Source organism: Cibotium barometz, chromosome 58 (assembly GCF_041138505.1).
Source record: "Cibotium barometz isolate CiBa-2024 chromosome 58, ASM4113850v1, whole genome shotgun sequence".
Lineage (NCBI taxonomy): Eukaryota > Viridiplantae > Streptophyta > Polypodiopsida > Cyatheales > Cibotiaceae > Cibotium > Cibotium barometz.
The window spans coordinates 18,122,906-18,267,084 of NC_141103.1; the positions used below are offsets into that span (position 1 = coordinate 18,122,906).

The window sequence follows — 144,179 nt, forward strand, 5'->3', positions numbered from 1 at the left end:
GGCACTATTGTCTTGGACACCCAGTGCCTTTGCAGGATTTGGAGTGATATTATCCATACCCTTATGGCAACCTCGGCCAAAATCCAAGGATCTTCGAGGGCCGCAGAGAGCAAGCACGACCAGTTTATGAGAGAGTGGGATCATGGTCTATTCTTTATTTCCACTCATATGGGACCTTGCTGGCAACAAAAGACACCCAATTGGTTGAGATCTTCGACTAGTTTGGTTTGAAATCTCCCTTTTGTATATATTTTCATACTTAATAGAAGCCTCTTTTTCATTTAAAAAAAACCATAAAGCCTGCTTTTTTATACTTATTACAAAGTCAACAACCCTAAGCCTAGCTCTCATGCCAATGTTGGTAATTGAGTGCTTCACTGTCTACACCCTACTCCTCTACACATTAAAACCATAAAAGCTACTTCATTATGCTAACTACAAAGTCCAAAAAAACCCTAAGGCTACTTTTTTATGCTAATTATATAATCAAAACAACCCTAAGTCTAGCTCTGATACCAGTCATGGGTAATTGAGAGCTTTATTGTCTATGTCCTACTCCTCTACACATTAAAACCATAAAAGCCTAATTGAGAGCTTTATTGTCTACGCGCAACTCCTACTCTATAGATTAAAACCATTGAGAAGAGAACTTCACTAGTTTAATGCCAATGTTGGTAATTGAGAGATATATTGCCTACACCCTACTCCTACACATTTAAACCATAAAAGTTACACAAGCTTGATAAAAAGACACCTATATTAACTGAAGCACTACAAGTGCAATACGTAGATCCTTTTACAAAAGAAGTCAAATGTTGGCAAATTGATGCTCATTTTATATATAGCCTTTGTCCCCACACCTCTTCGCTTTGCACTACACTTCAACATATGAATCTACACTTCATAAACATCTATCAATATGAGCAGGATCACCTCGATAAAAAGAAAAATCGCTTCGCTGTAATTCGATGTCAAATATTAGATATCATGATCTTGGTTTCATTCACATTCAATGCAATCTGTCTCTCCTCAACAAAAAGATTGAAGTGGATTGATTCATTTTGAGAGAGAGAGAGAGAGAGAGAGAGAGAGAGAGAGAGAGAGAGAGAGAGGGGGGGGGGGGCGAGGGAGGGAGGAAGCATCAAAATTTGATGTGTATTGCCCTAATAGGCAAAGGGACATTGTTAACACAAATGTTCCTTCACAATAATCTTGGGCATATTGCATGCAGTTGTGATTTTTACTTTCTTGACTTCACAAGTAGGCTCAACATTCTCTTATGGCATAATGCTATAAAAATGACAACATGAGCATCGAGTTGACTTCAAAAGAAATAATTGTATGTGATTTTTCCATGGCCATCAAGTAGTCAAAAGCCTTACTAGATGGGGTGCCTAAATATTTGCAATGGCATCAAAGTAATGGCTTTCCATTCAAAAAGTTCACATTAGTCTTTTCAAAAGTTAAACCAATGTGAACTTTGCACCCAACCTTGGTACTACGAAAATTTGTTTTTGTGTGATAATAGGTGCATTTGGTATAGAAGAATGGTTAGGGGTACCCAAAATGCTTAAACAAACATTATCATCAAAAGAGATCTTATGGAAACAATTTCTTATACCATCAAAATGAGTTCATAATGAAAGGGTATTCCTCTATTTCTCACAATCGACAATGCATCATGTCATTCACAATTCATTCATTTTAACTTTCTAGTGAAACATCATATAAATCATGATAAGAGTTATGTAAAAGACTAGAATGCCGAATGTGAAACAAAAGCTATACTCAAGCCCCCGTCATAGTTACAACAACTTTGCGAGCACTGCCATGGTCTCTATGTTCACACAACCATATGCCCTGCAAATCAGACTAAACATTTTAAAAATCTCTCTCTCTCTCTCTCTCTCTCTCTCTCTCTCTCTCTCTCTACGCATGCATGCATGTGTGGATATACCACAAAGTCACTCATCTAGAGCACGGCTTGAGCAACCACACCTTAGGCTTGCAACATCCACATGGCTTGTGGTATCTACGCACCCACGTGACTAGCATTGTCACAGACCGAAGACCCAACTAGGAGACCTATCACACATCATGATCGAAGTCATACATCTCCACTGGCACATTGGATCATGTTTGATTCCAAAGGAGATTGTCTGACATAGTGACCCTGTAAGTTGCAGATGTATGATAGATTTCCAGTGATTTTAGGGTTTCCTTTCTTTTTTATGCTTTTTAATAGAACTTTACATGCCTTGTGCATATTTTATCGCACTAATACAATCACTATGTTATTGCTCATGTGATGGGACGATCCCCCCCCCCAAATATATATATATATATATATATATATATATATATATATATATATATATATATATAATTTAATAATAATCCCGACTTGGTTGGCCATTGTGGGTAAGCCAGCATCCTGCCCGAGGTGTGGCCATCTCCAAGAGCCCCATCGTCATTGTCATTGGGATTGCCCGAAGGCTCAGCAAGTTTGGCAACCAATCCTACGCATTTTCACTATGGATCAGGCACCTCCCGCGTTGTTTCATGGGGCATAGTTCAAGGGGCCAGTCCTAATGTCATATGAGGGTGGTGGGGGACTAGCCCTTCAGGTCTCTCACCTTCGTATTTCTGCAATCCCAGTTCCGGCTCCACCAAGTCACTAGACTCCAGGTTCTAGCTAGAGATGGGAGATTTGCAACAATATTGCTACATAGCATACCTGGAGAGATCAATGCAACGGAGCCATCGAAGGCACGCCCTCACTCCGCTAGAGCAGAGTCCATCCGAAGTATCTGGCTCGATATCATTCATACCCTCCATGGTCAGTGGGGGAAGCTTCAGGGTGGCTCAGACCGCATGTGGAAGCATCAGGATGCCTTCCTGAAGATTTGGCATCACGGTCCCTATCTTACTGACAGTGGTGGCGACACCACTTGGCACTATAGACCACTTGTGTGGTTGTTTCCCCCTCCCCCCACTGTATGAGATAGCCTTCTCCTCCTAGAGGAGCTAGCCAAAGGAGAAGAGCATCCTCCCCTTTTATACTTCTCGACTGTCGCTTCCCATTTTGGGAACGAGTATCAAAACAAACATTGAGTCATGCAATACTCTCGCTCTCTCTAGAGTTTCATCATGTTTTCTCTATAGTCACCATAGCTCAAGTTCTCTCTCTCTCTCTCATATATGTTCCGCCTCACTGTTTGCACAACAGCACTTCTTGTGACCACCATGTTAAAAAACAGTCCAAACGTGTCTGATAGTCCTTGTTGTGGAAGTGCGCCCAAATGATCACCTAATACACAAGCATAAACAAGATTAGTACAAACAAAGAAGGGTGCAAGCAAGCTCACCACCCAACCATAGGTCGCATCCGCAAACCTCCCCGAGCCAGGGGCTAAGGTTCCACTCTCCCACAGGTCCATGCTAATCAACCCTGGCATCCCATACCATCAATGCCTATCCATAGGGACCCTCGGCAAGACTACCCGTGATCCGCCATGTCCAAGGCAGGAGTAAGCCTCTTGGTCCAGGTCCAGGTCCAAACCACAATGAGTCGATAATAACCCAAGGCTCACTTATATAGTGCTTAGTGCTGCTATAAATAACAGTCCAGTCATAAATAGCCAATAACCTTGAACTTATTAAATTTGAACCTTAGCTATCTCAATCTGCCAACTTTTCCTAATCCTAGGGCTCCCCCTAACCTTGCTGGATTAGTCCCTAATCCCAAGGGTTAGTGCTAGGTACATAACATTTCTTCCCACTTAGAACATTTCCACTCTTGGAAATAAATGAAGGAAATAAAATTGTTAGTAGAGCCGTTATCAAACAGAATCCGCACCCAATGGCCGCCTATACATTCCTTAGCTCGAAGGAGATCATGCGAACCAAAGGCAGACTCACTAATCTGACACCCCTCACAACTAATACAGATGATGAATTTCAATAGAAGAGATCAAAGAGTTACCCTGTAGTTCCGTAATGTGTACCGAGGTTTTACCCCCCGAAGACTTCTTCTTAGGACAATCCCTGTGGCCTGAGTTGGTTGCACTCAAAGCACTGGTCATCCTTCTGTGCCTTCGCCACCTATTCCTTGGTAAGGAGTGCAGACCTTCCCTTGCCTCTAGAGCGCTTCTTGGGATTGCGTTGCGGCAACTAACCCTCTTGGGATGCTGCAACATGCCCTCACTTCATGTATCTAGAGGATAATTGGCTCTTGCATGAGGTATCACCTGCAAGCTCACCATCCCTTTCGACTACGAGGGTATTGTCAAATTTTTTGGCATAATGGTAGATGTTGTCCAGTGAGTGAATATGGTTCCAAGGAACCTCATTCTAATAATGTGGCGAAAGACCGAGCAAATATAGCATATGCACCAGCACATGCGGCTCCTCAAGGACCCTACAACGGTTCACCATGTCTTTAAACTCCTAGTAATAGTTTTCCAGGTCTTCCTTCCCATCTCCAATCAGCCCACGCTGTCGGCTTCACTCGGAGGTCCTTCAACGCTTTATGTTGAAGCATAATTTGAATCTGACTAATATGTTGAGCATCCATGCGCTTGTATAGATCAAAAGAAGCGGTTCACTTCTCCTTCTCACCGGAAAAAGGTTCCGAGTGGAAGGAAGCCTACAGAGGAGGAGGATTACTAGCTGCAGCTTGGGGAGCCTGGGAGCGTATCTCTGCCAACTGTCTACACACATCAAGTATAGTGGAATACAAAGGATCCACAAAAAAAAATACAGGAGGTTGAAGAGCACGTGATGGCTGTCAAGATGGAGGCTGCACATAGCCCATATATTGATGATAAGCTACAAGGATTGAGAAAAAGAAGAGTAAAAATTATGATCAATACCAGAACTTGCAATAGGAACCAGCAGTCCCAAATACTGAGATGGTGCTTGAAGCATCAAAATCATGTGTATTGAGGGCCGAGAGGTACCTCTATCGACTGCATGGTAGTATTGCTCACGAAGTCATAAATAGATGATACGATAGTGGGCTGGCCACTAGAAGCATTCACATGCACCCTCGAAGTTGCTTCTTGTTCTGCCATGAAGTTGAATCACAGAGGTTGATTTACAGCCCACGCTTCAAGCATGCAGACTTTTATGAGCTTGTACCCCCCATACACATGCTTTTTTCAGATGGCGAATCAATCCTGTAGTGGGCCCATGCCTGCATCCCATCCCTACTTTCTGCCCTGTAGACTGACATGTATGTCCCGGACTGTGTACCCATGTGTCACAGTTAGCCCCATACCACGTGTCTCAGCAGTCAGTGCTGTACTACAGTTTTTGGTACGCTACGGTTCTCAACCGTCCCTATAAACCAGTCCCATGTTAGGATTTTCTCCCCTCTTCTCTATCGGCAGCCCACATACAGTAGCGCTGTTCGCAGCTGTACACAGGGAAAGCATGCAGAATTGTCCAAGAAAGCATAAACCCTAGTGCACAACCCAAAGCGCATAGATTAAAGCCTTCGGCAGAACTCGACCAGCTCTCTGTTTTATACGGCCAGCAGCCATAAAATCTCTTGAGAACCAAGAGGACTAAGAGCTAGGGTTTCACCCATAAACATGTTGACATGGTGACTGTCACAGAACAAGCTGCACACTTAGGCATGTAGCTCACCGCCCGACCATAGAGCCATTCAGGCTTATCCCCGAGCACAGGGGGATAGTAGCATCAGAGACATGGCTCAGTCCCTAACATCCCATACCACCAGTACACGGCCATCAGATGTTAGCACAGAGTAGTCTCAAGGCCTCGAATGCATGTTTGAGGAGCTCTACCCCAAACCGACTCATAGAGTCATTTATATAGGCCTCCTAAAAACTAGGAGCTAAATATGGCACGTCTCATTAAAGCTACTAACCCCCACTTAAGATGCCTTACCCCTAGGCTAAGGTTAACCTAACTTGAAGGTCTTAACCCTCATTAGCATTGGAACGTCGCAGAAATAATTCACATGTCCACACATGCGAAAACTCTTATCCACATGGAGCTCCCACAATGAAATATACCTTGCGATCTGTTTCAATCCTGAGATATTCCGACTATTGTCAGATAATCTCGTCCTCCCCCATCTGACTCATCCTGTAAGATGCAATACTCACAGGCTGAGTCTCTAAGATCCAATCAATCCTATGATCAACCAACCGTCTAGCTCGAAGACCACAAACTAACTCGTTACTCAGCAGAGAAAATATATGTGAAACCCCGCACTTACGCTTTCTAATCTAGTGTCCCCCAAACATCTAACTTAATTGTTATTAACCACGATTAAAATCAAATGAAAGGATACAAAACACATTGAAACACTTCATAACAAAATATTACATTATATTACGAAGTCTTGTTGGATTTACAAAATAGAGGGTGGGACCGCAAAATCACCCTTCAAACATACTGGAGCATCTTCCATTACAAAGGATGAAATATAACCCTTCCAATCTACATGGACATCATAGCTATAAAACCGTTCTTTATTTAGTATAACCATAGTCACATAAAAACCGGTTTTGTCCGTACAAAACACGAAATAGACGAAACGTTTTGAAATGCCATTTCACCCGAAATTGATTTAAAAAAGAAACCTTTTTCTTCTTCTGTTCTTTCTCTTCCCCTTCACTTTCTTCTCCTCTCCATCTCAATTTTCTTTAAAAACTTGTAAAGACGAAACAATGAGATAGACGAAAATTTTCTTGTCACTATGTGTAACAGTCTCCAAATTCGACTTCTTGGTCAATTTAACATTTGATTGTTAAAATTGCTTACAAGTATTCCACTAGCTCTTTTATTTCTCACTTTCCCCCAATTGTATACTTTCAACCGCAATGGTCGAAACATTGTTTTGCCCAAATTCGACTTCTTGATCAATTTCACATCCATTTGATGAAATTTCCTATAAGTGTTCCACTAGCTCTTTAATTTCTCACTTTCTTCCAATTTATAAATTCCAATTTTATACTCTTGCCTCAATTGCATCTAATTTCACACCTAATTGTTGAAATTTCCCACAATTTCTTCAATCCAATTTCGTAATTTCAACCTCAATCGCATCTAATTTCACACCTAATTGTTGAAATTTCCTACGGTTTCCTTATATTCTCACTTTTGATTCTACAAGTGTCACTTCAAAACCTCTCCATTTTGTCCATAGAGACCAAAACGAAATCAAATGTCTCGAAACGACAAAACGTTTGTAAAATGAGCTACGTTGCTCTCTGCCTTTGGATGGCTCGCCTTCATATGGCCCTTCTAACTACAAGTTAAACACCTACTCTCCCTAATATTCTAAAGGGTCTATTGGTGCTTTTGATCCTTCTTCAGATTAGGTTCACCCGAAGCCTAGGTTTGGTTCTGTGAAGCCTTCTCAAACTTAAACTTTGGTTTAAGCCTGGAAGCCTGCTCAAAGGTTTTTGTGGTTTGAGGTTTCTGAGAGACGATCTTTTGAGTCCGGGCGGCCATCGTCTCCTCATAAATCTTCGCATACCAATTGGCATCCTCCAGTTCCTTGCTATGATTATTCTTTACTTGGAGCTTGTGTTCCTCTGCTACTCCATTGATAAAAAAACCCACACAATACCTTAGAGAGCAGCCAGCCAAAGAAGAAGTGCATCATTCCCCCTCATTCTTTTCCTTGATTCTCCCTCAATATATGAAGTCAAAGTTGTACTTAGCCTTTGAGGCTGTTTTTAATTGGTAACTAATAGAAGGATATTTTTCCGGAAAAAAAAAACCAAACAGTGTTGTGCCATCTATAGCTCCAGACTACAACTCTCTAAGTCTCTGTACATACGTGTCGAAATGTATGTATGTGTCGAAAGACATGTTCTTCATATCCAAGTCCATAAACTCAAATTCATCCTCTGCCTGGAAGAACTCATCTCGAAACACCGTCTGAAACTCCGCAAGTATTCGGTTTATTCTTGAGTTCTCTCCTCCATGTCAACATTTTCCAATTCATGAGATCCCTAACCATCTGAATGTTCCGGGCTCTAGGAATGGGTGGACCTCAAAGTGTACATTCCAACGGTTGAGCCAAGAATCAACCACTACCTAGGTCCACTCCTCTTTTTCACCTACAAAAGCCTCGGGTGTAAAAGAAGGAGCCACTATTGCCATCACACCAATCGTTGCCTGTTGAAGTAAAACCAGCTGATCCCGCAAAAGTTGGATCTCTTCTTGCAACTCAGCCCGGAGTTTTGTCATCAGCTCCTTGAAGTAAGTTTACTCGACCCCTTCTACCTCCTCTTTCTGCACCTCCATGTGTTCTCCTAACCCCTGAGGACTATCTTCCTCCTGGTCGAAAACCTCATCATTAGAGTCGTGCTGCCATAGTAAAGAAAGAAAGAAAGGTGCGTTGCCACAAGATACCTAGTGTCTGATTCCGAAATTCAGAAAAGTGGGATGAAAAAAAAAAAAGTTGACACGAAAAACCAGAGAAAAGCATCCAAAACAAGGTGGCCCGCTGAGAATCCTCGCACGACAATTGTCTTCAGTCAATTTCATCATGCACCAAGGACATGTGGTCTAAGGTCTCCCTTTTTATGGACTTTAAAAAAAACGCCTAAGTGCTTTTTTGTGTCTTTAAAAAAAAAGAAGCTAGGCCCCCTTTTTAGATGTGCGTTTAAAATCCCCCCCCCCCCCCCCCCCCACGGATGCGCACGCACGCGTTCTATATTTAAAAAATTGACCATGCTTTTTTAAAAATAAAAATAGCACCAGCTTTTTTCTATATATAAAAACACCCCATAGATGGCTAAAGCGCCTTTTCTGCCAATTGCAGGTCAGACAAGCCATTATCCCCCCATTATCCCCTTCTCTGTCCACCTGTCCACTGCCCAGCCTAGCCTCCTGGATGCTTTTTTGCAACACTTGTCACGTGACCCTGTACGGCCTGCTTCACAGCCACCGGCCACCAGTCTGCACATGCTGAGCCCCTCTGTGCATCTGCTACTTGGCTGCTTCCCTACGCATAGCGGCTGTTCGGCTACTTGATCTGCACAAAAGCTGCAGTTTCCGCATAATAGCAGCACATCTGCTGCCTAGTCTGCTGCATGCTATCTGCTGCAACGGTTGCCTTCTCCTACACTCTAAGGTGCACGCTTCATCACCTAAACATTCTTTGAGATGCTTCTACAGTACCCAAGTTCCCTACTGCCTGATCTTCCATCTCCTCTCCCGGCGGCAACTCCGTAGTTCCTTTGTTGAGCCACTCCTCTTTGCAGTGTTTTTCCTTGAGTCTCACTCACGAGAGATGAAGTTTGAAGGTGCAGCTACAGCACCTGCAGTGAAAGCGTGGACTGAAAAGAATTGGCACAGCCCATCTTGAATAACGGTGGGCACCTCCATAAGGTCTCCACATATTTGAATGGCCACATGGTGGGTTTAAATGACCAAGTGGGGTGCCTAAGTCTTGGGCTCTCCAGACATGCCTCTTGGGCCCCAGGCATAAACTAATGGGCAGTCCAAACTTTAATGAAATCTGAATGCCCAAAGGTTATAAACCTTTTCCCACCATTTCAATGGTTAAAATGAGTACTTCCCACCTCTTCACATGCCACAAACCATGTCAGAATACAAGGCATTCGCACTGTTCACGAGTGGGCGTGCCCTGCCCGTGAACTCGACATGTCATAGCAGGCAGTCATGGGAAAACAAGTCATGTGAAACCAGCTTCAAGCAAGCAAAGATGCATGCATGTGCATTATGCAGTGGATATTTCTCCCATTCCTGGAACCTGTAGAACGGTCTTCCCGAGCACGGAACTGGCTCAGTGGGAAGTGAAATTGTGATCTCTGATAGTGGGTTCCACGTCTTGGCCACACTTTCTACGGGTGACACAAGGCTTGGCCTCCCATAGGTGACACGAGTCCTGGCCTCAATACGGGCAACACGAAGCTACCTGGCCTCCCATACCTCGACACGAAATAGGGGAAGACCACTTGGGTGGCCAAATGGTGACATCCCCCCAGTTTCTAAACAGTTGACCTCAACTAAAAAGCCTCCAAACATGCCTGAAGAAGCGTGGGTAGTCTTTCAAGTAGTCTTCATCAACCCATTTTGCGTCGATAGGCAAATAGTTCTTGAACTTCACGAGGTATCTCTTGGAAAGCTTACTGGCACATACCTTTCTCTCCTTGTGAAACACAATCTGCTCCAAAGAAATGGGGAACGGAGAAACGGGAACACGAACACGAATGGGAATGGCCTTTCTTTTAGGGGGAGGACGGGAACGGGAACGCCACTTAAGCATATTAGAATGAGCGGGAGGGGAGGAGCAAGAGAGGGGAGGGGGACTAGAGAAATTCCAATTTCCAAGTTGAAAAATCTTAAGAGTCGAGACTAATGCACTAATACTCAAGAGTTCAACTTCTACAAAAAGTTAAAATGAAGTACAATACCAAAAACTTGGTAAGGAAAAAGCTAAACAATAGACTCTAGAGTCTAGACAATTTATTGCGGAAGGATGTCGATTTCCTCCTCATCATTTGCATCATCATCTTGAGCCTCGATAGGCTCACCCTCTTCATTCTCATCCCCAGCCATTGCTTGTTGAATAGAACCGGATTCTGCCTCAGACTTATGAAAGCTGATATACATATCACGTGTATACTCTGACTTCATCTTGGTAAGCAAACGTAAGTTCGCATTAACAAAGACAAGGTCATCAGCTTTCTAAGCTCCCAACCGGTTCCTCTTCTTGGAGTGGATGTGCATTGTGACTAAAGGTACTCCATAGTCGCTCCAATGCTGAAGAAGACCACGCTTAGCTTAATATCATTATGGTCAAATTCTGAAGCTCTGGAGTATCAACACCATAATCCTCCCACCATGTAACACCACCAACACGGAATCTGAAATTCATAAAATTAAAGATCTTTCTTAAATGCCTATGGAGTTTGAGATAGAAATTGATTAATATACAACCATTTTTTACCTAACATGTTGAGCATCCTCCCATCCAAACATGCCCTCTTTGCCACAATAGCTTGCAAGTAGGTTCTTTACAAGTCGCTGTTGTTCAACAGAGCCCATCAACTTTTGGAGTGAGGAGTTCCACCCCCGAGCTACCTCGCCATCAGTTTGTAATTGCCTGCCCTTGTGTTGAAATTTCGTTTCCAACACATATGCTATACTTTGAATCGCAGAATAATATTGATTCCATCTACTCACTACAAGTTCTTCAAGCTCTTGAAGTCTCTCTTGGTCTGTCTCTATGGTTCGGATGTTCTCAATCATCCGATCCATTGCCTCATAGATTTTTCCTATGATGGGTATATCGCCATCGACCACGCGTAAGAGGTTTACAATAGGCAAGCAAATGAGAATAAGTTGCTTCAGTTCAGGCCAATACTCCTCTTGAGTGACAGTACTATAGCACAATTGTGCCATGGCTGAATCAGAGGTAGGCCAAGATGCCCATTCCCGGCTTGCTACCATTTGTGTAACTTGATTAAACACAACGCTAATCAATACACTTCAATACACTAAGATTTGATGGACACATGCTCAATACAAGAAGTAATTTGCTTAATTGACAAGAGACACACAATGAGCCAGAACGGCTGGCCCCTCCCTCAAATAAAGTATATTGATCTTGGGAGAATCAAGTACATAGTGTCATGGGCATTTCATGGTACCAACAATCTGTAAGAGAGCACGTAGGACAAGAAAGAAAGATATATTAAGCGTCTATTAAAGACCCAATGGGCCTATGAGACCAAAGTGATACAATAATGTCCATGGCATATCTCATCATGGAATGGAAAATAAAACAGAATGAAAACATAAATATAGCTATCTCACTGGGGTGATACAAAATTGTCCATGGAAACTCGTCATGGAATATTGAGAATATAAAAACATGGGAGCAACCTCAGCTCCGACTAGATGGTATACCACTCTCCAAAATGTCAAGCATGGGGCTGACAAGTATGGCCGAGAGGTCTCCCTCAACTGTGTCACGTGGAAAGGTAGCTCGATGGCGGTGGAGCATGTCCTAGATCTGGAGCTGATGAGGTGATCATGGCCGATGGGGGGGTCGAGGGCGTAGGGCACGCTGGACTGCAAAGGCTCGGTCTAAGGTAACTCCTCTCGGGCGAGGTAGGTCCAGAAGAGCTCGTGGAGGGTCCACAAGATCCACTGTGACGGTGTTCTCCACCTCCTAGGTCCGGAAGAAACTGGTGATTGTTGGCTGTCGAGGGAGGGGGCGGGGTAGCACTATGTAGATTTGATATACAAAGCTTTACCTCTGCAAGATGCAAGGATGCCCTCCAAAGAATTGCTCCGTACATCGGTCCAGCCATCGCCCAACAAAGACACACCATAGATGCGCCTCTTTGATGCTTGAGACCTCCTCTTCTAAGAGCTTTTCGCATAGTGCATCATAATTTGGTGGTTGATAACTGGGACCAAAGGCTGCAATCTCTGCCACCATCTCTTTAAAGAAAGGAGATTGTGCCACATTGAATGAAATTCCACAAGAATAGAAGAAACGAGCCACGTTTGCATCAATTTAAGCCTTCCTTTGTGGATGCCAAGAAGTAAATAAAGTGCTTTGTTTACCTTTGTCTTGAGAAGATGCCGCATGATCCCTTGCAACATTTTGAGCACATTGGACTGATTGGTCAAGGTGAGGAGGAGCTCCACGTGCAACATTCACGACCTTGAAGCTGGAAGTACATGTTGATCTTTGCGAGGTCTTGTTTCTGGAAATGTTTGATATTCCTCCCTCATCCTTTCCTTATCTGTTGTTGCGATTCTCATGCATGGACCAATGCCGTGTCCATCGATGCCGAGTGTGCACAACCTCCTCTTTGAAGCCCGCTGTATATCAGCATTGGAATTTTCTTGTACCACCTCTCTTGTTCTCGTACTTGCGAACTATTTCGACTTGTTGCCACCAATAGTCAGCTTGGGTCATCTCCTTCTCGGCTCGGGCCTCAGAGATTTGAGCTTTGATTGTTTGAGGATTCATTGTCAAAGAGTTAGAAGGTTAGAGTGGTAGAGAAGGCTAAGATGGTGATTGAGAGAGCAGCTTAAGATTAAGAGGGCTCAAAAAAGTAAGTGCAAAGGATGCCTAACAGGATGTATGAGATTGAGATGTGAGGAAGAGTATATGCGAGTGTTCTTTATATAGGTGGATAGAAGACTCAAGGGAAGTCATGAAAGAAGAACATCTTGATGGGTGGGATAGTGGAGAGATGGTGAAATTAATGCATGAGCAAGTGGTTATGAATCATGAGAGAAGGTAGTGGTACAAGTAGTGGTCACTAGTGGTTATGTAAGTTTTCTTTTTTCTTGACAATGATACTAATTGAAAAGAGAGAGAGAGAGAGTCAAAATTTTGGCCTGGAATAATAGTTGAAAAGAGAGAGAGAGAAAGAAAGAAAGAAAAGAAAGATATATTAAGCGTCTACTAAAGACCCAATGGGCCTATGAGACCAAAGTGGTACAATAATGTCCATGGCATATCTCATCATGGAATGGAAAATAAAACAGAATGAAAACATAAATATAGCTATCTCACTGGGGTGATACAAAACTGTCCATGGAAACTCGTCATGGAATACTAAGAACATAAAAACATGGGAGTAACATCAGCTCCGAGTAGATGGTATACCACTCTCCAAAATGTCAAGCATGGGGTTAACGAGTATGGCCGAGAGAGAGAAAATGAAATGAAATGAAATATTATATTAACGTCTTCAAAAGGCCATAATGACCTATGAGACCAAAAAGTTACATCATGGTGGATCTGATACAATGTCTGGATAAAAAAACCAGAAAATGAAAAATAAAGATGATACTACTGGCATCTAGAAAATGAAACTGGAACTGGAAGGTAAACAGAAACCCTTATAGGGTGTGAATATAGTGAGGGGGGGGGGGGGGGGGGGTACGCTATGGAGGTGAGTGGAGTACAGTGAGGGGATACAATATCATGTGGGACGGGGGGTACACTATGGAGGTGCCTCCATCTCATAATATGTGCCGCATCGGACGCTAGCGGATCTCCTCAATATCCTCTGTGGTCAGCACCCTGACTGGGTGTCCCGCATGCCTCGCAAGAATAATCCGAATCCGCCGCTGCAACCTCCGTCTATGCTGGGATGCCCTCCTCCGTAGTCGTGGGCGTCTGGACCACCCAAGCTCAATCGCACGATCAATTACTGTACCGCTGGTGTGGGCGGTATCCATGTCCTGCTGCTGATGTGGTCCATCTGGCGCAGTGATGGCTGGACTAAAGAAGTCTGTAATGTGCCTCTGAGTATGGCTCTCTGTGCGCCTAAGCAGGGTATCTCTATATCTCCGCAGCTCAAGCAAGAACAATCCCAAACACCTCTGGTCCTGGTACCCCATGACTCTGGAAAGTGGTCCAAAACCCTCTCTGAATAAACAGAGGAAACGACCACGTATCTCATAGTATGCAGTACAATGGCATATATAATGCAGCTCTGTCTCTGGCTCCCCATGGCATACTCGGCATATCTTGGCCTCAGCTGGTATACCTCTATATCGGCCAATCTCAATCTCAAGCTGGTGTGAGGATGTGCGAATCTGACCAATAGCGCATCGTACTGCATGAGACAAGTGTACATCCATGTAACTGGGTCTGATCACAAAACCATCTACTGTGAGCTGAAGAAAATGCTCTCTGTAGAAAGCCATCTTCGTGCCCAGCTCCTCAGTCGGCTGTATCCATGTCCTCCTAATGTCCAGCTGAACTAAATCTTGACGGATGAGTCTGGTAATCTCTGTCCGTGTGAGAGTGAGAGAGGGTGCCTCCAGAGAATACTGGAAGGAAGGCAATCTGTCCATGCTAAAACCATGTGCCTGGAACCAAGATGTCATCTGTCCATACCAACAAGCCATGTCTCCCTGTAAAGCTAACTGTCGACAGGACTCCAGGGCGAGGCGTGCATATCTGTCTCGGGGGAGATCCCACAAGCCATGTATGTAGGAGACTGATCTCGTAAGAGCCTCAATCACCAGAGGGGCAGCCGCCAGCTCTGCTCGAATAATCTCATGAGGTACCACGGCCTTCGCTAAAATAATCCTAGCAATCATAGATACCTAAGGCCTCTCCACCCGCCTGCGCTGTGATGGCCCACTGCAGGTCCCCATATCTGCACTCCATAAAGCATAGCTGATGTCACTAGAGTGTCAAAAAACCAAAGTTTCGTTCAAGGTTCCTGAAACTGAACCTGCGAACACATCCTCTCCAAACCACCCAGGGCTGCATGTGCTCTAGTCAATCTAGTCTCTGCTGCTCTCCTCATCGAAAACACTGGCCCACTGAATACTACCCCAAGATATGTATATGCATCTATATACTCCACAATCTCCTGCCCATATGTAAATGTGGGAGCTGATTGCCTAACCCACTGTGGCGTGGTGTTAAACACCATAACCTTGGTTTTGCCAAGGTTGACAGACAATCCACTATCATGTACAAACTCATGTAAAGCATCCAGATGACGCTGCATACCCTCAGGGGAGTCAGAGATCAACACAATATCATCAGCATATAACAATAGTGGGATCCATGTACCTGCTAGCTGGGCTCCTCTGTCCCCCAATCTCTCATGTGCAAACTCATGTAAAGCATCCAGATGACGCTCCATACCCTCAGGGGAGTCAGAGATCAACACAATATCATCAGCATATAACAATAGTGGGATCCATGTACCTGCTAGCTGGGCTCCTCTGTCCCCCAATCTCTCAATGTAGTCAAAAGCCTCATCCACATACATACCAAACAATGAAGGAGATAACGGGCAAGCTTGCTTCACTCCTATAGTGGAGTGAACCAAAGTAGAGACCCCCTCTGGGGTGCGTACCTGTCCTGCAACTGATCTATATAAAGCCATAATCCCCCATATGAGCTCTGTGGGTACCCCCATCTCCTGTAATCGCCACATCAATCTGGCTCTGGGCATTGTATCAAATGCTTGGCGGAAGTCCACAAAGCTACAATAAATCCGTCGCCCATGTGACCTGCCCTCCTCAATAATGGCCCGCAGAGTCAAGATGTGGTCAAGAGTAGAGAAACCGCAAAGAGAGAGAGAGAGAGAGAGAGAGAGAGAGAGAGAGAGAAATGAAATGAAATGAAATGATATATTAACGTCTTCAAAAGGTCAAAATGACCTATGAGACCAAAAAGGTTACAACAATTGGTGGATCTGATACAATGTCTGTGTAAGAAAAGTTAAAAACAACTAACTGAAACTGAAATAACTATGAGGAAAAGTACGGTACTAGGAGCTCCTAATGGATAACATCTGGGAGGAAAACTCCAGCAACAAAGGTAAGCATCATACACATCACTATCCAAAGAAGTCTCTCATCGGTCGATGGCGGATATCCTCAATGTCCTCCATGGTGAGTACTCTGACTGGACGTCTCCCATGCCGTGCTAGTATGGTCCTGATCCTCTGTTGTAGTCTCCGCCGGTGTCGAGATGGGCCTCTCATCTTGGGGCGCCTGGACCGCCCCAGCTGTATAGCCCGATCAATCAGTGTACCTCTAGTGCGGCTATACTCTGGGGCTAGCTGCAATGCCTGCTGGCCTGACTGCTCAATCTCTGGTCGAAAGAAGTCTGTAATCTGCCTCTGTAGGTGTCTCTCCCTCTCTGATCCCCTCCCTCTCAAGAGACCCTCTCTATGTCTACGAAGCTCCAGCAAGTATAATCCGAGGCATCTCTGATCCAAGTATCTCATGACTCTAGAAAGTGGTCCGAAACCCTCTCTAAACAGGCAGTGAAAACGGCCTCGTATCTCATAATATACTGGACAGTGACATATGTAATGTAACTCTCTCTGGCTCCATCTGGCATAGCTGACAAATCCTGGCCTCAGCTGGTACTCCTCTGAATCTGCCAGTCTCAATCTCTAGCTGGTGTGAGGATGTGCGCATCTGACCAATAACACACCGTACCCCATGAGAAAGATGAGTATCCATGTAGCTGGGTCTAATCACAAACCCATCCTGCGTGAGCTGGAGAAGATGATCTCTATAGAAAGCCATCTTCGTACCAAGCTCCTGTGTCGGCTGTATCCATGTCCTAGTGTCTAGCTGAATCAAGTCCTGCCTGATAATAAGTCTGGTAATCTCTGCCCGTGTGAGAGAGAGGGAGGGTGCATCCAGGGAGTACTGAAATGGAGGTAGCTTTTCCATACTAAAGCCATGCAACTGGAACCAAGCTGACATTTGTGCATACCAACATGATCCGTCTCCCTGTGATGCCAACTGTCGTGAAGACTCCAGGGCTAAGCGAGCATATCTGTCTCTAGGGAGAGCCCAAGTGCTATGTATAAAGGAGACTGATCGAGTGAGTGCCTCTACTACCAATGCGGGGGCAGCCATCTCTGCACGGATAATATCATGTGGTACGGAGGCCTTGGCCCTAATCATCCGAAAAATCATAGAAACCAAGGGCCTCTCCATATGTCTCCATCCATCAGTGCTACCAGCTCGGCTGTGGTGATCTACTGAGGGTCCCCATATCTCCACTCCATACAGCATGGCTGAAGTGACCAAAGTGTCAAAGAGCCAGAGCTTTGTTCGAGGTTCCTGAAACTGAACCTGCGAACACATCCTCTCTAGTCTCCCCAATGCTGCATAAGCTCTGGTCAATCTGGTCTCCGCTGCTCTCCTCAAGGAAAATAGTGGGCCACTGAAAACCACACCAAGGTAAGTATATGCATCTGTATACTCTCCTGTCGCCTGACCATATGTAAAGGTGGGTACTGACCTCCTAACCCACTGTGCTGTGGTGTTAAACACCATCACCTTGGTTTTACCAAGGTTAACAGACAATCCACTGTCCTGTGCAAAGGTGTGCAATGCATCCAAATGACGCTGCATCCCCTCTGGAGAATCTGAGATCAGCACAATATCATCAGCATACAATAACAGCGGAACCCATGTCCCTGCTAGCTGTGCTCCTCTATCACCCTCCCGCTCTACATAGTCTGAAACCTCATCCACGTACATCCCAAATAAGGTGGGAGAAAGGGGGCAGCCCTGTTTCACCCCAATAGTGGAGTGAACCATCTCAGATATACCCTGAGTAGTACGTACCTGCCCCACAACTGTCTTGTATAAAGCCATGATTCCCCAAATCAGCTCTGTGGACACTCCCATCTCCTGTAGTCTGCGCATCAGTCTGGCTCTCGGTACTGTGTCAAAAGCTTTGTGGAAATCCACAAAGCAATAATAAATCCTCCTGCCATATAATCTGCCCTCCTCAATAATAGCTCTGAGTGTCAAGATATGGTCAAGAGTGGAACTCCTGCTCAAGATGCATATAATCTAGCCAATGTGTGACCAATCATGATGGTACGATAATTCCCAAGAAGCATGGGATCCCCTGACTTGAAGATAGGCACAATCGTGGACATATTCCAAGTCTCAGGAAAACCCTCACACATGGCTCGGTTAAACATCATAGCAATAAGCTCTGCAAGCATATCTCTGGCATGAATAAAGTGCTCTGCTACCAAACCATCATGATCATATGCTCTCCCAGTCCTCATCCTGTCAATAGCTTTCCTTACCATCTCAGCAGTAAAGAAAGCACATGTCTCTGGGCATGGCTCCGATGGGTCTGGCAGGGGTGGCTGTCCTGCTGTTGTGTACAAGGATGCTACATACTCACCCCAAATCTCTGTGGAGGTAATGGCTGGTGATGGTGAATGCTCATGGAATAGTCTCCATGCCTCGCCTGAGTCCTGACTCATAAATAACTGATACAAATCCCTCTCTAACTGAGCAAGATAAGCCCTCTTCTTCCGTCGCACTAGGTGCCGGAAGGTAATCCGTGACTGTCTGTGAGTGGTAACACCCATGAGGACCTCTCTCTGTAATCTGATCCTCATCTCTCTGCACTCGTCATCATACCAACTGTTCTGGGGCATGTTCCCAGATCGTCTCCGTGTAGGCTGACTATGGGGATATGACTCTGATGCTGCAGCATGAAGCGTATCTATCAATATCTGAGTGAGCTCATCTAATGGCCGTCCTGGCTCCTCGGCACATAAGCGTCTGTATATCTCATCCGTGTACACGGTGTCAGTCTCCCTCGTAAAGGTATAACGAGTGTGTGTGGAGACCTGTCCCAATGGAGCGGTGCTGAACTAAAATGTAAGAGTGAAGGACAAGATAGCATGATCCACTGCTATTCCAACCGGCCTAGTGCCTACCATAAAATCCTGAAAAGAGGGAATGAGACTGGGCTGAGCCATAACATAGTCCACTGTACTAGCACCATGCCTATGTGGAAAGCAAGTGAAACCGCCCGATGTCGGGAATCTCTGTAGGCCATTCAGGATGGCCAATCCATGTGCAGTCCCCATGTCTATCAAATACCGCCCATACACTGTATGCTCCTCATCCTGTGAGAGTCTAGATAGGCCCATATCCCTAACATCAAGCTCCCTCAACATCTCCTCTGAGGTATCATAAAATACTGTCTGGTTATGGGTGGTCTTGGCTTTGAAGTCCCCCAGGAGAATGATGTCACCATCCCTGGAGAACTCCCAAATGTCATCATCCAAAATAGAAAAGGGAGACTGCCCGCTAGGTGATGCATACACTGATGTACTAGGAGCAAAATAGCATATAGCAATGTAGAGATATCTGCCCGTCTCTGCCCTCAGTCTAACCCACATGTACCTAGCCTGCTCATCTCTGCGGACTATATGTATCAGTGGTTGTAGCTCCTCTCTAAACAATACTGCCACTCCTCCTGAGCCCCGTCCTCTATGCTCTGAACGAGTCTTCCGGCCTAGAATAAAAGTCAAAAAGAGAGAGAAAGAAAGAAAGAAAGAAAGTTATATTAACGTCCACGGGAGGCCGAATCTGACCTATGGGACAGATCAGGTACATCCATTTACATTCCACTCTGGGTATCGATGCCAAAGAGGCATAAAACTGAAAAAAAATAACTCAAAATGAACTCTTAAGACTCTTTAGAGTTTAAGTTACAATGGGTTCTATTGCATCTAGTTTGAAATTGAGGTTCAAAATAAAAATTGAGAGTCGAAATTCTAGCTTGTAAAAAAAGTTGAAAAGAGAGAGAAATGAAATGTTATATTAACGTCTTCAAAAGGCCAAAGTGACCTGTGAGACCAAAGTTACAACCATATATGACATCTGATACACTATATGGAAAAGAAAGGACTGAAAGTAAGTATCTAGCCCTACAATACATCAGTAGGGAGCATCCGGAAGCAGCAACTAGGGAGAGTGGGAAGCTAATGCTACTAGACAAAATGGGGTATTAACGTCGGTAGAATGCAACACGAGGGCATATACGACCAACGGTGGGACTTGAACGAGAGAGAGAGAGAGAGAGAGAGAGAGAGAGAGAGAGAGTCAAAATTCTCACCTGGAATAAAAGTCAAAGAAAGAAAGAAAGAAAGTTGTATTAACGTTTTCAAAAGGCCAAAATGACCTATGAGACCAAAAGGTTACATCATATCCATAAGGTAGATCATCTTGGGTACAAAATAGTAATAAAGAAAGATAACAAAAATCTAGAACTATAAAATCTGATCTAGGTACATGAGCAGAGAGCTCTCATATCACCCTAATACATCCCTCATGGGCCACTGTGACATGGTGCTCAAGGTGGTAAAACTGAGCTGGCGCAAGAAGGTCCTGCGATGATGGGAGATGATGGCCCAGATCCTCCTGTGGTGGTGTGGCCGAGCGAAGGCCATGGGACCTAGGGCGTCCAGCTCTGCATAACTCAGTGGCTTTGTCGAGTGTCACACCTCTCGGCCGAGCTCCTACACTAGCCTAAGGTCCGGGTATGATGAGTGGATCCGCCCTCGGAGTGCTGGTGTGGAAGAAGTCGGTGAGAGCTCTCTGTACTGGTCCTTGAGCAAGTATAGCTGATTTGGATCTCACTAAGGACTCCCTGTGTTTACGGAGCTCTAGAAGAAAAAGTCCCAGGCATCTGTGATCCGGGAAGTCCATGATCCTGGAAAGTGGTCCAAACCCAACTTCCCCAAATCTCATAGTATACAGGGCATCGGCATATGTAATGATCCTCTGTCTCGGGCTCTGTGTGATAGAGCTGGCATATCCTATCCTCTGGTGCGGCCGCCCTGGGCCCATATCTGGCAATCTCCACTCTCAGCTGGTGGGACGAGGTGCGGATCTAGCTGATCGCACATCTCACCCCAAAAGATAGAAATTCTAGCAAGTCGAAGAGAGAGAGTTGAAATTCTGGCCTACTCATGAGAAACGTTGGGCACTAAGGTAACAATTAGGCCAGGTGACTGTTTTTAGAGCCCACAACTAACTAATTCGGTGCCCAGCGATGACTACCAACGATGTGTCAACTGCTTTTTTTTTCCAAACCGTTTCGAAAATTAAATGCATGAAGCTTTAAAAAACCCCGTTTTGAAAATAAAATGCATGCCCGTTTTTTAATCTTTCAAAAAGTTTTTTAAAAAAGGTGGTAGCCAAGGAACACACGTTCCGTAAAAGGGAAACGCGTAGGAAACGTTTCGTGACCCCTCCCACAAAAGAGGAAACGTTCCTGTGGAGAGAAACGCGTTTTGGCCTGACCCCCTCATGTTACCCCGTTTCCACCCCTACGGTTCGCCGTTTCCCAACATTTCCCTTAACCATGATCTGCTCAGGTTGAAGAACTTCCTCTAGCTCATCAACCTCTGGCAGCTCACTCTCTTGACTCTGGCCCCACATACTTGCACAATAGACTCACATGAAAGGCACTTCTCAAAAGTAGTAGTGAAGCGCTAGAGCATAGTAGCGACACGTTTCAAAAAACGCGTTTGAAACGTTTTGGAAACATTTCAAACCTTTCCCAGAAGTTTGAAACGCGTTTCAAACTTTCCCATCTTGGCATGTGAAAAATCAATACCATATATGATATTTATATGCCAGAATATATGGGATCATTGATAGCATTGATAAAATGATAATATGTTGAATATATGCATGCTTGTATGATGTATCAGGATTTAGTAATAAGTATGTACTATCATCTATGCATAATGGGCCCATGGCCCATGGGATAGCAAATGCCAAATATGCCAAGGCAGTCATCCATGTTCAAACTTCAAACTCAAAGTTTCAAACTTCAATCCTAGATAAAAACAATGCAAGAAAGAAATGAGCCATGGTGTCCAAGGGATTTTAGCAACATCCTCTATGAGGTCAAGACTATGTGCTGCACAAGGAGTCCACACTATCTCTGGGAACTCATCCTCTAACATTCTGCCCATGGACACACAATTAGAGCCATTGTCAGTAATCACCTGCACCACATGCTGAGCACCAATCTCTAACATTGTCTGGCGTATGTGTTGCCATATAAAGGCTCCTCTCACCACCGTCCCTGGAACTGAAGCATCAATGGCACGCATAAACATTACGCCCTTGCAGGAGGACACCAAAATGTTATAAACATTCCTTTTCTGCATATCTGTCCAACCATCACATAATATGGTGCATCCATATTTATGCAATGTTGCCTTCAAAGGCTCCATCTCAAGCTGTACAAGATCTTTCTCATCTCTCAAGTGCTTCTTGCGTAAGGAGTCATATTTGGGACCCTCCCACTCATACCCAATGCGGCTAATGGCTCTCATGGTCTTCTTCCATCTTGGAGTGCGCACAATGTGAAATGACAAAGCACACTGAATAAACAACCTTGTCAATTCACGGGTGGCCTCAGCAACTGCTGCTTTCTGAAAACGAGCTTTAATGCTTGCACTCTTCAAAGAAGGCCTAATGGGCAAGGAAGACCTGTGGGCACAAGGAGCAGAGGTAGAACCTACAGCCGTTTGACTCTGCATCTCTTGTTCATCACCCACTCTAGCTCTTTTGGTGACATCCTCCTCCTCTTCCTGCATGTCATCATGGCTGCTTCCAAATCCTTTCATGGCTGCTTCTTGCTCCCTCCTCCATTGTAGAAGAGAGGCTTTGATATCCTGGGGCACTTTATCACAAGCACCAATGCTTTTGCCTTTTAGACCTGAAAAATGAGCCTTTATCCTGTTTGCAGATCCACCTGAGACCTTATCATAATACTTGCACTTCCATTTTTCAGTGCCTGAACCCCCCCATACTTGCCCATGGGAATGACATGAGTCCACATTGAATCTCTAGCACGAGGCATTTTGGAAGCCTGGAAGGATGTTGCCCAAATTTCAAGTTTTGAAATTGGTGCAAAAATAAAGCAAAAATATGAAAACAGACAAGTACCAACCTTGCTAGCACGGTGCACAGGTCCCGAGGGGGCGGGTGGCGGAGAAATCACACGAACGAAGGCAAGCGTGGGGAAGGACAGTCAACTTTCTCCTCTGTACTATGCACAGCGTGTTTTTTTTGCTCTCTGGAAAGCGACTGAATCGACTGATATGACCCGTCTTAAATAACATTAAAAAATAAAAAGCCAAGTTTGAAACGCGTTTCAAACTCCCAGACGTTTGAAATGTTTCAAACGGGTCAGCTAAAGTTTGAAACGCGTTTCATAGCAACACTGCGCTAGAGGTTTCCCTCTGCAGCATAAGGATAGGCTACTCTGTCGTCGGCAAACTCTGTATCTAGAAGCTCCTCTAGGGGGTGAATGGGGAGGCTCATGCCCTGTGTAATCCTATATCCCATGTCTTGAGGAAACACAACTCATCTCCTCCCGCAGCTAAGAGGAACAAAAACACTGGCAAGACTGGCCGCAAGAGCAGAAGAGGGGGAGCCACACTCTTGCGAGGGGGGCCGTGGTGGCGGTTGGAGGAGGGGGTTGAGAGGGAGAGGCAAGGCCGAGAGGAGAGAGAGGGAAGTAGAGGAGGAGAGGGAGGCCAAGTCTACGGAGAGGCCAGAGGATGAGGCAGAGGAAGGGAATGAGGCTGTGCGGGGCACCTGCCTGATTTCTATATCAGCCTCATGGTTGTTCCCTTCATGAGGCCCTTAGTCTCCCTCTACTCTGGACATGGCTCTGTCACCCCAAGAAAGTTTCTTCAAGAGATACCTCCTCGGATACCATTGTAAACCCAGCGGGGCGTGCACTGACAGACTCAACCACGTGTCCAAGAGATAAAGATATAGAGAGAGAGGGGAGAGATAGAAGGGAATAGGGATCTTGCATAGTACAGCACATTGAGTACATTGAGTAGGAAACAACCCTCGTCCACTTTTAGGAATTTATTTAGGAACAATCCACAGGCATGCTGGCTAGGATCAATACAATCAATGAATACAAAACAAACAGATATGCCGATGTAGGATATCCAAGTTGATGTCAATGTCGAGGCACAAGATCTCTGGTGCCGAGCACACCATGGGGATGACCCACAAGTATCTCTCACCGGGCTAGTAGCAGATCCAATATCCAATATCCAAATCCAATGAATCCAAGTCCAAGTTCCAAGTCCAAATCAAATCCAAAACCAAGTCCAAATCCAAGTCGAGGTTCCATAACCAAGTTCCATGTTCATGTCCAAGCTTCATGCCTAAGCTATATGTCCAAGTTCTCCATGTTTATGTCCAAGCTTCATGCCCAAGCTATATGTCCAAGTTCCATGTTTATGTCCAAGATTCATGCCCAAGCTATTTGTCGAGTTTCCATGTTTATGTCCAAGCTTCATGCCCAAGCTATATGTAGAGGGTCCGTGTTTATGTCCAAGCTTCATGCCCAAGCTATATGTCCAAGTCCAGGAACACTCGCTCATCCCATGAGTAATCTCCACAGCCTTGTCCATAAAGAAAACCATGGAAAAGCTCTTTCTTGCAAGAAAACTGATATAAAACTTGTTTTAATGGTTTTCGGGCAATAAAAACCTCCCAAAAGCAATTTTTAGGGTTTCTGAAATTTTCAGTCCGTACATGTCCGTACGGCTGTATGGATCTGTACAGTTGTACGAAAAGATGATGACGTGGCACTGCAATTGATGGAGGCGCTCTGAAATCAGCGCAGCGATGAAAAGCTCCATGATTTGGTTCATAGATGATGATGAAGAAGATGATCCCCGCGCTTCAACGAAGATGGCAACGCGATGAAGAGGTTCTTCTTCAACTTGATGCTCAAGAGAGGCTCATGCTTCTTTTATACTTGGGAAGCCTTGCTTTTTGCCAAAGCGTTTTGCCTTTTACTTTGGTTTTGGTCTTTTTTTTATAATCAAATATTACTTAAACTTTAGTCATAAGTTCTTGTGTTACTTTTGTAGCTTCAAGGCCTTGCTTTTTGGCCTTGGAGCCACTTTTTGAAAAAGTGGCTTTTAGCTTTTTGATCCAGTTTGATGTCCTCTTTCCAATGATACCCTTAGCTATTAATCAACACAGTTGACTTTTTGCTTTTTCTTGCTTTTTGACCAAGATTGGTGCTTTGTCATGTGCCAGTTTTAAGAACCATGTTCCCATGTGTCCACCAACCTGTCCATTTTTTCGGGAAAGAGTTCCATCATGTGAAAAAGAGCTTGGAGGGCCAAATAGTTTCATTGTGCACAGGTGTGGGAAACCGATATAAGCATTTACCTGCAGTTCCAGAGCATGGTGATCTGGCAGTTTTATGGACCCCTCTCTCGACGAGCCCTCGGTGGACCCTGTATTAATCGTCACCCTAGGGCCCCCCACACATCACACTGTCCTTCAGCCCGTGCAGCCTTGGGAACCAAGGTCATCAGAAGAGTACCACAACTTTCAAATGCTGAGGCCGAAAGAGTGGAATCCACCAAAGCTTATCTACGAGCCGAAGGAGTTACCATTGCAGAACGATCTAGAGCTACCCGGTCTATTTCTCATGGAGAAAACAGGGAGGCTATTCCTAGGCTAACTTTTTTTTCAGATACAGCTTCTTCGGGACAGGTGAGGGAAAGGAAGGCAAATGAAATTACATCAACCGGTAAGATGGACTTCAAGACGAGAGAAGAGCGCCAAGTTTGATGTTTTTTATGGAAAGCAAGATACCTAGAAAGCTTTATCCTTTGTCAAAGCAATTTGATGCTGCTTTTGGAGGTGACGACTACTCCAAAAAGTTAAAGCTTCACATGGTTCGTATGCATTTGAAAGATGCCGCCGGCTTGAATTGGTGGCTAAAAGTAATACGAGAAGGGACCGAGCCGAAGACGTGGAGCGACTTCAAGACTTTGTTTAACAAGATGTTTTTATCCGCAAACTTTGAAGCTAATGTGCAAAAGCAATGGGATGAGTTAAAGAAGAAAGCTGGTTAGAACGTGGCATCATACCTTAACAACTTTTTAGTAGTCTTTTTTGAAGTTTACTTCTTATACCCCCATTCCATCACTAATGAAAATGCGTAAGTCTGTCATGGATTGCAACCTAAGCTTATGCAAGCAGTTTACATGGTGGGACCAAAGACATTGGAAGAAGCTCAAGACAAGGCTTTGCAAAGCCGAGGCCTTGTACATGACTTGGATGGACGGCAAGACAAAGAACGACAATCGGAATCCATCTCAAAAGAAAAAGTTTAAAGACCGATCCTCATCAAGAAGCTGATTCTCTTGAGAAGAAGGATGGGAGTGGAGACAAACCCCCACTCTTTCGAAGAAGATTGTCCCTCTAGCAACATGAAGAATATACCAAAGAAGGGAAGTGTTTTCAATGTGGAAACAAGGGACATATGGTTGCAAATTGTCCTGTCAAGCCAAAGCAAGAAGCCAGAGAGATCAGAAGATCACTAGATTGACATCATGCCAGGAAGTTCAACAAGTCGTTTGCAGTGGTGCTTAGCCCATTGCATGTTTCGACATATAAAGCCGTGGAATCTTTGTGGACCAAAGCTGAAACAGAACTCCTTTGAAGCATTGAGACTTTATGCTAGCAAAGGATCGGTGTTGGTTATTTTAGATCTTTTTGTGGTTGAACATGATGGGATTGCAGTGGAGCAGTCTTGAACCAAGAAGGCCATGCTATGGCCTATGAATGTCAAAGACAGCAAGGAAACATATGCATTATCTCAGAGATCCTTGAGCCATGCGGTTTCTTTGGGTTACCATATGGACTAAGGATCTTTATGCTACCAAAGAGGATTTCAAACATGTGTTGGAATAGATTGCAGAATAGAGATTTGCTGGCTTCTTATGTCATCAAGAAGGGTTTTCTTATGATGCGAACCCAGGATATGTACGACACAAGGAATTGAGGCCAAAGTAATGAAAGGGTGCCATGCTCCTCCCTACATGGGGCATAGAGACACCTTGACTACACTTCAAGCTTTGGAGAGCTACCTTTTATTGGCCTAGTATGAGAAAGACATTGAGCTTTATGATTCGAGAATGTTTACTTTGTCAAAAGGTCACGTTTGATTGACAAACACCAACACGACTATTGCACCCGTTGAATGTTCTATGGGAGAGTATTGTTATGGATTGGATTGCCAAGGTCACGGAATGATAGTATATGGATCTTTTTCACGATACCAAGAAGATCAACCATGTATGTCATTGGTTGGACCTTTCAGATCATTGGAGGATGTATAATGCCTTCCATGACAGTTTATGGAAACCATGTCCAGGGTTACCCCCAGAGGAGCTTGTATTGAAGGATCCATCAGGGATGGAAAAGCCAGAACAGATTGTGTTTCATTCTAGGAGAAAAAGAGGAAAGAAAGAGGTCAGAAAGTTCTTGGACTTCGAGAATTATTCGCTATTGGATGCCAAATGAATGCCAAGGAAGTACTTCAAGGACTATCCAAATATACTTCAAGCTTATGAGAAAGTGGTTGGTTCAAATATATTTGAAGTACAGGTATATCAACGTCTTGCAATCAAGATAGATTCAAGAGGGAGGAATTGTACCCCTAGCCCTCTTCATTGTATATATATTGGACTAGAATCGATCATTATTCTGCTTATAATGGTTACTTGGACATGCTCTAGTTGGGTGGCAATGATGCCAGATAGCCCAAGGAGCAAGATTTGTATATGGGTGGCAACGATACCAGATGCCCCATTGGACGGCAACGATGCCAGAATGAGATTTATATATGGAAGGCAAAGATACCAAATGACCCATTGGACGGCAACGATGCCAGATATCTTAAATTTCGCAGTTGGCAGTCATTGTGACCAGATGGCCCAAATGATTGGATTGGATTTCGCACTCGGGCAGTCATGGCGACCAGATGGCCCAGATGACTATATTGGATTTCACAGTCGGATGGTCATTGCAACCAGATGGCCCACATGACTGTATTGGATTTCGCAATCAGGCGGTCATTGCGATCAGATGGCCCACATGACTGTCTTGGATTTCGCAGTCAGACGGTCATTGTGACCAAATGATCCATATAACTATATTGGATCTCCTAGTCGGGCGGTCAATGCGACCAAATGGCCCAGATGACTATGGAAGAACTCTCGGGCGGTCCTAGTGACCAGATGGCCTTGAGGATAGTCTGAGTGGTTTCCTCGAGAACCAAATGGCTCAGCACGGTTTCCATGAAACGAGACAAGACAATCCATGAACAGGAGGATCATTACTTCTGCACTGCATATGGATGTATGTTTGAATTTCTTTGACTTTGTGTGTTGTTTTTCATGTGTGGACAATGCTTGGATTTATGGCATGTGATAGTATGCTGGGCTCCAGACTACCTGGCGAATACCTGGAGTACCCAGTAGACAAATACTTGTTTGTTGACTAGCTTGTGTCTAGTTTTTGCAGAAGGTGAGTATGCATTTATTTTATCTAACACATGTGACAAGCCATGACGAAGTACCATAAAAAACAAAGCTATTGGTAAAAGAAAAGGCATTGAGATGCTGCCAAATGAGCAAATGACTCCACATATATGGGAAAGACTAGATGCACAAGCTCACCAGATGCAGCAAGTATCTTGAAACATATGGATGTACTTGATGTACCAAAAATATATGAACATACCAAGGACATGAATGTACTTGGAAGATATGGACATACTTGGAACACTTGCGGTCCACAGTTGAGAACAACGGCAATGTAAGAGGAAGGGAATGTAGCTATTTGGCCCTCTGAGCTCTTTTTCAGATGATGGAACTCTTTCCTGGACACATGGACAGGTTGGTGGACACATGGGAACACAGTTCTTAAAATTGGCAAGGGAAAAGTACCAGTCTTGGTCAAAAAACAAGAAAAAGCAAAAAGTCAACTGTGTTGACCAAGAGGTGAGGGCATCATTTGAAAGAGGACATCGAATTGGATCAAAAAGCTAAAAGCCACTTTTTCAAAAAGCAACTCCAAGGCCAAAAAGCAAGGCCCTGAAGTTAGAAAAGCAACACAAGAACTTTTGACTAAAGTTTAGTAATATTTTATTATTAAAAAGACCAAAAGCAAAGTAAAAGCCAAAGGCAAAGCAAAAGCATTGCTTTTTGGTAAAAAACAAGGCTTCCCCAAGTATAAAAGAAGCATGAGCCTCTTTTGAGAATCAAGTTGAGGAAGAACCTCTTCATCGCGTTACCATCTTCGTTAAAGCATGGAGATCATCTTCTTTATCATCATCTAAACCTAATCATGGAGTTTTTAATCGATGCTCGCTGATTTCAAAATGCCGCCATCAACTGTAGTGCCACATCATCATCTTTTCTTACAACTGCACGGATCCGTAGAACCGTACAGGCGTGTACGGACTTTCAAAAACCCTAAAATTGCTCTAAAAATCCTAAAAATTGCTTTCTGGAGGTTTTTATCGCCCGAAAACCATTAAAACAGGTTTTATATCAATTTTCTTGCGTGAAAGAGCTTTTCCGTGGTTTTCTTCATGGACAAGGCTATGGAGATTACTCATGGGATGAGCGAGTGTTTCCTAGACTTGGACATATAGCTTGGGCATGAAGCTTGGACATAAACATGGAACTTGGACATATAACCTGAGCATGAAGCTTGGACATAAACATGGAGAACTTGGACATATAGCTTGGGCATGAAGCTTGGACATGAACATGGAACTTGGTTATGGAACCTCGACTTGGATTTGGATCCAGACTTGGATCTAGACTTGGTTTTGGATTTGATTTGGACTTGGAACTAGGACTTGGATTCATTGGATTTGGATTTGGATATTGGATATGGTACTAGCCCGGTGAGAGATACTTGTGGGTCATACTCGTGGTGTGCTTGGCATCAGAGATCTTGGGCCTCGACATCGACATCAACTTGGATATCCTACATCGGTTTTGTATTCATTGATTGTATTGATCCTGGCCAGCGTGCCCGTGGATTATTCCTGAATAAATTCCTAAAAGGGAGTGGGGCCTATTCCCCACTCAATGTGGTGTACTATGCAAAATCCCTATTCCCTTCTCTCTCCCCCCTCTCTCTATATCTTAATCTCTTGGACACGTAGTTGAGTCTGTCACTACGCGCCCCGTTGGGCTTACACACAAACTGTAACTTCTGAATTGGGGCAGCTCATACCTGCAAACAAGCTGAGAATTCTGGTTTTGGGGCCTTTAAAGTTAGTCAAAGTGTTGCAAGGCTGCCACCGATCTGGTTAATCATGACGGACAGATTTGTACCTGCTCTTGTGCTGCCCAGGGTACTCTATCGGTCCCTTGTAGGGGTAATTTGAGGTTCAAAGGTAAATGTAAGTTGTCCATCGGCATATGGAAGCTAGGTCACAGGTTTCGACCTTTTGGACAACCATCAAAGGGAAAAAGAAAGCTGCAAAGAATCTCTTGAAGGGAAATTTAAAAAGTTCATTGGCAATGACTACTGGTTTGGAATCTATTTTCAACCATTTTCGTTTGCACATTGCACTTACTCGGTGATGGAAGCTCACCCATATGCTTGTACTAGAAATACTCCTTTTGCAATGAAATACCCTAGCGCAGGTGGGAGGAGGAGGAGGATGAGGAAGAGGAAAGGGAAGGGGGGGGGGGGGGGGGAAGAGAGAGAGAGGTTTGGGGTTGAGTTTGGTGGTTGGCCGGCACATCTTCAGTCCCTCAATGCAGTGTTGATGGTGTTCGAATGTCTCTTGGCACATTCTAATGCCCTCTGAAATGGTTGAACACTTTTATGTGTGGTTGAACCTTGTGGTTCATTTAAAGTGTTTTAAGTTTGCTCCAAGATCCACACTATTGTTACAAAAATAGTGTTTATTCAAGTAATTTTGTAGAGTATCATGGGCTAGTGTAGGTTTCTCCACTAGACGGGGATGAGCCCATGCTCATAAATGGTCTTCAAAAAGTTTTTATTGTGGTATAGGTGATTCTTCATCAGTTCAAGCAAGGAAGGGAGCTCTAGTATCTCCTAAAGTTCAAGTGGGGTTTCTTGTACAGTACGCAATGTGATTCGATGAGAGCAAGTTCATGGTCTATTCTTGTCCTTTACTGTGAGCTTATCACGAGGCTTTGCAGCTAAGGATGAGTACAAGAGAATGTGAGACACTTCTTGCTTAACATGGTTTTCAGGTGTCTCAACATAAACACAGGTGGGCCGCCACCAGGGATGGTGTCATGTGCACAGTGTGTATCTACCGTGTGCTACACGCACGCAAGACTAGTTTCGAGGCTTGGGGAAGCATGGAACTAGGCAGGCTGATTGACGAGCTGAGTTAGGGATATACTAACGGGCGGGCACCCAAGTATGGACGGGCGGGCACCCAAGTGTGGACGCCCGATGACCGGCCAAGAGCCTATAAAAGGGTGGCCAAGGTTAGTTATTGTAATATAGAGAGTCTCGCGAGTTTGTGAGAGCTCTATGGTCTTGGAGCCTAGATCTAGTGCAGACGTGCACCTACTTTATGCAGCCGAGGCCAGCAGCGATCTCGAGACCCGCGAGGGTAGCTTCATGGCGGTATGGGACGTTGCGAGGAGGAGATTGGTCGGTACGTCATCCTAGTTAGCTCAGCTCGTGGCTCGGTGGGGATAGCCAAGACTGTGGGCTTGCCCACGGCTGTCATGGTTGGGAGGTGAGTCAGGCCTGCACCCCCTTTGTTGTTTGTTTGTTCGTTTGTTTGCAGGATTCGAGTCCGAACCAAGATCGATCACGAGGGGATCCGTGGGGATTTGACAGTGGTATCAGAGCATACCTCATGAACGAGCAAGTCGGTAGGTAGAGAAGAAGAGGTCGAAGAACGGTATGTGTTAAAAAGCTTGCTGTTTTTTCTGTGCATACTGCAGATTTCAGAATAGTATGTGTTTTTTCTTCATCAAAGACACCCATGTTGATGGGAGATGGTAGTCTTAGAAGGGTTGATTGTTTTGCAAGAAGTAGGGTCTTTTTGCTTGGCAAAGAAGAGGTCTGAATCGTTGTATTGTAGAGAGAGAAAAAAGAAAAAAGAGCATATTGCTTTTCGTTGAATGAACGAGTGAGAGAGAGAGCGAAGTATGCGAGGCGTTGTATAAGCTATTGGTTGACGTGTTGCAGGCGGCCAGGCTTGCAGCCGGCCAAGCATGCGAAGGCGCCCTAGGCCGGATAGGCAGGCGGCTTAGGCCGTGTAGGTAGCGAGGCGGCTTGCGCAGCCAGCCCAGGCAGCGCTGGAGCGCCTACGCCAGGCGGCCAGGCCTGCGTAGCCAGCCAGGCAGCGCCCAGACCAGGCCTGCATAGCCAGCCCAGGCCACGTGGCCAATCTTGTGCGAGGGAGGCGCAGCCTGCACACAGGCCCTGGCAGCAATGCTGGCGACAGCAGGAGTCGACGACAGCAAGCGCCGGCACTTAATCGAGGAGCCAACAGTTAATCCTAGAGGGGGAAAAAAAAGGATGAAAGCACACGTTTTTTTTTTAATGGGCTTTCTCTTTTTTGAGTTTAATTTTTTTTTTTAAAGTTTTAAAAGAACCCTCCAAGGTTTTCAAGGTTTAAAAGTGTTTATTTTTTTTTAAGAACTTAGAATATATATATCCATATATATATATATATATATATATATATATATATATTTATTTATTTATTTATTTATTCAAGAAAAAAAAAACACAAAAGCTCAAGCAAAAGCTAAGCCTAGCTTTTGGAGATTTTTGGCTTTTGGGAAACTTTTATAAACCCCCTGAAGTGGGCTTCTTGCCACACATCTCTCAAGTTCTCAAGTTTTCAAGCTCTCAAGCTCTCAAGTTCCCGTGCACTTTTGTTGTGCAAAGATCAAATTTTCTCTCCACGCACCCTCTTCACGATGTCGACCCAAGAATCAGAGTTGGAGCCCCTCGTGGAACACGAAGGCTTGCCGGCTACGGAAGGTACCGATGCCGATCTTTTTGACGATTTTGTGTCAAAATCAGATTTCCAAGAGTTCAAAGTAGCTCTCGAAGCTTCTTCGACGGAACGTCAGGCACAAATCATAGCCCAGATGCAAGCTTTGCAGAACTCCATCACTCTATTGACCACTACCCTCTCTACTTTCTCGGGAATGGATACCTTGACTTCAGCTTGAGGCCCCAACATTACTCCGGAACCGTTTGGGGGCGAGCAAAAGCAGCGAACCAAGGAGATCGTGGACACGTGGCTACATAAGTGGCACGTTCACTTTCAGTTTTATCCATATGATGATGGAAAGAAGATCCAGTTAGCAGCAGGTTTCCTGTCCGGCAAAGCTTTGCTTTGGTGGAAGGAACTCAACCCTAAGCCAACGACTTGGGCACAATTTGAAGACGTTTTCAAGAAAGAATTCCTCAAGAAAGAGGATGATTACGATGTTGTTGCCCGGTTTTCAGCTTTGACCCAAGTTCGACACCAGCGAAGAAGAAACGACTCCTTAGGGCTTTAAAGCTCAAGAAGGAAGGACGTTGTTTTATCTGCGAAGAAAAAGGACACATGCGTAACGAGTGCCCAAAGCAAAAGGCTACCAAGACAAACGCAGGACCCAAGCCAAAGGCAGCTAACCAGTTGTCTTTGACAGGTACGTCAATTACTGTACTTTCTCGCCCTAGTACTTGTTCTGATTGTCTGTTCAATTCTAAGGTATTTGGCGTGCATGATCTTCTCCGAGTTTATGGAGAAGTGAATGGCCATAAGATTCACATTCTTTTAGACCCTAGTAGTTCGCATAACTTTGTTAACTACAAACTTGTACAGAAATTGAGTCTTGATACGACACTCAGCGAACATACCTATGAGGTACGCCTACCTGCGGGAAGGCAAGTTTGGGTCGCAAGGTGGAGATGCTTCCAATCCAGATTCAGGACTACAAAGATACTCTGGAATGCTATGTCATGCATCTGGAAAATGTAGACTTGTTATTAGGGATTCAGTGGTTTAAGACTCTTGAAGTCCAGATAGATTGGTCTAGTCATATTTTCTCTTTTCAGCATAGGGACACCACGTATAGTATTTTAGGTGATTGTATTCATCCCTCTCAGGGACCTCTTGTAAATACAATTGATTTTGGAAATGTAATGAATTCTTCTTTGTATACCGCTTTCCATTGTATATTGATTCCACTTTCTTCTTTTCTCATCCCTTCCATGGATGTAAATGACTTAAGTGTGTTTCAAAGCAAAGAATTACAGAAGATACTTGATTCGTTTCAAGATGTATTTCCTAAGGAATTACTATCAGGTTTACCACCTGAACGGGCAGTAGATCATCGTATTGACTTGATCCCTGGTGCTCATCCTGTCAGTATTCCACCTTATAGGATGAGCCAAGCTGAGGAAGATGAGTTGGCTAAACAACTCGAAGATTATTTGAGGATGGGTCAGATCCGTCCAAGTAAATCACCTTGGGGTGCACCTATGTTGCTTAGGAGAAAGAAGGACAATACCTGGAGAATGTGTATAGATTACAAGAGATTGAACAAGCTCACCATTAAGAACTGTTATCCTCTCCCTAGATCAGATGACCTGATTGACCGGTTAGCAGGAGCAAAATATTTCACGAAGATAGATTTACGTACTGGCTACCACCAGATACGTATTCATGAAAGGCATGTCGAAAGAACCGCCTTTCGGACTAGGTATGGCCATTACGAGTTTATCGTATTACCTTTTGGGTTAACCAATGCTCCAGCCACTTTTCAGCAAATGATGAACGATCTTTTTCGTGAACATTTGGGGAAATTTGTGGTGGTGTTCCTGGATGATATTTTGATATATAGTCGTACTCTTGAGGATCATGTCAGACACCTCACGATTGTCTTATCTATTTTAAGACAGAATCGACTATATGCTAAGTTAATCAAATGTGAGTTCTTTATGACTGACATCATTTACTTGGGACAGAAGATCACTAGAGATGGATTGAGCATTGACTATGACCGAGTTCAGAAGGTTTTGGACTGGCCTATACCGCGAACTACCGATGACCGACTTATTGAAAGGTCGTGGACGTAAGTCAAATCAGCCTATCACTTGGAATAATGATTTGGATATGGCCTTCAGACTTTTGAAAGATAAAGTCAAGGAAGCATCTATCTTAGCATTGCCTGATCCTAGTCGGCCTTATGTTCTTGAAACTGATGCCAGTGACTATGCTATCGGGGCTGCTCTATTTCAAAATGGTAGACCGGTTGCTTTTGAAAGTAAAAAGCTAGACAACACTCAATCTCGTTGGCCAACCCTTGAGAAGGAGCTTTATGCTGTGATTCATGCTCTCAAGGTTTGGAGACATTATTTATATGGCTCCAAGTTTGTGGTATTGATGACTGATCATCAGTCAATCAAGTATGTGTGTGATGCGGATGATTTGAGAGGAAGGAAAGCTCGTTGGGCAGAGTTAATGCAAGATTTTGATTTTGAGATCCGTTATCGGGAAGGGTCCATGAATAATATTGCCGATGCGCTTAGTCGAATTAGAGAGGTGAATTCTTTGTCGTTCACCGAGATTTCTACTGACTTATTTCAGTCATTGAGAGGGCTTTGCAGGACTCATAGTTATTTTGGTCCATTTTGGCAGAAGATCCAGGACGGGAGCTCATTGATTGACCAAGACTCGATGACCGAGCAGTCTACCATTCAGGCTGCAGGAGGCCAGAGGATGATTCGGAATGGTTTATTGTTCCGTAATGGCAAAATTTGTGTACCACAGATCTCGGACATTAGGTCCAAGATTCTGAAGGAGTGTCACGACGCCCCTTCTGCTGGACACCCTGGGATACAAAGGACACTATCATTAGTGAAACACACTTTTTATTGACCAAAGATGAAAGGGTATGGAGAAGATTATGTTCTCAAGTGTCAGATTTGTCAAGCAAATAAAGCTGAACGCTTTAGACAGGCTGGGTTGTTGCATCCTTTGCAAATCCCAGATAATAAATGAAAAAGTATTTCCATGGATTTTATTACCGGATTGCCAAGAACACATCAAGGCCACAATTCTATTTGGGTTGTGGTAGATCGCTTGACAAAAATAGCTAGATTTTTACCGACCCGGAAGACTATTACAGCTACGCTATTAGCTCGGCAGTTTATCGAGCAAGTGTTTAGACTCTACGGGTTACCGCAGGACATAGTCAGTGATAGAGACTCTAAGTTTACGAGTGATTTTTGAAAACTTGTTTTTGAGAAGTTGGAAACAACTTTGAATTTGAGTTCCTCTGATCATCCTCAATCTAATGGCCAGACTGAAAGAGTGAATCAGATTTTGGAGGATATGCTTCGAGCATATGTATCCAAAAGACAGAGTTCATGGGAGGATTATCTTCCTATGTTAGAATTTGCATATAACAGTACTAAGCATACGAGTACAGGGTTTGGTCCTTTCATGCTTATGTATGGTTTTCAACCTAGATCACCTGTTACAGTAGGATTCTCAGGACTTCAGCATGATGCAGCACGTAATTTTTTGCAAGATATGCAGGAAATGTTACAAGTTGCAAAGGAATCTATTAGAAGTGCTCAAGACCGAGACAGGTTTTATTCTAATAGACATCGTTCACCCAAAGAGTTCTCTGAAGGAACGATAGTGTATTTGCGAGTTCCGAAAGATTCTGAGACTTTACGGACAGGTAGATCTCCGAAATTATCCCCTAGATACTGTGGACCATTTCGTGTTACACGACGGATTGGTTCAGTTGCATATGAATTGGATTTGCCTTCTCATGTGAAAGTTCATCCTGTATTTCATGTCAGTAGACTTAAGGAAGTACTGGGTGGAGCAGATCAATTAGTTACTCCTCAAGAAATTATAGATGTCGAGGACATGACATTTGTTCCGCACGAACCTGAAAAGATTCTTGGATTTCGTGAAAGAAGATTGCGTAATACGCTTATCACGGAATACAAGATCAAGTGGAAGGATCGTGTTGAGGAGGACGCTACATGGGAGACATTGACTACTCTTCAGAGAGATTACCCTCACTTTTTAGTGAGCTCTTAGAGGAAGGGGAGTATGTCATGTGCACAGTGTGTATCTACCGTGTGCTACACGCACGCAAGACTAGTTTCGAGGCTTGGGGAAGCATGGAACTAGGCAGGCTGATTGACGAGCTGAGTTAGGGATATACTAACGAGCGGGCACCCAAGTATGGACGGGCGGGCGCCCAAGGTGGACGCCCGATGACCGGCCAAGAGCCTATAAAAGGGTGGCCAAGGTTAGTTATTGTAATATAGAGAGTCTCGCGAGTTTGTGAGAGCTCTATGGTCTTGGAGCCTGGATCTAGTGCAGACGTGCACCTGCTTTATGCAGCCGAGGCCGGCAGCGATCTCGAGACCCGCGAGGGTAGCTTCGTGGCGGTATGGGACGCCGCGAGGAGGAGATTGGTCGGTACGTCATCCTAGTTAGCTCAGCTCGTGGCTCGGTGGGGACAGCCAAGACTGTGGGCTTGCCCACGGCTGTCATGGTTGGGAGGTGAGTCAGGCCTGCACCCCCTTTGTTGTTTGTTTGTTCGTTTGTTTGCAGGATTCTAGTCCGAACCAAGATCGATCACGAGGGGATCCGTGGGGATTTGACACACGGGCTGCCCAAGGTCAAAGTGTACACATTTGTATACAAGCTAGTCCAGGTCCCAGGCACCTTCCAAGCAAGTTGACACTTCCCATGCAGCATGGGCAGGCCAATCAGGCACAGGACAGGTCAGGATGACCTGCTATTATGCATTTTAGGGCATATAAAAGGAACTTTCCTCTCCCCTTTTTAAGGTCAACTATGCGCACTTCTGGCTCTTGCTGTCCAGCTCTCTCCTTCAGCCTGTGAGCGGGCTATAGCAGCAGAAAAACAGCTGATAATTCATCCTAGTGCGGTGGGCACCTCTTGTTTTCCTACAAACAAAGGTTCTCAATTGATTTGGACTGTGTGATTGGTAGTATTTTCAGTACAGCCTTTAGCAAGATTTTGAGCAAGCTTGTAGTGCTCTCAAAAGTAACGCAGTTTTGCACTAGTTCAGGCATTTGAGCATGCCCATGAATTTCTACAGGCTTCTCTCCAACCCTCCTCTTCATGCTTGATCTTAAGCCAAACTAGGCTATGAAATGGTATATATTACTTTATTAAGCCATGCTTATTTGTTAAAGAGTATGCCGTTCTCTAATTACTCATATAAATGAAAACAATGATACACTTTCATTTTACACAGGTGTGCACAAAATATAAAGACAATCACCAGTTAGTAGATTGCCTCGGGAATAACTATAAGTTTTACAAAACTTTAATCATAAGAAAATATAGAAGTGCTGTGGTACATACCTGCCATGTCCCGAGGTTGAGTTGTCCGTTGGTGATTGGAATCCTTCATCATAAATACCTTAGTGTTACCTTTGCACAATAATTTGCGTACTCGGTAAATTTTGAATCAACTTCCCATTGTTGAATACACAAAACCATTGAAGCTTTTCTTCCTTCTAATACCTTTGGACAGAACATTTTGCATGCTATAGTGCAATGAACCATCTCCTTGGTTGTTGTAACTCAAACCACTTCAGAATTCAAGGAAAATTTATGAGTGCAATTGTTATATGTCATGTATTGAGGGGATTCTTGTAAGCATACCCTGGAAGTTTAGAGGGCTCAGCCGGTTTTGCTACTAGAAGGTGGGATTATCACCATCAAAATTTTAGACAAGAATGATAAAATGCAAATTACTTCAACTTCGGACACTCTATTACAATTGCCCAATTTGTTTTAAAAATATGGAGTCAAAATTGCTTCATCCCGATGCTCTCGCCAATTGCCAATTTAGAAGATGGTTTAGATTAGGGTAGATAGAATATATAATGTTATGTATATTAAGTTTTTTCTCAATACCATCTATAAAAAAAGTTGGAATAAATCTTATCTCTTTATGATGAATTTTTTATGTTTTTCTTCCTAAGAAATGGTTATGCTGCTAATGCAACCCTTCAAGATTGAGAATGACAAAAAAAAAACTGCTATCAATATGTCCAAGAATCCCATTTTTCTATTCTTTAATCAATCGTCCATTTTTATGGATATGTAATGATGAATGATCCTCTATGAATCCTTATTAATGGAATGGAGCCAAAGGATGATGAACCTCCTTTTTGCAAAATTGATATACCATTTTGACGTAAAATTTATCTTTTCATGATGTTTTTTTTTTTTCTGCTTGAGAAATGTTCATGCTCTCTGAGAGCAGCCATCCACGAGAGGACTACCCTCACAAGTGTTTTTCCTCTTTTGGAGTTTCTGAGCATGTACTTCGGCCTGTTGGTTGGTTTTTCATATAACTAATAGAAGGAACTATTTGGGAAAAGGGGGGGAAAGGGGGGGGGGGAGAGAGAAAGAGAGAGAGAGAGAGAGAGAGAGAGAGAAATATTCATTTTACTAATGCAACCCTTCGGATTGAAAATGATGGTGGAAATTGCTACGAATATGTCTAAGATCCCATCTCTATTTAATCAAATGTCCATTTTATGGGGATGATGAATGATCTCCTTTTTTTTTTTTTCCGAGAAAAGATCCGTTCATTAGTTATATAAAAAACGCCCATAGGGCTACAAAAGATCCTCTCTGCTCATAAGAAAACAGAGCAGAGAACAAAGCAAGGCAGCCAAGGAGACTCTCCCTAGGTGCTGAAAAATACAAGAATCAGTACAAAGAACTGAGAGGCTATATCATACAATAGGAGGGGGGAAAAGCCAAACAGGTGGCCTGTAGTGCCAACGGGGGGACTCCACGTGTAGGGTATAGAAGGGGCCGCTGCGCCAAGTGGTGTGAAAGGCCTGGCGCCGCAAGATCGCCTCATCCGAGTCGCCCCGGATGCGGTCGTACTGTCCTCACAGGGTGTGGATGAGCTCCTGCCAGATCCCCCGAACAGTCTCGGCTGGTGGCTCCAGTCTCCCCTCAAAGGCCCTGAAACACCGGGCCCTCCAGGTGAACCATGTCGTGAGACTGCTGAGGAGCTCCCATCGTAGATCCCTCTCCTGTGTCCAGCCGGCGGACGAGAAGTCCGGTGAAGGAACAAGGCGAGGCTGGCCCCTAATGAATCTGATGGCCTGGCTGTCCTGCTCCGTCTCATAGCCCATAGCAGGCCCTGACGAAGTCGACCACGCAGTGGCACCCCACGTATACATCCCCTCTGGAGAGAGGGGGGGGCCAGAATGCGCAGCATCTGCAGCCAAATCTGCTGCGCCTGAGAGCAGTCCCATAGGGAATGTCTCTGTGTCTCCATAGGGTGGCCGCATCGGACGAAGGCCGCCGGAAGACCGCTGTAGACAAGCCAGATGCCAACTGCAGAACCCCTGTGGGCGACCAGCCACTGGAAAGTCGAGATCCTGCGTGCTTGTCGACTAGCCCAGAGCCTGGTCCAAAAGTCCTCCAGGAACTCTGGTAAGAGTCCCAGAAGCCGCCAGTGCCCCGATGCAGCTGGAGAGACCATCCTCCTCGCCGTCAAAATATGTCGCCCCAACCGAACAGTATACTGGGAAAAGGTGATCTCTGTGGCCTCAAGGGATGCATAAGGATCATGCCACTCGTACTCGCCAGGGTCCCACTCGAGCCGGGCCAAGGGGCGCGCTGCATATGCCCATATACGCCAATCAGAGTCCACATCTGCAAGATCTAGGTCAATATGCCACTTCCGAGAAGCGACGGCCACCACCCGTATCCTCTGAAAGATGCACTCTGCAACCAAAGGCGACTCCACCTCCACTCTCTGAAGTCTGCCCTCATCCTGGATCTCATAGTAGAGACATCTGCCATCCTCAGTGCAAGCTCTGACAGCAATCAGGATCTCCAACTGAGTAAAGGCTCGCATCCACCGTGGGGCCACGGGCTCGAGAGGCGTGAACCACTCCTCTGTGAGTGCCTCCTGAATGTCATCCCTCATAATCAACCCCCCTCTGAAGTGACCCAGCCTCTCCACCTGGACCTCCTCTGGGAGACTACAGAAGGCCTGCCAGTCTCCAAAACTGCGTGCTAGGCCTGCCGCCAATGGTCCCCAGGCTAGACGAGGCCGAGAACCCAGCATATGACCCTGCTCTGTGCGAACCGCTGGGCTCCAGATGAGCGGCTGTCTGGCCCGCTCCTCATCACAAGAAGGAGGTCTCTGAGAGAGCCCCGGTCTCAGCAACTCCCAAGCTCTCAGGATGCTCAAGGCAAATCTGTCCTCCCATCCTCTACTAAGGCCTGTTCTCCTCATCTCTATGAAGATCCATCGTATCTCTGGTGCCCAAGTGCCCCCTGCTGGGGGAGCTCGAGCCTACAGCCGCTACAAAAGAAGCTCTTTCCAAGGCTCAGCGCTCGCCTGGAAGCAGCCCCCGAACAATAAGCTTCCCCAATAGAGCTAAGCTCGATGAGTCCCTGGGCACACTGGCCTGCTGCATCCTGGTCAGAGCTCTGACTATCATGCCATATCCTCTCAATGTCCTCAGCGAGACTAGGATCTGTAAGTACCCTCTCTGGGATCCTCAACTGCAAGCTGGTCTCCCGTGTCCTCTCCTCAAGAGTCAAAATAACTGGCGCATGGTCTGAAAAAGAGGTGCCAGCGAGAATGCCAACGAAGCCTCCTCGCTCCCCTAACCTGTCGCCCACATAAAAGCGATCAATCCGTGATAGATTAGTCCCTCCCTGCCGGGCGATCCGACCGAGAGAAACTAAGACTGTCCTGAGAGCGGGAGAAGGCCTCATGCTGCCATGCATCAGTGATCCTCAGTGTCATGCAAAATCGCTCCCAAGCTGCAAGTTCCGTACCGTGCACTGTAACATGACTGCCTCCCACCCTATCGGCCGGGTCCTCAAGCATGTTGAAGTCTCCCCCGACACACCAATGTGCAGCCTCTGGCAATGCATCCGTAACCTGGGTCCAGAACTCTGCTCTAGCACTAGCATGGTTGGGCGCATAGACATTGAGCACGCCAAAGAGCTCATCATGCGTCCTCAGAATGACATACTGTGCTCTACCAAGCACAATGATCCCGCGATCCACAATGGCCTCCCGCCATACATCCGCAATGACCATACATACTCCTCCCTGTCCACCCAAAGGGCCAAATCCTGCAGACCAAAAGGTGTCCCATCTACCAAGCATCACCGAACCATATCTCCGGATCCTGCTCTCACCCAAATGGTGCTCCTGCATCAACAGAATATCAATACTGCACCCAACCAGGCACTTCTGAAGCTCCTGCCTCAAGCAACCATGATAACGTAGATAATGTGCGCCACCAAGGCCCTGTACATTCCATGAGATGATCCTCATGGATGACCTGCTGAGGTGGATGCTGTCTCAGCCGTACGACGGGCCTTCGCAAGCGGCTTGGATGGAGAATAGTCCCCATCCGAGCGGCTACGAATCTGTCCACCCAATGTACTGCAAGAATCTCGGATCAGGCGCTAGTGGCTGTGTCCCATGGCGACTGCCTCCCGCTTAGACACAGCACCCTCGTGTATACATACATATCCAGGGTCGCGTTCTAAGTCTGCCACAATGCGAACGACCAAATGTCGAATCCCTGAGGCATCCACACTCCCGGGATCAATGAAAAAGTGAGCCAACTCCCCTAGTCGGCCTATCACATCTGTCACCTCCAGATCGCTCACATGGTGAGAAAACTCAACTGCCTGAGTCTTCAAAGTGCTAAGAGCGAGCTCCAGGGTCCACTCCCGATCGCAAGGGCCACAGAGAGGGAATGAGAAGGCCACCGCTGAATCAAGTGCCTCCTCCCTGTGGGCCGGAGGTATCACTACATGAACTCGGATGGGTGCTGGCTCATGGGGGCCCTCTGCTCCAAAAAGCCGTGTGAAGGAGTAATCAAAAGCCTCCGAGCGCTGTCTAGTGTCGAGACGACTCAGTCGACTGCGGATAGAGGATATCCGTGAAGCCCGAATCGGCATGGTAAGTCTCCTCTGCGGTGCTCGAGCAAGGTCGGTGCTCAGAGCCCTCCGGACTGCAGGTGAACGCCAGGGGACTGCCAGGGCCTCTGGAGGAGCTGAGGCGAGCGGGGGGGGGGAGAGAGGGGGGGAGAGAGGGGGGTGGGGAAGGAGCCGCTGCCGAAACCGGAACGGGGACGGGAGGAGGCGAAGGAGAAAGCGAGGCGGGAGGGGGGGAGGGGGGAGGGGGGGTGGGGGTGGGGGTGGGGGTGCTCCTAGCCTCGAAAGGAGCGGAAGGTAGCGAAGTCCAGGGAAGCAAACAGTAACATGGAAAAGGCACTCCCCCTGCTCGGGCGCTAGCCATGCTGCCAAGGTCTGAAGAATGCCCGAGCGCCCCTGATGTCAAGGGGACTCATGGCGAGGACCTGGGCCACGCTCTGGGCAGTCTCGAACTCGATCTGGTAGTGTCCACGGCCCAGAAGCTGAACGTCCAGGATCTTGCCCACGTCTGCAAGAAGGCGGGCCTGAAGAAGATCCCGGATCTCCCCTCTGCTGGGGCGAGTGCCGACTATACGGCAGATGGTGGAATGTGCATAGAGGTGTTCCACCTCTGCGGCGAGGCTCGCTTCCTCTTCTGGCGAAAGAGAAAGCCTGATGGGGGTATCCTCAGGGGCGGTCGAGGGGGCTACACAAGAGTCCCTCTAAGGTGGGACGGGAGGAGCCTCCATCAGAGTCTGAAGCTGTGGCGAAGGCGGAGCGAATGCGAAACCTGCAAGAACCGAGCTGCACACGAAGGGCGGAGAGGAAAGGCAGAAGGATAAAAAAAAGAAGAACCCCCAGGGGGCGGAGAAACAAGAAGGGAAGGGGGTTAAGGCGGCGAAGAAACAAGAAGGGAAGGGGGGGGGCGGGAGCAGCACGAAAGGAGAGGCGGGGGGAGAGAGGGGGCTGGCGGAGGGGGGGGGGGGGGGGGACGGGGCGCTGACGAGGGGAGGGGGGGCGCGATGGCGAGCTGAAGGGGGGCGGACGCTTCAGCGCGAGAGAAGGCGAGAAGGCGAGATGGGGGGGGGGGGGGGGGCGCGATGAAGGGGGGGGGGGCGCATAAGCGATGGCAAGCAGGGGGGAAAGGGGCGCGAGGGAGGGAAGGCGAGGGGCGAGCAGGCAGCGCGAGCAGGGGTGAAGGCGGGAGCTTCAGCGAGCACGACGTGCTAGACTCTGATGAATGATCTCCTATGAATCATTAATCATGGAATGGAGCCAAAAGATAATAAAACCCCGTTTTGGCAAGAACTCATTTCCATAGAAGTACCTAGGGGTGATGGATGAAACTCTAAGAAAGCATGAAAAATCCCACATGAAGATCCTTTCATGATTATGTTAATTTGGAAATTTTAATTTACTTTGCAGTTAATTGAATTAAATTTTAGGTCAAGGACGACTTCCTAAGGCAGGAAAAATGTTACAACTCAATCAACTTTCATAGTTTTAGAAATTCCGCATTTATTGAGAAAGAGCTTTGTAATATTCAAATGAGTACGAGAGAGAGAGAGAGAAAGAAAGAAAGAAAGAAAGAAAGATATATTAACGTCTACGAGCAAAGTCGGCCTATGAGACAAAAACATAATACAACTGTGTTCTTCAGGTCATCGGAAGAAAAGGAAAAGAAAGAAAAGAAAAAGTGTGCATGTGTCTCGATACAACTGTGAATCATCATGGATCGGTGGAGCCCATATACAAACAATATAAAGGGGGGTGGGGGATGTGGATGGAGTGCTAAGGCAAGATGCATCTCTATATGCTGAAGGGGTAGTACAAGCATGCTATGCAAATCTATGTCTAACTCCATCCAGTGCCATAAGAGGGATATAAGATATCATACATCGTTGATGCTGAGGCTGTGAGTGGCGTGAACATGTACCCTGAGTCTGAATGAAAGCGAGCTAGCCTCTCCTGTGTCTCCATCTGGTGTCTCATCCGGATAGCTGCTATCTCTCGGTGACGAAGTCGGGGTGCTCTGTGTCCAGTCCATCTAGGTCTCCTCCTGGCTCTCAATTCCTCTGCTCTCTGTGCGGTCATCCCACGTGGTACATCAGCTGGCACTGGCCTAGCTCTCTGGAAGAAATCTGTGAGCTGGGACTGTCTCCCACCCTTAGTGGGAGCGGGTGTCTGGAGGAGTCTCTCTCGAGAATTATGAAGCTCTAGTAGTAGTCTGCCAAGCTGTCGCTGATCCGAGGCCTCCATCAACTGATGTAGTGAAGACTGCTCCTCAAACAATCCTGCATAACTATCTCTGACCCCCTAGTGGGCTCTACATCTACATACAAAGTGATCCTCAGTCTCCACCTCCTCGCGGCACAATCTGCATATCCGCTCGGCTCTGGGAACCCGTGCCACTCTCCCAGCCTCTATCTCTAGCTGATGTGATGAGACTCGTCGCTGTCCAATAGCAACGCGAGAGCAATGTGGCATGTATACATCCATGTACCGCGGTCGCTGTATAAACCCATCCCCTGAGATGCTCATAAAGTGGTCTCTGTAATACAGCATCTTCGGTGGTAGTGGACTCTCTGGTGCTGTCCATGTCTCCTGTATGTAGCGCTGCCATATGTGCTGTCTCATCACTCTGTTCCTCTCATTGAGAGAGAGGTAACCCCGTGGAGCAGACTGATCATACTGAAAAGGTGGCAACCGCTCAATGTCTATCCCATGATGTGAGAACCACTGTAGCATCTGTGCATACCAAGATCCAGTGTGTCCAGCCCCGGCCAGCTGTCTGGATGCCTCAAAAGCTCGGCGGGATAATCTCTCTGTGGACATCTCCCTCATCCTGTATATAAAGGAGATCGTCTGGAACAATGCCTCCACTGCCATAGGTGGTGCAGCAAACTCAGCTCGAACAATGTCGTGCGGGACGGATGGTTTGCTGCGTATCATCCTCGAGAGCATCAAGACCTGTGGTCTCTCCAGCTGTACCCATGTGGAGGCTGCAAGCCTTGGTGCCCAAACCGCTGCTGCATACATCAAGGCTGGTGTCACTAATGTATCAAAGAGGTGTGGAAGATCATAACCTTGGTTTTCCCAAGGTTCACTGTGAGACCCTGCTGTGCACAGAAGTCATCAAGAGCCACAAGGTGTCTTTGAAGCCCAGCCTGCGTGTCGGATACCAAGACGATGTCATCAACATAAAGCATAACATGGACAGTAATACCTGATAGCTCAACCCCAGAGCCTCCTCCCTGTGTGATGTAATCGACCACCTCATCAATATAGAGCCCAAAGAGCGTGGGGGAGAGCGGGCACCCCTGCTTCACACCAATGGTGCTAGCAACTGTGTCGGACAAGCCTCCTGGGCATCGGACTCTCCCAAAGACCTACTCATATAGCCTGTATATGCCCCACATCATGTCTGAGGGTATGCCTAGTGTCTGTAGTCGTCGAAAGAGGCGCTCTCTGCGCACAGTATCAAATGCCTTGCGGAAATCCACAAAGCAACAATAGAGCCGTTGCCTCCGTGCCTTGGCCTGATCAATCAGGCACCTCAATGTAAAAATGTGGTCGATGGTCGAGAAGGCTCGTCGGAAGCCTGCCTGGCCTGCTACTCTCAATCCCCCATCCTCTGTATGAGTGCTCAGCTCTGCCTCCAAAACTGCCCCGTATAGTTTGGCCAATATATGGCCAATCATGATGGTCCTGTAGTTCCCGGGGTCTAATACATCTCCCGCTTTATGGATCGGCACAATAGTGTGCATCGTCCACTCAGCCGAAAACCCCTCTGACAGAGCTCTGTTGAAGAGATGAGCAAGAAATGGTGCCAATGTATCAATAGCATAGATGAGATGCTCTCCCTGTAATCCTGTATGATCTGTCGCCCGTCCATGTTGGAGTCAGCATATGGCCCTCCTAACCATAGGTGGGGTGAAGAAGGTTGAGACTGTGGACTCCTCCACCCGGCTCCTCAGTGGTGGCAAACCGCGACCCCTTCGGAGGAAAGTAGCAAAGGGCGATATAAATCCATCTAGTCTCCGAGAGGCGTAAGCTAATCCACATGTATCTCGCCTCTGAGTCTCGTGCTACGACTCGAACATGCTCATGTAACCCATGTCTGAAAAGCACTGCAATACCTCCTGAACCTCGGGAGGTGGCCTGTCTCATCCCCTGTCGGTGAGCTGACTCCCACTGATAACCCTCAACCCATGGTAAGCCCCTCTCCGGGCTCTCATGTGTCTCTGTCATAAAGATGATATCCCGGCCCTCCATCACCTCCTCAAGTCTCCCTGGATGTGTCCATAGGACTCCATTACAGTTCCAGACTGCTATGTGTATCTCTTTGTCTTCATGTTGTTACCTCCGTATCTCATAGGCCAGATGGCGCTATTCGACCCTCTTCCCATCAATGTAGATGTGACCATCCCTGTAATGTGCCTTCTTCCTTCTTTGCGTGCCGCCTTGATCTTCGGCATGCTGCATCCATGTGAGGTCATCATCGAAGTAGATGGGGTCCCCTGGTAAGCTCCTCAAGATAGCCCGTCTTCTCATAAAGCTCATCCTACTCTCCTGTCACCATTTGGCCACCCAAATGGTTCACTCTTGCTTTCACACTATGTACATATTGGATTGGTGTCCATGGCTTATGGAATATGCCTATGCAGGTGATTGACACGTGTCATGCTGTATAGTTGGATATGATATTCCGCTGGGACTTGATGTTATCATGCCCGGAATATCTGGAGGACTTGGCTTTCCGCTGGGACTTGTGCCTTTGTGTACATGCCCGGAAACGCCTGGAGGATTGGCTTTCCACTGGGTCTGGTATCCCATATACTTGCCTGGAAACGCCTGGTCTTATATGGTTTCATGAACGGAAATTGCTCATGCCAATGCTGCATTGCATAGCATCTTTATGTGCTTGCCTGCAAATGAAATTGCATGCTGTTTTCATGCCTGCATGACCTATGTGTAGTTCCGGGCTAGGGGACGCCCGCCCGTGAACCGTGCGTGTGAAACTGTCTGCTGACATGGTTGTGTGGCATGTGAACAGGTGGTAAGTATTACCCAATCTAGGCTCAAACAGCCCTTAGGACTTGGCCAATATTTATAAGTGAGTGCGTTCCCACTTCATTAAAGTTTGGGCGCCCAAAAGTCACTTATAAATTATGACCGCTTCCAAGTTCACACTCACTGAAGTCCCGAGGCCGACAAGACTCAATGTCCAGGACCTGATCCTCCCTTTTTACTCATAAATGGGCATCTCTCCATGTCCCTTCACCTGATTGGACCCCAATTCACTTACTTATTAAGAGAAATTCGTGTTTTCTCTTCATGAGGATTTTTGGAGGCTGAAAACTCTGTTTTTCCACCATTTCTTTCCATTTCCAAGCTCTCCATAGCCATACCCAACTTGCTAGGGTGTTTTCCAAGCTTCCAAGAGTGTTTCCAAGTGCTAATCACTCTCCTACTCACTCCCAATGACTGAAATTCAGCAAAACAGCTCTCATTTTTGCTGTAATTTCTGGTCTTTTTGCTGAAAACCCTAATTTCAGCCTTTCTTTCTCAAGTTGAACCATAGGGGAAGCTTTCCCAAGGTTCCCTTCATCCTCTTGAAGACTTTTGTCGCGAAGGATTGCGGCAAATCGAAGATATCAACACTTCTAAAGCTTCCAACGCGAAGGCTTCCGCTTGCAACAACTTCTATGAAGACTGGTAAGCTAATTGGACAATGTGTTGTCATTACTTACTCAGTAGAAGGGCAGGACTCCTTGTTTAGCCGCCCTGTGTAGTATTTCTCTTGTCCTATGTGCTCTTGAAGATGTTGCTACCTTGCTTGGTAGAACATAGAGCCAATGGTAGAGAATATGGGCACTGAAGTCGGGCCGGGCATCAAGGCAGCTCCTTGGTGATCTACATCGACATACCAATGTTTTCTAAATGCTGAATTTCATATGCATTGGCATGGAGGATTTGGCAATGGATGCCCGTGAAACTATGTATTGAATTTCTCCAATAGTAATACAATTTACTCAAGGGAGGGGTCGGCCGTTCCGGCTCATTGTGTGCCTCTTGTCAAATTCAGCAATTTACTTCTTGTATTTGAGCAAGTGTCCTTCAAATCTTAGTGTATTTAAGTGTATTGATTAGCATTGTGTTCAACCAAGTTACATTGGTATCAGAGCATACGGTTCTCTTTCACTTCTATCGTGAGAGACGATCACCGTGAACACTAGCTATCTCTACACTTAGAACATTATGGACAGCCATACAATGAATGTTGGAGATGCTAATACAAGAGGCAGGGACAATGAAATGCATGCCTCCAATGCTTTACAGGATGAGCAAACTCATGTGGTGCACAATAGGGAACATGAATATGTGGGACAGCCGTCTCGTGGCAAAGAGAAGATGCAAGAAGAAGAGTCGATAGTCTTGAGGGCTGAACTTACTCGTATGCAGGCTCTTCTCCAAGCACAACAAGAAGAATTGAATCTCTATCGCCGCGAGGATCCATTGGTACATGACAGTTTGAAGACCAAGAAAGCTGAATCTTATATGGATCATGCAATGGCAATGATTGCTTAAGAGTTGCACATGCAACCAAGGGATGCAGCACGTGCATACTTGGCTCGTACTGAGGATGCCTATGCAGAAAAGGCAACCATCCCACATGTCTTGGAATCCCCACAAGTGCCCGAACAAGAAGTTATGTCTAAGAGGATGAATCTCCATGCTATGGGAGAGGAACAATCAGTGACTTCACGCCATGCAGGAATATCTCATGTAGCCCGTGAAGGATACAATGTTTATGGCAGTGGTCAAAATGTATGTCAAATGCCATTGCCGGCTGAAAAGGTACATGCACAACACATGCAACATGGGCTGCAATTTTCTGTTGGTGCAGGTATTCCGCGTATCTCTCATTCCACTCATGCCTTCGAGTGTGCTCGTGAGAGAGAAGCTATGGCTGAAAATGTATCAATGCATGTTGAGGGGCCAGCCATGCCTCATGCTTACAGGGCACATGTATCTATGCCTTATGCATCACCTTTTGGTCCAAAAATGATGCCAATTACAGGGACTGTCCCAATGGACAAACATGGGGGAAAACATGTTGAGATGCACACACATGCATCAAAGTCTCGTGACTTCAAAGCCGGAGACAAATCTGTGAAGTTTGACACATATCATGGGGAATATGATGCATCAAAGGCACTTGCTTTTATTGCCCAGTTTGATATTGCTTTCAGTGATGAGGATTTCACTCAGAAATCCATGATCCGGCATGTAAGCATGTTCATGAAAGGCACTGCTGCCCATTGGTGGCTCACGGAGAAGCTCTCATCGAATCCTGTTAGATCATGGGAAGAGTTCAAGGAGAGGTTCTATGCTCAATTCTTGCCTCCCAATGCATTGAATGAGATAACAATGAAGTGGGATTGGGTAAAGCAAAATGAGGGGGAATCGGTAAATGCATATGTACAAAAGTTTTGGAAAGTGCTCTTGGAGGTGTCTCCATTTATGCATGTCACCGAGGCGGAAAGGAAGAGAAGGTTTCAATCGGGATTGCAATCCGTGTACAAAGCGGGATTACAAATGTATCCTGGTCATACCTTACACCAATTAATCGCAGCCGCCACCGCCACCGAGCAATTGGAACTCAAATTGAGTCGATCCAATAAGGCTAAACCCTCATTTCAAGGCAAAGAGAGGGCTGTCCAAAACCTGCAAAATGATGGACAGCCACCTAAAAGGGACCAAAACCAACCCAAATCAGGTCCAAAAGCTGAAAATAAGTTTGCTAACAAGCGCCCTTATAAGCCGGCAAACTTTGATCTTAGTGCTGAGAAGAAGGAGCAATATATGCGTGAAGGCAAATGCTTTACTTGTGGCAGCACTGAGCACATGGCAAGAGCATGCCAAATAAGAAGAACAAAGCTGAAAATGCTAATGTACCGAAGCCTAATGTGCATATGGTTCCGGATGTGCAGGGCAACACTTCACATGATAGCAAAGATAGGGTTGTATGTAAAGCTTGGGGACAGCTCAAAGATCAACCTGCTTTGTTCATGTTTGATGATTGTGCATCGGAGAATTTCATATCCACTCAGATGGCAGCTGCTTTGGGTATTGAAGTGGAGGACATGGGTCCTCAAATTGAAGCAGGGGCTGCCTTTGTTGGTAGAGAAGTGCAGGTCATGCCTATTTTTGGCAAGTTGCGTATACACATTCAAGGCTATGTGGATCATGAGGATTTTCTTGTGGCGCCTTTGAATGGCTGTGATGTATTGCTTGGAAAGCCTTAGCATACACGTATTGATCCGTGCAAGGCTTACAAGACTAACAGGATCACCTTCATACATAAAGGCCGAGAACATGTAATTGATGCTGGTGAAGAGGGTGATACCATTCCCCTTGTATCTCATGTACAAATTAAGAAAGTAATGAAAAAGAGTGTTTTTGCGTACTTGATTTTTGTACGAGATCATGTTGAGAAAAATAATGTACATGTAAACACTCTTAGTAATGATAGCCTGAAATTTTTGCAAGAGCACAATGATTGTTTTGCTGATGAGTTACCACCTGTACGACCGGAAGATCATCGCATTGATCTTGTGCCGGGTAGCTCACCACCTAATAGGCCAGCGTATCGTGTAAGTGCATCCCAAAAAGAGGAGATCATGAAGCAAGTGAATGAGCTTCTTGAGAAGGGTTTGGTTCAGCCAAGCTCTTCTCCATATTGTTCACCCGTCCTCTTGGTTCAAAAGAAGGATGGATCCTTTCGTATGTGTGTGGATTATAGAGCTTTGATTCCACGCATAGACGACATCCTTGACAAGTTGGATGGATCGGCATGCTTTAGCCGAATTGATCTCAAGAGTGGATATCATCAAGTGCGTGTAGTCCCTCAGGATGTACACAAAACTGCTTTCAAGACAGCATTTGGGCTTTATGAATATCTTGTTATGCCTTTTGGTCTTACAAATGCCCCGGCTACATTCAATAGAATGATGGATCGCATATTCCGTGGGTACAGGAAATTTACAGGTGTCTTCTTTGATGACATCCTAGTCTTCTCGAAGACCAAAGAAGAGCATAAAGCTCATTTGGCTATTGTTTTTGAAGAGCTCCATAAGCATAAACTCTTCATAAATGCAAAGAAGAGTGAGTTCTTCTTGTCAGAGATACATTATCTTGGGCATATTGTGTCCAAAGATGGAGTGCGGATGGATCCTGCAAAGATTGATGCAATTCGGAATTGGCCCGAATTGAGTTCAGTGCATGAGATCCGTAGTTTTCTTGGATTATGCTCTTACTACCGCAGGTTCATTCGGCACTTTGCATGGATTGCTTCTCCTTTGCATGATTTGACAAAGAAGAAGGCTGTGTTCAAATGGACTAATGTAGAGAGAGATGCATTCCTCAAATTGAAAGATGCAACTACTCATGGTCCAGTGTTGATCGTTCCGGATTTGCAAAAGCCTTTTTGTGTGGAATGTGATGCATCTGGAAATTGCATAGGGGCTGTCCTTAATCAAGAGGGACATGCCGTGGCTTATGAGAGTCGTAGATTGCATGATGCAGAGCTATCTCTTGGCATTTATGAGAAAGAGCTCTTAGCTGTAATTCATGCACTTACTATATGGAAACATTACCTTCTTGGGGCTGATTTCACTGTGAAGACACATCACCAGAGTTTGAGATATTTTCTTACTCAAACTAAATTGTCAGAGAAGCATATGAGGATGGCCAATTTCCTCTCTATGTTTCATTTTCAGATCTTGCACACCCCGGGAAAGAAGAATGTAGTGGCCGATGCATTGTCACGAAAGCCGTATGTAGCAGCTATCTCGGTTGCCTCTCATGGGGACTTGTCTACCATGCGTGATTTGTATCATACGGATGCTGATTTTGCCACTATTTGGGCTGATTTGATGGCTGGTCATGCACATGCCTCATATGTGATCAAAGAGGGTTATCTCATGAAAGATAATTGCCTATGTGTGGTGTCTGACATGAGGCAAAAGGTTTTGGATGAGTGCCATGCTCCTCCATATGCTGGTCATAGAGGCATAATGCCTACTACGCACATGATTGAGCGGTATTTCTTTTGGCCAGGTATGCGGAAGGACATAGAGGCACATGTACGTGCATGTATCACCTGTCAAAAGGTCAAATTTGATAGGCAAAAGGCACCAGGTTTGCTTCAGCCATTGCCTATTCCCACGCAGCCATGGGAAAGTATTACAATGGATTTCATTATGGACTTGCCACGTACCCAACAGGGTAATGATGCAATTTGGACAATTGTGGACAGGTTTAGCAAGCAAGCTCATTTCTTGCCGGTCAAAAAGACCATCAAAGCTGAGCATATGGTTAAAATATATCTTGCACAAGTGTTCAAACATCATGGAATGCCGAAGTCCATTGTGGGGGATAGAGATCCCAGGACTACAAGTCTCTTTTGGCGGGCCTTATTTGATAATATGGGTACCAAATTGGACTTCTCATCAGCTTATCACCCTCAAACGGATGGGCAAAGTGAGGCTGCAAATTCAGCCGTGTTGGATCTCTTGAAATGTTATGTGGCGGATCAGAAGTCTTCTTGGGAGAAGTACTTACCGCTTGTGGAATTTGCATACAACAACACGGTGCATGCATCTACGGGAAAGGCCCCGTTTGAGATTGTTTATGGTAAGGTGGTTTTGCCACCCATCCTTCGCACAAAGGATGAGATATTTGCAGCTGATGAGTATGTAAGAGACTTGGATATTGCTTTTGCTCAGGTGCGGACAGCCATTGCAAGGTCACAAGACAAGCAGAAAAAGGCTGCCGACAAGCATAGAAGGCAATTGGATGTTAAAGAGAATGATTGGGTATTGCTGAAATTTGAGAAAGCAAGACTTGCAAAGAGGCCTGGCAAAGAGGGTGCATATCCTAAGCTTGCAACCAGGTACTATGGACCTTTTCGAGTGATCGAGAAGATCAATGAAGTGGCTTTCAGATTGGCATTACCTAGTCATTGGCACATACACAATGCTTTTCATGTGAGTCTCCTTCGCAAGTATGTAGGGCCGGAGCCCAGTGAAATGGTCATTGAGGATCCACCAGAAGTGGATGAGCTTGAGGAGATCTTGCAGCCAGAGCAGATTGTGTATCACAAGGAACGCAAGCTTGCTGCAGGCAAAGTTGTGAGGCGTTACCTTGTGAAGTTTAAGAACTATCTTCCCATTGATGCTAAATGGATAGATGAAGAGTTCTTCAAAGATTGCCCGCATGTGCTTCAGACATATTTGGATGCATTTCAGTTGCAGACAACTGTTTAGAAGCGGGGGGGAATGTCACCATTTGGCCACCCAAATGGTTCGCTCTTGCTTTCACACTATGTACATATTGGATTGGTGTCCATGGCTTATGGAATATGCCTATGCAGGTGATTGACACGTGTCATGCTGTATAGTTGGATATGATATTCCGCTGGGACTTGATGTTATCATGCCCGGAATATCTGGAGGACTTGGCTTTCCGCTGGGACTTGTGCCTTTGTGTACATGCCCGGAAACGCCTAGAGGACTTGGCTTTCCGCTGGGACTTGTGACTTTGTGTACATGCCCGGAAACGCCTGGAGGATTGGCTTTCCACTGGGTCTGGTATCGCATATACTTGCTGGAAACGCCTGGTCTTATATGGTTTCATGAATGGAAATTGCTCATGCCAATGCTGCATTGCATAGCATCTTTATGTGCTTGCCTGCAAATGAAATTGCATGCTGTTTTCATGACTGCATGACCTATGTGTAGTTCCGGGCTAGGGGACGCCTGCCGTGAACCGTGCGTGTGAAACTGTCTGCTGACATGGTTGTGTGGCATGTGAACAGGTGGTAAGTATTACCCAATCTAGGCTCAAACAGCCCTTAGGACTTAGCCAATATTTATAAGTGAGTGCGTTCCCACTTCATTAAAGTTTGGGCGCCCAAAAGTCACTTATAAATTATGACCGCTTCCAAGTTCACACTCACTGAAGTCCCGAGGCAGACAAGACTCAATGTCCAGGACCTGATCCTCCCTTTTTACTCATAAATGGGCATCTCCCCATGTCCCTTCACCTGATTGGACCCCAATTCACTTACTTATTAAGAGAAATTCGTGTTTTCTCTTCATGAGGATTTTTGGAGGCTGAAAACTCTGTTTTTCCACCATTTCTTTCCATTTCCAAGCTCTCCATAGCCATACCCAACTTGCTAGGGTGTTTTCCAAGCTTCCAAGAGTGTTTCCAAGTGCTAATCACTCTCCTACTCACTCCCAATGACTGAAATTCAGCAAAACAGCTCTCATTTTTGCTGTAATTTCTGGTCTTTTTGCTGAAAACCCTAATTTCAGCCTTCCTTTCTCAAGTTGAACCATAGGGGAAGCTTTCCCAAGGTTCCCTTCATCCTCTTGAAGACTTTTGTCGCGAAGGATTGCGGCAAATCGAAGATATCAACACTTCTAAAGCTTCCAACGCGAAGGCTTCCGCTTGCAACAACTTCTATGAAGACTGGTAAGCTAATTGGACAATGTGTTGTCATTACTTACTCAGTAGAAGGGCAGGACTCCTTGTTTAGCCGCCCTGTGTAGTATTTCTCTTGTCCTATGTGCTCTTAAAGATGTTGCTACCTTGCTTGGTAGAACATAGAGCCAATGGTAGAGAATATGGGCACTGAAGTCGGGCCGGGCATCAAGGCAGCTCCTTGGTGATCTACATCGACATACCAATGTTTTCTAAATGCTGAATTTCATATGCATTGGCATGGAGGATTTGGCAATGGATGCCCGTGAAACTATGTATTGAATTTCTCCAATAGTAATACAATTTACTCAAGGGAGGGGTCGGCCATTCCGGCTCATTGTGTGCCTCTTGTCAAATTCAGCAATTTACTTCTTGTATTTGAGCAAGTGTCCTTCAAATCTTAGTGTATTTAAGTGTATTGATTAGCATTGTGTTCAACCAAGTTACATCCTCGTCCGGGAACTGTAGCACTAAGGCCTTAGAGATGACCATTGCCGCCTCCCCGGTGAGGGCTCTCCCACCGGAGTCCCCACGTGAGGCCCCCAGGATCCTGGGAAAGTCTGTGGACTACAGTTTTTCCAGTATTTGCCGACGGAAGGAACCGACATGTTTGAGGAGACAGTAGTCCCTATTCAAGTTTGTGTGCTTTTTCACCACTCCAGGCCCTCTACACCAGAAAATGGCACGATGATCTTCTCTTTCCCCTTCAGTGCAACCCCGGGGACAGAGTGGGACCCTGAATTGGTGGCAGCTGCCATCCAGGGTTAGGAAGTTGAGTTCTGCCACCATCTCCACGATCTCCGCATCACCGACATTCTCACCCATTTTTGGCCTCTGGCTAGGATGGAGCTTGGAGGTTCAGCCCATCGAGGCCAAGACGGGGAGATGGTAGTCTCCAGTCTGGAGGTGCTGCTCTTTGTGTTCATGCATACTTTTGTTGCAGTACCTCTTCCCCCCTCTTACAGATACCTCTACTGTGATCGATGGAGTCTGGAGCATGCATATGCCCGTGCTCATACAGAGTGGCATCACATGGAGGACAGGATTAGTGCCCACCTGGCGCGCCTTTGACCCCACATGGATTGTGATTATTCCCCGTCCAAACCCTCACCCAAGACTCTTCGAGTGGAGGGCAGTTCCGCTGGTGCCGCATCACACAGAGATTGATATGCGGATTGTTTCATGGAACATTCAGGGTTTAGGGGGGCCTCAGTGCTTTCATAGACAAGGCGTCCTACGAGGCAAGCTTTAGAGGGCCATAGTGGGCGGACCCATAGACATTCTTTTCCTCCAAGAGCATCATCTCTCAGAGGGGTGCACCCGCATATGCGGGAAGATTCTTCCAGGCAAGAGTCACACTTTCTCGTCCCCATCCTTTGGCCCCTCGGGATGCTGGGAGGGGTGTGTATATCTGTCAATGAGGAGCTGCTGCCGACAATGACTGGCTCAGGAGTCAGTCTTGGGGCGTGCACAATGGATTACCATTACTATTGGAGAGGATAGTGTTGGCTTTCTCAACATGTACGCTACGAACACTGCTACAGGTAGAGCCCTCTTTTGGAGCTCAGTACGGTAGGCCCTCCCTCAGACTAACTTTTGGTGCTTGGGCGGTGACTTTAACATGATAGAGGCAGCAGAGGACAGACTTGGAGGTGGCATGGCCACAATTTCAAGAGCAGAGTACTCAGCTTGGGAGGAGATGATTCTTGCAGTCAAGGGACAGGACCCTTGGCATCTTCTAGAGTTTGGGCGTAGCCTTGGGAGCCTTTGCTTCTCGAGATCGGATAGGAGGAGCACTGGCCCCAATCTCTCTAGACTTGACAGATTTCATGTTGATGAATGGGCTTGCAACCAAGAAGGTATGATTGGTATTTTGCCAGGTACTTCATTTTCTGACCACACCCCAATGATTTTGTCCTTAGAGGACCCCTGGAGGCATGACATGCATGTGAGCTCGAGGATTCCGAACAGCCTCATTCAAGACCCCGAGATTTGCAGCAAGATAGAGCAAATATGGGTGGGATTGGATTTTCTTTCACGCTCTACTACGCGCACATTGGATGAGGGCTTGGGCGAGATCAGCCGTTTCTTGCAAGAGGCAGCCCAGAGCCGATTAGAGGGTTCCCAGGAGCAGGAGAGGAGTTTGAGGAGTCTTGCCTCTTTACATCGGCTTCAAGAGAGGTCCCCGGATAGCCAGTGGATTGAGAGTCAGCTTGCCGCCGCACGCATGGAGATTGGATCCATAGAGGAGAGGAGGGTGGAGTACAGGTATCATGCCAGGACCACTTTCTGGACTCAGGCTAGCACTAGAGACGCATGTGATTTCTTTGAGATAGCCGGCCCCCATAGGACGAGAGACGGTATTCGCAAGTTGCATGGCCAGGATGGAGCTATCGTTTCAGATCCCCCCACGTGAGAGCTATCGCCACGGACTTTTTTCGATCCCTCCTCTCTGGTGCCCCAGCATCTACGCAGGTGGTGGACGCACGCGAGAGGGTTTGCCGGCATACGAGGGAGGTCGTTCCCCCTTCTCTTTGGGCATTCTTATTGACACCATTTACTGCTAAGGAGTTGGCAGAAGCATTGATGGCACTTCCCAGGGGCAAGGACGGACAGGCTTCAAGTCTCCTTTCTTTGCCATTGGGACCTCATGGAAGGTGGCCTTCAAGCTGCCTTCAATGAAATTATAATCACAGGTGCCATGCTAGGGAGGCTCTCAGAGAGCTTGATTCACTTGATTCCCAAGGAGGGTGGTGACAAATTGGAGATCCAGCAGTGGAGACCCATCACTCTTCTAGGGACAGCCTATAAGATCTTGGCCAAGGCCATCAGCAGGAGACTTCAGCCTTTTCTCCCAGACTTGATCCATGACACTCAGACCGGCTTTGTTCAGAATTGGAGCATTCTCGACAACATCTTTACCTTCTGGGAGGCGACAGCTTCAGCCAAGATGCGGCACCAGGACCTCATTATGCTACTCCTAGACTTTTAGAAAGCTTATGATAGGGTGGACTGGAGCTTTCTAGAGGGCACTATGGGCCAGATGGGATTCCCCACGAAGTGGATTCGTGGAGTCTCAAGACTTCACTTAGCCTCACATAGCCAGGTTCTCATTCAGGGAGCCCGTGGCAACAGATTCCCCTCTCCCGCTCGGTTAGACAACGTTGTCCTTTGGCGCCTTACCTCTTCCTATTCGACGTCGAGGCCATGAGTAGTTTTCTCTCCGCCTAGGAGACTGGGCTTCACGGATTGCGTCTTCCCCTCCGCCCCACAGGAGGAGCTGTTGGACTTAAGAGTTTGCAGACAACACAACAGCTTTCCTTGCAGGAGATGTGGGGAAGCTACATAGATTTGTGGAGGCGATCGAGGTTTTCTGCCGCTCATAAGAACACAGATCAACTGGCACAAGTCGTGTGATTTTTAGGTAGGCTTAGCACCTGCCCCGACTTGGCGACCAGTTGAGGATTTCCAGTGGATCCCGAGGGGCACTCTAGTTCGATATCTCGGTTGCCAGGTTGGCTTTTATATCTCTCCCGAGCAACAGCTCGCCCTGCTTCTTCTGAGTATTCGGAAGAAGCTTCTATATTGGAGCTCGACGAGGCTCTCCCTAGGCAGGGTGGTGGTGGCGAATCAGGTACTTCTTGCCACCATGTGGTACATCACTTCGTGCTGGGCCTTTTCTCGAGCATGTATTGGCCAGGTACAGTGATTGATCCGGAATTTCTTATGGGCCAGAAGTGATGGGAGGCTAGCCATGACCACGGTGACATGGAGTGATTATTTAGCCTCGTTGCAGAGGGGGGCTAGGCCTCATTGACCCAGCTATTCAGAGCCGCACCCTGCTGGGCAAGTTGATTGTTAGAGGCCTCCTACCCGGTGGTGAGCCTTGGAAGGATTTCCTATTGGCCCGGATTTCAGCCCGCACTCCAAGTCTTGGGGGCCCTTGGCCGCGGAGTACCAGATGGATCTTCAGAGAAATGCAAGCCCGTGGTTTAAGCCTGGCTTTTGAGGACAGATTGTAGCCAATTTACTTTGTGCGCGGGAGCACCTTAGGCCTGCCCTCAGACAGATAGCTTCAGTTGCCTCAGAGGAGCGGCTTCGGCAGCCTTTGGTCTAGAACCCCCTGATCCGTTTACCAGTGGCCACATGCTAGAGGCCCGACCGCATGTTTCTTGGGGCACCTTGAGCATGGGGGATCGCCCACAGGCAATTACCCTTGGAGGTGCAAGAGAGAGGCTTGACAGGGATCCGAGGTAGAGATAGACTCAGCATCGACATGGACTCAGCTATCCCTCAAGAGTGGCTCACTCCCATAGACCCGACTCCCCTAGTGGCGGTCCACGGAGCAGATGAGGACAGTGGTCTACTCACTTTCTCTATTGGATCCCATGGTAGACTAGAGAGATCTGAGCTTCCCTTGGAGGATTTTAGTGGATGCACCTTGTAGAGGGTGAGGGTGATTGGTTTTCGGACACAGGAATGGCATATTGATCCAACACCGGCCAAGGTGGCCAGGGAGAGATTATGGCGGCTATGGATATGGGAGTGCCGACCTCTCACGCGCCTTCAATGGGATCCGGAAGAGTGGACTTGGCATGATCCACAGCAGCAGATCGAGAGGTGACTCTAGATGCCCCCTTCTTTGCATATATTGCGCGGCTAGGCTGCAGGATCTAGATGCCCAAGATAGATGGCACACCGGCTGCAACAGCACATTGGCAGTCTCAAGGCCTCTCATAGCGTTTCCTTTCAGATTTTTGGAAGAGACTATGGGACAGCTTTCGGCCAAGAAAGATCACCCTCTTTCTTTGGTTGATGGCACATAGGAGTTTAGCGGTCGGTACTTGGTTGGCAGTCGGTGGTTGACCAGTGGCTTGCCTGCGTTGCAGCCACCCAGGAGACTCAAAGACATTGCCTTTGGGATTGCCCGAAGGCTCAACAGATTTGGCAGAGAATTCTCCGCATCTTTGCTATGGACAGGGCATTGACCCGGATCATCACATGGGGCACTGTCACTTGGGCCATAGAGATTGGAGTGGTCAAGGCTTATGAGGAGGATGGGGGAGGGCTAGGCCTTTAGATCTCTCACCATCGTATTCCAGCAGTACCACTCACAACCCCACCTACAGGCGACTGGCGGCCAGGCTCATGCTAGAGATGGGAGATTTGAAGTAGCATAGCAGCCTGGCACATTTGGCGTGCTAGACGCAGCAAGGCCATCGAGGGTACCCACACTTTGCCAGCGGAGACCATCAGGAGCATATGACTTGATAATATTCACACCCTCCACGATCAATGGGGGGAGTTACAACAGGGACATTCAAAACGCATGCAGAAGCGCCAGGAAGTTTTCTTGCGACTTTGGAGGCCTGGCCCTTTCCTCACAAATAGAGGCAATGACCCCATTTGGCATTACAGACCACCCATGTGGTTGTTCCCTCCCCTTATAAGATAGCCTTCTCCTCAGATAGCAGCCAGCCGAAAGTAAAGTTTGACCGTCAAAAGACACCAGGGTTACTACAGCCTTTACCTATTCCAAATAGACCATGGGAGAGCATTGCCATGGATTTTATATTTGATCTTCCACGGACACAAACGGGGAATGATGGCATTTGGACTATCATATGCAGATTTAGTAAGCAGGCTCATTTCATTCCTGTGCGTAAGACAATCAAAGTTGATCATATGGTGAAGTTGTTCATGGCGAACATCTTCAAGTATCATGGCTTACCTACGTCTATCATTAGTGACCGCGTGATCCACGGATGACGAGTTTATTCTGGAGAGGGTTGTTTAACAACATGGGTGCAACTCTCAAGTTTTCATCTTCATTTCATCCACAAACAGATGGTCAATCGGAAGAGGCTAATTCTACAGTGTTAGATCTTCTTAAGTGTTATGTGTCAGAGCACAAGCAACAATGGGAAAATTATCTTCCTTTGGTGGAGTTTGCATATAATAACACCGTCCATACCTCGACGGGCAAGGCGCTTTTTGAGATTGTGGAAGGAGGGAAGAAGGTACCACCCATTTTGCACACAAAGAATAAGATCTTTGAGGCTGATCAGTATGTGGAGAATATGGATGAAGCTTATCGGAGAGTTAAGTTGGCCCTCCAAAAAACTCAACAAAAGCAAAAGAAAGCAGCAGACTGTCACAACGTGCATTAGAGTTTGCATTGGGTGATTGGGTTCTTTTGCGATTTAAAAAAGCTAGGCTCAAGAAGATGAAGGGTAAAGAGCGCTTATTCTCTGAGTTGAGAATGCGCTATTATGGACCTTTTCAGGTAGTGGAAAAGATATAATCCACCGGCTGCCCGAAGATCTGGGGGGGGCACCTGGGGACTCTAGCGGGAGAGCCCTCACCGGGGAGGCGGCGATGGTCATCTCAACCAACTTAGAGAAACGGCGAATCAATTAACGAACAGAACTCGCCGGCTGCCTCTGCTCCAGTCGGGGGCTCGAGCTCATCAATCTCAAGGGCTACAGGTATACGTTCATATTCTTCACCTTGTGCTTCCCAGGGAACCGCTGGTGGTGGTCTCCTTGACTAACGTCGAGGGCAAGCTTTGGCTAGATGGCCCATCTTCCTACAAATGAAACATTGGTCTGGAAGGCCTGAATACTCCACTCGCTGAAGGACAAGGTCTCCCCAGAGGCATGGGATGGATATAACGTGTGGCACTAAATCCGGCGAGGCAACACAGATGCAGAGGGATGGAATCCCGACTGCCCGTGCAACGGCTAAGGCAGCTGTGGGGGGAGATTCCATCACTCTCCCGATGGCACCACAAATCACCGGAAGAAGTAGAAGGTTAGCCTTCCTAAGGCCCGGAAAGAAAACTGTCACCGGGAAGCCCAACGCACCAGCCAGAGAGTCGACGCAGGATTGAAATTGTGCTACCACCGCGCAAAGAAGGCCTGTCCCGTACGCAATGCAAGGGGGCTCAGTTGCATGAGTGGGTGTGACACCGAGTCGAACTCTACCTGGTAGAATCCACACCCCAAAGGGTGAATGTCTGTGCTCTTTGTAGGCTCACCAATGAGGCTCGCCTGTAAAAGATCCCTGACTTGTCCGCGCGCAGGGCGTCTACCAACAATCTTGCAAACCAGGGTGGAGGCCACGGTCGTGGCGAGAATCTAAAGGTCCACTTCGGAAATGGATATGCAAGCAACGGCGGCCTCGGTCACGGATGACAGAGCGGCTACCATGGAGTCCTCATGAGGGTGAAGACCAGCAAAAACCGAGACCTGCCGAATAGAGGAACGCCCCGAAGAACCTGAGAATCAACTTGCAAGGAAGAGGAAAATAGAAGAAAAAAGGGGGGGTGGGGGGCTGAAGGCGGGAGAGAGGAGAGAGGAGAGAAGGAACGGGAGTGGGGGGGGGGGCGCTCAGGTAGCTCATACGAACTTCTGGCGTGGCTCGCTATGATAGGGCTTTAACTTTCTTTCTTTCTTTTCTCTCCCTCCTATTCTTCCAATCCATGATGCGATATGCCATGGACATTATTGTATCACTTGGTCTCATAGGCCCATTGGGTCTTTAGTAGACATTTAATATTTCTTTCTTTCCTTCTCTCTCTCTCTCCTGCTTTCTGCCCCCGTTTCCTACACATTAGGGTTAAGCCTAACCCATCAAATTTGTGATATGCATGAGGTTGTGACTGAAAAGTGCACCATCCTTCAATGACCCCCATACTATGAAAGCAGATGTTGCTTTCATTCCCTTTTGAGAGAGGGTTTTGACCCTCTCACTGGTCCTATTCTCATATAACATGAGGGTCAAAGTTGTGTGGTGTTATGCCTGTATGAGATAGAGACACATTGAAAAAGATTCACGATAGACCAGGGAAGAGGAAACTAGAGCCAAACACCCTTTACATCGTTCTTCTACAGCGTTGAAGAGGGCCAAGTTAGAATCAGGTGCCGAGAGGAGAAAAGGGGCACAATTTGAGAGACCCCCACCTTAAAGAGCCATCATCGCAAGGTGAACCTAGATGATAAAGAGCCATCATGACAACCTCTCAAGAACTTGAGAGACCCCACCATAAAGAGTCATAATAACAACCTTCACACAACTAGCTTCCCTTTAAGCACCCCCGTCAAGAGCATCAATAGTCATCACAAGAACCTCAAAAGAACGACTCAAGAGACCCCCAACACAGGGAATCATTGTCACAACCTTCCCACAACTAGCTGCCCTTTCAGCTCCCCTGATCAAGACCCACAAACCAAGGATCTTCAGAACCATGTCCATGCAGAGGAGATTGCAAAGGACCCAAAGGAAAATTAGAGACAAGTTCTCATTTTTGAGATGCAAAAGAAATCAGGCACATACATGAGAGAGCATCCAAACATCGAGGACTTGATGTGTGCTGGCATATCATCAGGGCCTGCAAAGATAATTAACACCTATGTATTAGAGCAAGCACACACAGAGCTATGCATAAAGTGTAGAATATACTGACGAATAAAAAGAACTGATAAGATTAATTCGTATCATCTGGGAATTTCAATTCATATCCTAGTCAAATTTCATTCAATTTATACCCAGTCAAATTTCATAACTCAAATCTTGTAGACAAACCATAAAAAATGTAAATTTCATAATTCATAAATCCTAGTCAAATTTCATAACTCAAATCTTGTATACAAACTATAGAAAATGCACCTTCAAGTGTATGCTTCCAAGGGGCACTCCTTCCCTGCAAGCACAGAAGCAAGAGAAAAACTTAATTTTAACATAGCAATTAACCATCCAACACAAGAAAAAAGAAAACTAGTAGACTGACCTCAGGTACAATTCTGTTCAAAAATGTCTCCGTACCATCCTGAACATCAGCATCATAGTTCTCATTGACAGTCAAAGAAGCACTTGTGTGTTGTACTAAACATCCAAAGGCCACAAAGACACATTAGACGAGGTGCTTTGCCATTGAAAGAGCCACAAAACACAGTCCACAAATAAAATCCTCTTTCAACAATCATGGGCATGGGTTTACACACAAAATAAACAAATATATATGCACATGGGAGCACACACACACCCACACACATATATATATAATGAATGAATGTGTGACACTCTCTCTCTCTCTTTCTTCAGGGAGCTGTGGACGCCCCCTTCATTGATGTATACCATTTTATACCCCCAGTATGGTACAGGATGGAGCTAGCTAGGTTGCATATCATGATTGTATACTCCATGCATATAGCTTTGCATTCTCCTAGTAGTAGAGCTCCATCCCCTCCCCCACTCATTGTACTTATTGCACACCCAGATTCAGCTTTTTAGTTCAGTACCTTTTCATTTTGTTGGGATGACAGAGGATACCCCACACAGGTACACTGATTTGTCTCATAGGCCGAGTTCGGTCTTTTGGAAGACGTTAATAAAATCTCTTTCTTTCTTTCTCTCTCTCTCTCTCTCTCTCTCTCTCTCTCTCTCTCTCTCTCTCACACACACACACACACACGTATGTGCGTGCATCTGCATGTATGTATGTTTATCTGTCAAAAATGAACTGTTTGGCAGATAAAATATTGGAAGTTGATCGGGTCTGAGGCTCACAAAAGAAATGGGCAAGTCCGCATTTGAACGATGACAAATCATGTTCGATACCCTCTAGAATCTGCAAAAGAAATCAAATCAAGAAAACTTGGTCAATCAAGAACACATGAAACTATGTGACCATCGTAACAAGAAACAGCCATTTCCGTTCCCATTTGATTTCTTTCGCTTGATTTTGGGCAATCCTCCTCATTCAAACTAAAATTAAAAAGAAAGATGGAACCTGTCATTCCTTCGTACCCACATTATATGGAATATCATGAATACTGAGCCTTTTTTACTTTCCTTCAGACTATCAAATGTGGCCTTAATAGGAGCTACCTAGAGAGTATGGACCACCACCAAGTTTAGAAAGGTAGACAAAGGCTCAATGTAGATGAGATGAGGAATTCAACTAGACACGTACCAATTATAGCATGGCCAACTATACTATGTTAGTGAAATCAAGACAAAAATAGAAAATGATTTGTGTATTGCTATATGGGATGTAAATCTGTTTTGACTGGCAGCCTCAGCTGAGGTGTTTCTTGTAATGTGTCCTTTCATTTTCTCTTAACGTGTACATATATATATATATATATATATATATATGTATATATATATATATATATATATATATATATATATATATATGTGTATATAGATATATATATATACATACATATTCCCTCAAAAATGAAGATAACCTGATCTACTTAGAGACAGAGGAAGATATAACCAACACTACTGGAATATGGCCTATATAATTGGGTTGCGGCTCATTATTGAGAAGTTTCTTCCATGGGACTTGGACCTTGGTAGAGTAGCTTCCCAGGGTCTCATTATTGAGAAGTGTCTTCCATGGGACTTGGACCTTGGTAGAGTAGCCACCCAAGGGCCCAGCTATAGGTTGGCGCACAAACTAGTCACATCATTGATAATCATGAGAACTGAAGATGCATGGTATGGGATATGCCTTCCTTGAGGATGCGAACTGGGCCAGGGTTGTGTGGTCTCTAGCTCATGGGTAGCTTCTATGTACAATTTGGAGCCTATGGTTGAGTAGTGAGTGCTAGCAGAACCCACCTTATGCTCTCTTGGTAATGTTTATGCATTGGTGACCATGGACTACAGGTACTTGGATTGCTTCACAGTTATGCTTATGTCGCCAATCTGGAAAATTCCATGTTTTTCATATGCGGGCAAGATTTGGAGTCCAAGATGCCCCAATGATTTAAGAAGTACAAATGTCACATTCCGGAAAAAAAAAAAGTGATCTTGGGGTCACTTATTAGACACGAGAGGTGGAGTAGTCACCCGGTGGCCGTGGGCTACCAAAGAAGCGTGCAAGATCTCGTGGCCATGGAGATGCAAGGTGGGTGGTTCGGCCTAGTGGAATAGGACACTAGGTTGGGGCCATCGGTACCAAGCAAGCTCACAGCATTCAGACCTCAGGCTCAAGGGTGGTTCGTGGCACTAAACCTACGATTAACCTATGATTGGGTGGTGAGTTGCTAGCCACAATCCATCGTGGTCATGCGATGCGTATGACGATGTCGGGTCTATGAAACCTCGTTAGGGTTCAGTTCTAGGTCAGATAATCCTTGGGCATGGTCTGAGGAGACCTTACATTGGTACCAAGCAGACTCACAGTAATTAGACCTTAGGCTCGGGGGTGATTCGAGGCACTGAACCTAGTGAGTCGCTAACCACAATATATCACGGTCATGCGATGCGTACGATGATGTCAGGTCTATGCAACCTCGTTAGGGTTTTGGTTCTAGGTAAGATAATCCTAGGGCATGGTCTGTGGAGGCCTTACAACAAGCTTTGAGAAGGGGAGATAATCCAATACAAGAACCACGCACCCGAAACCTAGTCATGGCACCTAGAACAACACATTGGAAACAGAAATCGCCAGTTCTCACATGGGAAACATGCCCTCTAAACCCCGAGGACAAAGGGGAGGATTTGGCACGGAAAGGCTTTAAAATGGATGTCCACACTCACTTATATTGTGGCTGGACAAGTTATTAAATGGGCACCCCGTCAGTAATGAGCTCATTTCACACTTATTTGGGCTGGCTTTTCGAAAATGGGCACCCAAGACATATAGCAAGGTTTAGTTTTGGGTATTGTCTACAGATGTCGACTTGTATAAATCATGTGGCAAAACATGTTATTTTTGTTTAAAACTTTAGCATAAGGTTAAGACATTAAACAGGCTTCAGTTTATGAAGATCACTGCATGGCTCCCAACCATGAATGTGCTCTATCTTCTCACCCCAGTAGTCCATACAGAACTGTCCGTACAGATGTAACTGGTTTTGTACCATCTGAACCTGCTGATGTCATTTTATAGCTTCTAGAGTATTTATTCCTTGCTTGTGTATCCAGATGTAGGTTCCCTTTGATAGAAACACCCTTATACTGTACCTGCAAGAACCAACCATACTTGTACCTGCCGGTGCTGATTCAGCAGGTGTACAGCCTGCTTAATACCTGGTACTTGTTATACCCTCCCCTGTATTTACTGGCCAGCCATCGTACTTGCTGTACCCACTCAGTACCAGCCTGCTCAACCTGTTAGTACCGGCTGTACCATACCTGCAGAAGCTTATCTTCAGTACCCTCTGTACCGATTGTACCAGCCACGTGTACCTGTTGAACCAGTAAATGGACTATCAACATCAAAGTTCCTACACGTGTATCTTCTCTACCATGAGCTGAAGAAGCTACTGTACCGGTTGCAACTGAAAGAGTAACGGAACTTCGGATGCTACCTTGAAGATCTATGGTGAAGATAAGTACCTGCCCCTGCTGATGTCATTTTATAGCTTCTAGAGTATTTATTCCTTGCTTGGGTATCCAGATGTAGTGGTTCCCTTGATAAAAACACCCTTACACTGTACCTGCAAGAACCAACCATACTTGTACCTGCTGGTGCTGATTCAGAAGGTGTACAGCCTGCTGAATACCTTGTACTTGTTGTGCGGCTGTGCCCTCTCCTGTACTTACTGGCCAGCCTTTGAACTTGCTGTACCCACTCTGAACCAGCCTGCTGTGCCCTCTCCTTTCCTTACTGGCCAGCCTTTGTACCTGCTGTACCCAATCTGTACCAGCCTGCTGTACCTCTTAGTACCATCTGTACCATACCTGCAGAAGACTACCCTCTGTACCAATTGTACCGGCTTCATGTACCTGTTGAGCCAGTAAACAGTGATGCAACTATCCACATCGAAGTTCCCTACACTTGTATCTGCTGTACCATGAGCTGAAGTTGTTGTATCCACTATACTGAGTGCCTCACTTGCTAAAGAAGCTACCGTACCAATTGCAACTGAAAGAGGACCGGAAATTCGGATGTCCCCCCCACCCCCCTGGTCTTACGCCCAAGATCCTCCCACGGTTACCAATTTTTAAATGCCCGTAGGCGATGCCGCCGAGGAAGCACCAAGGGGGGTTTTGAACCCAAGACCTCTTGGTCAAGACTAGGCAAACACCTTCACCACTTGAACTATCACCTCATTGGCTAGAACTTCGGATGTTACCTTGAACATCTTGTTATTTATCACTGCTGACATAGGCAAGCTAGCTAGCTATGGTGGTGTCATAAGCCAAAAAAAATCCACGTATATATATATGACAAGAGCATGTGTATGGAGCATGTGACCAACCTCTAGCTAAGGGGTTGCTTATATTGGTGCATATTATTAGATTAGCCTTAACAACATCTTTGACTATTAAAGAGGGATTTGAAAAGAATCTCATTTGAATATTGGGGAGTGTCTTCTTGTAATAAAGAGGTGGGGAGTGGCTATTGACTTGGAAGGTGGCCCATTCACTCTCTACCCCACCTCTATCCGCCACATGTATGGATTAGCTTCATCCACTTCACCTTGTCTCGAGTGTGCATAGGATGCCATGGCATGTACCCATGGACTCATGATGCCTCCACTTGCTTTATAAGAAGGGCCATTCCTTTGTATTTGATATCAAATCCTTCATGAAGCTCTTATGCTAGTAGTTCTCATCTCTAGCCATGTTTTTAGTTCTCTTCTCTAGATGTGAGAGTGGGGGAGAGACCTTGTATAGTTCTCTTTACCCTAAATAATCAAGTGTATTGGTGTGTAGACTTCTCCCTTGAAAGTTATGTTTTAGCTTGTACATAGTTTAGCTTAATATCATCATGGTGTGATAGTATGATGAAACAAAGGTTACCTTTGTTCCATCTCAGATTTCGAGATGAGAGAGGCCACCTTGTTCCATCACTTTTTGCATGTGAGATGGGATTCTTGTAGAAAACTTGATTATCCAAGGATTTTATCTTTTGGATGGAGCTTGAGTTTCTTTTTAGTGCGTAGATACAAAGGTGGAAATGGGTATTATGATTGGTCCCTTAGGAGAGTGTAGGAAATATGAAAGCAAGAGCAAAACTAGAAATAAAACAAGACCAAATGAAATACAAAGAGTTACCTTGAGATGAGTGTAGACAAGACACAAGATTGATACTTTCATTGATGTGACACCTACAATATATAGGTGAGAAGTACAAGATTGAGTAGACTGACTTATGGGATAAATGTAGAGATGCCACATGGCACTAGACTCAAGACACAAAGACTTAAGTGAAACTAGACTAGAAATAGTACACCTAGTGTGCACTTATTTCCAACACCCTCCTTAAGTGGACACTAGGAGGAAGACAAAAAAAGACAAGACTAGAAGATAGACATAAAGACTGATAGACTGAGAGACTAGACATGAGAGAGAAAAAAATCCTGAGACACCCCTCCTCAAGTGATATCCTCATATGGGTCCACAAGGGTAGGGACAAGATGGATCTAAAACAAGACACAGTCAGATTGATAGACAGATAGACAGACAACAGATAGATAGACAGACAAGACTAGATAGACAGAAGACTGACTGTAGAACTGATTGTAGACAAACAGATGGACCTTGAAGACATCCCTCCTCAAGGGCAAGCTCTGCCTCTCAAGTAGGGACAAGAGAGAGGTCCTAAAGCAGAATGAGTAAGACACTAGAACCCCTTGACCTACATCATCGGTGGTCAAAGTGGTAGACAAGAAAGGTGAAGTAATCAGAAAGCCCATTCCTCATCATGTGAGGAATGAACAGCAAGATCTCCTGATGTAGATGCTGTAGCAACATGGGCTGAGGTAGATACAGGGGCTGATGTAGAGGTTTTAGAGTAGCAGTCCTTCTCCCGGTGATTATCACGGCCACAAATGGTGCATGGATGAGCCTTGAAGCAGTCCTTCTCCAAATGATTAGTTTTTCCACAATGGGTGCAAGGCTTTCTTACCTTAGATCCTCCTTTCTTTGCTAAAAATGCAGTGTCAGTTACCTTTTGTTGTTTTGTTCTTTCCTCTTCTTGGAGAGCATTGATGATACCTTCAAGAGTAGGATTATTGTGATACTTGAAGGTAGTGACAAGAGTAGCATAGGTGTCAGGTAAGCTTTTGAGAAGCACAGCAATAGCAATATCTTCGGAGATGGGGGACTTCACTGATGCAAGCTGAACCATAAGACTGCGAAAATAATTGACATGAGAGGCTATAGTAGCTCCCTCCTGCATATATAGATCAAAGAATGAGATCATAAGTGCAATCTTAGAATTTTTAGAGCGGGGTCCAAAAAGGGTATCCAAAGTGATCCATGCTCGAGAAGCAGACTGTATGTCAGAGATGTGATGAATGTAATCATCTCCAAGACCGAGCAAGATGATAGCATAGGCTTTGTCATTCTTGACAGTGGGAGCATAAGTGATAACTTGCTCAATGTCGGAATCTTCGGGAGCAGCAGGATGAACAACGTCCCAAAGACTTTCTTTCATAAGATGGCACTTGATTTTGATTTGCCAAGTATGAAAGTTGGACCCATTGAATTTGTCGATAGACATGAGAGAATGAGTAGAAGAGGCCATGTGGGAAGGTCTTACCTCTTGCTAAAATGCAAGGGCAGTGTCTATTCCCTTACAAGATTGCAGAAATGAATGAAAGAAGAGATCCAAACTGTTTTTAGAAGCCGGCTCTCTCACCACTTGTCAAGGCCATAGCATTTGACAGCCCATCGAAGCATGAGGAACTAGCAGTTTGCAGATAAAAAAGGACTAACCAGCAAACTGATGGAGACAATGCACAGTTACCTTGTAGACTCTTCAAGAGGAAGCAATGGCAGAACTGAATGCAGCAAAAATAGCTCGTTTAGGAGGACAGTCGAGATCTGCAGCTTCCTTGAGATGATACGCACCCTTGAGTTGATGAAGAAGGCAGCCAAAGAAGGGCTGCAACAGTATGGCGGGCAGCAGCAGCTCCAAGTGAGAGAGCAGTAGCAGCTTCACGAAAACAAGAGAAGTATGCAGCAGCTACTGAAATCAGGCCGGCGTAGGGTGGACAGCAGATTCAGGTCGGCACAGCCTTGAGATGAGTGGAGCCGGCGCAGGGTGGACAGCAGATTCAGGTCAGCGCAGCCTGTGCAGAGTGTGAGTAGGCTGGTCCTACAGGCTGAGCGCAGCTAGGGAGAAGCTATGGCAGGCAATACAGCTCTGATACCATGTAGGAAATATGAAAGCAAGAGCAAAACTAGAAATAAAACAAGACCAAATGAAATACAAAGAGTTACCTTGAGATGAGTGTAGACAAGACACAAGATTGATACTTTCATTGATGTGACACCTACAATATATAGGTGAGAAGTACAAGATTGAGTAGACTGACTTATGGGATAAATGTAGAGATGCCACATGGCACTAGACTCAAGACACAAAGACTTAAGTGAAACTAGACTAGAAATAGTACACCTAGTGTGCACTTATTTCCAACAGAGAGTTCATCAACTTCATATGTTATTGATGGTTTCTTTTGAGAAACGATACTATTCTGGGTAAAGATACCATTCCTTGAGACTATCCTCCCGAGTTTTCAACTCATGTTGGTAGCATTAATAGGATCTGGCCAACCTTATGTAGGTATGATTTGGACCAATGAGTTGCTAAAGAAATAGGAGGTAGGTTTGTTGTGGATGAGTGTTCTACATTTATGACAGCCTCATGATCTCTATTTGGGGCAAGATTGCCATAGAAGAGTGCACTATATTTATGGTCGTCCCAAAATTATGAGAGGAAGTAAGAGTGTGTATCATCTAGGGCAGATTGATGTGGTGGGCTAACCTCAAAGTGAGCGTCGTTCAAGTGTGTGTCAAGGCTGGATTGGGAAGGAATTGATCACTCTTGAGTGAACCTTATGTCTTAAGGGAGTCTTGTATGGAGTGTATCCTAGTGGTATGGGAAGCTAGGATCCACTACATGCAGGCCTCTAGACACATTTATATGTCACATGCATCCCGCACTTGGATGGCACAGACATACCTAAACAAGAAGGTGCAAGTCTTGGAGTGGAAATTGGAGCCCAGTCCAAGACAAGTCAGCCAGGGTTCCACTCTACATGTCCGAGGTCAGGTGTGCATTGTCATGCACATGAAGCAGTGCCAGTCCGTACTGTGAGTCTCCCTTTGGAATGATGTCAGATGATCTGCGTGTTGGGTTTGCGACCGGACACCAGGCGTCTGTAGAAGCATGTAGGATTGCATGTAGGATGGGGTCCAACCCATAGGGCTACCCAAGAAGAGAGCCTTAGGCTCTTGCAATGGGCATGGGAAAGACTTTGAGCCACCCAAAGGGGCCAGGAGGGTCCTAGGCCTTGCCCACCAGCCCTAGAATGGGCTGGGCAGGCTGTTGGCCAGCCCAAGGGGCCTGGCCAGCATAGTCACAAGGGACAGGGGACGAGGATGGGACGGGGGATGGCCATAAGTAGGGAACGGGAACGGGGGAGGGAACGGCACTCAAAAAATAATTTTTTTAAGTTTTTCTACTCTACACTTATTCTACTTTGGAAGTACATCAAAATGAGCACAAATTTACACTAAAATGGTAAGCTTTTGTGTCATATTAACAAAATACGCCGATCAAAGAGTGAAGGCGTTGACGATTGATTGTATTAATAATTAAGTAGATATAAAATGAGTCATGACTCGAGAGTCAAGACTAAGCCTTAAGGAGGCACAATACATGGAAGGACTCAAATGAGTCAATGACAAAAAGTGCTAAAGTCTAGAGGCTAGAGCTAAGTAGGAAGGCCCATGAATCATGATCCATGAATGATCATCCACATGAAGTGCTTGCCTCATGGTCATGGGTAGCTTGTGCCAAAGGAGCATCAAGCTCATCCTCACTCTCATCCTCACTGGCATGCTGTTGTTGCAACTTGCACCTCATCCTCTTGTTGCTCTTTTTGTTGACTCATCTCCCACACGGTGAAGGGATCTGTCTTCTTGGTCATGCTCTTGCAAAGCATTCGAAAGTTCGCACTGATGAAGACAAGATCATTGGCACGCTCTACCCCGAGTCGATTCCTCTTCCTAGACTTGTTCCTAGGTTCAACTTCTCTATCATGTGATCCATGGCCTCGTAGACCTTGCCTATGCATGGTTGCATAGCGTCTACAATCCTCAATAGGTGGACTAAGGGCCTCACCAAAGCATCCGTGGTCTTCACACGCTCCCACCAAGAGGCATCATCCGCCCGTAACCTACACTCTTGACCAGTGTTTGTACGGGACTCTTGCATGTCGACAAACTCGTCGCTAAGGAAAAGCCCCCTCAAAGCACCGCTACAATCCTTCAACCGGCCCAACATGAGGAAGTTGTAGGCAAACCGAGTGTCGGAATATTTGAGGAGAGAGAGAGAGGACCTCTTGTTAAACTCATGCCAAAGTCTTTGGTGGTTGAGGACAAAGGAGACCATGGTGTTGGCCTCCTCAATGAGTGGGCTGATCCATAGCAATGCCCCTATGTCCTTGAGGAGGTTGTTTAGGCAACGAGCCACACAAAAGGACACCATGACATGTCCATACATACCTTGGAGGATAGCTCCTGCCGCCCTATTGGAAGGCTCCCCATCCGCAACAAAGCCCACTACATGCTCAGGGCCAATGATCTCCATGGTGGTAGCCCACTCCGCCCCCGCAAGCACATCCACGTTCTCCCCGGTGCCAGATGCATCATGAGATGAGATGTACATCTCTCCGCGAGAATATGCAACCACGCCATGAATACTCCTCTTGCGGGTGTCGCTCCATCCATCCACAATGAGGGAGACTCCGTTCCTCTCCCATTGCCGCTTTGTGTTGTCGGTTGCTTGCTCTACAATGCGCTTCTCCTTTTCGAGTAATGTAGTGCGCAAGCTCTCAGATGAGGGGGACATATAGGTTGAGCCATACTCCCCAATCTTCTTAACCATGACCTTGAAGTATTCCGACCTATTCAAGAAAGCAATTTACTAATGAGAAGGGGACTAGGATGATGAAAACATGAATGATGACTTGGCAATGATCGATTGCACTTACCTAGCCGCTTGAAAGGCAGTGTGGTTGTGGAAGAAGAAGCGGGCCACCGCCATATCCACCTCCTCCTTCAACATGGGGTTCCAATTCTCCCCAAGTGTAGATTGTCGTCGTGGGCCACGCAAGGGTTGACAGGCCGTGGAGATGGAGGGTGCCGGCGTCATGGATGGAGCAACATTCCGACTCAATGGTGAAGGTGATGGCATGTATGATCCCGATCCACCACATGACTCTATCGTAGAGGCTTGAGTTCCTCTCCCCATCGTCACGGGATCCATGGCCACTCGTGGTGTCCTTGCTGCTTCGATCGCCTCATAGACGGGCAAGCTTGTCAAGAAGTTCCCGTCTCTTTTCGGGCGTGACATTCGTGCAAAACCGCACCTCATGCCCACTCTCATGCGGTGGGCTCGCACTTTGTCGACGCCACCCGTTCGCCGCTACGAGCAAAGCTTGCATGCCCATGGCCGAGAACCACCTCCATGAGCAGACGGGGTGTAGTTAACCTCCTCCCACCATGTCCATCCCATCATCCTTCTACGGGAAGCCCTGGCACGTGAGGAGGATGCCATGGTTGAAGATGGCTTGAGCCTTGAGAGAGGGAGAGGGAGAGAGGCTTGAGGGAGAGCGACTAGAGACTAGAGTGCTTGTGTGAGAGCCTAGAGGCTTGGAAGCTGGAAGAGGCTTGAGGGAGAGAGTCTAGAGAGTAGAGACTAGATAGTAGGGCTAAGAGAGTAGAGACTAGAGTGGTTGAGGCTTGAGCCTTGTGTGAGAGGCTTGGAACTTGGAAGTTGGAAGAAGCTTGAGGGAGACACTAGTCACTAGAGAGAGTAGATACACTCATAGAGTGTGGTTTGCCGCTTGAAGCTTGAGTAATGAGGCTTGAGCAATGTGCAAAGTGCCAAAGACTCAAGACTCAAGAGACTTGAAACTTGAAAGTTGCTTGAAGGGGTGTGTGTGTGCTTGTTCTTATATAGATAGGCAAGAGAGAGAGGCAAGGGCCAAGGCCCAAGCCTCAAAGGCCAAGGCCCAAGTGGCAAGAGGAGAAGGCATTCCCAAACGGCCAGAAAACGGCCAAAAAAAGGACCGTTGCAAGGCGCAACGGCTCTCTGCCGTCCCCCCACACCGTCCCCGGCCAGTAGCCGTCCCCGTCCCTTGTGAGGGACGCCTCCAAGGGAACGTCCGACCGTCCCTTCCGTCCCCATTTTTGCCGCATCCCGGGATGGCCTCCCCACGTCCCAAGTTGCCGTCCCTTCCGTCCCCTGTGACTATGCTGGCCAGGCAGCCAACAGGGCCTTTGGGCCAGCCCAGCTAGTCGGCCAGGTATGGGGGCTGCCCAGCAGCCAGGTTCATGCACACACTGGCCAGACCGGACAGCAATGTGAAAACGCTGGATTAAAGCAGTGGCCAGACCAGATCGTGGAGGACAACATGAGCAGGCCGACAAGCATAGATAAGGCGTATAAACACCCAAGATAGAAATTAGTGAGATCATCTAGGTTGTTGCGTTCCAAGGGCCAAGACAACCAAAGGGAAGGTGCTCAGCCACGGTGAAGAAGTGCAAGTCAAGAACCAGTCTTTATATTTAGATTTACATCATTCTAATAAAGCAAATACACCATTCGTGGTGGGAGGCCTACAGAGGATATTCGGGACCCAATACTGTGTCCTCTTCTCCCTCCCTCCCTCCGACCTATGCGAGACACTATGGGATGACTCTATCTCAACTGCTTTCCATAGCCTACCATTTTTTCAATTCCACACTTTTATTAGGTATGCCTTTTTCTGGCAGTTGTATCAGGCCACTAGTTCCTCTTTGGCCACATGTTATAGCTAGTTGTTTTTCAGTTTATGCTTTTCATTTTCTACTCGGGACATTTAGTTTCCTTGAGTTTTGGATGTATTGGTACTTTAATCTCATAGGCCACTATGGCCCAGGGTTCGGGAAAAGACGGGTTTGCTTTAGCCTAGAACTTGTTCAACTTCGGGAAAATCCTTCTCAAATTCTTATGAGAAGGAAATAAAACCCTTTCAAATTTTACAAGCTTTAGTTATATTTTCTAAGTTCACATAGAAAATACCATCTCAAAAATAGCAATTTCCTTCTCATTTAGTGGTGAAAAGAATTTAGTTCCTTTTCCCTAAAGTTGTTTTCCCGAACCCTGCTATGGCCTCTTGTAGACGTTAATCTCTCTCTCTCTCTAGTTGCTGCTTCCGGATGCTCCCTACTGATGTATTGTAGGGCTAGATACTTACCTTCAGTCCTTTCTTTTCTTTTCCAAATAGTGTATCAGATGTCATATATGGTTGTAACTTTGGTCTCATAGGTCACTTGTAGACGTTAATCTCTCTCTCTCTCTAGTTGCTGCTTCCGGATGCTCCCTACTGATGTATTGTAGGGCTAGATACTTACCTTCAGTCCTTTCTTTTCTTTTCCAAATAGTGTATCAGATGTCATATATGGTTGTAACTTTTGAAGACGTTAATATAACATTTCATTTCTCTCTCTCTCTCTCTCTCTCTCTCTCTCTCTCTCTCTCTCTCTCTCTATATATATATATATATATATATATATATATATATATATACCTAGATGAATCCAAGAACATGCTCAAATTCACCTTTTAGGAACGTGCATGTTATATACTCATGGTAGTCAATCCACAAGAAGATAACACACAACATAGAAGAAGACGTGCAGAATATATATATATATATATACAATGCCTCATTCGGCATCCTCGTACTCATCACCTATACTCAACCAGTCAACATGTTAGGTGAGACAATCAAATGCCAATATCAACAACACTAGCATGCGTACACATGGCATCACCCAATCACAGCATACATAGCATAGACCCGCAAAGCATATGCCAATCACACTTACAATGTAGTATTTAATATGACATCACTCACGATACTAATTGCAAGCATGGCACAATGGTCGGATGGGCGTCCCCAACAATAGACCATAGAGGGCCAATAATGTAACATCCCTCTTACTCGGGTTAGCAAAACTGACCTCAGTTGCGTATTTGATAGGACAAAATAAACATCACCATCAATCAAGAAGGATTGGGTTAAATCTCCCCCTCATGCGTGCTGGGTCCTTGCACGACATGAGTATTTTATCATGTATTCCTCAAAATAGCCCTTGAGCCAATCGTGAAGCTTTTGCCAAAAATAGGGCTCTTTTTACAAAAATAATCAATCCTTCTAGAGGATGTTCACACACATCTAGTGTGTACCAAAAACAATAAGGCACACGGCCAACCAACAATAATGAAATATAACTCATAAATGTCGAGGCGATGTAAACGCCCATGCACATATATATATATATATATGTCTCGCGAACGATTGCTGAATTCTAAGCATTGAAGTTACCGATTCTTCCACCAAGCTTCCGCATGTTACATTGGTATCAAAGCCTTCTTCAAGTGTAAAGATTCAGCCAAAAAACTAGAAAAAAAAGAAAGAAATTTTTTTTCCCTCTTGTGTGGTTGGTTTCTAGACTCCGGCAAACCACCTCTTTCGGTGTGACTCCTGTCCCTAGAAGGAGGGTTGGTTTTCAGCCTCCGGAAGTCTCCCACACACATAGTGGATGGTTAGATGGCGCTCAAGAAAGAAAGTGCATTTTTCTGCTATGAGGAGCTTCGATGAAGAGAGAGAACGACGAACTTGGGAACAAAGGGCACCAGGCAATCCTTCGAGGGCGACAGACATGAGTGTGCAGGATATGTTCCAACAAATGATGCGAGCAATCCTAGAATAGAGCACCAAATTGGAAGAGCAGAAGACGCAAATCTTAGCCCTGGAAGAGCACACCCATTTTCTAAATGCAGGGTATTACTAGTGACCAAGTATGCATAAAGATGTGCTAGAGCATTGGAAGTCTTGAGAGGCCTGTCAATTTGTCACCAGCCTAGACATTTCCCAGTCTGAAAGGGGTCTGGTGGACTCCAGGATGTTTAAATATTTGGAAAGTACAAGCTTTGGGAATGGGGGATTATCCTAGAATACAAAGGACCACACTCCTAAAATTTAGGAGAGTTGCTATTTTTGGCCCGACTCCGATGGAAATTCTGTTCGCGTCATTACATCTGGAATTGAGCAGATACCAAGAGTTGGCAAAGTGCCTATGACAGAATGTCTACCAGTTGGGATATTTTTAGAGGTAAAGATTATGGAAGGACCCATCTCTTAGATTGGGACATGTGGCAAGTTAGTGGACCAAAGTGAGACAAGTGGCCTGACACTTGTTAGAAAAAGGATCAAAGTGAGACAAGTGGCCTCACACTTGTCACTTCAGCTATTGTGTGCCTCTCCACTTGTCATTGTAGCCTTCTCTTGCCATTCTAGCTCATGGGAGGCCCAAATCTATAAATTGGAGCCCCCCCTCTTCATTAATGGAGGCTCTCTTGGTACACACTAGCCTCTACCACCGTTGAAGGCTTCCCTAATGATGGCTACTCTCTTTCTCTCTCACTTGAAGGCTGCCCATGAAGAATACCGGCTGTTGGGGACTGTTTTGGAGGCTTCCATCGCGAAGAAATACTGAAGGCAAGGGTATTTAATCATTTATTATGATTTCTAGCCATTTGTACTTGTTGTACCAACATTTGTACTTGTTGTACAAGCTGTACCAGCCGTTGTACTGGCTGTACCAGCTTCTGTACTTGCTATACCACCCATTGTACTGGCTGTACCAGCTTCTGTACCTGCTGTACCAGCCACCGTACCGGCTGTACCAGCCACTATACTTGCTGTACCAGCCATTGTCCTTGTTGTACCAACTTCTGTACTTGCTGTACCTGCTGTACCTGCTGTACCAACCACTGTATCTACTGTACCAGCCATTGTACCTGCTGTACCGGCTGAATGAGAGTTGTACTTGCTGTACCAGCTCTATTGCTTGAAGACCCGTGGTTTTTGGGGAAGAATCAGTACCCACACGGAGGTATATGGATTATATTGTTGGCTCGGCATTTCTACAGCCTATGTTCCGGCTTGGTTGCCTTGTGTTGGGCTGTGTTATGGCATTTGTATATGGATAATCCGGCATCTCCCGTGGAGAGAGTAAGGCCCTCAAAGCTTGCACATGATATTATTCTCCTTGGGTAATAAAATACTCCAAGGGGGGGGTCGGCCCATTCCGGCCTCTATGCGGTGTCACACGTGCAAGCTCCATTTTCAGCTTTTGTGGATGTTTTGTCCAGCTCTATGTTTTATGCAAAGTGATGATGGATATGTGTTAAGGCTGTGGCCATGTTTAAATGTTTTAATATGCATTGATGGTATCTACAAGTGTGCCAAAGGCCCTAGTCCGCCGGGCACCCGCCGCCGCGAGTTACATTGGTATCAGAGCATAGGCTTTCTTGGAAGCGGAGGCTTCCTTCTATCAATAAGGAAGAGAAAAGATCTGGAGTGGGGACCACACTTACCATCATTGCTATTAAGCAAGGCCAGCCACTTCAGAGCCTATGAAGCAAGAGCATGAACAATAGACAGCTTGATCTAAGGATTTACAAAATTTATCTTGCAAGTATGGAGTTGGCTTTATGTGCACACGTTTAGCACTCTTTCCATATGGATATTGTGGATTATATTATCAAGCTTACAGGCAAGCTATATGGAGATATATCCCAAGATATCTTAAGGATATGGTGACGAGATATTTCTGTTGGCTTCATGACCAACCTGGCAAAGAATAGCTAAGTATACTTTGAGTTTGCAAAGTTGGTGCTTTTGCTATTTACTATGAAGTGTTTTTGATGTTCACTAACCCTTGTATAGCTATGCAAGGAGAAAGGTGTTGTTGTTTGCCTTGAGATGGTTTCAGGGAAACATTGTTTATGGCTCCCTTTAATGGGATGAATTCTTTTCATGGCTCCCTTTATTGGGATGGAATATATCTATGGAGATTTCTTTCTTGTCGAGATTTATATAGATATTGGGCTTAACAGGCAATTTCTATGGACGAATCTGTTCGAGTTTATAGAGAAGAAATCTTTGGTTATCTCATGGATATGATGCTTTTATGGATTAAGTTCACCTCTACTCCAAGGTGTGTGGTTAGCACGGAGTATGTGGTAAGAGTTATGGTATACAAGGATTATGGTATACAGGTGTATGGATTCCTGGACTTCTTTTCTAGGAATTTGGATCCATCCTCAGGTTTATGGATTATGTTTATGGCTCCCTTTTACTGGGATGGATTATTCTTTTTGGCTCCCTTTATTTGGGATGCATTGGACTTATGGAACTCATGGTTCACTTACCTTGTGTAGTGTTCTCTTGTCCTACGTGCTCTCTTGAAGATTGTTTCTACCATGTGTGGGTGGAACAATAGAGAGCAGATGGAAGGGAACATGGGCACTTGAGAGGGTAGTGTGAGTTGGTGGCCGAAATGCCTATAAACTATGTGTAGCAGAAAGGCGTATGGAACACCAAGTTATCTATGCCTGCGAGTGATTGTTTTCAGGACTCCTTGTTTAGCCGCCCTGTGTAGTATTTCTCTTGTCCTAAGTGCTCTTCAAGATGTTGCTACCTTGCTTGGTGGAACATAGAGCCAATGGTAGAGAATATGGGCACTGAAGTCGGGCCGGGCGTCAAGGCAGCTCCTTGGTGATCTACATCGACATACCATTGTTTTCTAAATGCTGAATTTCATATGCATTGGCATGGATTATGCTATCTGGACTTATGGGACTGTTTTGTCTCACCCATTTATCTTGGGACATGATGTATTATGGAGACTTATTTAGTCTCGCCCATTTCTTTGGGACATGGATTCTTCAGTTATATTGGATTTTTTGAGACTGTCACGTCTCGCCCAATCGATGGGACATGATTATATCTTGAATATATGGCTTGAAGCTTAAAGTTGCGGACAACTTTTAAGAAGTTGGGGAGGATGTCACCAGCCTGGACATTTCCCAGTCTGAAAGGGGTCTGGTGGACTCCAGGATGTTTAAATATTTGGAAAGTACAAGCTTTGGGAATGGGGGATTATCCTAGAATACAAAGGACCACACTCCTAAAATTTAGGAGAGTTGCTATTTTTGGCCCGACTCCGATGGAAATTCTGTTCGCGTCATTACATCTGGAATTGAGCAGATACCAAGAGTTGGCAAAGTGCCTATGACAGAATGTCTACCAGTTGGGATATTTTTAGAGGTAAAGATTATGGAAGGACCCATCTCTTAGATTGGGACATGTGAGACAAGTGGCCTGACACTTGTTAGAAAAAGGATCAAAGTGAGACAAGTGGCCTCACACTTGTCACTTCAGCTATTGTGTGCCTCTCCACTTGTCATTGTAGCCTTCTCTTGCCATTCTAGCTCATGGGAGGCCCAAATCTATAAATTGGAGCCCCCTCTCTTCATTAATGGAGGCTCTCTTGGTACACACTAGCCTCTACCACCGTTGAAGGCTTCCCTAATGATGGCTACTCTCTTTCTCTCTCACTTGAAGGCTGCCCATGAAGAATACCGGCTGTTGGGGACTGTTTTGGAGGCTTCCATCGCGAAGAAATACTGAAGGCAAGGGTATTTAATCATTTATTATGATTTCTAGCCATTTGTACTTGTTGTACCAGCATTTGTACTTGTTGTACAAGTTGTACCAGCCGTTGTACTGGCTGTACCAGCTTCTGTACTTGCTATACCACCCATTGTACTGGCTGTACCAGCTTCTGTACCTGCTGTACCAGCCACCGTACCGGCTGTACCAGCCACTATACTTGCTGTACCAGCCATTGTCCTTGTTGTACCAACTTCTGTACTTGCTGTACCTACTGTACCTGCTGTACCAACCACTGTATCTACTGTACCAGCCATTGTACTTGCTGTACCAGCCATTGTACCTGCTGTACCGGCTGAATGAGAGTTGTACTTGCTGTACCAGCTCTATTGCTTGAAGACCCGTGGTTTTTGGGGAAGAATCAGTACCCACACGGAGGTATATGGATTATATTGTTGGCTCGGCATTTCTACAGCCTATGTTCCGGCTTGGTTGCCTTGTGTTGGGCTGTGTTATGGCATTTGTATATGGATAATCCGGCATCTCCCGTGGAGAGAGTAAGGCCCTCAAAGCTTGCACATGATATTATTCTCCTTGGGTAATAAAATACTCCAAGGGGGGGGTCGGCCCATTCCGGCCTCTATGCGGTGTCACACGTGCAAGCTCCATTTTCAGCTTTTGTGGATGTTTTGTCCAGCTCTATGTTTTATGCAAAGTGATGATGGATATGTGTTAAGGCTGTGGCCATGTTTAAATGTTTTAATATGCATTGATGGTATCTACAAGTGTGCCAAAGGCCCTAGTCCGCCGGGCACCCGCCGCCGCGAGTTACACAATTCTTTGGTAAGAAGGATCTCAAGGAAAATCTTTTGCATCCTGCTTTCTCAAAGATGGGGAATAGACTTTGTAGCAAGACTGCTAGAAGGAAAAGTTACATTTTGGTGGCCACAGACTACTTCACCAAATGGGCTGAAGCCTTGGCCACTTAAAAAGTAGCAGAGTTTATTATTAGCAACATATGCACCAGATTTGGTTGCCCCTTCGAAATAGTGTCACATCAGCTTACACATTTCACAGGAAAGGTGGTGACGTAACTCTTGGAGAAACTCTCGATGAATCTTAGGAGAAGCAGTCCTTATTACCCCCAAGCTAATGGGCAAACCGGGAATATAAATAGCATTCTCTGTGACATTTTGGGGAAATTGGGATAAGCTCTTAGTACCAACACTTTGGGCTTACAACACCACTCATAAGATAACCACAAAATATACACTCTTTGAGCTAGTGTATGGAACTGAAGCGATCGTGCCCTTAGAATATGAACTCTCTACCCTGAAGGTGTTGATGCAGCACAAAGTTGAGAAGATGGAACTCACAATTCTCTAGCTAGGAAAGCTGGTAGAAACTCGCCGAATGGCAACACAAAACATGGAAGAAATGCAAGTCAGAGAAAGTTTGCATTTGATAAAGCCTTGATGAAGTCAAAGAAGAAACCCAAGACATACAAAAAAGGGGGATTTGGTGTTGATGTTTGATGCTCGGCAAGATAAAACTTCTGACAAGAAGTTCTTGCCCCGCTGTAAAGGACCGTATGAGGTGATTGAAATGCTGGACCGAGAAGTTGTGGTGCTCAAGAGGCTACAAGGAAGACAACTAACGACTCATGATGCCTCCACTTGCTATATAAGGAGGGCCATTCCTTTGTTTTTGATATCAAATCCTTCCTTAGTGAAGTTCTTATGCTAGTAGTTCTCATCTCTACCCATGTTTTTAGTTCTCTTCTCTAGATGTGAGAGTGGAGGAGATCCCTTGTGTAGTTCTCTTTACCCTAAATAATCAAGTGTATTGGTGTGTAGACTTCTCCCTTGAAAGTTCCGTTTTAGCTTGTATATAGTTTAGCTTAATATCATCATGGTGTGATAGTATGATTGGGTTTGTGTGTGGGTTGAAAGAGCACTACTTGCAACATAGAGTGGGTGTGAGGTGTTGAGAGATTGAGAGTGTCGTCTTATTCCATCCCTAGAGAGATTTTGGATCCACTCCCTCAGTGACTTGAATAGAAACATTATGGCACGTTTAGCGCGCGCGCGCACGGACACACAGAAGAAAGAAAGAAAGGTGTATTAACGTCTTCAAAAGGCCAAAATGACCTATGAGATCAAAAGGTTACATCATATCCATGAGGTACATCATCCTGGGTACAAAATAGTAATAAAGAAAGATAATAAACATCTAGAACTTTAAAATCTGATCTAGGTACATGAGCAGAGAGAGAGAGTAATAGATAAAACAACACGACTGAGAAACAGTGATACAAAATGATAGAAATGCTTGCTTGATTATCATTGAGAAGTGTGCCATTAAATAGGCAAGTACAAGATGCTAATCCAACTCGTGTGATGCTAATTAGGTGTGAGATTAGGTGTGTGTAGATTCCTCCATGAATCTCTCCATCTTTTCTCCTAAATCAAAATGCTAATCCAACTCATGTGATGTTGATTAGGTAGGTATGTGTAGATTCCTCCATGAATCTCTCCACCTTTTCCCCTAAATCAACTCCTTGATTTATGCCGAGGTAGATACTCTTTTGACTTTTCCTTGTGGTTACTTTATTGTGCTATCTACTTCTCTTTTTACAAGAGTGTGTGGACATGCCTTCATGCTTTTGTACTTTGATAAGGCTTATTCTCCAACGCTCCACCTCAAGCGTTGTCCTTTAGTCTGCCTTGTGCATAAGTTACCTCCATCAAATTTTTCAATGAATAGCTGAGAGGCCATGATATCAAAAGGGGGTCTTAGCTCTTATAATGTTTGAGCCGGTGTCTACTACCCTTTTACGGATAAATCTAGATTTTCCAAAAATTAGGATTTCTAAATTTGGAGGTTTTTGAAAATGATGCTATAGGAGTCTATAGCAACATGCACCTACCCTCAATTTTAAGAAATGATGAAAGATTTGGGATTAATGCTTTGATTAAGATAGATTTTCAAAAAATGATGAAAGTCCCAAATTTGTACCTTCCTGATGCTTTTGATGCAAGCTCTCTCCTTCTTCGTGTTGCTTTGATGCTGGGTCTCCCTCTTTTCGAGATGTGTGCACCACGAGTCGGGTTTTCTTTGGAGTCAATGCCTTTAATTAAGGCTTAATAAGCCTTATAATGTTGGCTATCAAGCCTTAATAGCCACGCAGCTGTACAACCCATCACATGAAGAAGCACCACCAGCACAAGGTCGTTGTCGGGCAGCCACCAAAAAAAAAGCGCACAACAGTAGACAACATTAATCAACAATGGGGCGGTTAGAACCATGTTGTGGACGCAGCAAGTGGACAATGTGCACGACAATGAGCAGGTATGGGCAATGAACAGTAGAGGAGTCAGGGCAAAGCTGTGGTCAGATGACTTGGCTCTAATAACATGCTATTTATCAGTGCTGACATAGGGAAGCTAGCTAGCTATGGTGGGTTGAATAGATTCATTATGGCATGTTTAGCACACAAAGAGAGAGAGAGAGAGAGAGAGAGAGAGGGAGAGAGAGAGAAAGAAAGAAAGATATATTAAGCGTCTACTAAAGACCCAATGGGCCTATGAGACCAAAGTGGTACAATAATGACAAATGTCCATGGCATATCTCATCATGGAATGGAAAATAAAACAAAATGAAAACATAAATATAGCTATCTCACTAAGGTGATACAAAACTATCCATGGAAACTCGTCAAGGAAAACTAAGAACATAAAAACATGGGAGCAACATCAGCTCCGAGTAGATGGTATACCACTGTCCAAAATGTCAAGCATGGGGTTGACGAGTATGGCCGAGAGGTCTCCCTCAGCTATGTCACGTGGAAAGGTAGCTCGATGGCGGTGGAGCATGTCCTGGATCTGGAGCTGATGAGGTAATCGTGGCCGACCGGGGGGTCGAGGGCATTGGGCACGCTGGAGTGCAGAAGCTCGGTCCAAGGTAACTCCTCTCGGGCGAGGTAGGTCCAGAGCAGCTCGTGGAGGGTCCACAAGATCCACTATGTCGGTTTCCTCCACCTCCTGGGTCCGGAAGGAACTGGTGATGGTTGGCTGCCGAGGGAGGGGGCGGGGTGGCTGGGGCCTGTCTCAAGAAGGTGTCCCTGTGTCTGCGGAGCTCAAGTAAGAAGAGGCCCAGGCAACGCTGGTCCTGGAAGTCAATGATCCTGGAGAGTGGACCGAATCCCTCACGAAATAGACAGTGAAACCTCCCGTGGATCTCATAGTATACTGGGCAGCGGCATATGTAATGCTCCTTCGTCTCAACCTCTGTGTGGCATAGTCGGCGGATCCTCTCCTCTCTGGGTGTCCGTACGAGCTTCCTGGCTCTAAAGATGCGCTTAGCTCTACCTGTCTCCACTCTGAGGCGATGGAAAGAAACCCGTATCTGGCCAATCGCAATCTGCATGGCATGGGACATGTGAACACTCAAGTAGCCCAGCTGCTGGATGAATCCATCCTTGGTGAGTGTGAGGAAGTGGTCTCTGTAAAAGTGCATCTTTGTTGGGAGCTCCGGGGGTGTGATTCATGTGCAATGTGTGTAGAGGCTAAGAAGATCTGACCGGATAACCCGGTTTGTATCCTCGTGAGACAACCGGAAAAAAGGGGAGTCCAAACTGTACTAAAGGGGGGGTAGGCGGTCCATGCAAAGCCCGTATACTGAGAACCAAGTGGAAACCAGTGCATACCATACTCCAGAGTGCCCCTCAAATGCTAGCTGTCTGGAGGACTCCAGGTGCAATCCAACTCGTGTGATGCTGATTAGGTGTGACATGTGGAAGCTCTGGGTAATCTTCTCTAAGCACTGCACAGGAACACTTGATGCAAGACCAATCAACATAGACAAAGAATAGAGAGAAAGAATAGAGAGAGAGAGAGAGAGAAAGAAGAAAGAAAGAAAGTTGTATTAACGTCTACTAGAGGCCGAACTCGACCTATGAGACAAAATCAATGTACAACTGTCAATGTCTTCTGGATGTCCCAAAAAAAAAAAGGACAAAATGAACATGAAATAAACTATGAAAGTACTGAGCTAGTGGGGGGGTGTGATGGATGGAGCAGTACTGCTAGAGGCTCAGTATGCAACCTAAATGCGCAGGGTATACAGAGAGAGATGGCTGTATATTCAGTATATTCATAGAGTATAAAAAGGGTACAATATTTGTGGCCTTTGGCCTTCCCAAAAAGGGTAACAAAACCTAATCTATTACCCTATTCCATAGGGGAGTGAGATGCCTAGAATGAATCATGGCCTAGCCTTTTATAGGCCCAAAGTATGCCCAAGCAGCTGGCCGACCAGCAGTCGGCCAGAGGACAAATCCCATATATGTATATATGATGCCGACCTGCGCCATAAGCCTTCATAAATCTGGCCGACCTGCACCATAATCCCTTAACACAATCCTTCTTCTTGAAAACTAATCCTAGTACCCTTGGCTCCACCCCTGGAGTGCTCCATAAAAGCTTATGGGGCAGCCCCAACTGGCTAGCAACTCTCATGAAACCCTCCCCTTGGGTTTGCCTAACACCAATCAGCTTCTTGGAGTCTTGACACATGCTGTGTTTCTCTCCTTGGACCTGTGCACTTCTCTTGGGACACCAACAGCACTTAGCATAGCTGAGCTTGATGCTCTGATACCATTGTAACGTGCGGAAGCCCCAGGTAGTCTTTTCTAGCCCTAAGCATTGCATAGGAACACTTGATGCAAGAACAATCAACATAGACAAAGAAGAGAGAGAGAAATGAAATGAAATGAAATGTTATATTAACGTCTTCAAAAGGCCAAAGTGACCTATGAGACCAAAGTTACAACCATGTGACATCTCATACACTGTCTGGAAAAGAAAAGAAAGAACTGAAGGTAAGTATCTAGCCCTACAATACATCAGTAGGGAGCATCCGGAAGCAGCAACTAGGGAGATTGGGAAGCTAATGCTACTAGTTAAAATGGGGTACATGAGTACATGGATACATGAATACATGAATATGGGGGAGTACAAAAGTGAGTACAACAGTATATGGCTGGAGTGGTAATCATCCTAGGAGCTCTAGCATGGGTCTCTGCCGGATGGCCTGGATATCTGCAGATGTGAGGATCCGCGAACCCTCGGGCGTCTGGATCTGCCCAACTAGATAGCTCTCTCAACTAGAGACCCACGGGGTGCCCACTGCTGGGCTGTCGGCTGTGTCCTCCCGGGTAGTCCCTCTAAAGAAGTCAGTAATCTGTCTCTGTGTGGACTCCCTACCAGTCGGGCGTCTGCTCCTGATAATGGACTCTCTGAGCCTGTGGATCTCAAGGAGATAAAAACCCAAGCATCGCTGATCACAATAGTCCATGACTCTAGCCAGTGGTCCAAATCCCTCTCTGAAAAGGCAATGGTAGCGCCCTCGAATCTTATAATATGTTGTGCAGCGACAAATGTCCTCCGTCTCTGGCTCTATAAAATCTTACAAATCCTGTCCCTTGGAGGTATGCCTCTAAATCTGCCTCTCTATCTCTAACTGATGTGAAGAGGTGCGGATCTGCCCAATGGATGGCTATATGGCTATATATTCAGTATCTTCATAGAGTTAAAAATTGTACAATATATGTGGCCTTTGGCCTTCCCAAAAAGGGTAACAAAACCTTATCTATGTCCCTACTCTATAGGGGAGTGAGATGCCTAGAATGAATCTTGGCCTAGTCTTTTATAGGCCCAAAATATGCCCAAGAAGCTAGTCGACAAGAAGTCGGCCAAAGGACAAATCCCATACATGTATATATGATGCCAAGCTGCTCCATAAGCCTTCATAAATTTGGGCGACTGGATCTAAGCCCTCCTGGCTGTCTTCTGTGCACGCCTAGACCAATGCTAGAGCCCTAATCTAGATGTTTATCTGCTGCCTATCAGGATTACGCATGTCCATGTGCACGCACATGACATTAGGCATGAGTACATTCCTCCATGAATCTCTCCACCTAATGCATGCAGAGAAGCCTTGCTATATTGATCCACAGCCCTAAGCTTGATTAAGAACAAGATGCTAAATAAACATGGTTAAGTCAGAAGAGAGAGATTGGGTGTCAGGGTTTTCTGTATTAATATGGTACAAAAAGGTTACATGACTATCTGGACATGGTTGGGCCCTTGGTCAGCCCCGGCGGAGGGGTTGACCTCTGGCCCCTTACATAACTTCTAAATGCTGAATACTGAAAATGACTAGATGAAATGACTTATGATGCTTGTGCTTATATATTTACTGGGGATGCAGGTCGGCCAGCAACAGGTTCTGTAGGCCTGCAGTGGACTTGAATAAATGAAATAAAAAAACCTATTAAATGTTAAATCTCATTCCCCATGCATGCGATTGCTGGACTGTACTGTGTTGGGGTTGCTGTCGACCCTGAGGAACAGTTTGCATGCTGCCGAGTCCCGACTAGGACTGTATGCTCCTGGATCCCCTCTGTAGGCTGCCGACAGCCCTTCTAGGGCTTCTGCAGTTACTGACTAGCCAGCAATGCCTGGGACAAGTGCCCATCTTGCCTATGGGACCTTCTCATGCTTCTTTTCCTTCTCCTTCATGCTGTCCATGCTAAGGTAAGACTTCTACATGTCATCCAGTGAAGATGCTTCTGATGCTACTTAGCTGCTAACTAATCAAGGATTAAGAATGTTCATGCCGAAGATTAGCCATGGCACGGGCATGCACGTGACACCACCTTTTCCCCTAAATCCACTCCTTGATTTATGCTGAGGTAGATACTCTTTTGACTTTTCCTTGTGGTGACTTTATGGTTTTATCTGCTTCTCTTTTTACAAGAGTGTGTGCCTTTATGCTTTTGTACTTGGATAAGGCTTGTTCTCCAGCAAATCTATGGTGAAGATAAGTACCCATGGCAGGTATCTATGTTCCACATTATGTATTGAAGTCATCAACGTTCGAATCAAGATTCAAGGGTATACTCTCTTATGTTTGCAAACCTATGACTGGTTTTTTTTTTTTTTTTTTGGGGGGGGGGGGGGGAGGGGGGGTTCGGCACATTTCGGGCCTAGTGTGGTGTCCCTGCACATATCTCTCAATTTCCAGCATTGTCGTTATTGAAGCATTTCTTCTGTTTCAGTTTTGTGGATTTTGAATGGTCATGGCTGTGTTTAATATCATTACGCATTGATGGTCTCAAAAAGTGTGTCGAAGACCCTAGTCCCCCAGGAAAGCTCCCTAGTTCAATTACATTGGTATCAAAGCTCAAGCTTCCTTTTCATCTATAAGGAAGACAAAGATCAAAAGTGGGGACCACACTGCCATCAACGTTATTATACATGGCCAGCCAGTGCTACAAAAGCGTGAGTTATGACAAGGAAATCTTATTTGTCGCATAGTTATCAGACGATGGGACACAAGTGTTTGACTCATGTGTCTTTTCAAGCTTATGGCAAAAAGCTAAGTATTTTCTCGATGATATTTACTTTTCTTGATGAATCTAGCAATAATATTGAATTCTTGTCTCTATCCTCGCCATCCTCATTGCCGTCCACCCCTCCTCTTGTACTTCTTGTCCTACTCCTCCCCTACCCAGCCCGCCGTCCCCCAGTCCATCCTTATGTGCGCCATTCCACCTTCCTCCTTTGTTCCCCCCCCCCACACACAACCACTCACTCCCCCGCCCCCCGCCCCCCCACCCCCCAAGCGACCCCAGCCTACGTGGGGTAAGGTGACGCCCGCCCGTGAACCGTGCGTGTGAAACTGTGTGCTGACATGGTTGTGTGGCATGTGAACAGGTGGTAAGTATTACCCAATCTAGGCTCAAATAGCCCTTAGGACTTAGCCAATATTTATAAGTGAGTGCGTTCCCACTTCACTAAACTTTGGGCGCCCAAAAGTCACTTATAAATTATGACCGCTTCCAAGTTCACACTCACTGAAGTCCAGAGGCGGACAAGACTCAATGTCCAGGACCTAAGAGAAAATTCGTGTTTTCTCTTCGTGAAGATTTTTGGAGGCTGAAAACTCTGTTTTTCCACCATTTCTCTCCATTTCCAAGCTCTCCATAGCCATACCCAACTTGCTAGGGTGTTTTCCAAGCTTCTAAGAGTGTTTCCAAGTGCTAATCACTCTCCTACTCACTCCCAATGACTGAAATTCAGCAAAACAGCTCTCATTTTTGCTGTAATTTCTGGTCTTTTTTGCTGAAAACCCTAATTTCAGCCTTCCTTTCTCAAGTTGAACCATAGGGGAAGCTTTCCCAAGGTTCTCTTCATCCTCTTTTAGACTTTTGTCGCGAAGAAAGGCGACAAATCAAAGATCTCAACACTCCAAGGACTTCCATCGCGAAGACTTCCGCTGTCATCGACTCTACTTGCTATTGGTAAGCTTTTATGCTTAAATATGGGAGCAAGTAGCAGGAGGGAGGAACCGGATTACAAGATCACATACCCTGTGTAGTGTTCTCTTGTCCTACGTGCTCTCTTGCAGATTGTTGCTACCATGTGTTGGGGGAACAAAAGAGAGCAAATGGTAGGGAACATGGGCCCAAGATTAATATACTTTATTTGAGGGAGGCATCGGGCGTTCCGGCTCATTGTGTGTCTCTTGTCAATTCAGCAATTTACTTCTTGTATTTTGAGCAAGTGTCCATCAAATCTTAGTGTATTTAAGTGTATTGATTAGCATTGTGTTCAACCAAGTTACATTGGTATCAGATGATACGGTTCTCTTTCACTTCTATCGTGAGAGATGATCACCGTGAACACTAGCTATCTCTACACTTAGAACATTATGGACAGCCATACAATGAATGTTGGAGATGCTAATACAAGAGGCAGGGACAATGAAATGCATGCCTCGAATGCTTTACAGGATGAGCAAACTCATGTGGTGCACAATAGGAAACATGAATATGTGGGACAATCGTCCCGTGGCAAAGAGAAGATGCAGGAAGAAGAGTCCATAGTCTTAAGGGCTGAACTTACTCGTATGCAAGCTCTTCTCCATGCACAACAAGAAGAATTGAATCTCTACCGCCGCGAGGATCCATTGATACATGACCGTTTGAAGGCCAAGAAAGCTGAATCTTATATGGATCATGCAATGGCAATGATTGCTCAAGAGTTACACATGCAACCGAGGGATGCAGCACGTGCATACTTGGCTCGTACACCGATGATGCCTATGCAGAAAAGGCAACCATCCCACATGTCTTGGAATCCCCACAAGTGCCCGAACAAGAACTTATGTCTAAGAGGATGAATCTCCATGCTATGGGAGAGGAACAATCAGTGACTTCACGCCATGCAGGAATACCTTATGTAGCCCGTGAAGGATACAATGTTTATGGCAGTGGTCAAAATGTATGTCAAATGCCATTGCCGGCGGCTGAAAATGTGCATGCACAACACATGCATCATGGGCTGCAATTTTCTGTTGGTGCAGGTATTCCGCGTATCTCTCATGCCACTCATGCCTTCAAGTGTGCTCGTGAGGGAGAAGTTATGGCTGAAAATGTATCAATGCATGTTGAGGGGCCAGCCATGCCTCATGCTTACAGGGCACATGTATCTATGCCTTATGCATCACCTTTTGGTCCAAAAATGATGCCAGTCACACAGGGGTTGTCCCAATGGACAAACATGGGGGAAAACATGTTGAGATGCATACACATGCATCAAAGTCTCCTGACTTCAAAGCCGGAGACAAATCTGTGAAGTTTGACACATATCACGGGGAATATGATGCATCAAAGGCACTTGCTTTTATTGCCCAGTTTGATATTGCTTTCAGTGATGAGGATTTCACTCAGAAATCCATGATCCGACATGTAAGCATGTTCATGAAAGGCACTGCTACTACCCATTGGTACGGAGAAGCTCTCACCGAATCATGTTAGATCATGGGAAGAGTTCAAGGAGAGGTTCTATGCTCAATTCTTGCCTCCCAATGCATTGAATGAGATAACAATGAAGTGGGATTGGGTAAAACAAAATGAGGGGGAATCGGTAAATGCATATGTACAAAAGTTTTGGAAAGTGCTTTTGGAGGTGTCTCCATTTATGCATGTCACCGAGACGGAAAGGAAGAGAAGGTTTCCATCGGGATTGCAACCCGTGTACAAAGCGGGACTACAAATGTATCCTGGTCATACCTTACACCAATTAATCGCAGCCGCCACCGCCACCGAGCAATTGGAACTCAAATTGAGTCGATCCAATAAGGCTAAACCCTCATTTCAAGGCAAAGAGAGGGCTGTCCAAAACCTGCAAAATGATGGACAGCCACCTAAAAAGGACCAAAACCAAGATAAAAATGGTCCAAAGGCTCAAAATAACACTACCAAGAAGCGTCCTTTCAAACTCAGAGACTATCGTCTCACTCCGGAACAAAAAAAGCAATATACGAGTGAGGGGAAATGCTTTACTTGTGGTAGCACCGAGCATATTGCAAAGGCATGCCCAGACAAGAAGAAGCGTGATAATGTAAATGCATCAAAGCCTAATATGCATATGGTTCCGGATGTGCAAGGCAACACTTCACATGATAGCAAAGATAGGGTTGTATGTAAAGCTTGGGGACAGCTCAAAGATCAGCCCGCTTTGTTCATGTTTGATGATTGTGCATCTGAAAATTTCATATCCACACAGATGGCAGCTGCTTTGGGTATTGAAGTGGAGGACATGGGTCCTCAAATTGAAGTAGGGGCTGCCTTTGTTGGTAGAGAAGTGCAGGTCATGCCTATTTTTGGCAAGTTCGCATACACATTCAAGGCTATGTGGATCGTGAGGATTTTCTTGTGGCGCCTCTGAATGGCTGTGATGTATTGCTTGGAAAGCCTTGGCATACACGTATTGATCCGTGCAAGGCTTACAAGACCAACAGGATCACCTTCATGCATAAAGGCCGAGAACATGTAATTGATGTTGGTGAAGAGGGTGATACCATTCCCCTTGTATCTCATGTACAAATTAAGAAAGTAATGAAAAAGCGTGTTTTTGCGTACTTGATTTTTGTACGAGATCATGTTGAGGAAAATAATGTACATGTAAACACTCTTAGTAATGATAGGCTGAAATTTTTGCAAGAGCACAATGATTGTTTTGCTGATGAGTTACCAAATGAGTTACCACCTATATGACGGGAAGATCATCGCATTGATCTTGTGCAGGGTAGCTCACCACCTAATAGGCCAGCCTATCGTGTAAGTGCATCCCAAAAAGAGGAGATCATGAAGCAAGTGAATGAGCTTCTTGAGAAGGGTTTGGCTCTTCCCCATATTGTTCACCCGTCCTCTTGGTTCAAAAGAAGGATGGATTCTTTCATATGTGTGTGGATTATAGAGCTTTGAATAAGCTTACCATCAAGAATCGGTTTCCGATTCCACGCATAGACGACATCCTTGACAAGTTGGATGGATCGACATGCTTTAGCCGAATTGATCTCAAGAGTGTGTCACGATTGTGACGTATTTATGTACCAGATTCTCTCTTCATTGCTGATTCCTGTTGTAGATGCAAAGAGTAACCAGCCAAAGGGAACCCCTACCCTCGACTGGTTGTGACTCTTCGCCAAAGGATGTACCTCTTCATCGAATAGCCACATCCCTTCGACGAATGGTTGTATCCCTTGATGAATGGTTGTCCCTCTACATCGAATAGACACATCCCTTAGCCTAAAAGTTGTACCCTTTCGTCTAAGGTCATGTCCTTTCGTCAAAGGACATGCCTCTTCAAATGTGTCTCTTCATCTCCTATATAAGAGACCTATTGTACTCAGTTTAATACAAGTAGTCAATTCAATCTTATCTCAAGTGTTCTCCTGAAGGTTCTTGTTCTAAGTTAATTACTTAAGTAGTGATTAGTACACAATATGAAGGATTAACAACATAATCCTCACAGTGGTATCAGAGCTAATTTTTTTCCTGCCCGTGGGTTGTGAAGCCCTCACCCTCTCCGCGGCACTCCCTCATCCACCTCTCCTCTCGGTGTTGTATGGAAGAAGCAGAGCGATGGTGGACTTGGCGTGAATCCTTACTCAAAGTAATGTAAACAAGAACACAAGGTCTCACACCCATACACATGCATTGTGTGTATAGCAGATGTATTTCCGGACTACCCTCCCTCCCTGCTCACTGGTGGTGATAAGCGTTCACGAATGGCGGGAATTGTCCCTTCGCTGTTGAAAATGGAGGCCCCCCCCCCCCCCCCCTTCGCCTCGTTCGCTGCCAGTTGTCGGCCCGGAGCCCTCACCGCCGATGAGCACCTTCTCTTCGCTTAGTCGCTGCCGGTGCCCTTCAACGCGGCGCAATCCAGTCGGCGGGGCTCTTCGAAGCGGCACATCGATTCACTCGGCGACGTGCCCGTCACCTTTACACCACCAAGAAAACAACAAAAAATAAATAAATCATACGCACTGTTGCCACGTGGATCTTTGACAAAAAAAAAACCCAAAAAAAACCCAACAGGCGTGCGTAACCCACCGGGCATGCGCTGGGCGTCCGTTGGCGATTCGCTGGTGTGAACTGCCGCCTTGGGCGATTCGGAAACCACCCCCCCCCCCCCCCCCGGCGGCTGTCAGGATGCCGCCTTGTTCTTGCTCGCCTCCTCCTCCCCAGCGATTAGGCGCCTTTCTTCCTGGCTATTCGTGGGTTTTCCTGGCCTTGCCCACACCACATACTCTGTGTGCTCTCGCCCTCTACGTGCATGCTTCATGGACAACTTTCCGGAGGAACCCGACATGCACATCTCTTACTTGAGTTACATCGACGAGATCCCCGAGGCTGTTCTTCCCGAACACAGTCCTCCTCGTGCCCTCACTCCGGAATCAATACCACTTCCCGCCGATGCTGGGTGGATTCCAAGGCTTCCGGCCTCTCCTATCCCAGCATCCCCGGCCTCTCAGGCGTACCGCATACATATCAGCAGCCCGCATGTGACCGAACCCGACACTTGGGTGATTTGGACTATTTTCCTCACCGGCGAGCCACTGCATCTTACTCATTTCGAGTATTTTCTGTCACGGTACCCGCAGTTGGCACACTTTCTTCCAGAGTGCACTGTGGATGGCCTACGCAATATCTCCTCCACGCGCCCTCCTGTGACATTTTACTGCGAGATCTTCGTCCCCGACTATACTCCATTATCTCCGGTGCCCAGTTCTTTGGCGAAAGCCGATGCAGTAACTTCCGAGGACGATCCCGAAGAAGTGGAAGACCCCGACTTCGCGTACGAGGATCCTATACCCCAGCGTCCTAATTCTGGACAACCCAACTCTCGGCGACCATATTCTGGACAACAGTCCTTGCGGCCGCGCTTTTCTGGGCAAACTTCCGCATCAAATGCAGGATCCTCTCGGACCGAACCCTCTAGCAGCAGAAACCGAGATCGGTCTCGACAGGACTGTCGCAACAATGATCGGCGTAACTTCAAGCGAGAAACCTCTTCAGGACAGCAAACTTCTTCATCGGCTGCCACTTCATCCCAACCTAGTCGACCAGGCCTCTGCACAATTTGTTCTGGCGATTACCGGTGGTATGAATGTCCTCAGCGTCGTAAACCCTCCAACACTCGGCGCAATTCTCAGGTGGACAGTTGCCACCATGCTGATCATGACCCGCCTCCTGTGAAAGACAAGAACAAACAGATGGCTTGTTCTGTTCGCGTTTCGGAGTTTGTCAGTACCTTGATGCTTAATGGCCAAAGTACCAACCCTGTTCCGGTGAATCTTTCCAAGCAGGTCCTTAGTCTTCTAGGTTTTATTGGCGACCATCCTATCAATGTGCTGGTGGACAGTGGTTGTTCCACTAATTTTGTGGGCACTTCTTTGGTTCACAAGCTTCGCCTACAGACCCAACATTTTGTGGATGCTTTTCAAGTCGAGCTTGCTGATGGTTCCTTTCTTAATTGTAACAAAAAGGTGCAACAGCTTCAATTCCAGATTCAAGATTACAAAGATCACCTTAATTTTTCAATAATGTCGTTGTCACATTATGACATGATATTGGGACACTCTTGGCTGTATCGATATGATCCGGTGATCAGCTTTCGTTCCCATTCAATCCAATTATATCATGATGGTCGAGAGCTGGAACTTCATGGTCTTTTCAGTGCCAAACCCATCACTGTTGTTTCTACCCTGCAAGTCAAATGCCTCGTTCGCAAACGTGACTGTACAACATCCCTGGTCATGTTACGGGAGATTGAAGCAGAAACCAGTGAGCAGTCTCAAGCCTCGTCAGAAACAACTGCTTACTTGGAGCAACCCTTCTTCAGGCCTTTTCAGGATTTGTTTTCGAATGATCTTCCGACGACATTGCCTCCTCGTGGTCCTGTGGATCACCCGATTGATCTTATCCCAGGTCAACCTCCTCCAACCCGAGCTCCATACCGTGTTTCTTACTCTGAATCTCAGGAGATACAAAAGCAATTACAAGAGTTGCTGGACAAAGGTCACATCCGTCCCAGCAAAAGTCCCTTCGGAGCCCCGGTTTTGCTTGTCAAAAAGAAGGATGGATCAATGCGACTTTGCATTGATTACGTGCTCTCAACAAGCTGACAATCAAGAACAAATTCCCTTTGCCTCGCATCGATGAGTTGTTCGACCAACTGCTTGGTGCTAAGGTGTTTTCCAAGATTGATTTAAAGTCCGGCTATCATCAAATTCGTATCCGTAATGGTGATGAATACAAGACAACCTTTCGAACAAAATATGGCCATTATGAATTCTTGGTCATACCTTTTGGGTTAACCAATGCCCCGGCCACTTTCATGACCCTGATGAATGAAATTTTTGGGCCGTACTTCGACAAGTTCGTGATCGTTTATCTTGATGATATTCTGGTTTTTAGCCGATCTATGGTCAATCACAAAGAACATTTACAGATTGTCTTTGAAGTACTACGCAACAATGTGCTGTACATCAACAAAAAGAAGAGCGAATTTTTCGAGAACCATGTGGAATATCTTGGTCACATCATTTCTGCTAATGGGATTACAGTAGATCCTAAGAAGATTCAGGCGATTGTGGATTGGCCTTTGCCTCTCACCATTTCAGATGTTCGATCTTTCTTGGGACTTGCTAACTTTTATCACAACAAGGTGCATAGATTTTCGGAGATTGCTGCCCCTTTGACAGAACCGACAAAGCTGGACAAACTTCAGTGGTCTTCGGAAGCTAAGCAATCCTTCAATGATCTCAAGCATGCCTTGACGACAACCCTGGTCTTGGCCATTGCAGATCCCACCCAGCCCTTTGATGTAATGACAGATGCCTCAGATCGTGCTTCTGGTGGAGTTTTGATGCAGAATGATCATGTAATTGCTTTTGACGGCAGAAAGTTTTCAGCCATTCAAAGCAGGTATCCTATGTATGATAAAGAGTTTTTGGCAATTGTGCATGCTTATCGAACTTGGAGAGATTATCTTCTTGGAGCAGATTCAATTGTACGTACAGATCATCAATCTCTGACGTACATTTTCACTCACCCTGTTATGAACTCTCGACAAGGCAGATGGATTGAATTCTTGGCTAATTTCCACATGATTATTCAGTATGTTCCTGGTCTTCAGAATGTGGTTGCAGATGCCTTAAGCCGCATGCCTCGAGCCATTAATTTTGCCATCACAGATGTGCAAATGGAAATCCCTACTTGTTTCAAAAATGAGTATTTGACTGATAGAGATTTTGGAGATGCGTTCCGTGCTCTCAAATCTTCTAATCCCAATCCTGCAGAAATGAACATGTTTGCAGCCTACATTATCATGGATGAGTTGCTGTTCTTTTCTGATCGCATTTGTGTGCCTCACAATACTTCATTGCGGAAGATTCTTATTCAAGAGCATCATGAAGTCCCTTATGCTGCTCACCCTGGTATCAACAAGACATATCTACTTTTGTCTGCTACATACTTCTGGCCTCAGATGCAGCAAGATGTTATAAAATTTGTCAAAGCTTGTCATTCATGTCAGATAATGAAAGCCTCTCGACAACTTCCTCAAGGGTTACTTCGACCGTTGCCAGTTCCCAATGAGAGATGGGAAAGTATCAGTATGGATTTTATCACCACCTTGCCTCGTTCATCCAAAGGCAATGCTCAGATTCTTGTGGTGGTTGATCCATTTTCCAAAATGGCGCATTTCATTCCTTGCAAGAAAGCTGCTTCAGCCCCAGATGTGGCGTCATTGTTCGTGCAACATGTCTTCAAATTGCATGGTTTACCAAAGACCATCATCTCTAACAGAGATCCAAAGTTCAGTGGACATTTTTGGACGTCTTTGTTCAAATCTCTTGGCACAAATTTGTTATTCAGCTCAACCTATCATCCTCAAAGTTCAAATAGATGGACAGACTGAAAGAGTCATTCAGATTTTGGAAGAAATGATTCGACATTACATTCAATTCCGTCTGGCATCATGGGAAGATTATTTACCACTCGTGGAATTTGCTTATAATAATTCCCATCATTCAGCAATTGGATTAACTCCATTTCAAGCAGCATATGGGCATACTCCTATTGTGCCTACAAACTTTGTTTTACAACACAAAGTAGCGTTGGCAGATCAGTTGGTTCAGGAGATGCAAGATGTGCTTGTGCAAGTTCGAGATAAATTGATCCATGTGCAACAAAAATATCAAAAGCAAGCCAACAAGCATACTATGCTGAATATATTGAAGTGATACAGTCCCAAGCAAGAGACAGAAATAGGCTCATAAGTGAGGGAGCAAAAGAAAGACTAGGCAAGATGAAAAAGTGAGGGGCCAGCCCACCTATTTATAGGTAGGAAGGGCTGGCCGACTGGGAAAATACATCCAAGCTGGGAAAAATACCAAAAAAAATATGTAAATAAGGGATGGCCAGCCCACAACCAAGGGCCATGCAAAAGGGACCAAAAGGACACCATGGGCAGAAACTAGGGATGAATGTGCTATAACACATAGGAGGTCATTGGGCTTGGGAGCTATGGCTCACAAGAGATTCATGAGGGGATCATAGGAAGCCACCGGAGTATAGCCTAGAACCTATAGCTCACGAGGTATTCCTGGGGACTGCAGGAGGCTACCAAATATACTTTATTCATGGGGACCGCAGGAGGCTACCAAATATACTTTCTCCCTAAATTAGGAAAGGTAGAAACTCATCTATATCGATATCGCTAGGTCTTCTAACTGTTTGTGGATTTATCAAATATTTCTCATTGGTATATCAAGATCCAGATGGCTCTTATGCCCATATCTGGATTATCAATTACTGACATCAGTGAGTACATGGCAAGGCCATCTTTGTTTACATGGATTTCCTTTATGGAAACATGAGTTTTTGGATTATGGATTCAGAGGCACAGTTGGCTCTTGTGCCTTTGCTCTCGCTCTCTCAATGATTCTACATTAGTCAATATCTAGGGCAACCTTCAAGGATTCGTTCATGGAAGCATTTGTGAGGGAGGAGTCATGTGAGACTTCAAACTTACTGTAATGTAGGAAATCATGTGCTTGGTTCTACACATGCACATGTCGGATCAGGGTTTAAGCACATCATATAGGGCATAGGACTTGGGTTTACAAGCAGCCCATGTGTGAAAGGTCCTAGGAGTAAGTGACTATATAGGGATTTTTTTTACATCTTTAACATCTTTGGACACATTAACCACTTGGTTATCTTCTTGCCTAGAGCAAGCTTCCATGGTGAGCTTCTCCCTTCTTGAGATGCTAGGATGGTGACCTACACCCTTGTTGTCTACTCCAAGTATTGAGTGGGCCTCCATCTTGCAATGGTATCAAAGCTCTTGTTTGATCTGTTGTTCTTTTTTCCCTATTTTCCACCATTTGTCATCATTTCATGGTGTTTTGGAGCTTCAATACTCACACATTGGCCCAATGTGGGATGAGGGCCTAAGCACATGATTTCTTACATTACACTTACTCCGACTTCAAACTATCCAATTTGGCAAAAGAACCTTTAAGGCCTTTATACAAGTTCTCTCATCTCTCGGATCGTTTTATCCGCCTTTTCTTCTTGCAAACACTACCCCGGGACTATCATATAAAGCAAGGCAAAACACAATGAGAACCTATGATAATGCAATCCACTTTGCAAGGATCTATGATGCCTCTATGGCAGCTGCTTGAAAGGACACTATTGGTTCTTCTAGATAAGAAAGTGGACTACAAAAGGTGAGAGAATAAAAAGATCTGTCAAGCTGCACCAACCCAAAGACCTAGCCACAATGTCTCGCCTTTTGGGCAATCGAAGAAGAGATCTCTTAGTGGAAAACCTCAATTTGAATCTGATTCGGCCCCTCGCATCCATGCTAAGGGGGGCATGTTTTGAATGGCATAAGCGAGGCCATTATACTTTTGCATGTCCATTCAACAAGAAACTAGTGATGGCGACTCAAGTACACTTAATTCACTCTGGACTTGGTCCAGATAATAGAGTTGAAAGCTCTCTTTCAACAAGTGTAAGATCTTCGTGCTAGAGTAGCTCTCAGAGTGAACTATAGTCGACTGCTCCACAAGTAGTGTCATCTACCTCACTCTTGTGGTGGTGTCCAATGACTAGTAATACATTGTGATCTTGATGCAAGGCATAACCCGATGCTCGAAAAGAAAAGGTTCCTCGCCTCACTCTGGGGATTCAAGACTATAAAGAGAGGCTCTCTTTTTTTATTTTACACCTCCATTTATAGATGTTATGCCAAGAAAAGAGTGATTTTTCCACCAAAATCCCAATGTAAGCATTTATTATATACTTTGTATAATTACCTTTGAAGTTTGAACACAATGAGAAGAATTTTACTTATAAGGAGACCTTTCTGGTTTTCTAAATAGAATTTCTTCTTTTGATGATTATCCAATTGTAGTGTGTGATGAAATGATTCATAAATATGAATGTGATATTCTTTAAAGTATTCTTAAATGCGATGTATGATTTAATGATGTGATGAATTCGTATTAAAGTAGAAACACGTATGAAGCACTAATTAAAAAAAGTGATTTGTTCTTGATTGATTGTTCTTCATAACAAATACCTAAAACCATGAAAGTGTCAACTACTAAAATCGTGGAGAATGTTCACCTGACTCTTTCATAAGTGGGTAACAAGACAATATTTCAAGGAGCATCTGTCCATCAGCCCTTTTATTTTGACATCCAAGGAACCAAGAACAAAGAAGAATGCTCAAGATTTATATTCCACTATAGGAAATTGAGAATTCTAGAACTCGAGGGTTGTTGTCCAAGCTGTATCCAAAACAAGCAACTCTAAGATTGAACAACACTAAATCTTTTGTACAAGAGTCATGGGACTAGACATCTCATGGAGGTACTATTTATCAATGAAAGAAATCAGAACTAAGTACATGGATACGAATATTGTTAGTCTCCCATAGTCAAACACTGACATGGGTAGTTGGACTCTAGGAAGAAATACTGTAAAAGCCAAGAAATCGGTGTCAAAGCCAAGGAACTATTTATGCATTTGTTTATTTGATTTATGCTTGTGGGCATATTTATGTATGTGCCAAGGGTCGGGGATGCCCAATTAAACCCAAGGACAAGCATGTGTGTACATGTTTGTGTCTTCAAACATATAACGGGTGCGTGTTGATCTTGACAAGAAGAGAATCATACTAGGAAACTTCTGCATGAGGGTGACTCTAGAGGTGCAAGGAGTGGAATCATCTCCCAAAGAGGTCAAACCCAAGATCACTTTATGTGAAGGATGAAAACTGTGAGGGCAAGTTGCTTCCCAAAGCCATGCACAAGAGAAGAGAAAGACATTATGCATGAAGAACCATGTCGCAAAAGCCAGAGAGAGAAAGGCTTTTGAGACATAAATACTCCTCAAAAATCTCATATATACTCCTCATGAGAGCCACCCTTATTTTTATGCAGGCCGACAGCATCACAATAGCATAAAAATGCTATAAAAGGCATAAAAAATGCGAAAAATGCCTAGATAAATATGTAAGTGCCGTGTAACAATCTTTTTATTGCATGTGAACCACTTCTTATAAAACATAAGTCTTATGAAATCATCAGTTTATGTGGCCTTCAATAAATAAATAAGTATATATTTATCTATATGTAACACACACACGTGTGTGTGTGTGTGTGATGCAGGGCCTCATAAATGGCCAATACAAGCATGAAAATGATGTAGTAGACCATCTGGGGATGATATATTCCAACAAGCTTATGGAATCACCTCCACTAACACTTGGGATTTGTAAATAAGAGCATGGCTAGCACAAATTTTTACATGAGCTAGCCAACTCATTTGTTTATTTTTTAGATTTTGCAAGTAGAGACAAGTTTTAATTCATTAAAAACTAAGTGTTAAATCCTACTATATCATCAAAGTGTTTTTTTTATTTATTTTGTAGGTTACAGGTAGCCAAGATACCCAACAAATGGTGTTTACGTAAAAATTCTCTCATCCCCTTGTGTTCGTGCATTAGTGACAAGGACAAGAGAAAGAAAGACCCCCCAATCAGCCATATGGACAAGCCATATTGAACACCTGGTCTACAAACACATGGTCCATGCCCAATTGTGAGAAGGGTTCACCATTTGTGCCAAGTCATGGACAATTTTTGGCAAGAAAAAATCCAACCTAGCCGCAGAATAAAGCTAACAGTCCACCAAGGACAATTTTTTGATGGCTAAAACACCGTGCACACATTGTGGTTAAAGAAATTCAAACCCACAATCTCAGCCACACCAATCTATTACCTGTACTAATCATTTCTTGCAAGCTCCTAATAAGTGACAGGGGACGCCTCCATCAATGGGAGGGAAACTGCCACGGATGCCTTCCTTGCTCTTGTGTTGTGTCCACACTCCTTTGATCATGCCCCCCAAAACCCACCCACCCAAATCTAAAGAGACATTGACTGCTGAAGGCAAGGGCAACCAAGTAAATCTGTGAAACCTTATGTTATGTCCCTAGTTGGCCTTGCGTCAAATAGGGATATGCATCCTTGCTCCGTATAATTGAGGCCAATGCCAAGTGGAATTAGCAGGATGGATTAATTGGATGTTAATCTAGTCTCTAACAAGATAGAGGATGGCCCAAAAAGCAGTCATTGGTATTATTAGCTTTATTGAGTTGACTACAGGAAAAAGCAACCTATGCTTTCCTATATAAGTCTCACTCATTCTGATCTTGAGAATCGGGAGTTTGGACCAGTCTACTCATGTGAGCAGAGCCAACCCAAGGAGGGTCTTATGTGGTATGGGACACACCGGATCTAGGTGGATCATAGATGTGTGATCTATTCTAGGGTTAAGCCCGTGAGTGGTAGGTTGGAAGGTGATTTAGAGACCACCATTCCCCCTTCCACAGAGAGATGTTTGAGCATCCCACGCTTGCTCTGAGTTGATGCCGGATTAACCCCTGGTTTGAAAAAGGCTGCCTTTACAGATTGGGCTCACTTTTGAACAAGTTGGCCTCATTCCATGCCCAAGTCTCACACCATGAGCTCACTGCTGCTACCTTGTAATTTGAGTTGACCCACAAAAAAAAAAAAACTTAACACCGTATGGGACAATGGAAAGAAAATCTGCTAAACCTTGACCATGATCTTACCCTTCCTTTGCTGCTTCTGTTGTGGCTTAGCATGCGCGCGCACAAAACAAACACACGCACGCTCGCTAAAGCACACGTACGAAAAACTGTCCCATGGAAACAATTAATGACCATGATCTTACCCTTCCTTTGCTTCTGTTGTCGCTTTAGCATGCGCGCGCACACACGCATGCAAACAACACGCGCGCGCAGGAAAAATAACACAGTGAGCGACGCACCTTGGAGGTGACGAGATGGCAGCCTCTCTTCTGAGGAGGTAACACGATAGTTTTCTGCGCCCAGTGAGCCGCCATCGCGCACAGAAATATGTGAATTTTCTGCTTTGCCGACTCTTCTCTCGAGCACGGTGTCCTCACATCACAACAGTGGAGTGCCACGTGGATTTATGCCAGCTGGACTGACCATTCGGATTTTCGAATGCCACGTCATCTCATGCCACTTTCATTAGTGTTTGATTTATGCCATGTGGACTGAACATTTGGATTTTGAGTGCTACTTCAAGTCCTGCCGCATTGATTTTTTCTGTTGGCACTTGGTTTTTTCAACAAATTTCTTTTCATGAAAGAAGTAATTTTACCTTTTTTTTTATGTTGGATTATTGACTAGAGTAGATCTGACCCTCTTTAGGCCCAAGATCCTCCCGTAGTAGTTACCATTTTTCTCCGCTCGAAGGTGCCCCTGGCTGTAGGCACTTTTTTATCCACCCATAAACGATGCCACCGAGGAAGCACCTTGTGGGGATTTGAACCCAAGACCTCTTAGTCCTAGGGCAACCACCTTCACCACTTGGGCTATCACCTCATTGGCCTTAGCGAAGGAATCAAAGTTAACGAAGATTATAAGTCACATATGACCCCTTAGAGGCCTAGCATTAATGGCTATGTGTAACTAAGTTAAGAGAAGAAAGGGCTCGCAATCCTTTCTATTATAGCTACGATAGTTTGTAGCTAACCAAGTCTCCATGACATGTGTGCAAATATCCTCCCTATTGTAATTGCAGTAGTTCAAAGCTAACAATATCCTCAAAGATCCTCCCTATTATAATTGCAATAGTTCAAAGGGCTCACAATCCTTTCTATTATAGCTATAATAGTTTGTAGCTGACCAGTTCTCCATGAAATGTGTGTAAATATCCTCAAATATCCTCCCTATCATAATTGCAATAGTCCAAAGCTGACAATATCGTCCCTTATTATAGTTGCACTTTTTTGAAGTCCTCCATGAAACATGTGTAAATATCCTCAAATATCCTTCCTATTATAATTACAATAGTTCAAAGCTAACAATATCGCCCCTTATTATAGTTGCACTTTTTGCTATGAAGTCCTTTATGAAATGTTTTAGCCTCTTAGTAAAATTTATAACTTCTTGATCAATGTAGATGAGTGTTTAAGTCAAGAGCTTACCTTAGCCTTAATGAATTTGCCCATCATGTTTTCACTCCATTGTCACACCGAAATGCTCCATGAATATTAAGAATAAGAAAGAGCTCTCTTTGCCCAGATAGAGGCAAGAAGATATTGATCTTCATTGTGGTTCTCTCTTATAAAAGGTAGATGGAGAAGAAGCTAATGAGAGGGAGCAACCTACAATCAAACATATTCAAGCAAGAAACCATCTAGAATGCAATAATCCAATAGAGCATAAGCAAGTAAGAGTAGAGAAGATAAGAGCTTATAAGTATTGTATTGTAAGGGAATAAATGTCTAATGCTTATTGTCAAAATTGACTTATAACAAGCGATTAGTTTTTATACTAAGCTAGACGTAACTTAAAAATGCTATGGCCATTATTACTAGTCTTAAGCATTAAGCTCATGGTAAGGCCGCTTTTGCACCTTAAGTTAGGATAGGCGAGCAAAACTATGTAAAACAATGAAGTGGTTTAGCATAATTCCCTTCCTAATGGTCATTGCATTCTAACATCACCTAGTGAAGCTAGTTGTTGTGGGTTGAAGAGGTGTGGATGGTCTAGGATACATGAACTTGGTGTGTGAGGTTAAGTAGTAGATTCCAGAGACTGATCTGCATCCAAATGTAGGGAATGTTGGTGATAATCTTTAAGTAGCCCTAGTGGTAGGTAGCTTGTTGTCAAGGCGACATGACATGTATATGCGAAATGTATATGCGAAGTAGAAGTTCTTCATTCGGGGCCTCCTTTGGTTGTGAAAGTGGCTTGGGCCCTTCAAAATCAAGTGGTTGGTAGAAGCGGCCTTCACCTTTACATTGGTGGAATTAGCGCCAAGACTAGCATTGAATGATTTGCATGGGTAGATGGCAATCTAGACCTTCTTGGCACGATAGGATATTATTCCCTCATCTCACACCGTGAGGCTTAGAGATTGGGCTTCTGTGGCTCATACGCATCGGGCCATGGCAATGTTATGTTTGTTTTGAAGTCAAAGCAGAGGGTGTATTCTTTGAATAGGTTTCCATTATCCCCCCATCTAGAGATGTACCTAGAGGGTTTTCGTTTGACGAGATTAGTTGTAGGTGCATATGTCCATGCGTGCTGTGAGATGCAAGATGTGAAAATTTTCTGATGCCCTTAGCAAAATATGCAGGTGACATGCATGGGCGATGGAGGGAAGATGTGCCCCATGTGCATGCCTCCAGTCTAGAATATTTCTCAAGCTCAACTACTTCTTCTACTCCCTTTATTACTTTCCTTCCCGACATCCCTTTTCATGGGGAGTTGACATGCTAATGTGTGGCAATGGACTTTGCCCACTCCCCTTGGAGTTAAGGTCATGACATTCCTTTCTTGGAGAGTCAAGGTCATGACATGCTAATGTGTGGTAGTAGAATCTGTAATGAAGCTAAGCGACCTCTTAATCATGACATAAACACAACCACAATCACAAAGAGAATCTGCACAGAACTAGGAGCTGAAGATGGACTAACCCGCCTCTTTAGGTTAGATTACCAAAAGGAGTTTGCGACCGTGTTTAAGATCATGGGTGCCTAGGGATTCAACACTAGCCTACACCCGTGCTTTGATTACTCCAAGTACAACCAAAGTGAATACAATGCATGCAATAGGTTGATCGTCGTAACATGAACCAAAGCCTTCTTTAAACCTGACTTTATACACTCCACTTTACTTTAAGAGAGAAGTGTTGAGAGAGAAGATGAGAGTCGACACTAGATTGGGTCCCAATTACCCCCATTGAAGATAAGATGAACGTATTTTTTTGGCAAGCAATTTCCAATGAGCGAATCTTCCTTTTTTGCGAGCGCTTTTTTCCTCTCTCTCTACTCTCTTCGTAGTATGTATATCTCTCCCTCACTCACATTCTCTCTCCTCTCCATACCCAATCCCTACATTTCCTCTCTCTCTCTCTATTGTCCCACTCTATCTCTCTCTCACTCCCTAATTTACACTCTCCCTCTCCCCCTGTCTCCAACATCTCTCTATACACCTCTTAGTACAACATCCTTGCAACAAAAAAGTGGACAAATGGACAAATAAATTAGTGAAGAAAGTGTAGCATTCTATTCTATCCATTAATCACACATAATGTTTAAAGTGTTGCAATCCCTTCCATCCATATTAATAAAAAGTCATGTTATTACATACAAAAAAAAGTCTTCATACCCTAAGTGGACAAGGGCATTAGCCATTGAAATTTTGGAATCCCTTTGCATCCATAATGTTCACAAGCCAAGTTCAAAAAACCAAAAAAAGGTCAGCCTAATACAAATGTTTGTACTTGCTTACACTCTAAGCCAACTCCGGGTATGTCTTGTGTCTATTCAAAGCCTCAGTGACATCCCTTTCAGTCAACATTGGTAAATGAATAAACATATTCTCATTTTGGCTAAAGCCGAGAACCCGCAAGTACACAAAGTATAGGTGCTTGCATGCAAGATATGGCTTCCTCTTGTTTTCCTAAATGCCCAAGACATTTGACCTTACTATTTTCTGGAGTTTTCTGGAGTCCTCCTAATTGCCCAGAAGGTTTGATGTATTGGTGCTTTTACCATACTAGTATATGTGGATTCACTGCCTGCACTTGGCTCTTCGTCATCTAAGAAATGAATCTTTCTAGGTCTTCCAATTGGTTTTCTATCTCGAATATGCACATTGAACTCTGGCCTATGGCTTGCATCATCCTCCACATCAATTACTACAGAAGATTGCCTCTTGTTAACTCTCGATCACCACTTAAAGGAGTTGGTGCCTTGTACATGGGAGTACCTGCAGTGTTGCTTTTCATAGTGCGTATGACCTGTGCTGGTGGACTAGGGGTGGTAGAATTTGACCTTTCAACAAGCTTCTCGATCACTCACATTGCCACTTCACCATCATTATCGGATGACACGAGCTTGCGCTTGTGCTACTATTTTTGTCGTTGTTGCCGTTCGCCACCATTGCTCACATGGATAATACCATCAAGCACTTGACTCAAGTTGAAGATGGCAAGGAACGAGACTTGTCCATGAGGAGCTGTCTTGAAGATCGGAGGATCTCTTGTACACCTAAAGAAGAGTACTTTAAAGAACCTTGTGCAAGACATGAAAGATAGAAACACTTTGCTTGGTCTATTCTGCATAGAGACCCAGGCTCAACATGAGCATGGTGAAAAGAAGTGGACATCCTTGAGCAAGAACAAAGATAACGAACCACTCGAGTTGGCGCTATACATTGGTAACTTTTCTTTTGGTTCATCACTTCTTATTCTTGCCATTCAATTCATTAAAATGAACAAGGGTAATGTTGGTGAGTGTAAGACGGAAGTATACCGCCAAGACCATTCACCGTGGAGTGTGGTGGTTCCACTGTAAAGAGGGGGAGATCATCTTGGATGATTCCTCCTAAGCAAAAAATGTGGCATGAGTGTGTGTTGCATTCAGTGACATGCATGAAGCCGATGACATGCATTTAGTGGGTGTGTCACATGGTGAGGAGTACTAAAAATAATGGGCTTATTCAAAGGAAATGGGAAGGAGCCCTTACCCTATGCATCTAGTGGCAATGGAGGGCACACTATGTCACTTGTTGACCATGAGAAGGTCTAGCGAATAAGATGCATGGTTTTAGTGAACTCAAATAGACTTGACACTAGAAACCTAATATGCCGGAATGGCATCGTGATAGCTACTTGTGCACGAGTACGCTAATCACATAGTCTTCCACATTGACTCAGAGTGAGTGCGTTTGGAGGACTTGTTAGCACCATAGAGAGAGGCTTGAGAGCTGAAGGTGTTAGCAAGAAGGATATCCATTAAAACTCCTTGGCTTGACAAAATGTTAGATGGAAGTCGAGCCTAAATCATTCCTTAGACTCGTGTGACTCTATAGGAGGGGGTCTTAAATCGAGTGGGGGTTGCGAGATATGGCTAGTGCATCGAGGATGCACGCAAGGCTTATGGGCTATGGAGCACGTATCCCGGGAACGACTCAACAAAAAGAGTGCGTGTGCGAAGACCATGCCGTGATACAGAGTTCGGGGCATGGTCGGGCTTGCACATCGAGTTGTGGTTTCATCAGCATGACTCGAAGATGATTGACGACGCATGGGGCGGAACGTCAAGTGGCTGAGATGAGGGGGTTGGTTACAAAAGTGAGCTTCACAAAAGAGAGTGTGGACCATTAGTTATAATAAGCTGCCCTAGTCCATAGGAACGGACGGGGGCCAAACGGGGCCCAAGGACTTGGAGAAGACCATTGAGAGAAGAAGGTGGTTGGACATTCGAGAGCCGCCCGCTTGAGTGAAGGGGCGCCCTTGTGAAATCGGTGGCCAAAGGTGGCCAACCTTTGGGTAGCCACAAAGAGGGCGGACGTGGGCAATCTGTAGGGAGGCGTGGCGAGGAAGCCGCTTGCTGCGCTAAGGCCAAGAGGCCGGCCCGACGCATGGAGCACTGGAGCCTGTGGCGCCATGCGCTTGAGGGTGCGTCGGCTACACGTAGCACTTGAGCCGGTGGGTGGCTGGGCGAGCCATGCGCTTGAAGGCGAGTTGGCGCCCTACGCTCAAGGAGTTGTGCGGCACCCCCGGTGAAACTAGTCGGGGTTCGTGAACAAGCACATCAGAGAAGACAGGCCATTGCCTTGCGTGTGAGGGCATGAGTTCTGTGTGCAAAAGTTGGCCGTGCACCATACAACGTTGAAGGGGCTAGCGGGATAGTTGGCCGCGCGACGTGTTGTTTGCCAGGTGGTCACTGGTCGACGGCTAGGCCAAGCCCAACGGATGGAACTGGCTGACTCTGCAGGACCCAAGTGAGCACTTATCGTGCCCTATGCGCTCAAAGAAGACGACGGCCCTGGCGCTAGGAGTCGTGCTTGTGTACATGTGGAAGAAGGTGGTCGGGCCTATGTGTGTAGGCAGTCGTGTAGGCCGTCAGATTGCCAACGGTTGGCAATCTGACGTGGCATTACAAGCTCATGTGACAATCTAACATGGAGAGGGCTACGTGAGTGAGAGCCGGTCGAGATTGCAAGCCTTTTGTGTAGTATGTATATGCCATGTTAGATTGCCGATGGTCAGCAATCTGACGTGGCATTACAAGCTCATGTGACAATCTAATGTGGAGAGGGCTACGAGCGTGTTTGATGAGAGCAAATATTACTCTTGCGTCTTCAGATTATCGTGGCAGCTTATGGCCACGTCAGCCTCAAGCCTGAACCGATGAAGGTTAAACTTTTGTTTGCTGATTATTATTATTTTTAAAAGTGGAATGGCTCCCCTATGTATAAGTGCATAATTTGCCTTAAGTTCAAGATGCGAGCTCGGCCTTTTTTATGGGCCTTAATGAAATGAGCATTTGTTCTTAATTTTTCAAAATGTGCCCATTTACCTTTCAAGTATCCTTACCAATTTGTAAAGATATTAAATTATGTTCTAGAACTTGAGGGTTATTCATTATCATGTTTGGAGGTTCTATAGTCAACAATTACTTGATTGTTTCACATATATTCAAAAATCACCCCAACATCATGGTGCCATGTAAGACTTGTGGTACTAAAGAAAAAGAAGATGCCATAGTCCCATTCCCGCATAAATATCACACGCTTTGCTTGCGGCGCAGAACGAGAGGGTCCTTGAATGTGAGCCCAAGTAGCCATAAGAGTATAGATGATATCACCCCATATAGTACTAATGCACTAAGACCCAAAAATTTGGACACCCTCAATAGCCTCCGTGCATCTAGCTCTCCAGATCTTCCATGTTGTAATACTAGCAATAATCTCCCAACTGGTGTCAATCCTCTGTCTAGGGGGTGTATGATCAGAGTGAGGAACATCCTGCAATAAACCATGCTGGGCAATACCTGTACGAATGAAAATAGCAGAATCTGTACCACTGCCCTCATAAAAAAGCTACGGACCGGGGAGCCAAGCAACTGCTCCCCAAGTCACATGCATGGCTCGGCCACTCAATTTGCCCATAAGTTGGGCTACAGGACCCCAAATTTGCATCCCCATAAACAATGTTGTACGGTCTCAGAATCTGCCGCACACCCAGGATAGGAAGGCCGAGAACTGATCTCCATTGTGATTGGTGAGGAGAACACCATGTAAGAATAACCAAAAGAAATGGGAGATCTGGCTCCTTCTGTATGAGTGCCAAAGTCTATGCCAATATTTACGCTGTATCACTGGAGAAATATCATAGCTCTCCCAATGAGGCCTGAGAGTAGGGATCCTATGCATCTATCGAGTGAGGAGAAGCCTGGCATTCCAGATAGTGAAACTGAAAAAAGGAAGGCTTTTCAAAGGATTGAAGGCATCAATCCCCTCCCACTCTCCTAGATCCCACTGAAGATATCTGATAGGACTGCCACCATATAACCGCAAACAGCAAGAGCCATGAGTCTAAGGAGAAGGGTCAATGAACCAGTGCTTCCCGAAGCGACCAATAATCCTCACTGGACTAAGCCTAGTATATGGGATGATCTCCTCCATACTACATCTCCTCAATCTCCCACCAGGCATGATAGAATAAATGAGGCAATCTATATCCTCCTGGCCCGAGAGAGCAATGACCTGCAGAGGTATGCCTAAAAACTCCCAGCCAACTCGGATGATAGTCTCCGTGTGAAAGGTCCCAGAAAACCACTCATGCGGAATAGCTGCATCAATCTGATCAATACGAATGCGAGAGCCCCTAAGATGCTGAATGGATGCAACTCTTGAATGGATGCAGCTCTCCAATCCTCCGGAAGACTCTTAAAGGTCTTCCAAGCAAGAACTATGTATGCGCATCTCTCCCATCCTGACCATTACATATAATGAGATGCACCAAGTGGCTGACTAGCCTCATCCCTAATGAACTCGTTCCACATAATAGGTTGTCGCTTAGCCTTGTCCAAAGACCTAGGAAGCCTTTGTCGCAAAAAATATCTCATGCTTCTTTCTCCATGTTCTGACAATGGCTGCAATAAGAGGGGAAGATGGTGCCCTAATATCAGCCTCTGTGAACAAAAAACGTGTGTTGGGTATCCAGCCTCTCTCGACCCTGGGTGTACATTGAAAATCTGAGATAAGAAAAAATCCTTCCAAGGCTCAGTGCCTGGTAGGAAACCTCTGACCACAAGTTTGCAAAGCAACTCCCTGCACCACTGAACATCCAGATCAATAATATTTAAGCCCCCCCTCTCTTTTGGGCTGAATAACTATGAGCCAAGCTACCCTGGCACGAGTGTCTGAGGTGCCATCCAAACCCGACCAGAGAAAATTGCGAATCAGTCTTCACAATTAGCCAATGCATGCACGAGAGAAGCACCAACAAGAGGCAATAAACCAAGCTGAGACAAGCAAAACCTGATTAGCCACCAAAGCTCTGGAGGCTAAATCTAATCTCCTAGAGCTCTAATGGAGAAGCTTCTTCCGGATACTCATAAGTATCGGAGCAAACTGCTGTGCAGGAGAAATATCAATCCTAACTTAGCATCCCAAATATCTAGCATTGCATCCTCTACTGATCCAAGTAAAACCAAGCTCTGCACCCCAATCAACTCTCAACGAAGCAACTAACCCAAAAACCAACAGATTTGTGCCAATTAATGAGTGCCCCTGCTGCCAAATAGAACTCCTCTAGTGTCAAGCCTCCAAAAATAGGGCTGTGTCATCACCTAACTCAGAGTCAACCAATTCCTGGGTGGTTGCAAGATGAGGTTATCTAGTTTCATGTAGTGGGCGCCCTTGGCTTTAGCTGGAAAACAGGCATTTTTTCAAGAAGAATAGCCAATCTCTCATAGTTAGCCAAGGAGTTTCACTTCAAAGCCTTCTAATGAAACATCATATGCAAAGTTGGGCACCTAAAACTATAATCTGATCGAATATCCAATAATTGCAAATCCCCTTTTCTTTGGGAACCAAGTTTGTATACATGCCCTGTCACACTCATAGGTTTAGACAGGTACAGTGAATGTGAGTAAATTACCTATAACTTTTACATTATTACTCATATGATGTTCCCACTTTGCATATCACAAATACAAATAACATAGAGCTTAACTTGATTTATCGAGTAATTTTTGATGCGTTCTACTATTTTCTATATTATTTAAAAGGTATTAGAATTGTTAAAAAACATACTATTTTATCCTCCCACCACATCTACCATTTAAAATGCTCAAATTGTATGGATCTAGTGATGATTAGATTGGGAAAGATTAGTATAATGTGGGTATAAGGTAAAATTACAAATCTAACGGTTGGATTTTTATAGATTTACTTTGGAAAATTTATGATGACTGTTAGAGGCCCATTAAATCAATTGTAATTTAATTTTAGAAAATTAAATATTGAATCTTTCAATCTAAAAACTCAAGGGATCAATACTCTTGTTGCCATGAATTTATTAAAAAAAATTGGCTTAATTTGAGTATGGGAAGGTCCATTTTCAATCCTCCCAAGTGAAAATTCCCATATTGTGTCCACTCTCCCCTTTTCAAGTCTAAAACCAATCCTAGTTAGGTTTGGAAATCTAGGCTTGGTAAACTTCACAGCTTAGGTTTCATTCCATGTGTGAGGCTTGGGTAGGCACAAATCTTATATATGCATGCCACTTTATGTCCACATGAGCTTCGAGAGGATCCACATAAGCAGCTTGCCACCTCAGCTTGCCACCTCCACCCTCCATGTCAACATGGTCAACCTAGTTGACTCCCCACCTCATCATAATAGTCATCATTAATGCCATATCATCTTGCCACCTTTGCATGCCACCTCGCACTTGGTGACATGGCATGCCACCTCGCACTTGGTGACATGGCATGCCACATCATGGAATTGCCACATCAACCATAATAGTGCCACATGTCAAGAGATTGCCATGTGTCATGCACGCATGTGACACGTGGCACCTCCTTCCCACCTCCCCTCTTTTTTCAAAAATATATTTTTGAAAAAGTTAATTTAGTAATTTAGAGAAATAGAATATAGAATTTTAAATAATAAAGTATATATAACTTATTAAATAATAGAATTTAAAATCACTAATTTTAAAGGATTATGTTTTGGGATTAGATCAATAATATTATTGTTAAAGTTCATATTATTAATTTAAAAAAATAAAATTTTTAATTTAATATTTCTTGAAATTTTTTTATGTAGAATAAATCTTTGAATAAAATTTGAAAAAAAATACTTTATTAAAAAAATCAATTATATAATTATAAAATAAAAGATATATTTAAAGATATATTTATATATCTAGTAATGATAAATATTTAGACTTGTTAATAAATATTATTAATAATATTAATTTTTAAGTGGATAATAGTTTATCTTTAATTATCTTTATGTTTATCTTAATTATCCAATCAATCTTAGATAGGAAATCCAATGAGATTTGAAGTGGATAACCTATTTTTCCTATATAATCACACATCTCTAGTACTATCCCACACTTATCTGTAGTACTATCCCATCATTGAGCCTTTATAATATTTTCTCTCTTAGCTTCCTTCAGAATGTGTTCTCAAAGTCGTAGGAGTCGGAAACGTGATAGGACTAGACTTCCCCCCGTCCACCAAGTTCAAGAGGAGGAGAGGAGAAGGGTAGCTCATGAGAGAAAGAGAGAGTGGAGAGCACGTCAACGAGCAACACCTTCTGTTGGCGATGATCCAAGCCTTGCTCCTCCTCTTCCACTTCCTCTCCCTTCGCCCTCTTCCCCCCCACTAGCCCTTAGTTTAGATAATCCACATGAACCCGCCCTTCCTGAGTCCCATTCTCTTCTACAAGAACCCACCCCCCTCCTTTGGGCGCCCTTCGTGTAGATAGGAAAGAACTATTAAAGTCAGGGGCACATCGTCGTGCCCATGCAATCTTCCATTCCTATTTCAAAGACCTCACGCCTTCATCACAGGCATGCGTGCTTGATGCTTTGATTGATCTGCCCAGTATGGCCAACTGCAGGGCGCTTTCCGACATTGGAGGTCGAAGAGAGAGGAGAGCTGGCATGGCGGTGCTACAAAGTGTTCGTCATTCCTATATAGTTAACAAGAAGAGGAACTTTGCGGACGCTTTGGCTACTCGACGGGCTATTGTGTGGCAGCCATAAGTAGCTCCCAAATGAAGGGTAAGGTTAGTGCCACATCTCGCATCCTTTCCATAGCACCACACGCACTTATAGTTGGGTCTATTAGACGACAAAGTTTAGATGCCAATGAGGTTGGTGCTTTGTGGGCGAGTAGTGGTCGTGTAGTTAGGCATGATCGCCTACTAGATGAAACCACTAGAACCTTGATAGAAAGTTTTTGGGACGAGAATTGTCGTGCCTCGCCAGTTTTCAAGGCGTAAGAGAGTGACAAGAGGAGTATTTATTGAGCACGGTGCTTGCTTTCTTGAAATGACCCAAACTGAGTTGTATTCTCAGTTTGTGGCTTCGTATCCAGAGCTTAAAATTGGGCAAAGGTCATTTGAGGGGTGTAAGCCTTGGTTTGTGAGGTACTCACGTCAGCGTGACACATGTTGTTGTCGCTACCATGTTGAGTTCAAACTTTTTTATGATGTGTTCCGTTCTCTTAGTGGGCATAGAGAGTTGCCTCGTAGTCCTCGTGATTTCATCCACTCTCTTTTGTGTGCATGCAAGGAGGATGCCGAGTTCCATAGGATGCCTTGTGTGGAGAGCAATTGCACATCATGTGGTTCACTTGCACATCTACAGATGGTAGATCTTGATGCAAGTGACCAAGAGATAGTGGCATGGCAACGTTATGAGTATGTGACACACCAGCTCCAGAGTGGTGGATAGCCCAGGAAGTTGTAGCTCGTGGACAAACATACACCACGTTGTCACTTCACAGCCACATTTAGGGAGCAGATCTACCCCTATATACGGCACAATCATTGTGCCAAGAGCATTCTAGAGCAGTTGAGAGCTAGAGAGGGTGCTGCTGACTAGATCTCTATCTTGATAGTGACTAAACTCAGACTAGCTGGGTTAGCTCACTTACATTGTACTTAGATTTTTTGGGAGTGACTAATCTCAGAATAGCTGGGGTAGTTCACTTACATTGTACTAGCTGGGTTAGCTCACTTACATTGTACTTAGATTTTTTGGGAGTAACTAATCTCAGAATAGCTGGGGTAGCTCATTTTCATTCTGATGTACTTATTTGATGTTTATATCATATGAGTTTTTTCATTATTGAGTATCATTACATTTTAGTTGATGTTCTTGATTTTATTAAATTTTTTAACACTTTGACTATCATATTGTTTGTTGAAAATCTCCATGCCATCGTACCCAAACATGCCCCGATGGGAACCAAACTTTGCAAGCATGTGGGGGGACCCCACCCCCACATGCATGCAAAGTTTAGTCACAATCGGAGCATGTTTGGATTGGTAATTAGCGCCCAGTGCGGATTTTTCAAGTCTCTTGGTGCTTAAGAGGCCATGGAAAATCCGGGCCTTCCCCATACCATCGTACCCAAACATGCTCTGATTGTGACTAAACTTTTCAAGCATGTGGGGGTGGGTCCCCCCCACATTCTTGCAAAGTTTGGTCCCCATCGGAGCATGTTTGGGTACGATGGTATGAGAAAGGCCCGGAGTTTCCATGGCCTCTTAAGCACCAAGAGACTTGAAAAATCCGGACTGGGCGCTAATTACCAATCCAAACATGCTCCGATGGGGACCAAACTTTGCAAGCATGTGGGGGTGGGTCCCCCCTTGCAAAGTTTGGTCCCCATCGGAGCATGTTTGGGTACGATGGTATGGGGAAGGCCCGGATTTTCCATGGCCTCTTAAGCACCAAGAGATTTCAAAAACCCGCACTGGGTGCTAATTACCAATCCAAACATGCTCTGATTGTGACCAAACTTTGCAAGCATGTGGGGGTGGGTGCTCCCCACATGCTTGCAAAGTTTGGTCCCCATGGGAGCTTGTTTGGGTACGATGGTATGGGGAAGGCCCGGATTTTCCATGGCCTCTTAAGCACCAAGAGACTTCAAAAACCCGCACTGGGCACTAATTACCAATCCAAACATGCTCTGATTGTGACCAAACTTTGCAAGTGGGGGTGGGTCCCCCCCCACATGCTTGCAAAGTTTGGTCCCCAATCGGAGCATGTTTGGGTACAATGGCATGGAGATTTACAATATGATAGCCAAAGTGTTAAAAAATATAATAAAATCAAGAACATAAACTAAAATGTAATGATACTCAATAATGAAAAAACTCATAATGATATAAACATCAAATAAGTACATCAAAATGAAAATGAGCTACCCCAGCTAGTCTGAGGTTAGTCACTGCCCATAAATCTAAGTACAATTTAAGTGAGCTAACCCCTAGTCTCAGTTTAGTCACTATCAACGGCAACCCAATCAAAATCGTCATCTCTAACTGTCGGTCGACGTGCGCATCGAGGTTGCTGTGCACGTCGAGGAGGTTGTGCCGGTTTACGGGGGTCGTCGAATGTCTGCGGGGAGGTCTGCCTCAAAGGCAGGATCGTGAGCTGGTGCCGGTGTACTCGGGAGCTCACGAGTCCCAAAAGCTGCTACAGCCCTCTCTCTCTCTCTACGTCGTGCTAATGCAAGATGTCTCTGTCTGTAAACCCAAAATCTATAATCTGCAATGGTACGTGTCTGCCACTCTACTCGTGTAAGCTCCTCTGCTGTAAGGACACGTTGCTCATGAGAAGCAGCACTGCTGCTAGCACCATCACCCGAGGTGCCACTAGGACCAGCACCACCCACGCGCTCATATGCTGTGATCTGGCTCTCATGGAGGACTCTCTGGTATGCATCAAACTCATGTGAGCTCCACTCAATCTCTGGAGGCAACTCAGGCTCCTGATCTCTATCATCGAAGGTGTCGAGTCCCAAGTCAATAGCTGATGTAAAATCAATAGGCCTGCCAATCCTAGCATCTACTCGAACGAGGCATGGGTGAAGATCATCAATGCCCAAAACTCTGTATGTCACTAGGTTGACGCGTGCACGGCAAGAGGGGCATGCTGAGAATCATACTAGCTCCTGGGGGTGATGCAAGACAAATGGAAAAAATGTCCACATCCCAGGGCATATATCCACCAGTAGTATCAATGTCCTCGATACATAAAGCGCAGCACGCATCATGTAGGAAGGGTGGTGCATCCTGAGGGAGAGGTCGTCGAAAAACCTCTGTAAACAGGCCGTGGATATAAAGGTAGGTAAGGCACTGTCACGTCCGAGGATCTGCAAAACTCTCGAACATGCAGCATCAACTGCTTTGCCCTATGCTGGGCAATCCGCTCCATAATCTGGTGATGCTGTGCCTCAGCTCTAGAGCTCTCTACCTCGGTCCGAGCCTACGCAAAAAAGTAAAGCATAAAAATAATTGATTAGTCTCTCTCATTAGGTATTACTTAAAGAAATTTATAACTTAGGACCTTAATTATAACTCTTTTACGTGCAAGAGAAACCTACCTGCTGGATGTCGGACTCTCTTAGATGTTGTGCCTCTGCAGTAGCTGCCTCTGCCGTCTGTAATGCAGCTCGAAGGCGGTCAATCTCCGCTCTCGCCTCCTCCAACTCTTGAGTGAGTCTCTCAGTGGTAGGTGTGGGACCCTACGTGACACAATCAACCATGCCGCTCATGTAAAAATATAGAAAAGTACATATAAACATGTAAATAAATGACTAAAAAAACTTAAGAAGTAATAAATATGTAAATACCTCGACATCTGTCATCGTCGTATCGATCGTGAGAATAGGCGCACCACGTGCTGGATGCTCTCCGTGGTACTCCGTACGTCGATGCCGACCTGGGTGCCAAGAGCCTCTACTGTCGACATAGGCACAAATGAAGGATCTATAGAGTAGGAGCTACACGAAGGGCTGGTGGAGGCCGCCTACCCTGGTCCTGGAGACGGCCTCGGCCAGCACCACCACTCGGTCGATGGCTAGTGTAATCCACCTCCTCCCCTAAGACAAACTCCGCATATAATTGCTTTGCGAAGTATATGGGAATCTGGCGGTTGTTTGGCATCCTCCCATATGTAGTAACATATCGACTATAGATATGTGCCGCCATACGAGGATGCGAACACCGCAAAATAGTAAGGGGCTTGCCCGCCCTAGGCCTCATCCCATGACTATCGAGGAAAAGATCTAAGTAGGCTCCATCCCTAATCGGAGCAAGATCACAGACCTGACGATATGTCAGGCCATGTGACACAGGAGCAGTGCGATGTGGGCTGTCCACTCATGTATATAAACAATATCGTGAAGGCTACGAAGGGACGAAAGCATCGCCTCCAAGTTTGCCACGATATGTAATGTAGACGGTGTGTCTCTAGCACTCCTACGGATAGCCGCTAACTTGCGATCTATCTCCGCGATGAGGTCCACAATAGATGAGTGACCCTCCTCGTGGCCCTCCTCATGTGACTCCATGCTAAAACCTAAGCCTAACACAAAGGTCCAATGTGAAGGGTCCAATGTGAAGGGTCTAATGTGAAGGGTGTAATGCTTAGTGCTAAGTAGCACTAATGAAGCTATAAAATAATGCTAATGGGCCCACTAATGCTAATCCAAATCAAGAGAGCAAGGAGAGTGAAAACGACTTCTGACAATGAGGCAAAAAAAAAGTTTTCCAGTTTTATAACCTCGACCGATCGAGGTTCGGTAGCATCATGCAATTTAGGGTTTGCAAGATAAACGCTCTGGATTTTAGGGTTAGTGAAACATACGGCCAAGATACACACTTAATTTTAGGGTTGGTGAAGGATCGACGACTGAGATTTGATATTACTATCTCGTTCAAGTACATGGACGGCTATGATTTAAAGTCATTACCACGACCAAGGATTTAAAGTCATTACCACGACCAAGGTATGTCGACGGTCGAGATCCATTATATACCTCGATCGAGATATTTAAATGACTGAGATCGCATCTTCCAACGTACCTAAATGGACAGTAGAGATTGCGTCTCTGTAACTCGAACGAGATATTTGGACGGTGGAGATTGCATCTACGTATCTCGAACGAGATATTTGGACGGTGGAGATTGTATCTCTGTATCTCGAACGAGCTATTTGGGCGGTGGAGATTGGACCTCAATATCTCGTTCGAGATACGTGGACGGTGGAGATTGTATCCCTTTACCTCGAACAATGAATGGTCGCGATTTGATTTTAATTTCTCGTTCGAGATACGTGGACGATGGAGATGTGCTAGTCAAATATGCCTAGGGGGATACAGCGTGGCCCTGATGTGGATCCGAGTGGCATAGTTATTTCGATCGAGATAATGTGGTGGTGGTGACATGTAATGGTGGCATGAATGATGACATAAAACCACTGGGCAATGATCCGATTTGGAGGTGCCTGTAGCAATAAAAGTATGTCCACCTCTATCAAGCACCCAATCATCCAGATAAAATCTGTCTAACCGTGCATAGATACATCCTGCATCTCTTCTCCTGTTAGACCATGAATAAAGAAGAGTGGATGGACTCCTCAAAATGTCATCCTCATGCCAACAATCTCTACCATGAATGGAGAGTATAAACCTCTCCCAATACGCTCTTTCAAGAGGATGCACCAAGCCCTCATGTCCACCTCTTTTATCCGTTGGCATCTCAACCATGTTAAAATCCCCACCAATAATCCAATGGTTGGCAAGAGGCATCAATGTAGTGAGAGATTTCCAAAAGGCAATCCTCTCACCTCTATGGTTAGGAGCATAGAGGTTGAGAATACCAATGCGTGTAGTACCCTGCATAAGAAGGATCCACTGCACTCTTGCAGGAAAAATGATTTTTTGTCCGATGATGCAAGGCAAGATCAAAGCAAAAACAGAGATACAAACACCACCCTTGGTACCAACAGCCGACCGCCGGTGACCAAAAGGTGTGTCTCGAGAAGCTTGCCTAATCTCCCACACTGACTAGCATCCAGTTTATGCTCTTGCAAGAGCAATATATCCATAGGTCCACCTGTGAGACTGCACAATGAAGCTAGGTTTTTACAATTTGTTTCCATCGACGACGCAAAAAAAAACCCCCAAGACCCTGAAAGATCCAAGAGACAATCCTCATAAGGACTTAGAGTAGGAACGACCAGATCTTGTGGTCGACAAAGGACCCCCTTTAGAGGCGGAAAAAAGTCTTGCATAGGTAAGGGAGGGAAAATCTGACAATGTAAACCTTACCTCTCTCTCCCACTTCGAGGAAAAGCCAGGGCTAGTCCTCAGAATTGGAGAGGTACCATGACAATGCGAATGCACAACATCATCCTCAAGGGTACAATCATCCTGTAACTATAATGCAGCATCCTCCTGTGAGGGATCTAGATCATATGCTTGCAAGGCCTCATCCTCCAAAGAAGGATCAACATCCTGTGAGGCAAGAGCTGCAAGGGGTTGGGGGGCTCCACAAGGGGTGTGGGTGAAGGGGCATGTATAGGGTCCGAGGGTGCTTGCCATCCCTAACCACAACCCAATGCTGTGTGCTCTGCTGTGGCAAAGGAGCAACTGGAGTCTCGACATCTGTAGAAGGCCTCTGATGGGTAGGACCACGCCGCCTCCTAGCATGGCCCCTCGATCTGGGACAATCTCTGGCAATGTGACCCTGTCCGATGACAAATTCGACACTGGTCAGGTTTGCTTTGCTGCAATCTCCATCCTCAAGTGGAAATGAGATCCATCAGGTCTCTGAAAGCATAACATGATCATCAGTAATCGATGGATCAAGAACAAGCACAAGGACCTGGGGTACACCATCAAGAGTGGCGGTAACGGCCGTGGAAGCTGAGGCGAGAGCTCGGGAGGATTGGTACCTCTAGAACCTGGCCAAAGGATGCCCCTATGGAAGCTAAAAGCTTCCAATAGGACTGAGGAAGAGCAGGGAATTGTAATGAGACCGGGGTAAGGCGCTGATCCTCCACCACTGGATCAAAGCCCACCCGCTGTGTGAAAGAAAAAAATCTTCCTAGGACCAAGAGGAAAGGGGCTGCCAGCCAAAGCCTAAGAAGTAGCTTCTAAAGAAGGAAAGTCCACCTGGAAGAAGCCTCGACCAAGCAAACGAGTATCCTGAAAGTGCACAATTAGCTCCGAAGGGAGAGCTGCTACTAGAAGCCATTCACGGGCCTGCGAGAACGAGAGGGGTGGGAACCATAAACTCTCACCAACAAGGGTGGTCTGGACCTCAAGGTCAATGTCGTGCTAAGAGAGGTGAGCTCGTCTTGTGAAAAATTGATGATTCTCCCAACGAGTAGGGGTGACGAGAGATTGGTTTTGGCAGAAGAAGCCATAAGACCAATCAAGAAAAGTGGGTGGCCGACTTGAATCCATATAAAATTGCTGCTAAAAAAAGGCGGGAGCAGAGGAAGGGGGGCAAGAGCTGAAGGGCGGGAGCAGCTGGGGAAGCAAGGGCAATGCAGGTGGGGGCAGTAGAGGGGCAGGCGGGGACTGTAGATGGGCAAGGGGGCGGGCAGCAAGGGGGCAGGTGGGGGCAAGTGGGGGGAGGCGGGGGCAGCAAAAGGGGTTGGCGGGGGCTGAAGAGAGGCAGGAAAAGGCAAGCGGGGGGCAGTAGAGGGGCTGGCGGAGGCAGCAGAATGGTAGGTGGGGGCTGAAGAAAGGCAAGCAAAGGCAGCAGAGGGGCAGGCGGAGGCTGAAGAAAGGCAAGCGAAGGCAGCAGAGGGGCAGGCGAGGGGTTGCAGATGGGCAGGTGAGGGCAGCAAATGGGCAGGTGGAGGCAACAGAGGGTAGGTGGGAGCAACAGAGGAGCAGGCGGAAGCAACAGAGAGCAGGCGGGAGCAGAAGAGGGACAGGTGGGGCAGAAGAGGGACAGGTGGGGGCAGCAGCGCAAGTTCACCTTCAGCCTACTTTTTACTAATTGAGATTATTATTCTTTATAAATATAGAGCAAACTCACTACAAACTACTTCATTACATTGTAGCTTCCTTTTCCAAACCCTCTCTCTTGCCATGTTCTCCCTCTCTCTCTCTCTCTCTCTCTCTCTCTCTCTCTCTCCCCCCCCCCTTTCTTCGTATTATTTTTTGATCATCATGGTGTTTTGTCTTTTAAGAGCCTAACAAGTGTTGTTGTGTGTGTTGTGCCTTCAGATTGGCCTATACATGAGGGTAGAAGATGGCTCCTAAAACTCATTCTAAGGAGGCTCATACACAACATGATGTTGTGGATGTCTCTCAACTAGAAGGATCCAAAAGCATCAAAGTGCCTTGTGTGAGTGAGGAAGCCTCTGTAGTAGTCACACCTGCAGTGGATAGTCATTTCCAAACCCTCTCTCTTGCCATGTTCTCCCTCCCTCTCTCTCTCTCTCTCTCTCTCTCTCTCTCTCTCTCTCTCTCTCCCCCCCTTCCTTCGTATTATTTTTTGATCATCATGGTGTTTTGTCTTTTAAGAGCCTAACAAGTGTTGTTGTGTGTGTTGTGCCTTCAGATTGGCCTTACATGAGGGTAGAAGATGGCTCCTAAAACTCATTCTAAGGAGGCTCATACACAACATGATGTGGTGGATGTCTCTCAACTAGAAGGATCCAAAAGCATCAAAGTGCCTTGTGTGAGTGAGGAAGCCTCTGCAGTAGTCACACCCGTAGTGGATAGTCATGTTGGGAGCCCCCAAAGCTCTAGGAAAAGGATAGTTCGTGAAGACCCACCAACAGAAGATGTGTCTTCTTTGCTAGATGAGTTTGGCTAGTTGGTGACTACAGAACTATTGCAAGATTGGTTGTCTAAGAATTTTGTAGACAAGGAAGAAAGGCTTCCAGGGGTACCATTGTGTAGGCTTTTGGTGAACCCAGCCATAAGGACCACGGATGATCAGCTACTAAGAGAGCTCGAGGAGAGTTTTGATCAACATGGGTATGTGTCTACATAGGGTGAATTTATTGTGTCAAAGAGTTTTCCAGGAGAACAACCAGTGGAATTTAACCCTCGAGAAGCAAAATGGGCTATTGGATTCTGGACAAATCAGTCCCATCATTTCAATGTGGCGGTATGCATATCTCCTTATCTTTATTTTATTGATGCTATTTTATTTTGTGGTTTTTACACATGATGATTGTGTTATGTGTTTCTGTAATTTGCACAGACGATGGATTCACAGAGGTGGAAACACCTTCATAACAAGAAACTTATCATATGGGATGGAAATCATAGGGTGGTTGCATGGACTAATGCAATATTTAAAAGTAAGTACAACTTATCTCAATGTTTTACTCTTTTGTTTCCATTACCTATGTTGGTTTGATCTTGCCTTTGATTGTAGAGTGGGATAAATTCCCCGAACTTGATATCCATTAGTTTGTTGTTGTGGCTGAGCTATTGATGTACGTGGCGAACCTAAACAGGTGACTTTTGTGAATTGACCTAAATTTATTGCATATATTTTATAGTGTAGCATGTCTTTGACCTTGTATGAGGTACTTTAAGCAGAGTGACATGCGTGCATGTGCCTTAAATGATGACCCATGATGTATTTTTAATGCAAAGGTTTGGGCTTGCCAACCCAACCACCTTACTCGATAAGCTCACAGACGAGGAGCGAAAATGGGCTGAACTCATTACGGCACATGATAAGCACAAGCCAAGTCAAGATGGTACAAGGTGCCCATGACCTTGTTGTGCCAATTTGTGTTCTAGGTATGCTATTTTTTCTTGCCTATTTGTAGCGATTGCTTTACTTTTGAACTTCACATCTTAATATATGAAGCTTTTATGCTTGAGTGAAATACGTGGAGTTCAAAATAACATTAAACACGAGGACATCCTAATCATCTTCCAACCATTGTGGAGGTCGCAAAATCTCACAATCTCTCTCTGTGCTGTATCTAGAGATGCAAGGAGCTTACCATCAAATTCATGATGATGGAACTGAGGAGGTGACCTACACAAACTATGTTTACATATAAGTATATAATAGTTTTATCAATGGTTTGAACAAAAATGTTTAACTTGTAACTGTGGGGTAGGTGCCCATTATACTTATTAGAGTGTTTACGCAATCCACCAAGTAGATATAGCCCAACATATATCTGAGAGAATGGAAATGATTCAATGGATGGGAAAGGTTTTGGGCTACATTCCATTGCTGTTTCAGAGTGTGAATATTGCAAATAGGAAAGAACCCAATCTGATAATGGGTAGGGCTATAAGCCTCTACGAGGTCTAGCTGAGAGACCAGTGGGGGTACTATAAGGTATGAAAAAAGAAAGAGCTTTTTTATAATTTGAATTTGTGAAATCATGTTTAAGATGGTAGGGAATGTATCTAATTTTTTTCACTTTGCAGGTGGTTGCTTGGAACTTTCACCATGGAGAGGGACCTAGTTCTTGATTGCTTGGAACTTTCACCATGGAGAGGGACCTAGTTCTTGATTGCTTTGCAAGGGACAGGTAGCATGGCAAAGGCATGCAAGCAGATGCTCCAACATTGTATAAGCATTGAGGATGATTTACTATGCCATGAAATTGAGTTGGGAGGGTTTGAAGACATGCCTGAAGACCTCGGTGATAATAAATTCATTGGCAAGGAGACAGAGGGCATAAGTGGAACCTATGACATCTGGCAACTCCGCGACCTTTGCCACCATGGAATCAAGGTCTTAGGCAATATGCACACCCCTCCCCATCTATGCCACCTCCATTTTATCCACTTCCATCTAATGCACCATTTCCTTACCATGTTCCTCCACCTTTTATGCCAATCTTGACATATCCTCCAAATTGGATAGCACCATCACAGCCCCTTCCTTCTCAAGGGCCACATAACAAAATTAGGAACTTGAGTATGCCTGGACACATACTTGAATGAATGTAGGAATGGAAGTTTTATTTTGCACTACAATTCTCATGACATCTTCTTTTGTTATTTATAAATGACTTTAGGAATGGAGGTTTTATTTTGTTATTTTGAACTATATTCTCATGGCATCTACTTTTGAACTATATTCTCATGGCATCTACTTTTGAACTATGATTCTCATGGCATATTCTTTTGACATTGTATGAATGAGACTCTAGTAATGGAGGGTGTATATTGATATTTTGAATCATCAATTGTAGTTTGCATGGCATTGTCTATTGTAATTGTTTTATATTCAGGGTTTAAATTGATATTTTGAATCATCAATTGTAATTTGCATGACATAATCTATTGTAATTGTTTCATGCATGGAGAGAGAGAGAGAGAGAGAGAGAGAGAGAGAGAGAGAGAGAGAGAGAAAGAGAGAGAGAGAGAGAGAGAGAGAGAGAGAGAGAGAGAGAGAGAGGGGGGGGGGGAGGGGTGTATCTTGTACCTTGTATAGTAATTTTGAGTTGCATCAAGAGATAAGGAGTTAGCATAGGGGTGTAAAGAGATAGAAAATAAGACAAGGGGGTTTAAAGAGAGAGGGAGAGCATGGATGTAAGAGTGAGATCAAGAGAGAGAATGAAAGAGGGTCCTAGGGAGAGAGTGTGAGAGTGAGGGAGTGAGAGTAGAGAGAGAAAAAAGCGCTCGCCATTTTGGAGGAATCGCTCGCTAGAAAATGCTTGCCAAAAAGATTCCCCCAAGATAAGTGTCGGTGGTGATATGATGTGTGTGAAGAGTGGTTTAAGGTAAACCGATAACTCACAAGGGTCTATTAGTAAGTGGGAGCTGATTTGGGTTTGGACTTAAGGGGATTTGCTTTTGGACTTTTTGGTTGTTTAGCATTTAGCACTCTACCCACTCATCAGTGGGGGGAAGCCAAAATAAGCTGGAGGAACATTGAGAAAATTGTACTTTTGTCAATTGTTGCTGGTGGTTATTAACAACAAATGGCATTGCTCCATCATGTGCTTATTGAAGCAGAGGTGGTGCCGGTTTTTAGCTGTAGGCTATAATTATTACCGATGCTCTCTTTGTTGGAGAGTTTTTGTTGTCGATGGCTCCCTTGTTGGGGATATGCACTAAAGGGGTGTGCTTAGTTTACCCCTCGTTTACCCCTCGCATCAGCCTTTTTCCTTTTCTTTGCTTTGTTTGTCTTGTTTTCTTACTTTCTTTCTTCCTTAATTTCTAGCTTTCTTGCTTGGTTTGCTGGGCTTTGCATTGGCCTTCTTCCTTTTCTTTGTTTTGTCTGTCTTGTTTCCACTTCGTTTTTCCTTGTCAAGTTGCTTTGTCCTTTGCCTTTGCGGATGCTTTGGTTTTATCGATCACTTCTTGATCCCGGATTGTGGTTTAGTCGGAGCTACCGATTGCTTTGTCATCTTTTTTCTTGCTTGCGGCCTACCTTTTTTCCATCTTTTTTTTGTTTCTTATTGCTTTTCTGGCCTTTTTCTACTATCCATTGGGTTGTTCTTCCTACTTCCTACCTTCCTTTTGCTTCTAGTCACACAAGGTAACTTGCTTTGCTTCTTCCCTTTTGGCCCTTCCCATTTTTCTTTGCTTCCTCTCTTGGCTTCTTATTATTCCCAACTTTGTGTTGTACCCAAATTTATCCCTTCTCTAGTTGCTTGTCTACTCTAGCTTTGCTTTTTGTTTCCCCTTGCTTCCAAGTTCATCCTACTTTCTTTCTTCTAACCGTGGTCTTTTGCCTAGCCTTCACATGTAATCCCCATAGTAACATTTAAAATAAAAGCATAATTTTTACTTATTCTCTATAAAACCAAATACCTTAAGAGAAATATGTATTTAGCTAACTACTCTCCCACCCCCTCAACCCCCTTCTTCCCTTTAACTTCAAATATTCCTTACAAATAATTATTCATCTAAGTATAAGATAGAAATCCTATAATCTATCCAAATACTACTGCACAATGTAGAGGGTTTGAAATCTCCTTAACTTTTGAGCTAGTAACGTATGTTTTTTTGGATGTCTATCTTTCAAACTTAATCTTATAAAACATAGAATCAATAAAGGCCAAGAGAATGAAAAGGAAGAGAACATTTTTTAAAGGATCTACTCCTATAAACATTCGATACAAATAGGAACAACCATCTTTAAGCATAAGAACTAATGCTCTACCATTATCCTTAACTTGAGGGTTATAAGAAGAATGTAAAATAGGAACCTCATTGTGTTCCCAAAATTTCTCTTCGTAGAAAATCTTCTTATCCATCTTTCTAACTATGATTCCCATTTAACTTGTGCTCTTGGATATAGGCAAAATCGAGTTTAAAGCACATAATTCAAATTCAAAATTATTTAGATTTTTTCATAAACACAAATAGATTATAATTTAATAAAAAGAGCAAGATTTATGACATAGCATCTCCCCATCATCTCCAATATGGCTTTCAAAAAACTAGGATAAGTATATAGATGTAACCATGATACATGAAGGGATAACTATATTACTTGGGTTACTACCTAGGTGTAAAGATTGCAAGATCATCCCAAAGTGGTCACTTGCTTAATAACTCAATAAGTATCATTGATGGCAAGCCAAAAATAGAAGTCTTAATGTCAATGAGATGTATGGTTGACAACACTTTCTTTTTAGACAAGGCATTACTTCTTTTAAATGAAGTAAGTCTCACTTGCTATCTTTTTGTTTTACTATTGTAGACTTGCTCACCTAGTATTGCTACAGTTTATGGGGATAATTGCATCTCTAAGAGCACTTCCAAAAAGAAAAGGCTACAAAGAGGTTGGAAAGATATTGTGGAGGCTCTATGGGGGTATGCTCTAATAGAAGCTTTTTTATAATTGAACTCTAGTCTAAGAGAAGCTTCAATTCCATGGTAGCCCAGTGGGGGTTGACTAGTCTAAGAGAAGCTTCTAATAATTAAATTTCATGGTTGCGGTTTTCATAATCTACAAAGACTATATTATTATGGAATCACATTTTTGAATTGTCTAGGACAAATTCGTGATATATGGCCCAATTGACAATGGGAAAGGGCTCTATACCCTACAAAAGGCTAGTAAAATGATAGGTTAATGAGGCTATGACCAAGTAACATATTTTAAAAAAATGCATTCATAGAATTCTTGGTGTTAGTTTTGGATTTGTTGATTTAAAATGACACATAGCGAGACCTCCTCCATTTTCTCGACGACCAGTTTTGCTAAGTGGAGTGTAGCCTTGGAACTAGTTGAGAATCCAATGGCCAAATTTGAATTTCCCTTCTCTCCAATGTTTGTGGCACCTTGGTAGTAGTGTAAGAGCTTCCATTGATTCACAAGACCATTAAACATGGCCCATGTTTTGAGACGTGAATTTTGATGTTTAACGGTAAAATGACATGATTCACACAACGTCTCCTTTCTTTCTCGGTCCGTTAAAAGAGAACGTTCAACTGAGAAGAAGCCAGATATTTCCAACGCCGGTCCTTGTTGCCAAGCTAAGCACCAGCAGTGACGTACCACGCCATGGGCAGTGAAGACGACGGAGGGGATCAATGGGTCCGGCGCAACTTCACGGAAAGGTACAGAATCCTCCCGTTGCTCCATTTTATCAAACAATTCCTTCAAAGATTGACGCTCATGCTGGTTGTTTTATCGACACCACAGCACCATAGTTGCAACGGCGACCTCCTCCCTCGCCGAAGTGGCGGCAGCCGAGTCGGCGTTGCAGCAGCTGCACGTGGCCGCGCTCGACGAAGTGGTGAGCGTCAACTCCTTCTTCACCGCGGCAGTCTTCATCGGCCTCTCCCTCAACGCCACGCAGCAGACCAGCCTCGTCAGCTCGTGCGAGGCCGGGCCGAGCGTCGCCAGAAACCTGGTGGTGCACGAGGTGGTGGCCTTCAGCTGCTACCTCTTCTCCACCCTCATCGCCCAAGGCCTCAAACTACAGATGACCCTCTCCACTCTTAGCAAGAAGAGGAGAAGTACGTCCAAGCAGAGCAACAACACTGTTCGCATTGATATTGGCCGGCTGCTCAGCCCCCGACTCCTCCGACTTGGCATGATGCTGTCCGCCCTGGGCTCCATCGTGGGCACCGTCTTCCTGATGCTCTCCATGGTGAGCGTCATCCAGATCAGACTCGGCCTCATCAGCTGCAATAGCCCCCTGGCAATCAAAGCTACCCTCCCGCTCGTCACCCTTGTCTCCATTGGCGTGGTGTCTTTCATATTCCCCGTCCTCTATGCCGTGGTAACATGAGGCAGCTGCCTCGCGCCTGCACGGAGAGTTACCTGTGTGCTACATCTTGTTGCTTTAGAGTACTTATTGCTCTTCTTATCAAAGAAAGTTAACCACCTGTTCACAAGTGTTAGGACTTAAAGTGCACTTTTTTTTTCTTTTTTCTTTTTTCTTTTTCGCTAATGTATTGGCACCCTTACGAGTACAATATGCTGAGACTTGCTAATGATCCTTACGTTGTAGTATTTCTTCTTAATCTTAGAAATTCCCAACATGAAGGTGTCAAGTTTCTTCACAAACTTCATAGATGATCATGGAACATCGTTTCCCCCCATCAAATCAAAAGCTTCAACTTGGAGCACCTCTACAAATCCTAGATGTAGCACCTAGTAGCCTCAACCAACGAGATTTGCGCACACCATCAGCAGCATCAAGGACGATTTGTAGAAGCTTTTTTTTTGGGGAATATCTATAAAATTGGGCCAAGTGCTTCAAATTACCACCTCCATCAAATTATTAAATCAAACGAACCAAAAAAAAACATTTTAGCACATATTGGCACCATTCCTCTTGGCCCTAGCGGTCTGTGGCCACACCTTCGCGACACATTGGTGATGTTGGTTTTTGCGAAAATTGACTCCTTGTGGGAGATCTTAGCTTGGGTGCTTGTTGTAGAAACCGTACTTGGTAATATTATTATTTATCTATGGCTATACTGCTTAAAGATATGTTTAAGGTGGCTTATCTCATGTAGAGACATTGCTATTCATGGCCCAAAAGGAGTTTTGGCTTTTCATATTCAAAAATCAAAACTCTAATTCATGGCATCCAAAAGGAGTTTTGGCCCTAATCTATTCAAATTTAAACTCTTACATGCTCTATTCTCTGCTAAACACAATTAGAGAATAATCCTTTTTAATTGGTGATTAATTAATATTAATCATAGTTATTTTGGACCATTGGAGGTTTAATTATACCATTGGAGACTTGAATCAGCGTACTCTAGGTACTTGTATAACAAGTGGAGAAGGAGAATTCATCGCTTTACAATAGCGAGCGTATTATGAGGAGACAAATGAATGATCCTTCTCACAAAGAAGAATTCAATTTGTTGATTATGACATTACTGACTGAGAATACGTATTTTGTGGTTCGTTTTAAGAATATGTAATATTGGTCCTTTTTTGCATCTTCGTATGTTACATTACTATGATATTTTTGTTTTCGCTATAAATCTACGAGACATGGATGTTATTTTGATATATGTATATATATGAAGTCACTGGAAATAATATATTGTGTTTACTTAAAATATGACCTGAATTGGAAAAACTGAGCCTATTTTTTCTGGAACTCTACCTGCCCGCAGCAACGAGCCGGTCCAATACTAACCTACAATGCTCTACAATCACTTATAAGATGTCAGTGCATAGAGGACGTAAGATGTCAGTGCATAGAGGACGGTGGAAATGAAGGAGAGCACCTCCGAAGGCCAGAAGGGGGATGACGGCCCTTTTCGCCCAGAAGCTATTACAGCTGATGGATCTGGATGACGCTCACCATGGAGAGCATGAGGAAGACGGTGCCCACGATGGAGCCTAGGGCGGACAGAATCATAGGAGGAGGCGCGGGCTTACGTGATGAATACGCTTCCTCTCTTGCATCTTGTCGTGGCCCTGCAGCGGCGGCCTTACGGCTAGGCTGGAGAGGGTCATCTGCAGCTTGAGAAAGCAGCTCGTGCACCACCACGTTCCTGGGCACGCCGGGCCCCGCCTGGCACGTGCTCACCAGGCTTGTCTGCTGCGTGGCGTTGAGAGAGGCCGATGAAGACTGCCGCCGTGAAGAAAGAGTTGACGCTCACCACCTCGTCCAACGCCGCCACGTGCAGCTGCTTCAGCGCCAACTGCCTCCTTGCATCATCAACCACCACCGACTCCACATGATTAGCGGCTTCTTGGGTTGTCCACCCTCCGCCTGATGTCGTCGTCGTTATCGTCTTCTATATGGCACAGCACACAAAGCTTCTGAAAGGAGGGCGCTGATTACATCACGCTACCTGTCGGAAATTTTGTGAATCCAAACTCCCTCGGTCGATTTCGCCTAATTAGCAACCCAATTAGCAAATAGACAAGCCATTGCCTCTTAATTTGTACTCACTCAGGACACCCTTTCTGGTGCTTCACTCCAAGTTGCTCTGCTCCATTGAAAATTTTACATCATGAGTCTAGCACAAAACCATGTTCTCGCTCCTCCCCAATCTTGACTTTCACCGCGCCAGTTGGCTGCTTGAAAATGTGACATTAGGGAAAATTTGGACTCAAAAAGGGGCCTTGTAAGAGATCCCTTGGGATGGTGATGTGGACAAAGCAAGCCAATAAATCCACATATAATATTGGAGGGCACGTGCGTCGTTTTTGAGTTCTTTATTCCATTAACTGACATGTAGGGTGTTTTTTAATTCAAAACAATGCATCTTGAGTATAGTTTTTTATTCCCACTATGGTGCCTTATTATATTGAAAAAAGACACCACTCTCTTTCTTCATGACACTTTTGAATGTAACGAATCCAACTCTGCTAACCGAACTTCGTCCCTGCAACCCATCATCTTGCATTGTCTCCCTCATTGTCTTCCCGATTGCACAACCACTACCACTCCAAATCCGAGTTTTTTTGAGCGGGAGGTTTTTGATTTTCTCTTCTTCTCAAGGCGGCAAGTTTTGAAAAAGGATGGAAAAGTATTTGTTCTTCATGCGCCATACCTGCTTGTGCATGAATAACAATCCCATTTCTTACCTTTTTCAAGTGAGGGTTGTGCTTACAAGTACTCTGTACATTTTGGTTCATCCAGGATACCAACAAGTTTGTTTGATGGACAAGGAGGTATTATTTAGTGATGTTGTCTTTTGGTTTTAATGAAGCAATCTTCTTCACGGGAGATAAGTGTAATATCTTTGGATTTTTTTTGGTTAAAGTGTGAGTTCATTATGCTTTTTGGTGTTGTTAAAGCACAGAACAATGCAATGGAACCTGTGCAGCAAAAGAGGAAAAAGGTGGACATCCACTTCCAAGTAGAACCCGATTATGCTCCCTGCTGTAAGAGAAACTGGTCTAGGCCAGCATGCGAAGCCCGCATTACTGAGCTTCGAAATGAAGGAAAGAAAAATATGGACCTTTGGTTGGATGGTAGTATTTACCCACCAGATCCAACCTCCTCTCAATCTCCATCATTCTTTGGGTTGACAAGTTTCTTCAAGTTTGTGTGTGAGGGTGAAAATGGATTGCTTGGGTATTGCAAAAGACTGTTTGGCCAATGTCAAAGTATCTTTGAAAGACATTTGAGTGATAGAGATGCCAGGATAAAAATGCTTGAAGGTGCGAATTTTTACTTGGCATCGATCACAACAGCTTTGCAAGCTTCAAACGAGGACAAGGCAAAAGTTTGTGCTGGGTTACAAAAAGAGTTTGATCATTTGCAGCAGACTATTTGTAAGATGCAGGACACTATAAAGGAGAAGAATGAAATTTTGGCAGTTCGAGAAATCAACAATTTCACATTGGAGAGTGAGAATGCACACCTTTGAAAACAACTTGAAAAGTTCAACAGGAAATTGCAATATTTGAAAGACACGCCATTAGGTGCTCGATTACGCAAGAGAAAGATCAAACCATTGGAAGAACTCAATGTTGGAGGTGGCCAATGGAAGCGTCGTGTAAAAGCTTGCAGGTATTGGGATCTATAATTTCTTTGAGCTTAAATTTCTTTGAGCACTCACTTTCATTTTCATCTTTAGTTCCTTTCTTGGAGATGGGGGATTGGGTGTGGGGGTGGTATAGTTAGATGAATGGTGGACTGAAATAGCTATCGTTGTTGCTTCAGGATGGTCACAGATATTGTGGGTCCAAAAGAGCAAGGTTCTGATATATTTGGCAAAGTTCTGACAAAAGACATCGTGGAGTCAGCAATACAGCATCCTAAGTTTGCAAGACTTCGATCAGACATAGCAAAGCAATCCTTGCAAGAGGTGAGCGAAGCATTCACGCCTGCAGATGCACAAGGTATATGTGACATGGCTGGTATAAGCACAAAGTCTTACAGGATGTTGTTTAATAAAGTAAAAGAGGGTTTCAATTGCAAGCTTGGAAAAAAGACAGTAATTCCCATTCCAAAACCATTTCACGTAAACAAAGCTCGAAATATTCTCAACTTGGGAATGGTCGAACTTGTTGGAGAGCCTTGTCACGTGTCTAGCACATTGACAGTGACTAAAAAGAGCGGGGAACAGAAAATTATAGAGCTTACAGAGTTCAACAATTTCATCATGGATGTTCGGAAATTACAAATGGCTATGGTGAAATTTTATGACATCAGTGTACATGAGTGCAATGGAAGGCTGAAATTTGTTTTGAAACTTGATGAGAGTGAGGTGATCAAAGGACAGAAGCTGGAAAGGGTTAGCATTACTTTAATGAATAGAGCTTTGGATGCAAGTATCAGTAATGCTGATGAGAAGCACTTTAGTGTACAATCCGAAAATGAGATTTGGTGGCTGGCTGCATTTGAGGTGACGTGCTATCCATTTTTAAATAAAGAATATTATGTTGCTATCCTCTTGTTATGATGTTGTAGACAATCTAACAGTTGTTGTTAACAGGTTCCAACAGAGACCCATGAAATTCTGAAGTGGTACTTCAACCAGACTGAGCTTCCTTCCACTATCCAGCAGCAGTCGAATGGCGAAAAGCTTTATGTAGAAGGATATGGTGAATATGAGGTTGAATGGCACCTGGCTGCAGATCTTAAAACCTTGAAATGCATGTTTGGTATTTCCCAAGGAGCAATGGCCAAGTATCCTTGCCTGTATTGTATGACCGAACGAGGTGTCTCCAAAGGAGGAAAAGAGAGAGAATGGAAATGCCCAAATGCAATCAGTAATAGGCGTGAACCCCCAAATCGTGATGCTCCAGGAGTGGATCCTACTTGGGATCCAATTCTTCCTATCCCTTTGATCAGAGTTCATATTTGTGTTTTGCATGCGCTGGTTAGAATAATTGAGAAACTAGTCTACATGTACATCGAATTTTCATGGAATATGAAACCAGCAGTAGAGAGTGAAAGAACTATTAAAAAAATAGAGCAAGTGCTTTCAGATGCAGGTTTACATTGTGGTCAAGTGAAGATTGAGAAGGACTTGAGAAGATCTGGGAAGACCGGAAATGTTCCTAGCAAACCATGTTTTGGAGGTGCAAAAGCCAGAAAGTTCTTATCTAATCATACCCAGAGAGGTCATCTGGGTACAGATTTTGAGGTGTGGAGGAAGCTTCATGCAGCTGTACCTGACCGAGGCTCTTCAGGACAAGCAAGGGTGGCAAAGGCCAAAGCGTGGTTGGCACTTGATCGCCTAGCACCTTTGTTGCAAAAAGCAAGGTTTGAAGATGGGGATGTTGAGAAATTTGAGGCAGTTGTGACAGAGTTCTACACTAGCTATGAAAAGGCATGGGGTGCGACAAACTTGACACAATACATGGTTATTACTTGAAAACCTACAGCTTTGAGTATTTTTTGTTGTTCAAAAAATATTGTACGATACTAAATGTCTTGTTGTTGTTGAGCATTTGTAGCACATTTTGCATGCACATGGAACCTTTTTTGCGGAAGAGTTTGGAAGCCTTGGGATTTGGTCTACCCAAGGCATGGAAAGATCTCATTGGCAAGCACGTTGTGCCTATCAAAGGGCCACTCAACATGGAGGAGGATTAAAGAAAAGTAATCCCATGAAGCAACTATGTCAGTGGTGGTATAGGAGGATTCAAGTGAGGGCTCGTGTGAAGATCAAACATGCTGAATCAGCTGTGTCATGTGCAATAAGAAAGGTTCAGGCTGAACGGAGACGTTCAATATATGTCTCCTCACAGGGAAAGCAGAATCATGCTGAATGGCTAAGACAACGACAAAGACAGGGCAGAGTGTGGAAGAAAATTGATCATTGAAATATATATTGTAAAACAATGATGTAACTGTGAAAGATTTTAAAAGAACAAGAGCTTTCATCTATGTCCCATATAAATGTTTCCAATATATATACATTTCATAGTTTGCAATGGTAAACAAGAAGAGTATTGAGAAATATGACGAAACTTCTTAGCAACTGGAACAATCTAAATTTGTTAATCTGGAACAGAGACTTCCCCCAGCCGAGCCTTTTTTGTTAACGTTTCTGCATCATCTTCTTCATCCTCTATTAATGGCGTAAGAGGGACCATTGGTCTTGCTGTTCTAAGAAGATGCTTCTTCCCGCAATCACTCAACAGATTGGGATCTGTGATTCCACATGCCAACCCGTAAGCAGCATATGTTAAATAATATTTACATCTTAACGAATATACTCCAGGTCCCTCTCCAAAAATTCGAACAGCTGCTTGCCGCTCCAGAAGTATTGCCTTGTTTGCATTCAGCCTTACGTGGTAGCCACCTAAATACCTGGATAAAGTCTTTATCGCCATCAGAGGAAAACTGGCGTTGTCCTTGGAGTAGCTAGCGTGAAATATCACAATTTGAGGGAATTTTAGGCGGTGTATATATGTTCCTAGTGTCGAATCGTGGCCCAATCCCGCCATACGCTTGCCTGAAGCACGTTTGAGGAATGTGTCTTCATATATTTCCAACTGAAAAAACAAAGGAGCATTAGCCAGAAACAACATCACCAAACATTTCAGGACAAAGTTGATAAAGCCAAATCCACAACAAAAAAAAACTAACCTCTTGGTTCTCATCTGCTTCAAGCAAGGCGTCTTGCCATAAATTAGTGCTCGAACTAGGAACGTTTTCCGCTGACTTATTTGGCGCATCCCTACACCCTCCCATGTTGGTGATATTCAATCTGTCCCTTGCTTCTTGTAGCTCTTCCTCTGTGGCATCTTTTCCTTCATATCTAAGGGCATCAGCATAGATCATATTTAGTGTTGCTGCAGCAGAAAGGAACTCGGTGTCTTTAACATGGCTGTCCACTAGTAGGTACTTGTCTATCCCATCATCATCTACAAAATTGTCATCGACCTCCAGATTCTGGGCTATGAAAGCTATGCAATGATCCTCCCTTAAGTTAAATACACGTTGTATGTCTGTCAGCAGTATATACTCTGAATCTCCTACTTGGTAGGAGGGGAGTAATGGCGTTGGAATGGGGGAGGAGTCATCTGATTCAATCACAAGCTGACCTACATCACTGTTTTGTTCTCTAACTGCCTCAATATCAACCACCGAACTAAGCTTCCTCTCTTCTTCAACATTGAACTCCTCAATGACATGAGGAGTGTCCTCCTCTTCAGCAGCATCCTCAACGGTGGGACTTGCCTGACGAGAAATCGTGTCTTCACTTTCAATTTTTGCAAGCGGCTCTGTACATTCTTCATCTGTTAATTGCACGTTCATGTGCAAGAAGCATAAGAAGGCGTAGGAGTATTCCATCAAGCGGCACTTTCTTTTATGAAAAGGGCAAAGCAAGGCTCTCTTCTTGTCACATGGCACCTTGTGCCAATCCCTGTTTAACCTCTGCTTCTTCTCCGGCGAAACCTTGAGATTAAAATGAATGTGACTTTTCCCATCAATCATCATTGGTTCTTCATTTGTGAGCTCGTCAAACTCTTGCTTTGCCTCTTCGAAGTATCCATGATGGCTAGACAATGTATCCTCGAGAGAAAAATCGCTATTGAACATCAACGAAATTGCAGGGTGCAAATCATGATGTCGGCATTTGTACAGGAAGTCATATAATAGAGTTGCAGGAGTTTCTTTGATCTCTTCGTCCACATCAAATTCGACTTGAACTTGCGCCATGGCTGAATTCAAGTCTGTAGAAAAGACATGGAAAATATTAGTTCAGGCAATGAATCAAGAGACAGTCGATCTTAAACAACAAATCTCTGTGTGGTGTAAATGGATTCAACATAACGCGAGAGGAGATGCCAGAGGAATCCAGGTATTCCTCCTCGCGTTGTAGTGAATCTATTTTCCCTAACGCAAATAAAATTGAAGCTAAGTCAAGGACCTCTTCTCGCATTATGGTGAATCGATTCACCATATTGCGAGGAGGAGTATTGTGCTTAGTATGGGACCTTCGCTCGCGTTGTGGTGAATTGATTCACCGCAATATGACGACTTTATCATCCTTTGGCAACGCCTCTAACGTTATGGTGAATTAAAAATAAAGATAGTTCTCCAGTACCCATACTGAGAGAGGAGGTGTCAAACGAATTAAAATACTCTTCTTCGCAGTCAATTCACCATAAGGCGAGAAGTCATAGGTTTTCAATTCACCTTAACGCGATGAAAAGACAAAACAAGTAGTTCTCCTCGACTGAAACCAAAACAACGAAATAACAAAAGAAGGAAATGTAAATGGATTCAACATAACGCGAGAGGAGATGCCAGAGGAATCCAGGTATTCCTCCTCGCGTTGTAGTGAATCTATTTTCCCTAACGCAAATAAAATTGCAGCTAAGTCAAGGACCTCTTCTCGCGTTATGGTGAATCGATTCACCATAATGCGAGGAGGAGTATTTTGCTTCCTATGGGACCTTCGCTCGCGTTGTGGTGAATTGATTCACCGCAATATGACGACTTTATCATCCTTTGGCAACGCCTCTAACGTTATGTTGAATTAAAAATAAAGATAGTTCTCCAGTACCCATACTGAGAGAGGAGGATTCAAACGAATTAAAATACTCTACTTCGCAGTCAATTCACCATAAGGCGAGGAGTCATAGGTTTTCAATTCACCTTAACGCGATGAAAAGACAAAGCAAGAAGTTCTCCACGACTGAAACCAAAACAACGAAATAACAAAAGAAGAAAAAAGCACAAAGGAGATAAAAATACCAGGAGAACGAATTGTATACAATCGTCGCAGGAGATGGAGATGAAGGAGGTTGGAGGTTTGTCTTTGACGTTGGATACAGGAGGATGATTGATGAAGGAGGGTTGGAGGAGATAGTCAGTCGTTGATGGAGATAAAGGCCGTTGGTGGGGAGATAAATGAGAATACGAACTCCAAAAGAGGCAATAAATGAGATGAGTATCCTAGAAAATCCGTTTTTAATGCTACGCGACACGTCAGCGCCGCGTTTTTCACCCGCCATTCCATGAATGCCACGTGGCATCCCGCCGTGTACCTAGCACGTGTACAAGCTATAAAGTTTAATCAAAGCCCTTTTTAATGCTATACGACACGTTAGCGCCGCCTAGTCGCCCTGGCAGCCCGCCAGCACGTGTGTTCGCTCTAAAGACTAATCAAAGCCGTTAATCACGCCACCTTTTCGTCCTCTTATCGATTTTGCCTTGTCCGTCCTCCTGCTTGCCTCCAGCTGACTTCCGACTACCGCCACAGTACTGAACCGACTTTCCAACACCTGCACGACAGTCTCCATCCATTCACACGCAAGAAATGTAAGTTTTTGTATAATACTTGATTGTTTTGTAAGTTTCTTGTATATTGCTTGTTTGTTTTGTTTATTCTTCGACTGTTTGCCCTGTGCCATTGTTTATTCTTCGACTGTTTGCCTTCACCTTAAAGCACAGGACGGGCCATTAGAATCTCAATAAGCTCCATGTCTTATGGTGGATCGAATCACCATGGCAGAAGGCAAACGTAAGAGATTCGCGAAAATCGATTCACTATAACGCGAGGAGGATTGTTTTGCTTTGACTGGCCCTTAGACTCGCGTTATGGTGAATTCACCATAACGCATGACCAAAGGGCAAAGGATTCACGATAATCCACCTCTTATTGGTGTCAATTAAATCACCTCCTACACGACAGTCTCCATCCATTCCCACTCATAGAATGTGATGAAAGTGTATTACTTGATTGTTTTGTGTTTCTTGTATAATACTTGATTGTTTTGTTTTTCCTTCGAGTGTTTGCTCCCTGCCGTTGTTTTCTCTTCGACTGTTTGCCCTCCGTCATGGTGATTCGATTCACCGTAAAGCAGACGACGAATCATTAGAATCTCAATACTGCTCTATGTGTTATGGTGAATCGACTCACCAAACTGCAAGACGGAAAGGTAAGAGATTCGGGAGAACCCTCCTCCCGTTGTAGTAGATCGATTCACTATAACGCGAGGAGGATTGTTTTGATTTGACTGGCTCTTAGTCTCGCGTTATAGTGAATCAAATCACTTTAACGCAAGATCGAAGCTCAAAGAATGCACGATAATCCGCCTCTTATTGTTGTCAATGAATTCACCATAATGCGAGAAAAATTATTGTGTTTCTGTGGACCTTCATCTCTCGTATTGTGAATGGATTCACCATAACGCGAGGAAGTGCATATTGCTTTCTTGGCCCCCCTCTCTCGCTTTATGGTGAATTGTTAATCGTGTACTACTGAATAGCAAAGTTTTCTGCTTTTTCTTGCGTTTTCAGATGACTCGTGTAAGGCATACAGCCAGACCCATTGATAATGCAGCTCCCTCATCTACTGGGAAGAAGATGGGCGTTCTGAAAGCCTCAAGGTCAAGAAAATCAAGCAGTCCTTCCCGATTGTCCAAAACGCAGCCTAGACTCAGGCGTTTCGCAGAGCATTCGGCAGCCCTGCGAGAAATCAAAAAGTTTATGAAGCACCCGACAGCTGCTATTCCCAGATTGCCTTTCCAGAGGCTTGCCAGGAGAATTTGTGAGCAGAATGGAATTTTGTTTAGGTGGAAGGCATCGGCCTTGTTTTGCTTGCAAGAGGCCACAGAAGATTGGATGATCGAATTTTTTTGGATAGTTACGTTCTTGCTGCCCACGCACACAGGGTGACAGTAATGAACAAGGATTTTTTCAGCCTAATAGCCCTTCGTTTCAGATACGATAAGTCACTTAGACCAGTTACGTTTACTGATGAACGAATGTTACAAATTTTGGATGTCCGGCCTGTACAAAAAGTGAGAATTGAAGAGGTGACCGAGGGAAGTCCAGATCATGAGCATCAGACTCGGGCAAATATAATGACAAGCGCTCAAAGGGAACATCAAGCTGCAATGCTTGCATTGCAAACAAAAAGGAAAAATGTTCGCGCACTCCACGCCATGAATCGGGAGGCGCTGCAATTTTTGTTGCCGGAGTTCTATGTACCCTTTAATATTAGAGGGCATAGATGTTATTTCCCGATTCATGCTGAAGAAATCAACATTTTGTTTGATCCCAAAACTGAAGTCAACGACAAAGTGCTCAGATGTGTTTTAAGGTATACTCTTTTCTCTGTCCTCCCACAATTTTTCATTCTTGGCTCTTAAAGTTGATGCCTCACTCTTGATATGTTTCCTTGTGAAGTTTTGTTATTTCGCTATTGCCCGAGGATGTACAGCAACGAGTGTTCCAGATTGATTCACTGGTCTCAACACTGTTGCTAGAAGAGTCAGTTCCGTACCTCGATGTGCTGAACTGGTTTCGGGAGGTCCAGCTGGACGATGCCCGAGTATTTTTTTTGGCATATCATGAAAAGTGAGTTTGTCTCATTCTCTCTCTCTCTCTCTCTCTCTCTCTCTCTCTCTCTCTCTCTCTCTCTCGCATGATGTTTATAGGAATCACCGTACACGAGTTATATAGTGCTTCCTTTGGATTGAAACTAATAGAATTCTATTGTGCAGTTCCCATTGGAGTCTTCTACTAGTCGACGTGCAAGAAAATGTCATTTACCTTGCAAATTCGACATCTGGTGCCCATGGAAATGTTTTGCTGTAAGTAAAAATCATTAAGATACATATTATTGTTTGAGTTAGAAGTCCGGATTGATCAGGATAATGATTGGTCTCTGTTTACAGTGGAGTCAGGAAACTAATGGCAGCTTACGAGAGCCTCAGCATGGACATCGACAACTTGGATCGATCGACCATCCGTAGGGTTAGTGTCCCCAAACAAGAAGATGGCTACAGCTGTGGGTGGAGGGTTGCACTTAATGCAATGTTGCTGCTACGAAGCATTTTTCAGCTCCCTTCAGAGGATGTAAGCATTTTCAGCTCCCATACGCATTTGTGCGCCTGTTTATCTTCTTATATATTGTCATGTTGATCTTATTTATGTCTTGATGAATTGTGATGGCAGTTTCCATCAATATCTCGCTACGTGGACCTAGACATCCAAACGTTTAGGGAGGAAACGATTGCGAAATTGATCGAGGTCGCTGAAGTTATGCCTCCAGACGGGCCAGTGGACTTCATCCCGCCCAATCCACGAGGGGGGATAGGCCCCCCTGAGCCTCTTACATGGGCTCCATACTTGGGAGAAGAGCCCTGGCTCCATCCTGAAGCCGATACCTATGGGTTCCAGCCATAAATAGTTTTTTCCTTCTTCCAACAAATGTACGTTTGAGCTATACATGTATTGGAGGGAGAACATCAAATGTAAATACACTTATCATTTGAAAATCAGAGGATCAAATTTGCTACTGTGTTCCTTCACTGCTTGCTTTCTTACTTTAAGCCTTTTTTTGTGTACATAAAAATTCAATTGGGGAATTCTTGCCTTCATTACATTGTTTTAAACAATAAAGCATTACAAAAGCAATGTTCTGAATAGATAAGTTTATTGCATATGGAAAATACATTGTCACCGTATACATGGTCACATCATATATCTTCTAGTGCCTCCAATTCATGTGGGGCTGCAACATCTTTACAAATGATCTGATGCTCTCTTCTTTTACTTAGCTTCCGACCATCGAGCTTGAAGCAAAATTGATCTGGAGGATTCTGAATAGCTACTTCTAATTCCTTCCTAACATATTCGAGAGTCCAATTCTCTTCCACTTCCAATGTCAAAGATGGGTGACCCTGTCGAATCATAACTATATCTATCAAGCAAGAGTGGCTGCCATCTCTTGTATCTTGGTCCATGCTTTCCCAGTTGTTGTTGATCCATCGCCACCTTCTATAAGTAAATGACATGCACAGATGTTGCCTGGCAATATAGTATCTGATTCCAAAATATCATTAGGATAAT

The 144,179-nt window shown here is 44.8% G+C and overlaps 2 protein-coding genes across 4 annotated transcripts; one reads left to right on the plus strand and one right to left on the minus strand.

The window, feature by feature from the left end:
• Positions 1-1,599: 1,599 nt before the first annotated feature.
• LOC147605985 (uncharacterized) lies at positions 1,600-105,095 on the minus strand. Of its 3 annotated transcripts, none has more exons than XM_086792477.1 (7): positions 104,965-105,095; positions 65,243-65,303; positions 64,464-64,558; positions 64,343-64,376; positions 64,010-64,064; positions 38,555-38,597; positions 1,600-1,860 (listed from the first exon to the last, which is right to left on the minus strand). In XM_086792477.1, exons 1-7 carry the CDS (start codon positions 105,037-105,039, stop codon positions 1,789-1,791), a joined length of 435 nt encoding a protein of 144 aa, XP_086648603.1. In that variant the 5' UTR covers positions 105,040-105,095; the 3' UTR covers positions 1,600-1,788. The 3 variants fall into 3 exon arrangements, 2 of the variants coding, with proteins under 2 accessions (XP_086648603.1, XP_086648604.1); XR_015265038.1 differs by having other exon boundaries at positions 1,731-1,860; positions 38,555-38,623; XM_086792478.1 differs by lacking the exon at positions 38,555-38,597.
• A 25,325-nt stretch (positions 105,096-130,420) lies between these two features.
• Positions 130,421-131,354, plus strand: LOC147605986 (uncharacterized). Its single transcript, XM_086792776.1, has 2 exons — positions 130,421-130,539; positions 130,625-131,354. The coding sequence occupies exons 1-2, from the start codon at positions 130,484-130,486 to the stop codon at positions 131,214-131,216; spliced, it is 648 nt and encodes a 215-aa protein (XP_086648902.1). The 5' UTR covers positions 130,421-130,483; the 3' UTR covers positions 131,217-131,354.
• The last annotated feature ends 12,825 nt before the right edge of the window (positions 131,355-144,179 follow it).

Coding starts and splice junctions, on each gene's coding strand:
- LOC147605985 (XM_086792477.1), bottom strand. CDS start 105,039: ATGGCGGCTCACTGGGCGCAGAAAACTATCGTGTTACCTCCTCAGAAG. Junction 64,065..64,342: donor TTGGAAGCATACACTTGAAG/GTGCATTTTCTA, acceptor TTATCTTTGCAG/GCCCTGATGATATGCCAGCA. Junction 38,598..64,009: donor ATGTTTGGATGCTCTCTCAT/GTATGTGCCTGA, acceptor TTTATGATGAAG/GATTCCAATCACCAACGGAC.
- LOC147605986 (XM_086792776.1), top strand. CDS start 130,484: ATGGGCAGTGAAGACGACGGAGGGGATCAATGGGTCCGGCGCAACTTC. Junction 130,540..130,624: donor CGGCGCAACTTCACGGAAAG/GTACAGAATCCT, acceptor TCGACACCACAG/CACCATAGTTGCAACGGCGA.